The following is a 141,302-nucleotide window of genomic DNA, read 5'->3' on the forward strand; positions in this document are numbered from 1 at the left end:
TGCTTGCGCTGAACTGCTCTTTTAAAATAGTTTTTCTATTCATTTTTGGCTGTGCTAGGACTTCGTTGCTGCGAGGGCTTCCCTTAATTGTATGGAGCAGGGGTTCCTCTTCCTGTGGGTGCGGGCTTATCGCGGGGCATGGGCTCCAGGTGTGCGGGCTTCAGTAGTTTTGGGGCACAGGTTTAGTTGCCCCTCTTTACCACTGGGCCCCCAGGGAAGCCCCTGAATTGGTTTTTAAAGCAACTGACTCCTTTAAAAATAACTTCATTGAGATTCACATACTATAAAAGACACTATTTTAAAAGTGCGCAGCTGAGTGTATTGATGTATATTAACAGATTATTAGTTGTCAGTATGTTAACAGAGTTATTTGGTTGTTATTTACTATAGTAACAGGGTTGTGCAGCCATCAGTACCATCAATTTTCAGAGCATTTTCTTCACTCCAGAAAGGAACCCATTTCTGTGGGTTTCTCGCTGTGGATGCTTTGTATGATGGAATCCTGCAACATGCGGTCTCAGTGTGATCTCAGTGTGCCCCTCCTCTGCCTAAGTGTAGTGTTTTGGAGGGCCATCCATGTTGAGCCAGGTGTCAGCATTTTTTTGCTTCTATTTATAGCTGAATCATAAGTCTCTATGGACAGATCACACTGTGTTTACCTGTTTATCAATTGGTGGACACTGGGGTTGTCTGTACCTTTTGTCTGTTGTAAATATAATGCTGTAAATGCTCACATACAAGTGTCTGTGTGGACTTGTTCTTGAGTCTTTTGAGTATATACCTAGGAATGGAATTGTTGGGTCATAAAACTCTATTTAACCATTTTCTAAATTGCCAGATGGTTTTCCAAAGCAATTGAACCATTTTATATTCCCACCAGCAGGTATAAGGATTCCTTTTCCTCTGCATCATCACCAGCAAAAAGCTATTATTTGACTTTTTTAAAAATTAGTTTTTAAAATGGAGGTATAATGAGGTACAATATTATGTAAGTTTTAGGCATACAACAGTGTTTCATAATATTTGAAGGTTATAGTCCATTCAGTTGTTATAAAATGCTGACTATATGTGGTATTAAATATGCTTGTAACTCATTTTGTATGCCGAAGTTTGTACCTCTTAATTCACTACTCTCGTCTCCCCTCCCCCTCCCATCTCCCCGCTGATGACCACTAGTTTGTTCTGCATATCAAGTCTCTCCCTTTTTTGTTTTTACTAGTCTCTTTTATTTTTTAGATTCCACGTGTGGTACCATACAGTATTTGTCTTTCTCTGACTTTGCTTGGCATGATACCCTCCATGTCCATGCATGTTTCTGCAAATGGCATTATTTCATTTTTTTTAAAAAAATAGTAGTATTCCTTTGTATGTATGTACCAGAACTTCTTTATCCATTCATCTATGATGGGCATTTAGGTTGCTTCCAGATTGTGGTGCTATGAACATGGCAGTGTGTATATCTTTCCTAATCAGTGTTTTCATTTGCTTTGAATATATGGCCACAAGTAGAATCACTGGGTCACATGGTAATTTTTAACTTGAGAAACCTCCATTTCTCAAATCTGTCGTTCTCTGTAGCGGCTGCACCAGTTCACATTCCCACCGGTGGTGCAGGAGCGTTTTCTTAGCCCACATCCTCTCCAGCGTGTTATTTGTAGTCTTTACAGTGATGGCCATTCTGACAGGTGTGAGGGGGTGTCTCATTGTGATTTTCATCTGTGTTTCACTGATAATTAACGATGTTGCCAGTTGACCATGCGCATGTTTCATATATAAAAAATTTCTATTCAGGTCTTCCCATTTTTAGATTGGGTGGTTTGTTTTTTTTTGATGTCAAGTTGTATAAACTGTTTATATATTTTGCATATTAACCCCTTATCAGTCATATTGTTTGCAGATATTTTCTCCTATTCAGTAGCTTGTCTTTTTGTTGATGATATCCTTTGCTTTGCAATTTCTAAATTTAATTAGGTCTTATTTGTTTGTATTTGCTTTTATTTCCTTTGCTTTAGAGACATTAAAAAAATATTGCTACAATTTAGGTTAAGAAGATTCCATCCATATCTTCTTTTAGTTTAATGGTTTCTGGTCTTACATGTAGGTCTTTAATCCATTGTTTTAAAATGGAAGCAGAGCTGATTGACAGTGTTGTGTTAGTTTCAAGGGTACATCACAGTGATTCAGTGTGTGTGTATATATGTGTACATCCATACATACATGTTGCTAACCTTTTTCAGATTCTTTTCCGTAAGAGATTATTAAAAGATACTGAATGTAGTTACCCGTACTATAAGTCATTTTTTAAAAATCTGTTTTACATACAGTAGTGTTTGTTAATCCCAAATTCCTAATTGATACCCCCTTTGGTAACCAAGTTTGTTTTCTATGTCTCTAAGTCTGTTTTTGTTTTGGAAATGAGTTCATTTGTATTTTTTTTTTTTTTGAGAGTCTACATAGAAGTAATACATTTGTCTTTCTCTGACTTATTTCACTCAGCATGATAAACTCTGGGTCCATCCATGTTGCTGCAAATGGCATTATTTCATTGTTTTTTATGGCTGAATAATATTCTAATTGTTTGTATGTATTGCCACCTCTGTATCCATTCATTTGTTGATGGGCATTTAGCTTGCTTCCATATCTTGGCGGTTTAAATAGTGCTGCTGTGCGCACTGGGGTGTGTTATCTTTCTGCATTAGCGTTTTTGCCTTTCCAGACGCATGCCCAGGAGTGTGCCTGCAGGATTCTGTGACACCTGTCATACTGTCCTCAGTAGCGGCTGCACCAGTTCACGTTCCCGCTGACAATGTAGGAAGGTTCTCTTCTTTTCCACACGGTCTCCAATCGGCCCTTATTCCATTTTGAGTTGATTGTTATGTATGGTGTGAGGAAATGTCCTGGTTTCTTTCTTTTGCGTGAGGCTGCCATTTTTCCAGCAACTGTCTGACTTTACATCACCAGCCTGTTGGGTGTGAGGTGCTGCCTTCCTGTGGTTTTACCTTGTGTTTCCTGAAGGACTGGTAACGTTGAGTTGTGTTATTTTTTCACCTTTTATATAGTCTTTGGAGAAATGTCTATTCATATCCTTTGCCCATTAAAAAAAGTCGCATTGCCTGTTTATTGCTGGCATTGTGGGAGTCTTTGTATACTCTGTATGTTGGTCCCTTATCAGAAGTGTGATTTGCAGGCGCCCCCTCCCACCTGTGGGCAATCTGTTCGCATTCTTGGTGGTATTGTTGCAGTGTGTGTAATTTATTTTGGTATGGTTCAGTTTATCTGTTTTTACTCTTCCTGTTTCTGCTTTGGTGTCTTGACTAAAAATCACTGCACAGCCAGGAATCACAAATGTTTGCTCTTTTCTCTGAAAGCCTCATATTCAGGTCTGTGAAGCATTGGGGTTAATTTTTGCATGTGCTGGGATGTAGGGCAGTGGTCTCCGACCATTTTGGAACCTGGGACTGGTTTCGTGGGACGATTTCTCTGTGACGGGGTGAGGTGTGGTCCAGGCTGTGGTTCGAGCCTTGGGGTGCAGTAGGTGGAGCTTCACTTGCTCTCCTGCCGCTTACCTCCTGCTTTGCAGCCAGGGACTGGGGAACCCTGAATTAGGGGGTTTGACTTCATTCTCTTGCCTGTGGGTAGCTGCATGTCCCAGCACTGTTTGCTGAAGAGGCTATTTCCCCCCAACTGAATGGTCTTGACGTCTTTGTTGAAGTCCATTGACTGTAAATGTAGGGGCTTATTTCTGGACCCTTGGTTCTGTCCCATTATCTGTATGTCAGTCCTCATGCTGGTACCACACTGTCTTGATCCCGGAAGCCTTGCAGTTGTCCTGGGACCCAGTAGAAGGAGTCCTCGCTTCATTCGTCTTCCCCAGCATCGCTCTGGGCCATTGTGCGTTTCCACAGGAACCTTGGGCCAGCTGATCAACTTGATGAAGGCAGCTGCGATTTGTAGGGGTTGCCTTGAATTGTAAGTGAAACTGGAGAGTACTGCTCTTCTAACAATATTGCATCTTCCAACTCATGAACAAGGGACACCTTTCCATTTATTTAAGTCTTTTAAAATTTCTTTCAGTAATGTTTCATAGTTTTCAGTATACAAGTCTTACACTTTAAAAAATGTATCCATTCAGATTGTTAGTAGTGTAGAGCAGTCAGTCGGTTTTTGTATTTGAGCCTTGGATCTTGCATGCTTGCTGAGCTCATTTTTAGTTTAATGATTTTTTGGTGGATTCCTTCGATTTCCTGTACATGGGTCCTGCCATCTACAGGTGGACGGTCACCTCTCCTCCTCCTGAGCTCTGGCTGGTCTCCAGCACAGTGGGCAGAGGTGATGAGAATACACATCCTTGTCTTGCTTCTGGGCACAGGGGAGCTTTCAGTCTTAGCGTCGAGTGCGATGGCAGCTGGGTGTTTCATAGCTGTCCTGAAATGTGGAGGGTGTGCTCTTCTGTGCCTTGTTTGCTGTGTCTTTATCGCTTTCCCAGCTGCCGGCTGATTTTTAAAATTGTACTTACATTGCTTTAAAATACAGTGTGTGGTAAAGCTGAACATCACTGGATTAGATCAGTGTCCCAAAGCCATGTGTACATTTGTTTGACCAGAATAATTTTTTAAATGGGTAAAAAGACCATTGAAACATCTTGTCAACAGTTGGACCAGTACTGGAAATGTTTGCATCTTAAGTTTACTTTCGTTACCTTTTACAGATACCATAGTTGATTTCTAATAGTCAAACTTTAGTTTGTGTTTAGCTGAGTGAAAGTTTGGATCCCCACATTTTCACACATTTTATTCCAACAGCCATAGTATTGCTGGGAGTCAGTTTCTTATTTTAAATTTATATAGCAGGTCACAGTCAGAACTTTAAAAATGCAGTAGGATAGAGACTTCAGAGTATGTCCCAGGAAGGGCACATTCTTTTGTGAACTCATGGTTGTGGCTGGGTGTGCGCGCCTACTAGGTCATAATGTAGGATGTGTGTTTTTTTAAACAGAAAGGAAAGCTGTTGCAGATCCGCTAGTAAAAGGGCAGGTATGGGGCAGTTAGTTCCTTCTTCTGGTTGGTATTTCTTTCCATCCTTTTGGCCCCTTGAAAGTTCCTATAACTGAACCAGCGTGTCTTAATTAGATTATGGGTGTAAAATATTTTTAACTATTCACTGTGTGTGAACATCTGAAATCTGATCTTAAAATGTTGACAGCGCGTCCAAAACTTAAAAAATGGGTTTTGTAAAAGTTAAACCAAAACTCCATTATAAACCTCTAGGTTCCTGACCCAGATTCTGACTTTTGACCTAAATGCTTGTTTTTCCTCATGTCCTTCTGTTAAACAAAGCCTTTCTTCACAGCATACGAAGGGTGATGCAAAAATAGTTTATTATGACATTGTTTATGTAAAGTTAGGTAATATTTACAGTAGAAATGATCCGCTACATCCATGGGAATCTAGCATGTCACACAAAGGAATAAATATTTTGACAAAGTAACACTTCAGTTTTAGCGAACACTTGATCAGAAATTTTGTTTTTAAAAAAGAGCTTTAAACTAAATGGTAAAAGTTTTGAATTGTCAGAGAGCAGCAAGCTGACCAGACTCTTCCCTTCTTGGGGCCCCTTCTGCCTCCACGAGGGTTGGGCCTCCCAAAGGCTGAGTGCAGCCCTGTCTGATGAACATTCTCTTTTAGCATCAGCACAGAGCGATGCAGGCTTGTTCTCTGAACACTTGCCCCCTGAATGAGCAGCCGGTGGGGGTAGGCATGGTTGCCGCCAGGGACCACCCACAGACTTGTCGCAGAGGCAGCCGCTGTCTCCATATCCCCTTTCTGTCCGGGCCCAGCAGTCAGGCACAGCATGTGTTGTCTTGAGTCTGGGTTGAGACAGTCACCTTGATAGAAGTGTGTCTGTGATGAAAATCTGAGGATTGTAATTGTTAAGGAGACACTTAGAACCTTACATTTTATAAATACTACTTAGGAAAACTCTTATCACTTAACTGGTTTTGAATCCTAAGAGTCAGTAGATACGTTGTTATTACTAAGGTTAAATCCTAAAATCAATTGGCTGTGATACAAACATAAACAAGAATGAGTTTTGTGTTCTTTGTGTTCTATTACCAGCTTCCTATGAAATAAACGCAGACGTGTGTCCCGGCTAGCTGTGGAGGCGAGGGTGGGTGGCAGGGACGTCTGGCGGACACGCAGCATTGCAGGAGGCCCAGCCCCGGGCCTGCGGGTCTGTGTGGTGGAGCAGCGGCAGCGTGAAGCCGCCACACCAGGCCCAGAGTGCGTGGCCCCCACGTGGCCGCGGTGCTGGCAGACCGATGCGGCGGCTGCTGGCGCGGCCCACCCTGCTCATGGCCTGGGCAGACAGGCGCTCCTGCGCCCTCTTGGTTTTCCCTCAAGACTTTGAGTGACTTTGCCAAGAATGAGGAACAGGTATTACTGAGATCTTTCAGGAGGAAACAGAACCACCTGTTAAATGACTCAGGCTTTATAAAAGGTAGGTCAGTCATTAAAAACGTTGCCTTGTCACCTTGGTTGGCACTGTGTTGTACCCAAGCTGTTTCTTCTCGTCTTAAACAGCGGTGCTTGTATAAGGAGAAAGAGAAACCCACCCACACAGACTGTGTCACAGAAATCCATGGCAGTGACCCTGAGCCCTGTGGACTCCGCTTGCTCTGCATGACGTCCCAGTTCTGTGCAGAGGAGCAGGGAGCCACCTGAGGGGCCTGGAGGGGCGGCACCTGTGCGTCCGGGCTGCCGCGTGCTCAGGGAAGGGGAGGCCTTCCCTTTACAGAGGAACTTGCTGTTCTCGAGACTGAGCGTTCGCATCCCTCCTGGGTTTCTGTCCCATCTTCTATCAGGGTACTGAAACGCATGGTTTCAAGGCCTGCCCTCGGGCTGTGGAGAGTAGCGCCTGGCGAGTGTGGACGTGTGAAGGCAGGAGGGCAGCCCCGTGCCGTGAGAGGATGGCAGCCCCGCTGCGGGAGTGTCCCAGGCGCCCTGCACGCAGGGCCGCTAGGCAGGCGCAGTGAGGTGGCGGCGGGCCCTTCGCAGGACAGGGCCCTGTGGATGTCGTCCTCGGCTTGCTCAGGCAGACCCTGAGGGTCACAAGCGCGCATTTGTACAAACTGCCGCTCCCGCTCTGCGTGGGTCTGGATGCTGCGAGTGACAGGCTCCACGTCTCTGGCCGGGGGCTGGCCCTTCCCGCGTTCTCTTCCTCCCACCTGCTGAGCTTCAGCTCGGCCTCCGCCGGTCTCCCCAGCATAGCCACCACCTCCCCCCACAAGGCCACACTGGTTCTGACGCCCAGTGGCACAAGCCTGAGTGTCGCACTGCAGCCAGCATGGCCACCGGAACGCTGGCTTTCAGCCCTGCCCGCGGCTGGCGGAATGCATGACCAGAGGCGGACCGAGCCTGGCACTTGTGCTGAAGGTGCGCAGGCAGAGCGGTCAGGTGACGCCACTCTGTCCAGCTGTCCCCTAGGCAGGTGCCTGCAGGTCCCCAGGGAAGGAGTGAACGTTTACAGGAAGAGTAGACGCAGTGGTCCCCTCCCATCCTTGGGGACATGGAGGTACGCTCCCTGTGGGGTGGGGGCCGGGCCTCCCTGTCCACAGCCCCCCGGGCACCCTTTCCCTGCCAGCACAGAAACCCCCTCCAAGGCTGCCCCCACTTGTGCTCTTTCCTCCTCTGCAGTCGTGGCAGGCCCCCGTCGAGGAGCTGGGGTGCCTGTAGGGGGTGTGCCAAGGACACCGCAGAGCAGGGACCCCCGTGTGTCCAGCCTGTTCCCTCCAGCCATGCACAGCCCTCACCTCAAGTCGATGGCCAGCACTGCCCGGGGCAGAGGGTGGGGGTTTGGGGAGCCCCTGTGGCCTGAGCTTCTGCAGTGTGGCTCCTGGCCGCCTCCAGAGAGGCGAGTCCTGCCACCTGTGGGTACAGGGGCCGCTGTGGAGTGCTAGGTCAGACCCCAGGTTCACTGATGGAGACAGAGGTAGAAGCTCCTTTGCTCTGATGAGCGGCAGCGTGCGGCCCACCAGCAGACGGAGCAGCTCCGTGTGGACCCTGCACCCTGGAAGGAGGCAGCGGTGGCAGTCTCAGTGCCCAGAGAGCCCCGCCCCCGCCATCGTCAGACCCTCAGAGCCATCACCCACGTAGGCGGCTCTGAGATGTGCTGGTGTAGGGGTGTCTGATGAGCAGGGTGAAGGAGCTTTTGCAAACATGGACCAACAGCAGCAATGCAGTGGCCAGCAGAGTCAGGAATAGGGAAGGCCCTGCAGCCAGGTGCTCTGAGCTGTCCCAGCGAAGTGGGCGGGGCCGCACGCTCTACACCCGCGCTCTGCCCTGCCTCCAGGGACACCCTACGCGGCCTCTTGTGTTCATCTAGAAACTGCACGACGACGTGTACGTTTTCACCCCCAAAGTACCTGCATACCCCAAGCCTGTGGCTCTCGCCCAAGTGCTGGCCAGATGCCATGCGGGCTCCCCTGGGGCTGTGTCCCTGCTCCCGTCCTCACAGGATTAGTGCTGAGGATGCCTGGTGGTGGTTAGAAGCGTGTCACTCAGGCCACCAAGAACACAGAAGCACGAGTGCAGCCCTGCGTGGGCGCCCCGGTGCCCTGGGCCTCAGCTCGAGTGAGCACACGTCACAGTGGCCGGTTTCCATCTAGCTCCAACATCCTCTCTGCCTTCTTGACATAACAGGGTCTCTGGTCAACCTTTCCCAAAGCAAGAGGGGGCTTCTTTCCAAAAGATGGAGGGGTGAGCAAGCTTCCTCCTCCAGTGACCGAGGAAACATGCTGTCACTGTGATTCCAGCCTGGAACGCAGGCTGCAGGGCAGCATCCACCTCATGTGAGAAGAGTAGGGTTCCTGGTGACCAAGAAAGAATGACCATAGGAAGGAATGAGAGGGGCCGGGTTTTGTGCAAGATTTAATAAAAAACAGACAAAAATAGGAGTGGCTGCTTGCAGCACTTCCCAGGCTGTGAAGGGTTCACCACAACGGTCTGGGGTGCGGCTCTAAGCGGTGTCAGCGGATGTGTAAGAGCTGCTCCCCTGGCCCCAAGCCCACGGGGCAGGTGCAGGCTCAGCCCTACCCTGGGCTTCCAGGTCCTCCCTGGGCTGTGAGCTGTCAGCACGGGACCCACAGCACAGCCTCGTGGCCCCTCCTGCCCCGCCTGCACACAGGGTGAGACAGAGCTAGCTTATCCCAGGCTGCTGGGCCGTAATACTGACAGAGAGCCGGGGCAAGGCAGGGCAGGTTGCAGAAACCAGGGAAAGCTTGAATGAAGACCACAGGGAGTGGAGCGAGCCATCCACAGGCCAGTCTCTCATGCATCCAACCACAGTCAATGCAGACGACAACACCAAGAACAAAGACGACAATAAAAAATGAAGGGATGGACAGGAGTGGCACGGGGGCTGTGGCCGGGAGGTGTGTCCAAGCTGCACAGGAGCAACTAGTCGCGCTCCAGGTCCCGGGACTCAAAGAGCTTCAGGCGATCTTGCACCGTCAGGCCTTCCTTCAGACTCTGGTGGAGAAACAGACAGGCTGTTGGCCTCAGCCCTGCATGGCACAGGCGGCCGGTGGTGAGGCACGGCGCGGGGTCCCGGAGGGTTAGTGGGTGTGCGAGGAGGGCCACGGCCCCGGAGGAAGTGGTGTTACTGGACGAGAAATAAAAAGTCAGAAACAAGACCGATGCTGAGCTTAGGGCTCTGTCAACAAGCAAGGATGAGACCAATGGCGCTGGAGAGAAGACCCTGCAGAGAACAAGGAGGCACCTTCTGTGCCCATGTTTGGCCCTGGGAGGCCCCGAGCACACTCCAGGGTGGATAGCCTCCCTGCTCCTAGGCCTCATAGGCCCTGCTGGTCTCTCCTGGGGCTTGGGGACACGGAGGCCGTTCCTGAGCCTTTCAGGATGGAAGCCTGCCCGTGTTTGTGTGGACCTCGGTAAAGGTGAAGGACATCCAGACCCTCGTGGCACGTGCAGGCTTCCCTGAGCATGAGGGCAGGTCTGGGTCCTGCTTTCCCTGGGGCCCCAGCTTCACCCAGGACAGTGCTGCTCGCCTGTTTTTTAATTCTGACGCCACCGAGTCAGAGGAAGGGGATAAGCCCACGTCCCACTGTGACGAGCTTTAATGTGCACGAGGGCCTCATGTGCTCTCGGGACTCTGCTCCCAAGCACGCCTGCTTCAGGCAGTGCCTCCGTCTACACAGCAGCCAGTCTCACCCAGGGGCTGGCCCTGGAACCTGCCACCCACTCTGTTTTAGCTGGGACCTTCCTTCCCTAAGTGGCAGCAGACCACCAACTCCCGAGGACAGAGGCCTCCGAGCCCTGTCACAGGCCGGGAGGGGTCAGTGGCTGCCCACCCAGCACCTCTGTGACTCTATGCGCAGCTGCCCAGACAGGGCTCCCCCCGAGGAGCCTGCACACACCCCATCTGCTTTCAATCCCAGAGAAGCCCGGCTGCTCCTGAGACGAGGAGCTGCTGACCCGGTGGGGCCAAGCCCTCCTGTTCCTGAGGGAGGCAGGTACAGAGAGCACCCACAGGAAAGGCAGACATCCACAGAGCAGACCCTGGTTCAGAAAGCCCTGGGGACACGGTTAGTTTCTGGGTGATTTAATTCCTGTCTCCCCACTGAGGGTGGGGGTGTTACAGACACATCAGGACAGAGGGCCACACGGGAGCCGTGCGGCTGGCTGTTGACAGCACGTCATAGGCCCAGTGCTGTGGCCAGTGGTGTCCCTGAGGAAGACAGCAAGGGCCCAGCTTCTCCCTGGGCCAGCAAGAACGCTGTTCTTATATCGAAAACTTGCCAAGCCAAACTGACTCAAACGTGACTCTAGGGAACCCTGTCCCTGAGCTTCCCCCAACTCATTTGGTCCAGCCTCGCTGAGAGCCCCAGACAGACCGACCCTCGCTTCCTGCCCCCGCCTTCACCAGCGTGCAAGGCCTTCCCAGCACACCTCTGCAGAGGCCTTGTGAACAAAGATCTGGCCCTTTATCCAGAGCCCAAACTCCTTGCTGTACTACTTTAGGATCTTCGTTCCCGACCAGGGACTGAACCGGAGTCCTGGTGCTGAGAGTGCCGAGTCCTAACCACTGGATTGCAGGCAAGTCCTGCAAAGTACTTTATTTCCCCGGACTCATGGTCCGCCTGAGGCAGTGGGCTCGTTGGAGCAAGGCTTCCCTGTGGGGCCTGTTGTGCACAGGCACAGGCAGAAGGCTCACAGCACCCACAGTGAACCTGTAGCAAAGACAGGCCAGCCTCAGGCAAGGAAGTAAGACTCGTCAATAAGAAGAAAACCAGAAACCAAAGGACAAGTCTGGGTTTGCTAAATAGAATTGCTTCCACATTAAAGAAAAAAGCCCCAACTAAGTTTCTGACCAGCTGAACCATCCGGTGGGAAGCAACTCAGAACTGTAGGGAACTGAATGGACTGAGGGCAGGCTGCTGGGCTCAGCTCCTCCCGAGGCGGACCCTGTAGCCCGGCAAGCCGGGCGCCTGCTGTCCGGCCCCGAGGCCCCGTCAACATCCTCGCTGCCCACCCCTTCCTGCTGCCCTCAGCTTCCTCACTAGGGCGTCAACAAGCTCAGGTCAGCCAAGCTGGTGAACCCGCTCAGGAGAGAGTGACCCGGGCCCTGGACACCCGGCCCTGTGGGAGCCAGAAGTGTCCAGGCCAAGTGTCAGAGTCAGGCAGCCAGTGCTCAGCCCGTGCCTCCCGTCTCTGAGATGCCTGGGTCCTTGGGGCTGGAAAACACTCAGCCCCTAGCGCCTGTGGTCCCCTTGCTCTGCTGAGTATCTGTCAAGCTAGAGGCATGAGGCGTCAGCCCCCTTGGCCTGTTAATCCTGGGGGTTGGGAGTGGGAACTACTTCAGCGATGGGAGAGTCTTGTCAAGCTTGCCTCCTGACAGAGGAAGCGGTGTCCCAAGAGAACGTGAGCACACACCATTCTACACGCGGGGTGAAGGGCTGACAACGCCTGCGCCCCCCAGCATGTGGCTCTGGGCAGCCGGCCAGGCGGGGGGAGCCGCCCCTCTTGTTAAGAGGTTACAGTTAACTCCCCGGAAGAGGTAAGAAACTTCACATGGATCCTGTGTGTGCTGCTGAGCAGGAAGAACAAGAGTGATGGGAAAACGAGCTCCCGTGGAGGAGCGAGAAGTGCATGCAGGCAGCGCTCCTCGCGGGCAGCAGGCGAGTGGTGTGAGAGGAGGTTTACCTACACGACAGGGGGGCCGGGAAGCGGGTCGTTTCAGTTATCCCATGAGACCTGCTCAATTACGGACTGTCAGGGGAAGAGCAAAAACAAGACACACACACAGTAAATCCTAAGTGCAACAAGCTGGGCACCCCACCCTCCGCCCACCTTCCCGTGGAGGGGTGCGCAGGGGGCAGGGGCCCATGTGGAGGAAAGTGTGCGGACGGCGTCAGTGTGAACTACAGATGTGCGAGGAGCGGTCCAGACGACAGGACGGCCCCTGGGAGGCCCGCCGTCACCGAGGAAACAGTCCTGCTGCTGTGCAAGGGGCGCTCGGCCTGAAGCCCCGGCACTGACCCAGTGGGATGTGCATGACTTGAGGCACCCTGGGGACCCTCCATGCAACCCCTGGTGGGCTCTGCACACCCAGTGCAGGCCCCCAGACTCACCTTGGACCTGAGGCCTCTGAGCTGCCGGCCAACACAGGACCTGTCTGTCTTCAGGAAATCAGGGTTGCTCTTGGACTTCATGATGTCTGAGAAGATGAAGAGGGCATGGTGCTAGTTTTGTAAACCCCCCAAAACACACAAGTCTGAGGGCTTCCCAGCTTTTAGCATCATCACCCACGTGACATCTTCATCAACAAACCAGCAGAACGCCAAGCCCATAACCGTAAGTCATAAGATCCTCAGGACAAGGCACAAGGAGGCGTGGAGGATGATTGCGGCCCCAGGCTGGCCACGGCCCTGCTGCTGCTGGGCCCCTGCTGCCTGCCCTCCCGAGACCCCGGGCTCTAGCTTCCTGTACTGAAGGCTCGCTCCCCGTCTCTTGTGAAGAGCTGCGTGGTGGGTGACTAGCGGGCCAGCCCCCTGACTGTGGAAGCTGAGCCAGCTTTGTGCTCCTGTGTGAAGTGCCAGGTCACAGGATACGTGCGCTTCTGGCTAACCCAAAGTCCTCTGGCCCCCAGACTCTTCTGAAGCAGCCGGTGTTACATCTGAGCTGAACTTTGCTGCCTGTGGCCTGCCTGCCTTTGGGAGAACTCCTAATGCCTGCCCAGCAGTGATGCAGGCCACCAAGCAAGGGTCCTCACTGGCTGAGGGGGAGGCTCCAGGATCAGTGAGGTTGGACATGGCCTCAGTCCTTGCCCTGCGGCCTTTTATAGGTTTTATGGTGAAACCCCAGGATCACAAACCAGCGAGAGCCACTTCCAGAATAAGGGAGTCCGTCAGGAAAACGAGAAACATGGCCTGCAGTCGTGAACATGTGTACCAAAGAGTGATTGCCCTGTGTGAGCTGGCACCCACCACGTCCTGCCCATGCAGCCAGGGAGAGAGTCTGACCCAGAAGGGGCTCCTCTGCTGGAACAAGGGCCAGCAGCCCCACCACCCAGTTTCCAGAGAGAGAATCCAGAGCCGCAGGACTCACCATATCCGGACACAGGCGGGTTCTCCGGGGACTTCTCACCCAGTGCTTCTGTGGCGGCTTTCAGCTGCTCCTTCAACCTGCTGACGTCACAGTCGGCCTTTGCTCTCACAATGCTGAGTTCTGTGTAGATATCTTTGTACTTGTCACTGGCGTATTTCTTGTCCTTGGGGACAAAAGGACAGCAGAGCGTGGTTACAGACATACTGGACTAGGGATGCCTCCAGAAGCAGAGGAAGCAGGCTGACCCCACCTTGTGGAGGCAGAAACCAGACACAAAGTGCAACAGGCATGGCAGGGCCCCGGCTCTGAGCAGGCTGGCGCTGCCTTGACCCTGAGGGCAGCTCTGTGCTTCAGGCTGGAAGCCCCGGTCTTGGCCACCCCAAGTGAGTCCGCCTCCAGGAGCACCCGCAGGAAACAGCCGTGTGCTGGAGCCCTGGGCCCTGCCAGGCGGGGGCAGGACTGCCCGCCCTCATGTCCGCTGCCCCGCCCGAGGGCCACCGTCCAGAACACTCGTGACGGTGAATGCACTCGGGCCTCTGCGTGTGGTCTGGACCCGCGTGGCCCCACCCTCCAGGCCCTCATGGGACGTGCATTACCCGCAGTGCCGTCTGTAACTCGTCCTTGAGGGAGCTGATCTCCTGTTTCAGGTACTGAATTTCTGATTCCTTGACCCTCAACAAGACCTAGAGAGAGAAATGAGGGAGCTGCAGGGTCACACAGCTGTTCAGTGTTTGGTTTTGGAGGTCAGCACTTGTGATGTGGTGGAAACCAGGGACAGGGGCAAGGGAGTGAGGACGGGTTAAATGTAAAGGTCCCGGGGCCTCGAGAGGTCCCATGCTGCCTGGCGGCTAACTGTTCTCTTTGTGTCCTGGCATGACTTGGGTTTTCCCGTAAGCTGGGGCCACCCCTGGTTCCACGTGCAACTTGTGCGCTGCAAGCTGAAGGGACCTGGCTCTGAGCCATACCTCTAACTCGTAGGCGTCCTTGCCCTGTGTGAGGGGCGAACCAGCGGCCTCGCCACCGGCGTCCCCAGTCAGCAGTGTCCGTAGCCGTGAGATTTCTGCAGCCAGGCGGTTGTTCAGCTCCTGGAGACAGCGACACAACCACAAGGCGCTCTCAGAGCTGCCTAGGGCTGTGATCATAGTGCAGCCGGGGGTCTGAGTTAGCATGTGAGCTGTGACACCTGTGCAGAAGCCATTTCCATGGAGCTGTGCTCCCAGCCCCTCTTGTCACCACAGCCGGTGCTGCGCAGCTCCGTGTGTCCCCATCTCTGCAGGCTGGAGCCTTCTGCTGCCCTCAGCCCTCGCTTCGTGTCCCTTCTCTCCAGCTGACAGGCGGTCACTTGGGCCACTGCAGTGACCAGGCACACAGCTGCGGGCCCCCCAGGGTCTCGAGCCGGGGCCAGGCCGACAGGCCTGTCTGCTCGGTGCCTTGGGAGGATGAGCGGTCCAGTGCACACAGAGCAGTTCTTTTCAGACTAGACCTACCTTGAGCTGTTCCACCAGTAAATATTTTAAGTATGCCCCAATTTTCTAAGCAGCAGGCATGTTTTAAGGGAATAATCTGACAAAATCCTATGTGAGCACTGTATGGTCTTGACTGGGAGATGTTTAAACACAGTCCCAGCCTTGGGGGTGGAGCCCTGGGCCCCAACCACACAGTGACGAGAAAGAGAGCCCGAGGCTAGCAGCTAGCGGCAGCAGTGACGTCTGCCCACACCCTGGTGAAGCTGGACATTGGGGGGAGCCTGCGGAGCAGGGCCCCCGTGAGGCTCACCTGGTTGTGGGCATTGAGCTCCTGGTTCTCGCGCTGGCACTGCCGTAGGGCCTGCCGCTCGGCTTCCAGGGCCTGGGCCAGGTGGGCGTTCTCCAGGCACTTCTGCGAGTACTGCTCCGAGAGGACCTCCAGCTCACGCTGCACGGACTGCAGCTCCTCCCTGGGGGGAGGGCGCCACTCACTCCTCGGGCCACGCCCTGGGCCCAGCGTCCCCTTCACAAACTCAAGGGACAGCGGGACAGCACCAGGCAGGGCAGCCATGAGAGCCCCATGCCCCGTCACAGCGCAGGTGTGCAGCCCAGCCTGGGGGCTCCGTCCATCCCCCGGCAGCCTGAACTCCTCTCCTGGGGCTTGGGGTTGGGAGAGCCTCACCCTCACACCCAAAACGTGCTGTTTCTGATGGAGATCAGAACTGGGCCATTTCTGGAGCTGGCTGACAGCCTACACCAGCTCTACCCGGATTTGGAAAACTTGGAAAACAAGGCCAAAGGGCTACAGACCCCCTCCAGCTGCTGCTGCTGCCCGCCTCTGCCGTCAATGCGGCCCCGTGAAGGTGGCTCTGCATGGCCTGCGGTGGCCAAGGGGAAAGCTCCCAGGGGTGCTGGTTCTCCTGAGGGCAAAGCTCAAGAGCAGCTGTGGGGTGGACGCGCCTCCCCCTGCCACCTCAGCAGACAGCACGGCAGTGAGTGCTGTTTGAAGACGTGGGGGTTGTGGCCGCATCTGCACACACAATTAGGGTGTCCACACTGCGCCTCCACCCCCCAGCTTCTGAAGCAGCGGCAGCTGATGGAGAGAAGGGATCCGGCGGTCTCCCAGGTGGGTCCTTAAGATCTGACTGAGACCTCTTCTGCTGCATCTTACTCTCTGTTTTACTGACTGGCTTCTGTTCAGCTCAGTAATGGGACCACTTGGGCTGTGAGAGCAGTGCTGGGCCAGGGCGGTGTGGGGCGCCTTAAACAGGAGGCTCTGAGTGGGCTCAGTGCCTTGGGCCTCCACCCGCGCTGCCAGGACCCCACGTCTCAGAGGCTTGTACAAAGACAGGCAGAAGGCACCGCCCTCCCAGCCAACCAACCCAACTCACAGGTACTGCCGCCGCAGGGCCTCGACGTCCGCATTGACGCTGCTGATCTGGGAGCGCTGGCTCTTCTCCAGCTCCCGCTCCATCTCCTCGCGGTGGGCATTCTTCATGGCTTCAATGGCTGCGGACAGGATGTGGCCCTCAGCACCAAGAGGCTCGGGGCGAGCCCAACAGGAAGGGGACATCCCGCACCGCTGAGGCTTGGCTTGTTGGCAGCTGGGCCAGGATTCCCCAGGAACTCCCAAACAAAAGGGATCAGGTGGGGTTTGGTTTTAATATTTTAAAAAAAACCTGATTCCATAAACGTCCAATATAATATAGAAAAAGCAGGCTTTCAGGTTGGCCTGTCTTCTCTCGGTGCTAAGACCCAAAGCTGCTGTGGAACACAAAGGAGGGAACATTGGCCGAGGCCCAGTGCTTGGTGCTGACACTCCAGGCTCTGACAGACCAAGGCACCGCAGAGGTGTCTGCTATCAGAGAAGTACCAGCAAAGAGACGGACGAGGACAGGTCCTCCGATGCACAGATGTGACTGGCTCGGGGCTCATGAGCTCCCGAAGGGCTCCTTAAGCCTGCTGTCCCCCTGGAGATGGGTTAGAGCTTGTGCCCAGCTCGGGGAGAGCCCATCACCCATCCCGGGGTGAGCGACTCCCACCTGAGATGGTGGCTGCGGTCTCCTCAGCCAGGAGGCGGTCTTTCTCCTCCCGCAGTTTCTCCAGCTCCCGCTGGTGCTGCCTCTGCAGGTCCTCGATCTTCTTCTGGTGCGTCTCTTCCATGGCTGCAAACCCCCGCTCGCATGTGGCCTGAAAGGTGCACAAGGGGCTTTACCCACTTCCCTTTGGCTCCCTGAGCAAACTGTGACTGAGAAGACCACAGCCCCACCCTGCCTGGCCCCCAGGGCGGGAAGCTGCTCTCTGGAGCTAAGCCTGGCACCAACTCACTCCCAGAGCAGTTAGAAAAGGGTGTTCACCCAGTGAGCTGCCTGATTCCTGTGATTGAGTTCCATTTCTCTGCAAAGAGCTGGTACTGTGGGTAGGAGGAGGCTGCCGTGGAATTGAAAACAGCCCACCCTGGCCCTTTATGGAGTGACTGCCAGGTAGGACTGACAGGACGACACAGAGCACGGGCAGAGGCTGGCAGGTCTGGTCTGAGCTAACCACTGATGTGCTCAGAACTGCCATACCCCAGGCGTCGGGCACAGCTGCAAACAGAGATGAGTCTTGGTCAGCTGCCAGGAGCTGAGAGACCCTATGAATGACAGTGACCCAGGACATAGAGCCGGGGGCCCAGCCCTGCCACTGCCCAGCTGGCCACTCTGAGATGGTCACTGAACTTCTCAGGCATGCGCTGGAAGAATTAGATTAGGGTGTGGGACATTTCCTTTTCCTTGTGAAGGAGTACAAAGTGAGGTGCTAATTACCAGGTGCCTCTGCTCATTACATTGAGGTCATGGCAGGACTGCTCCCCGGCCTGGTCTGTGCCTTGCTCCAGCCTGGCTTGGTTTATGACCTGGATGTGGGCTTGGGGAGCTAAGAAGTGGTCCAACTACCCCATACACCCACCCTGTATCCCCCAGGCCTGGCATATCAGGTTAGTCTTCTGCACGGGGTGGGTGAGTGTGCCTGTGGCCGTCAGGGCTGGTCTGTGCAGCTCTTTTCTGGATGGAGGCACATTGGGACCTCTCTAAGAAAGAGGGCCTCGCTCATTAAGGTGCAGGAACCGTGCTTCTCAGTTCTCTTTCAGAGCTGTGAGAATGTAGCCACGTCACCTCTGATCTAAGTCTGGGGGATCTTCTTGTGTCCGGATCCAGGAAAGATACCAGGAACCCAGTCTGTGTCTGGGCACCTCTGTCTGACTCCCACAGGAGCAGACAGAACTTTCTGGACTCCCCAGTCAGCATTTTCACACTCAGGGTCTGCACTTCCCTGGGACAGACCTGCTGTCCACCACTCATGGGGCATTCTTCCTCACAGTGGCTTCCAGATGGAGCCCCTGTCTCCTCTTTGCAGCTCTCACACCCCTGGACACCTGGAGAGTCCCAGAGCTGCCCTCCCACGTGCTTTGGTTCAGCATGGCTTCTTGGTCAACACAAGGGGAAGGGTCAAAGTCATAGTTTGATGAGAATGTTTTAAGAGTATTTCAAGATAAGGGTCAGAACTCTTCTTACAGAAACACTCAGGTTCTTCCTTGGAGAGCATATGTTAATCTGTAAACACAATTCTCCTAACTTTTAAGACAGTAAACCATGGGGTCAGTCGGTTCCTCCGTGACTACTGTGCAGAGGTGTCAGAAAAGGCACCAGCTTGCAGCTGTCAGGAGAGGAACTGAGACCCCAGTCTCCCTCAAGTGACTGCTGTCAGCCCGGCACCCAGGCGAGCAGTTTGGTTGTAATTTGTGTGTCTCACAGGACCCAATGAGAACAGACTCAGGACAGAATGCTACCCAAGTCCTCAGCCTGGCCTACATCCCTGCAGGGGCCCAGCATGCGCCCACATCAGCACAGGGGCTTCTTCTCTCCTGACTTCAGGCTGACTACACAAGAGGCCGGTCCGGGCCTCGTCTAAGTTGCCTCCCGTGCAGACCCTGAGTGTCAGGGGAAGTAGCTGGGATGTTACTTTCAAACGCCTTGCTGTTGTGCCCTGACCTCATGGGACAGTGCAGGACTTTCCATCAGCCCTTGAAACCTCCTTGAGATTCAGAATGGCTTTCAAAAGGTTTGGACTGAGTTGGGAAAAGGCACTGGAAACAGCCTGGCAGGTGCCAAAGTGCCTGCCAATGCCCAAATGCTTATCACAGCAGCAAAGAGCCACCTCAGCACTGGACGTGGTGCTGGCTAGAAGGGGGACATGTGAGGAGCCTGGCATTTACTGCATTCGTGTGGCAAGAAGCCCAAGAGCAGGCAGCCCAAAGCCCAGGCAGCTCCACACAGCTGAATGCTCCAGGGCCGGGAACGTCACCTGGACAGGCCAGGGCCATGGAGTCCTGCTCACCAACAGGGGTGTGAAACAGGATGGATGTGTTAGGGGAAAGTCACTTCTTCAAACGTGTGGGGAAAGGAAGGCTGCATCTCCTTGAGAGAGCAACCATTCCTGCACAAGGCTCCCCACTGGACACGGCCCCTGAAGGGGAGGTGGGAAGTGGCCCTTGACACTGTGTGGCAAACACCCCTGTCCTTTGAGAAGCCTGACTTTGCCCTCCCAGGACAGTTAGGAGGAGAGGAACCTCGCCAAGTCCAGGTCTGCACAGCCTGGAGGTGAGGTGGGGGGTCCCCACCGGGCTCTGCTGGGACCCCCTGTGCCCACAGGCGGTCGAGGGGGAACAGCGCCTTTGGAGCTGAGAACCCTGTTCCAGCCGCACCCCGACCGCTCTGCGCTGAGACCTTGAGGCTCTCCAAGTCCCTCTGGCGCTCCTCCTGCAGGGAGGCCATGCCGCCCGCCGGGTCCTGGTGCTCCAGCTCCTCCCGCAGAACGTCCACTTGCGCTTCCAGCTCCCGGACACGCTCCCTCAGCCCCGCCAAGGACTCGGCCTCGCCACTGGCCAGTGAGCCAGAGGGGGGCTGGCCCTGGTAGTGGCACAGAGTCTCCTGCAGGCACCGCAGGGTCTGCGAGTAGTGCTCCTGCAGGGCCCGCAGCTCCTCCTCATGGATGGTCTGGAGCTCCTTGACCTTGAGCTGGAACCTGGCCTCCAGGGCCTGCACCTGCTCCACAGGCCGCCCCCCCAGGTCCTGCTCGGCCCTGGCCCCAGTGTCAGGCTGGCCCCGGACCCTGCCACATGTGGCCTGCAGCACGCCCTCCACTTGGACCACCTCCTCCTTGAACTGCTCTGGTGGGGCAGCCAGGCTCTCGCCGTGCTCGCCATGCGCCAACTCCAGACGCCTCTGCTGCTGGTCCAGCTGGGCAACCTTGGTCTGGAGCTCCATGTTCTCCCTTTGGGTGAAGGCGATCACGTCCAAGTACTCGCCCTTCTGCTTACAGAGAAGCTCCTCGGACTCCCCCTGCAGGGCCCCCAAGGCCTGCTCATGCCCCTCGTAGGGGTCCCTCTGGCCCAGCCAGGACTCTTTGTAGCCCCGGAACTCATTCTCATATTCAAGCCGGATCCTGCAGGCTGCATAACACACCTGAGCCTGAAGAATCGCATCCTGAACTAATAAAGAATACTGGCCAAGGCCTCCCAGACAAGCACGGCGCAAGAGATGCTGGGATGCCTGCAGGAGCTTCCGACAGTCCCCGAGTACCTCCACAGAGGGAAGTGAGGTTAGGGAGGCAGAAATTTCCCCCAGGAGACTGGCCTTATCTTTAAGCTGCAGGGCAAGCTCCTCCTGAATAGCAGCTAAGACTCCAGAACTCTGGCTGGACAAGGGACAAGCCAGAGAGCCGGCTGGGTCCTGATGACTTGATGCTTCTACCGGTGGGTGCCTGGCCCAGGACACCTGGTCGCCGTCTCTGGTGCCCAGTGGAAGCTGCAGGGCTTCCGAGACCTGCTGCATCACCCTCTCAAAGGCAGGGGTCCGATAGGCCCCCAGGACCTCCTGCAGCATGCACCTGTGCTGCTGCAGGGCTGCCTGTGTCCCCTGGAGGGTCTCCTGGATGCTCCGGAGCCTGCGGTGGAGGGACTCCCTCATCGAGCACGCGGCAAGACTGAGCTCAGCCCTGACCCACGTGGCATCCGCCAGGGCAGGGGCTGGGGCTGGCCGGGCACATGGCTGCCTGCTTCCCGAGACATTGGCTGCCTCTCCTCCCAGCGTCTCCAGGTGCCGGCTCAGGGACTCGACCTGGCTCCAGAACTCTCCATCCACCAGCACCTTCTTGGCCCAGGCATCTGCTGGGGCCCCTGGACAGACCACAGCACTTTCAGACTCCAGCGGCCACCGTCCTGACTGAGCGATCTCCAGGAAGACTTGTGACATGTCTGATGTCATGTTCCGTAGCGAGTCTGCAATCTGGTCTATGAGGGCGGCTTCCAGAGCGATCTGCTCAGAGAGGAGCTGCAGCTGCTCCTGCTCGCTCAGTGTAAGCATGTGTGGCAGCTGCTGGGATGGCGCCTTCTCCTCCTCAAAGAAGCCTGTTTCCCCCGTGGAAGCTGGCTGGGGATGCAGGGCCTGGACAGCACCCATGAGCAGGCTCTCAAGACCAGCCAAGGGCCCCGCTCCTGCGTCCCCTGGTAGGGACCGCAGCTGTTCTCTACAGCTCTCCAGGCAAGCCAGGGCCTGGCTGTTTTTCACCTGGACGTCGCTGAGCTCCCCGACATGGCTCTCGACCGCCTCCACCCTGGCCTGTCTCTCCTGCTCCAGCTGGGCGGCCAGCGCAGTGACCTGGAGCAGGCTGGCTCGGAGCTGCTCGCAGAGCCGCGCCTCGGTGTTGGCCCACTGCTGGTGCAGCGCAAACAGGGCCTCCTGGCTCTGGCCCTGCTGGCTCTCCAGCCTCGCTGTCACGCCTTTGAGCTTCTCCTCCGTGACGTAGAGCTTGGTCTCCAGGGAGTGGATAATGGACAGGTAAGCATCTGGGTCACTGGGCATGGGGAGTGAGCTGGGGGTAGCCTCTGATGACATACTTTCCTCCGAGGGTGAGCGCTCCTGACTGGTATCCGAGGACATGCTGCTGGCTCCGGTCTTCTCACACCCGTCAGGGTGGGTGTACTTCTGACACTGGATCGTGGAGAATCGGATTCTTTGCCTCTTAATGCCAGGTGCTCCCTGGTCAGGTTTTGAGGACACTTCCGACCTCAGGGGCACCGTGCTCTCTTCTCTGCTGGGGCTGCTGTCCCCCAGGTCCTCCCCTGGGGCCACGTCCTCCAGCCCCAAGCAGGGCAGGCCCAGAGGCATGTCGGCAGTCTGGCACTGCAGGCCCACACGAGCAAGGCTGTCCTCGGCATCCTCCAGAGACTCTGTGGCCAGTCGCCGTTCGATCTCCCCCTCTGCCTGGAGCTTCTCGTCTTCCTCATCTAGGCTGCTCCCCAGGGTGGACGGCCCCAGCAGAGCCTGCTGCAGGCCCCGCCCCTCCCTCTCCAGCGCCTTCTCGTGTGCATCCTGCAGGCGCCGCAGCTCCTCCTCCTTCTCTTGGAGCCGCGTGCGCGCGCCCTGGAGCTGGCCGGCCACCCTCCTGAAGGAGTGCTCCAGGCTCTGGTAGTCGGCCTCCCTTCCCCTCAGCTTCTCCTGCAGTGCAGCTACATCCCCATCGGACAGGGAGACGCGGCCCAGCAGCTCTTGGAAGCGCTGCTGTGTCAGGTCGCGCTCATCGCGCAGGCTCTGCACATGCTCGGCCAGCTTCTGGATGCTGGCCTCCTTCATCTCCAGCTGCTCCTCCAGCCGCTGCACTGCCTCGCTGCCCTCAGACCCAGCGCTCAGCTTCTCCTCCTGCAGAGCCTCCACCCGGTGCTCATGCTCCTGCAGCCGCCCCTCGAAGGCGCGGGCCCTGTCCTCTGCCTCCGCCAGGCTCCGCAGTAACTCCTGCTTCTCCCGCTCGCAGCTCCCCAGCAGCAGCTCATAGTTCCTCTGCAGTTTCTCCTCCATCAGCCTCTGGGCCCGCTCGCTGGCACCCAGCTGCTGGCTGAGGTCAGCGATGCGCTCCTGCAACTGCTGTACCTCCTTGTGCCGGTCCCGCTGCAGCACTTGCTGCCGCTCCAGGTCCCGCAGCTCCTGCGTCCTCCCCAGCAGCAGGGCCTCTGCGCTCTGGAGCTTTCGCTCGCTGGTGCGCAGCTGGGCGCTGAGCGCGGCCTCGCTCTGCTGCCGCTCCTCCAGCTGCTCGCGCACCTTGTCCTTCTCCAGCTTCAGCTCGCCCTGGAGCTTGGCCAGCGCCTGCTCCTTGATGGCAAGCTCGGCGGCGGCGTTGCCCAGCCGCGCCTGGAGGCTCCGGATCTCGGCCTCGTGGTGCCGGATCGCATCCTTGGCCTCCCCGTAGCTGCGCTTCAGGGCCTGAATCTGCCGTGTGATGAGCTCCTGGCGCTGGCACTGGGCCTCCAGCTCGCCGTGCAGATCCTGGTTGACTCTGTGGAGCCTCTGCCAGGTGCCGGACGGGGAGGTGGCCACTTCGGTCTTAAAAAAACCGATGAAACATGGGTTAGTAACACTCGGCCTCCCAGTTCTGAGTGTCACACCTCTGGCCAGGGTCAACCACAGAAAGGCTCCTTTGTGGGTCTGTCTTTTATCCTTTGCACAATTTTTTTTTTCCCATTAAAAAAAACCTAACAAATCATCTCAATTTTTTTTGGTAAGCAGCTGTTTCCAGATAAACAGAAAACATGAACAGTAACATCAAAACAGCTCTAACTGCACAGCTTCTAGGAGAAATAAACCAAACAGAACTGAATAATGGAGCACAGTGGTAAGCAAACGAAGACTGCGGGACGAGACTCTGGCAGGAGGCGCGGGCAGGAGCAGAGCAGAGCATCATTTGTTTTGCGAAACAAAAGGCACATGGCTCTAGACCACAAACCCCACAAGAGCGCAGCACCCGACACGCTGCCCCTTCCTTCTGGCACAGGAGAAGGAAGGGCGGCACCGCTGGCGGACGTCAGTGAGGTGACATCCGAGACACTCCTGTGGGAGGTGGCGCCCGTCCTCCACAGTGACAAGAAGAACTAACCTCTACCTGCAAGAAGACAAAACGAGGGGGAACGGAAACCATGGAGTAAAACATGAGAGTTAACAAAACAAACAAACCTTTGTGGAGTTCAAAATAACAAAGTGAAGCATGCAGAAAATGAAACACTTGAAACAAAACTCCTCAAACTGCAAGGCATGCAAAATACACAGAACTAACTAACGGAGGAGAAAACAACATGAAGGGAGTGAGAACAGCTCAGCCTGGGAACTGGCCTGCCCATGGCTCCCTCGAGGTACGCTGGCGGGGAAGCCACAGGTGTGACACTCAGTTACGCAAGTTAAGAGACAGTCCACGGCCACACATGCCAGCTCCTCCTCCCGGCTGGCAGCACGGCGCCCACCCGCCACCATGACCCTCCTCACCCTTAACCCCAGAGGCCCTCCTCGCTCACCCAGACTTGAGATCATAAGCAGTGTGAAAGCAGAGGGAGGTTAAGAGTAACTGCCCTCTGACCTGGCAGGGAAGTATTAATATGTCTGGCCTGGGGGCAGGCTCATGCAACCATCTGGGTCAGACACAGGTGGGTTCTGAGGTTAGCAATGTGCAAAATCTGCTACCAGTTATCTTCTCGGCCTGATGTCAGCTGGCAGCCCAACCAGGGTTTAAAAAGGTGCTCCCCAAACCTGCGGGGTCTCTGCACAGATGTCCTAGAAAGTCCTAGAGTGACATGTGCAGGAAAGAGGGGTGTCCCCACACCAGGTCCCAGGGCCTCAGGGTCTGAACTGGGCATGGCAATAACTATGGCTGAAGGGCTGGGAGGAGGGTCTAGGGCACATAGGGTGCCTAGGACTGAGGCCAAAGCTGGGGAAAAGGAAAGCAGAAAAAACATCCACCAGAGGGTGTTTTGGAGTGGGGGGCAGGAGGACAGACTGCCCCGAAGGTCCACCGGACCAAGGAAACCAGTGTGCTGCGGTCTGCAGATGCAGAGACGTATCACAGCGACTCAGGGGCCTGGAGAGTCGGGGCGGGGGGGACCCTCTGGGACCGTGTCTTGGTCTACACAGACAAGGAACCTGATGCTGGGGGACAGGGTGCAGGACCTGACTGGACTGTAGCGCCCTCAGCCTTTGATGACAAGACTCATGTTCTCAGTCCCACCATCCTGCTTTGCTCTTCCTGGAGCTCCTCTGTCTGTCACCTCTTCCCATCACACGTTTGCTAAGGGGGCAGCGGAGTGCTGTACCCCAGAACTGGTGTAGGGCCTGGAGCACTGCAGGACTGGCAGCTCATACCAGCCTGCCCTGCCCAGATGCCCTCCTGCCTGGTGAGACCCGCGGCTCCCTGAGACCAGCTGGCGACTGGCACTCTGGCACAGAGACACCTGCAGGAGACGATGGGTCTGGACACTTGGCTCGGGACTGGGCAGCCACGTTTCCCCCTCAAACCTCAGGCTCAGCAGAAAGTAAGAAGTGGGGCTGCTAGGTGAGTGGACAGTCCCAGGCTGCCCTGTGGGTGGGGCATAGACACGGTCCTAGCTCTGCCACGGGCGGATCCTAAGGAGGCACTTGTCTGTTCCTCAGTTTCTTCCGTAAAATGAGACTAATGCTGTTCTTATGAAGTTAGAGATGACTTGCAAACATGTGACACTGATTAATAAATATATGTTGGGCTCTTTGAGAGCTGAAGAGAAAGATAACCATATTTTATGAAGAAAACAAAAGAGCCTTGCCTGTAGAGGGTTCATCAGATTCTCCCAATGTTATACGAGCAGTAGCAGCACACTGCCCAGAGCACCTGCTCCTGCGACAGCGGGCCCTAGAGCCTGGCACTGGTTTTGCACATTCCTAGCCTGCCTGGGTCCTGCACATGAAGCCCGGGGGTGCCCAGAGGGTGGCAGCCCCTCAGCCCTACCTGCAGCACATAGCCCTCCCGGGCGCTCTGCTCCCGGCCCAGAGCCACCCTCAGCTGGTCCTGCAGCAGTCGGTTCTGTTCCAGAAGGTCTGAGGCCTCCTTCTGGCTCTGCTCCAACTGCAGGCAAAAAGACACACGTGTGAAGCAGGATGGCAGCAGTGGTCAGGAGCAGCATGGCATGGCCCTCGTGGTCCTCCTGGTCCAGCGTGGCGGAGCTCGCCAGCAGGTGCGCTTGTCAGGTCTACACTGCACCAACAGTTCAGCTTAGGCTGTGAATCTGCATGGGCACCACTAGCTTCCAGATGCTGGGGCTGCACCAGGCCAGGCCCTACAGGAACAAGGACTCCATGCCTGTGCCTGAGGGAAGACTGCCCACTGGGTCCTGTGGGTGTCCTCAGCATGGCCAAAAAGGCCTGTGCTGCTCCAGGCAGACCTTGTCCAAGACTCTACCTTGGCTCCTACAGAACCCCCTTCGATGAGCTGGACATGATGGATTTTGTATAAAATCACGTTGGTGAGGATGGGTCCTCAAGAAGCAAGCAGCCTCTCACTGTGGTTCCTAGCAGCTGTGAGTCCAGCCATCGGCTCCTGCCCCTTACAGCTGCAGGCTGTGCTGACTGGCACAGAGACCTTCGTATCAAACTGTGCTGTCTGAAACAGTCTCAGAGTCCAGTGTGTGTGGCCTGCTGCCCTGCAGTCCAGCTGTTTAGAGCAATCTGATTTTGGACTGTTAATTTACTGTGTTTTGCCTCTATTATTGTATTAACAGTCATAGAAAAATGTTGATGCTAGTGGTACATATCAGCCTCATGAATCTAACAAAATAAGATGAGAGGTGAAGGCAGGCCAGCTGCCCAGCCTATGGTTTCATCAGACCCCAAAGTAAAGAGCACATCGGAATCAGCAGGCAGGCCAGCCATGTACACCCCTCCGGCCTTACCCAGGGTGCCAGGCTGCTGTGCCCAGACAGGAGCCTACCTGTTCACTGTGCCCCAGAAACGGCAGGTAATACACACAACTCACCCCACACACACCTCTGGCACCGCTGGCTCTCAATGGCAGTACCCACCCCTCTGGTCTATGGAAAGCCCTGGTGTGCACCTCCCCCTGACCCAGCCCGCCCTCCTAGTACTTATCTGGGACCTGTCTATGTGCCTGGTTTGCTGAGGGGTCTACAAGCCCTTGGGCCTAGGCCCACGGCTCCTACACTGTTGGGCACAGAGAGGGCCAAGGAAGGGGGTTGCATGGAATCAGCCAGCCCGCCCACCCGTCCTGGCCGCTACCTCCTTCTCTAGCAGCGAGGTCAGCTCTGGCGTGGAGAGTCGGTCGCTGCCGTCTTCGGAGGACAGGTGCAGGGGGGCGATGGGCACCTGCTTCTCCTCCCGGAGGGGGGTGGTCTCCACCTGATGCCAGCGCTGCTCGATCTCCACATGCACATTCTGGGTCCTGAGCTCCGCAGCTGTGGGCGGCCCCAGGCCCCGGTCGACCTCCATGCGCAGGGCCGCATCGTCTGCACTGGGTCCCTCCACGTCAGGCGTCCCAAAGCGCTTGCGCCGCTCCTCCCGCCGGCGTGCGCGCTCCCGCTCCAGCTCCCCGGGCTCCGCCTCGGCCCGAGGGCCACCGGCCCTCTCCTGGGCCAAGGCCTGCTGGATAGGGCGGAACTCGGCCCAGTCGAAGGTCTTGGAGCGGCCCTCGCGCCTGCGCTCACGCGCCCGGCTCCTCCTCTGCTCAGGGTCGGGCTCCCCAAGCTCCCCGTCCTGCTTTTCCAGCGGCCTCGTCTCCGAGGGGGAGCCGCTCCGGGCCTTCACCTGCGGCAGCGAGCTGCAGGGGCCAGAGACAGTGGTCGGGTGGGGCCCCCCCCACCAGGCCCAGCCCCTGCTGTCATTATGTGCTTTTCCTGCTCAGCTGCAGTCCCTGGGGGGAATCCCAGGGGGCTCAGCCCTGCAGGCAGAGAAGGAGCCGCAGACAACGGCCCAGAGGTTTCCTGCTGGATGATGCGAGGGTCTGAGAGCCCTGTCAGGTTTGCTGGGCACAGCCACCATCCAAACGAGGCCGTATGGGAGGGAAGCGTGTGCTGGGCCAGTGGGGACAGAGTGAACGGGAGCAGCTACTTTCCTCAAGGCTTGTGGGTTTTCAATAAGCAGGTAAGGAACACAGTCAGGTCTGTGTTTTAAAAAACCACTCTGGTGGCTGGTGTGACAGCCCTGGGACCACCTGTGGGCCATTGAGCTGGCTGACCCAGGTGGTTCCCACGAGCCAGCACCACATAGGGGCTCACTGGTCAGGACTCAAGAAGATTGGTGGCCCACCTGGGCCACACACTGGAGGACACCCCTGCCTGCCCAGCAGCCAGGTGCACTCCCTCCCCCACAACCATAAGTTGTGGCCATCTGAAGACAAGATCCCGAGACACCCCCCTCAGCCTGAGCAGAGTGGCCTCTGGTCCCACCCAAGCCCTCAGCACAGGGTGGGAAGCCCCAGAGTGGCAAGGGCTAGGGCTGGGGGCCTCCAGGGAACACAGACAAGGAGCCTCCGGAAGAGGTACCCTCTTGTCCTGGGGGCTTCCAGGCCAGGACCACATGCCTGGGCACACTTCTCCAGGATGGACCTCTCAACAACACCCAACTGCAAGCTGGCCCAGGGCCCCAACTGTGTGATGGTCAGGCCAGCACACCACCTCTCTGCTACTCTCTCTGGAGAGGAAGCCCCTGCAACCCCACCAGGTTGGGGCTGCAGCACATGGATTGAGCTACAACTTCTGGCATCTACACCTTCCTGGGACATGCATGCCTTAGCTGCACTAAAAACATCTATCCTTTCCTCAAAGTATAAAAGCCCCCACACAGAGCAAACAGTGAGGCAAGCACCTCGGCTCAGACCACTGACACTGGAGTCTCTTCCTGTCAGGAGGACACTGTGGCCCTGATGTGGAGGGGAGGCACCTGTCCCGAGCCATGTGGGCCTGAGCACGTTCTCCACGCTGCTTCTGAGGCCAGAGCCCCACACCTGCTCTGTGACACCCCAAGGCCAACATCCCCCCACCTAGAGCTGGACCAGCCACATGGGGTCCCTCAGAGAGCCCAGGGAGGGCCTTGGCCTCTGCTCCTGGTCATACAGACTCAGGAACAACCAAATATTCTGTTCGTCTAATGAAAGAAGGAATAGAGTCAGGACAGGACAGAAAGAGTAGAAAGGACAGTCCCTTTAGGATCCTTTCCCGACTCTGTTCAAAAATGTAGGTCACCAGCCGGGAGGCAGGACTTGGCAAAGGTGTGAAGCCACCCCCAGGAGGAGACGTGAGTGCTCTGTGGGCACGAGGGCCACCCTCCGGGCATGGCCTCCAGCCCAAGAGAGGCACTTGAGAAACACTGGGACTACAGGAGCGAAAAGCGTAAGGGAGAAACTCTCAGGACCAGTGAAAGCACTGAGGCCAGGAGTGAAGGCAGCAGATTTCTGGGTGTCACAGAACCAGCTGCATGCAGAGATCCTGATCTATCTGCTTTTTGTGAAATGAAAACAGCAGGTTTCTAACCATCAAGGCAGGAGGAAAGTGGGGGGCAAATGATGAGGTTCCCAGAGCATGGCTATGAACACAGGAACATCCCCAGCTTCGGCCCCCATACCAAAAGCTCCAAAGGGACATCTGTCCTGGTTGCACAGACATCCTGCAGATGCAGGAGTGAGGCAGGAAGACCAAGAAAAGGCAACACTGAGGTGGCCTGTGGACACAGCATCTGGTGCTGCCTCTGACCAACCAGGGCTCAGCGGCCAGAGATGCCTTACACCCAGGCCCCAGGGAGTTCATGCACTGGGCAGGGCTGGCAGGGTGTGGGGGCAGTGCAAGTAACAGACAGAGGGACAGGGCGGCTGCACTGAGCCTCCTGGGCACCTGACTGGCTCACCTCGTCACATCCGGGGCAGAGGTCGGGTGGACGTGCTTCATGATGGTCTGGATCCAGTTTCTCCGGATTCCGGACGTCATGGCAGAGAGGGTAAAGGCGCCCTCCTTCGTCTGCACGGAAGACAAGGTGTTAGCCATGAGTGCCCTTCGCTGACCCCAAAGGGCTCGCAGGAAGGACTCACCCCCGGGATGCCCCTCCCAGAGGAGCTGCTCTTGATGGGAGGGGCTGAGGGAAGGGGGTCTCAGCACGAGGCCCAGAGAGCAGGAACTTGGCACCACCCCCAGCACCGTCCGCAGAGGCGGCTAGGGGTCTAGCTCACTGAGCATGCCTCTCCCTTCTGCAGAACACGGGCACAGGGAATCATCAGAGTCCCCAAGTCACAGGTGGAGTGCCCTGCCAGATGCCCTGCAGCCCAATGGACTGGGGGATGGATTTCTCCTTCTTATGAATTCACTGGCCTTCAGCTCTGAACTCGGTCTTCTCTGAGTTTGGTTAACCTTGGTCACTGCTACGTGCTGGATCTAGGCCCAAAGGTCAGGAGGGGAGTCCCAGCCCAGGAGCCCAGGGTGGCAGCTGGCAGGCAGCTGGCAGGCTGCTGGGTGCCCGTCGCACACCTCACGCTCTCAGGAGGGAAGAATTAGCTTTTCCCAAAGACAGGTCTGGGCTTCCCTCGTGGTTTAGTCAGTAAAGAATCCACGTGCAATTCGGGAAACCTAGCGACTAAACGCAGCACAGCACAGGGACAGGTCTGGCCTCTGCCCTGCACCACTGTGGAGCAGAGTGGGGGCTAGCCAGCCCAAAGGACTAGGCGTGTGGGAGGGAGACGCCTGGCTGTGTGATGTCAGCTGGCCTCTGGGGGAAGGGCTGGAGCTTGCCTGACCACATGGACAACGATCCAGTTGATGGGTTATGAAGCTGCTATGAGCACTCTGGACACACTTGGGCCTGGTGCCAGGCCTAAGCCTGAGCAAGCTCCCCAGGCTGGAAGCTCTGTGTGCTACCAAACGTCAGTGCCAATAGGGAGACTGTCCCCAAAGATGTGAAAGTTTCCTGTTCAGCGCAGTTCTCCACGAGGTGCTTCCTCGGGCTGATCCCAATCTGTACCCTTTGCTAGAGTGTGTCTGCGGTTCTAAGTAGAGTGTTCCCTGTGCTGAGTCCTCCCAGCTAGTTATCTGACTTGTGGGGGTTCTGGAGCACCCTCAGACTTGCAGTGGGCATCAGCCAGCTGGCATAGCCAGGGGTCTGTGCCATCACCTCATCTGGCTACCCCTGAATAATCCTTAAACCCCCATCTTTGATAAAGTGGTCAGTAAGAAGTGCTCCATCTGTCCAGTCAAATAATTTTTTTGAGAATGGGACAGCACCTTGCACATTGGAGTCCTTCACAAGGTTGTGGGGCAGAAAGACTCCGGTGAGCGGCTACATCGATGAGCAAAGAATAAGTGCATGAGAAGCTAGTGCCCTGAGAGCTGAAGAAGCAACACCTTCACTCTTACTCCCCATACCCCACCTCTTTCCAGCTGTCCCTGTTCTACTGAAAGAAAGACCTTATTACTACAAAGGCTCTAGACAGCCTCGAGGGAGAGATGCTGGCGTCTGCTTTCTGCTGAGATCACAGAGTGGGGATGGGTGGGGAGCTACAGGACTGAGAAAAGGAGAGGATGAGGTGCCCGCCCGTCAGGCCCAAGGCCTGCCCCTCACACCCAGCCTGCAGCCCAGCCCCACCCTGCTCACATGGATCTGGAAGCCATAGTTTCTCTGCACTGGGTACTCTGTGACATCGCAGCACGTAGACAAGTCAATTTCCCCATCCAAGTCAGCTGCCTACAGAGAAGGTGAGAGGTTTAGAAGGTAAAGGTCAGTGTCCCGTGAGCTTTATGTCTACGGGACAGGTATTCTCGCAGGTGCTGCCAACCACACATCACCTAGAAGCATCCATGCCACCCCCACCCCCATCCTGCCAGGGACATCCAGGCTGGGGTTCTCAGACCTCCTTTACACTCTTAGAAACTGAGGGCCCCAAAGAGCTTTTGTTCATGGGGGTTTTTATCTATTGATATTTGCCATATTAGAAACTGAAAAAAAAAAAGAAAAATAAAAATTTTTAGTCATTTAAGAGCACAAACCCATTTCATAAATAAAAAGTATTATTTTAAAAAACCTGCAGGACTTCCCTGGCAGGTTAAAACTTTGCCTTCCAATGCAGGGGGTGTTTGTTCAATCCTTGGTTGCAGAGCTAAGATCCTACATGCCTTGTAGCCAAAACCAAAAGATGAAACAGAAGCAACATTGTAACAAATCCAGTAAAGACTTAAAAAATGGTCCACATCAAAAAAATTTTGAAAAAAAAACCCAAAAAAACAGCAAGAGATTTTTGCACCTGCCTTTAAGGCCTAACTTCCGAGGACAGCTGGATTCTCACATGGGTCTCTGAACTCAGTCTGCTGGCAGCTTTTGGCTGAAGTGTATGAGGAGGGCCTGGCCTCACACAGACTCAGGCTGGAAGTCTTTTCAGACAGTTGCGGCTGTTCTTCTCTGACAAGTGGTAGCTTCTTAAAGGTGAACTGCATAGTGGAGTCTTTCTGCCCTTGCTGTTATGTTAACCTCCATGGTTCTACCCTGCTCCGTGAATGGACCTCTGACCCACGCGCGACACCACGTCCCGTCTCCTGGGAGAGTCCCCAGGCACTGGTGTGCTCCTTGTTCCGGAGCGAACGCTGGGTCCACTGTCATCATTGCCCATTTCATCAGGGAGTCTAGGCTCAGGGACACTGTCAGGTGAGCGACAACGAACACAAGTTTTCCAAAGTTCCAGTTTTTCTTAAAATCTCAAATTGAATTATTGGTAACAGTTCTGTCAGTCGTTTTCCTTGAAGGAAGAGACTCGGTTTATTTAATCGAGTGCGCATCTGTGCATTGGTGTTTAAGCAGAGATGGTGGGCCGTGAGGAGGGGGGGTGGCAGAGGGCAGCGCGGTCATAGCGGGTGCTCCCCATGAGGTGGCATTATGCCTGGACAAGCAGCACAAGGGACTTTGCCAGCTTCCGGCAGGTGCTGAAGGCTGAGACTAGTAATCAGCACTTTTCCTGTCCTGTGAAGGCCCTTTCTGTAAGACTGTAAACGTGTCGCAGTGAAGGACACACTGGCTATCTGCTCCTGCAGCCTGGCTGGCTAAAGCACCCACCATCAGCACAAAGGCCAGCACAAGGGAAGAGGTCAACGGCACTGTAGTCTTACAGCACTATTTTTGTTATAAAACCCTGGATGGGTCTCCGGAGGCCCATGAAGTACACTGTGAGAAGCACCCAGCACTTGCGTGCGCTCCCGCAGCCACTGGCACCCACACGACTCCCCATTTGCCTGCCCACCAGCCTCTGCCGCCTGTGCTTCCAGAGGCACAAGAACCACTAGTATCATTCACATTTGGGACTGTATCTCCCAAAGGAGATTCCTGGAGTGGGAAGCAAGGGAAAGGTGTAGGAACAGAATGCCAAACTCAGAAGAGAAGGTTTTTTTGTAGATGAAGAAAAAGCCCTTCTGTTTGGTGTTCAACCACGGAACCAGGGCTCTCAACCAGGCTGCCAAGTTCACCTGCCACATCCCATCCTTGTCCAGAAAACAGGGGACAAGATACATTAGTTTGATTCTTTGCAAGACAATTCACCACAATATTTCCGTGTAGAAAGAACAAAACTGCTCATCCTGACTTTTAAAATGAGACATCTTTCAGTGTTTTTCAAAAAACACAGACAAGAAAAGCTGCTGGAGCCCCCCATCCCAGGGGCTGAAGCAGGGCTTGGAGAGCCTACTTCCAGCAGAAGTCAGTCCCAGAACATCAGAGTCTGCCCCAGGGCTGGACTAGGCCACCCGTCAGCACACAGGGTGGACCTGAGACACTCACCTCCTCAGCCACCGAGTCCCTGTAGAACCTCAGGCTTTGATCAGCAAGGACAAACCAGTGCTTCTTCCACTAAAAAAGAAGGGGAAAAATCAAGACTGAACTCCACACTCCTGCTCCGAGGCGCTCCACAGCCAGGGTCCTGGGGGACCTCCCTGAGCAAGGGAACTCAGACAGTAGGTGGCCCCTCTGGCTGGGGCACACACACAGGACTCCGCTCAGGCCACAGGCAGCCACATGCACACGCCTTCTCCCCTGTGATAAGGTGGTGTGGGCACTCCACCCACAGGGGTGTGGTTGCAGAGGGGAGCCAGGCCCCCCAAGCCCAAGGAGGCAGCCTGTGAGTTGCGGCCACCTGCTGTCTAGCCAGAGGGGTGCCCACCTGCTGCCAGCAGGGGTGACCCAATCACAACCAGCCAGACTTCCCAGTCTTCACTGTGAGGATCGACAGGGGCGCTGAGTCTGCAGGCAGAGCCGACGGGGTGGGTACGGAGGGGAGAGAGAGAGAGAGGAGGAGGGTGGGGAGGGGCATCCGGGGGTCTCACAGAGGGACCCGAGGCTTCTCCTGCCTCCCAGAGGCCTGGTCTCCACCCCAGCAGCCACTAGTGGCTTGGTCTTTCTGCTCAAGTCCGCCAGCTCCTCCCAGACCTGTGGCAGCATCTCAGCTGCTGCCTACCACCTCACAACCACGGAGCCTGTTCTTGGGGGACCTGGGCTCTCAGGAAACCTCTGCAGAATGTGGCCAGGAGGGAAGCTCAGGTTGAAGGGCATCCCCAGGCCTGAGGCTGATGCCCACCAGGAGTGGGAGAGCAGTCCACATGCTGGCAGCAGGCAGGCTGGTGCCCCCACTGCCCACCACACTCCCACTTCTGAGGAGATGGGGTCGTGGTCACAGTCCTGGAGGTGGTGGACAAGGGCCAGTGCCCTCACACCCATGGGGACAAGGCCAGCTGGACCTTGCACCTGCTCCCTGGTGCCTGGGGCCACGGCAGTACCAGCCACTCACCTGGCCATCCTCATACTGCTTGGTCAGCCAGCCTTTTTTGAAATTCAGCAGGTCGGGCTAAGAGAGAGGAATAAAGAACAGCTCAGAGAAAAGCAGCCTCGTGTCTGGATCTGTGCAGAAGCGGACTGACGAGGCAGGCATTTCTCTTCCAGTGAGGGGCCCTAGGAAAGGGGGCTTTTCCACGTGCCAGATGAGCACATGTGGCTCCTTGCCCTGGCAGGGGCTGCCCAAGCCACTCTCGTGTGTGCATCTCCAAGGAGGGCAAGGTTGCGCACAGGGCGCAGGTGTGGCCCCCCGGCCCACGAGCAGCACAGCAGGGCCGCCGGGAAGCAGAGAACAGTCCAGACAGAGCCATCCGCATCTCGCGTGGAGGGAAGATGAGCAGTGACGGCCGAGACTGAGAGTCTCATAAAAGCCACGGGAAGACTGACGGCACCTGGTGTGAGCACGGCGCAGCAGTGAGCTGCCAGGAGCCTCCAGACACTGGCCTGCCAGGATGACCCTGAGCCCCCGCTTCCCTACAAGCAGCAGAGCCAGGACAGCAGGTGCTGACAGCACCTGAGAGCACCCGGAGGGCTCTCGCAGCCCTGGGCCTGGCTGGTGTCTCGTGTGTGGGCGTGGCAAGGCCAGGTGCACAGAGATGCAGCACTGCAGTGTCCAAGGACCCAAGGAGAGTTAAGAGAACACGTGCCCCGGGGAGGGACACCCAGCAGCCATGGGTGCCCTGGAGCCTCTGCTGCAAAGTCCAGACTCCAGGTGAGAGAGCGTGTGCCCTGGTCCAGCTCAGGAGCCGCTGGGGGCCCCATGCCTGGAGGGTGGGACCAGCCCTGGTTCCTCAGGAGGCCGAGGATGAAGGCAAGAGGGACCCATGTGAGCCACTGTCTTCACTCCTGGGGCTCTGATCTGCCTTTCGGGGCTCCCTGAGGGGGCGGTGGTCCCGCCAGACCTGCCTGACCACTCCCTACCTCCACCCAACAGCCATAGCTCCCACACCCTGGAGCGAAGGCCAGGCCCCCTCCATGGTGACCCCATGAACAAGTGACGTGCCCGGTGGGAAGGGGCTCCTGCCTCCAAGACGCCACAGAGACAAACACTCAAAACGAGAAGAGCAGAGGCTCGTGCTGTGGCCCCAACCCCCGGAGCCAAAATTCTGCAGTCCTGGTGGCCTCCTCTGCCGGAGATCTCAGAGCTCAGGATGCCCACATGGCCCAAAGAAGGGGCAGAAACACAGCATCTGCTTCTCACACAGACATGACAGCCCGTGCACGGGGGCAGCCAGCACGGACACCAGCAGACAGAGCCCTGTGACAAGCAGCAGGGGCGACATCTCCAGGCCTCGGAGCACAGGCGCCCGGGCTCACCGTCAGGGAGGACTCCGTGGACCTCCTGTCCAGTGACTTGGCTCTTCGGTGTGGAGACAGGGGGGAGGCCGAGGCGTCTGGGAGAGGAGCTTCGCTGGGGAGGTCCTGTGGCAGAGAGCAGTCCCGTCAGCACCAGCCAGTCCCTCATCTGCTGGAGCCGCAGGAGGGCGGGCTTCAGGGCCGTGTTGTGGGCAAGGAATGGGGCTTTGCTGTCTGGTACCTCGGCACCTCTGCCCCTGCGGCCAGGACCTGCGTGCAGATGGGACCCACGCCCAGACTCCTGGTCCTGAGCCTCCAGCTACCTGCCAGGGCTTGAGCCGCTCTGGTGGACAGGGCAGCCTTTTCTTGCAGATGTACAAGCCCCTTGGCTCTCCGGGTCCCCATCCTCCCTGGGCCTTCACAGAGGGAAGAAGCTGGGCTCTGTGCAGCGAGCAGGAGAGCCCAGAGAGAACAGGAGGAAGACAGAGGGTGGACTTGGCGGAGCCTCAAGAAGCAGGGGCCCTGGAGGGGAGTTTCAGAAGCAGAATCCACCTTGGAGATTCAGCAGAGAAACGAGGGCTCTGGCCATGGCCAGAAAAGATGAGAAGGAAGGCCAGACGGCCTCAGAGAGGAAGAATGGCTCTAATTAGGACCTGGGACCCAAGGCGCACGAGAGCAGCTCTGAGCAGAGACGGACGGAATCCTGAGAGGAAAATGCAGAAGACGGGCCTCACCCTCAAGAAGTTCCCTCAGGGAAGAAGGTGAGAGACGCAAGAAACGACCAGGAAACGAGAGCAGGAAGCTGGGCAGAAGTGCACCCACATGTGAATGTGCTGTATGGGGGGGCCATATGCCACCCGTCCCTACCACCTGCACCGCCCCAGTATTGCCCAGAGCCCAAACGCTCACCCGCTTCCTAGGGAACGCCCTCTTCTCGCTGCGGCCTTGTCGAGTGTCACTTGAGGCTGAGGGCCCGGTGGACAAGTTGGTCTCCATGTGCTCTGCCTTCTCTGTGTCCAGGGCCTCAAATTTCTCTATTACCTGGGACCTCCTGCAAGAGAGGGCACGAGGCCACTGAGCGGGGAGACAGGGTCCCCGGAGCCTAAGGGGACATGGTCCGGAGTCTGAGGGGCTCCTGCAGCCAGCACCCCACGCCAGCTCACCCGAGCTCCTGGGCCACCCTCGTGTGGGGTGCCGGCCGCACACACCCCTCATTCGGCCAGCTCGCCTGATGCCCCCACTTCCTCTCCCACCTCCACACGGGGCAGCTCTTGGACATGGCCCTGCCCTCTGCCTCCCAGCCCCGCACCGCAGATGCCGCACGGGCTGTTGGGCTGACACACTCGGCTCTCACACGCCAGCGCCCCCTCCTGAGCCACAGACTGGTAGAAGGCAGCCAGCACCTCAGGCGCCCTGGCCTCACCACGTGCCTCAGCAGATCGGATGCAGCCCCCACCCCAGGGTGTCCAAAATTTAGCAAGAAAAAGACCCATGAATTAACATTGTTTCTGCCAACAGTAAAAAGAATCAAAACCCAAATTAAAAACAAAGCAAGTTGATTTCGTGTGAAAGGGCGGGCGGCATCATCAGGCCATCTACGGCTGGAGACGGAGCTGAGATGGGAGCGAAGCAGGCGGAGGAGGGGCGAGTAACGTCACAGCGACACAGCAGGAGGAGTGGAGAGGGGCAAGACCTGGAAGAAAACAAGGCTGGAGAATGAATAAACAGAAAGAACTGCTGGTAAAAATCAAATATGGTAAATCAAAATCATCCCAAGAATTAAAGCAAAATCCCAAGGCGATCACTGAGGAGGGAGACTATCCTGTCCCCGCGACATGAGCATCCGCCTGGTGGATGCACCCTCATGAGCTGCCCACGTGTCCCCAGGCCAGAGCCCTGTTCCCCCTGAGCTGTCTCACAGGGAGGGCTGTCCCTGCATCGGACTAGCAGCAGAGTCGAGGGCAGCAAGTGAAGGGCCACTGGGCCCAGTAGCCTGAAGCCTAACTTCATGAGGAAGAGGAGGGGAACCCGGAGGCCAGCTCGTCCTTGGGAGGGGACCAGTGGAAGGGGCTCTCGGGGGTCCTTCCTCAGGAAGGCAGACTCCCAGGGACCAGCTCCCTGTGGAGCCATCTCTGCTCCCGTGGAGTCTCCTGCAGGCCAGCAGCAGCTGCAGCGGGGGAGCGAGCGAGCGAGCGCAGGAAGCCAGGCGGCGTGGGAGCGCCTGGGAACCACGGGGAGTTCTTGCCGGTGCTCCGGCTGGCTGCACACCCAAGGTGGCCTGTCCCAAGTATCCTGCTAGGTTTAGAGGACAGACCCGCTCACATGTAGAATGAGAGCTCTTCCAACCGACCTCAGGACCAGAAAGCCCCACGATGGCCTCGAGTTGCAGGGGCCAGTGAGTCAGGCCAGTTGCATGCTGTGGGCCGGGCCAGCCATGAGAGGTCAGAAGAGGGAGGGAAGTGCCACCTGCCAGGGGTCTGGGGGAGTCCACCTCAGGCGTCTGTAAAGTGAGGCCTTTTCAGCTCAGGTCCCTGTAGTCCTACAGCTGGGACAGCAAAGGCATCCCGGTGAGCCTGGTCTGGACTCCCAGCCAAGCAGCAGGTGGGACCTTGGCAGCTGGGCCTGGTGTCAGCCACCAGTGGTTCAACCAGCCACCCCCACCACACTTGCTCGGCACAGCTCACCATTTGAGAAACACTGGGGAGGCTCTGCGGCCAGTCCAAAGACTACTTCAAGGCCAGGACTAGTCAGGACACCCACCCTGAGGCCTCTCAGCCAGGCTTCCGGCAGCCGCCCCCTGGGCATGGTGGCTGGTGTCCTGCCCATCTGGGGCTCTGTTCTGCACCACAAGACAGGGGTCCAATCCAGCACCAGGAGCGGCTCAGGGTCAGAGGGCAGGCCTTGGACAGGACAGCAGCCAGCCAGAGGACACGAGGGCAGCGAGAAGTAACGTGACAGTGTCAGGATACAGAGGAGAGGGCCCCAGGGGAGCCAAACCAGGCAAAAGCCCCTCCCCATGGTGACAGAGCAGGCGAAGCAAAGCCCCAGAGGTGCCATCTGTCCCAGCCATAGCCGGGAGGGAACTCCAAGCCAAGCAGGTGTGCTGAATGTTAATTCTTTGGTCCCCGCCAAACCAAGGTGTGGCTGCCTGCTTGGGGGCCTCCAGGACGCGGTGAGAAGCCCCCTTGCCCAGGCCACTGGCCTCCTAAATCTAGCAAATCCTTTCACTTACACTTAAGCACACTAAGGACAACTTCGGCCCTGCCCCAGCTCTGCTGTCCCAGGCTGTTCCCGTGAGGAGGAGCCCTGCTCCTGATTCTGCCCTGCGTATGGAGTGCTCACACACCTCAAAGGGTTACTAGTAAACCAGGTGGAGATGCTGTTTGGAGGGCGTGTCCCCTACCCCTCCAGGACTGAGGGACCTTCTGTTTGCTTCTCTCTTCAAGTGTGTTTTCCTAGTGCTGGAGGAGATGCCTGGGAGGGCAGGTGGGTGGGAAGGAGCAGGGGAGCAAAGCAACCGGGGCTCTGCAAAGGGTCATCCAATGACCCCACTTGCTCCAACTGTGAGCTGGGTCTGGGGGTGGGGCCGAGGACACTACACTAACAGTGGGTCTGAACCTCCTCTGCAAGCAGCATGTTACAGGCTCTGGAATCATTTTGGGAGGTTTGAACGCCTGCATGACCCACTGCACACGAGGATTCGAGCCCTGCTACTGCACAGAGGCTCTGTTTACACGTGGGGCTGGAAGCTTCTACTGGAAGGGGCACTGGGGCACTCTGGTCCAGGCCTGGACTTGGGAGGCTTCAGTGACAGAACCATGCTCTTTCCCTCACTCTCCGCAAGTGCAGGGCCCTCCCCGCCTCAGACCACAGCTCCACCTGGCCTTGGCCCATCTCCAAATCCATGACAGAATGTCACAAAATGTATGAGTTTGTGAGTGGGTACCTGTATGAGAGAGCATGTTGAGTGTGCACAGTAGGGGCTGCAGGAGTGGGTAGAGTGTGTGCAAGACCCTGGCCCTCCAGTCCCCCCGGCCCTTACCTCCGCTCGTTGCCAAACAGACGGGCCACCTCTTCCCTGCCAGGGCTCCGGGCCCGAGTCCTGCGCTCCAGCCTTCTCCTCTCCACCTGGAAGGCTTCTCGGTGGCTGATCCTGATGGCCTTAGGGACGTCGGCCAGGGTGGCATACTGCCTGCTGGCTTTAAAGGCATAGGCACGCCCCAGTCTCTCTGCTCCCCGCCCCCCAGCACTGCCGGAGTCCACATGGGCAGGGGGATGGCTGGCCACATCCAAGGAGTTGAAGGAGCTGCTGCAGACGGTTCGGGCAGGGAACTGAGGACCTGGGGGAGGAAGGGGATGGCCAGGCTTGCAGGAGGGTGGGCTGGAGTCGCTGTACCTGTTGGTGGGGGCGCCCGGGCTGGGCGGGGAGAGCGGCGGGGGCAGCTGCTGCTCCTCGGCCTTCACATCCTGCTTGGTTTTCTCCAGGGAGAAGTAGCCGCTCTCCACCCGGACTTTGCGGCCACAGTCCACGCGGTCACCACTTGTGGTGCTCTCCTCTGGAAGACGAGGGACAAGGGACGTGCTCAGCCTGCTGCCACCTCTGGTTCTACGACCCTTGGAGAAGGCACGCAGGTCCAAGGCCACCCTAGGGCAGAGCCCTTTCCCAGGAAAGGAACAGGGCATCCTTACCTGCCTCTCCCTAATGGGTACCTCTCTGCCAGATGGCCAGGGGTCCCTGAGCTCTAGTCTGGGGGCTCAGCTGGGACAACAGGATCCCCAAGTAGGGACATCCCACCAACAACCACTTCCCACTGAACACCAAGGAGAACCTAGGGAACGTGGTTAACACTCCACACTGCACTGCAGGGGGTGCGGTTCAATTCCCTGGTTGGGGAACTGAGATCCCCAATACCACACAGCCAAGCTGGAAACCGAGTACATCATGACAGAGAGCGCATCACGAGAGGCCGTGCAGCCTCTCAGTGCATCGTTACGGGCAGGGAGGCCACCCAGGAGGAGCAGAGGAAAGGCAAATCCTGGATGTGGTGGGCACCCACAGTGGGGGAGTACCGAGCGGCTTTTGCCCAGAGCCTGAACAAGGTGCATCTTGCCTGAGTGAGCACAGTCTCGGCTGTCCATGTGTCTTTAGTGGACAGATGGAAACAAGGAAGCTGGCCTGTCATGCAGAGCCCTCTAGGCCTGGACAACAGAGACCAAGTGCTGCCCCGCTCTGCTCAGACAACTGCAAGTCCTGGAAGGAGACATGTGGTCGTGCCAGCTGTTCCTGCCAGCTGTTCCCCTGCTTCAGCCAGTGCCTGGGCAGGGTGCATCAGTGGGAGAAGGACTGGACAGCCTTTGATGCTGCTCACAGGACACAGTGGGCTTCAGATAACCAGGCCTTGAACACAGAGCAGCCACGGGGAGCAGAGGCTCCTTTGGACACAGAGCTCACTGCAGAGCATCCCGATTCTCATGACACCAGGCTGGGGCACGGGAGCAACTGAAGGCTGGTGGGCCAGCAGACACACAGGGGCACCTGAGCCCCAGCACCTGCTTGCCCTGTCAGGAGGCCCAAACTAGTGCTGGGAGGTGGGGTACCAAGACATGCAGGCACGGTGGCCACCCTGGCTACCACTTACCATCTCTGCCCTCAAGCCCTGGCTCCCTCAGGGTGCTGGCCACAGGAGGCTGGCCCTGGCTGGGACTCTGAGCTGGACTCAGGCTGCTCCCGTCTGGCTGGTCCTTGGCCCTCATTTCTTCCTGCCAGAGTGTGGACTTGGTGGTGGGGACTTTCTCAGCACTGGGGATGCTGCTGCTGCTGCTGGTGACAGCCATCTTGGCCGGCCCTGGCTCCTGCAGGGGAGAGTGGTGTCCATGCAAGCCGGGAAGCACCCTGCCCGAGCCAGCGCACGGGTCTGGGCTGCCCGAGTACCTGGCTACCAAGGTCAACTGCAGTGTCAGAGGCCCAGATGCCAGGAAGCAAGGTTTTGCACAGAGACATCCCGGCTGGGCTGGAAGCTTTCTTTCTTTCTTCTGCAGCCCCAGCCAGTACCCAAAGCCTCTAGGCATGCAGAATGGGAGCCTGGAGCCCAGGTGGGAGCCCAAGCTGCAGCTGGTGCTGCCCCAAGGGACAGCATTTGTGTACGAGGTACTTAGCCAAAGCATACAGAGGACTGTAACTCCACACTGTAAGCCTATGGCACCTGCTCACGCCCCGGACCCGAGCTCCCGCCCACCCAGGCACTGGGGTGCCTGCTCCTGACCTGCCACTAGCAGGATGGCTCTGGGCACCCCTCAAAGTGAGACACATCTTGGCGGTCCTTCCCCAAAACAGACTGCCTGCTGGGCTCTGACTAGCACCACACCTTCCAGTCCTCACCAGCCACCCCAAAAGCTCCTACAAGGGGAGCTCACCTAGGCTGAGAGGAGGTGGCAACCCACATTCACAGGGCCAATAAGAGGCAGAGTGGGGCTTTGAGCATTTGGCACCCCCAGGGGCCTCTGGGAGAGGAGGACCCAGGATGGGGTGTGCCTGTTGGGTGGGCACCTGTGTCCACAGTGAGACAGCCAGCACTTTGCCTAGTCCAGAACTTCCTCAGTTCCACAAGGGTCTCGGGCCTCCTGGGACAGATGAAGCTGGGATGGCTCTCCCGCAGACCCGGGAACGCCTAACACCCCTTCTGTCACAGCCATCAGTAGCCCTGCTTCCCTGGCTGGAGACTCCTGAGTGCTCTGAGCCACCATGGAAGAGGTAGGGTCCTGGAAGAACGTGGCTTCTGACGGTTCCCCAAGGCTCCAACAGAACCAGCTCCAACGACCCCAGGACACCAGCCCCGAGGCCCCGAGCCTGTGGTCAGCGGCGCCCTGGCTCCACACCCAGCAGCCACGCTGCCCTGAGCAGAGGTCTCTCTGGGTGGCCTGCTGTGCCTCCACAATAACCTGGGGCCCACGCTCTGAGGCCAGCACCCCCGCCAGTGCTGGCAATGTGGGGGTGGGCGTGGTGCCATGTGGCCGTGGCCCTGGCCCCTGGCTCTGTGGGCGTTACCTGGAGACCATGCTTGACGAGTCCGTCCCCTCCGTGGAGGGGGGCTGGACCAAGAGACATAGAGGCTGCCAACATGGGCTGTAAAGGAAGGGCAGCACTGTGCCCGTGAGAGTAGGGCCCTGGCACATGCACTCCTTCCTGATGCTGGGGCGAACCCAGCATTGGGCCGGGTGCTGGTGAGGATCTCCAAGAGGAAACTCCAGGCCTGAGATGTGAGGGTCAGTGACAGGGCTTCCTAGCACCAGGTGGTTCCAGGCCTGCTTCCTGGGCCCCTGACCTTCTTAGGACTCAGCCCAGAGGAACAGGGCCCTGGAGGTGCTAAGATCCATGGTGAGTCTCCCGTGGTAGCCATGCTGTCTCCTGCCTGTGTGCCCAGCCTCGCCACATCAGCAGGGGCAGTGGGGCAGGGCAGGGGCTGGTTTCTGGGTAGCTACTTCTCTCCTCCAGAGCACATGGGTGGAAAGCAGACCTGGCAGGGGCAGGGCCAGGGCCACACAGCACCACGCCCACCCTCCACACTGCCACCACTGGTGGGGGTGCTGGCGCTCATACCGACAGAGCCCTGGCACCCGTGCAAGGCAGGGGAAAGGCCTAGGGCTGTCAGTACCATAAAGAAGCCAGCTGAGAGCAAAGAGACAATGGGGCAGGAAGGGAGGCCCAGTCAAGGGGCTTCTGCAGCCTCCACATGCTAAGCAGGCCCCTTGTGACCAAGTTTCCCACAGAAAGCCACTTTTTCTACCCTGGGGCATGGCAGCTGAGCAGAGGGCCAGTAAGAAGGAGGGTTCTGACCCAGAGCGGGCATGGCAGCAGGTCCCAACAGGTAAACAAGATGCCTGAGAAGAGGTGGCAGCTCATAGCAAATGTTTGGGCCTGTAGTGGGTCGGACCAGGGCCTGACTGGAGCCTCAATCACAGAGAGAGGCCTGCTGTTTTACACATCCCTGAAAAAGACCAAGTAGCAGGGGCCAAGAGCCCAAGTGGGTGAGCAGACGGAGGAGCCAGCCTCCCACAGCTCCGCCCAAGGATGTGTGCCCCTAGCCTGCACACCAGGCTGGGTGAACACGCAGCCCCGAGCCCTACCCAAGTCCCAGCTCTGGAGTCTAGGGAGATGGAGAGGGGAACCCCTGGTCACACACTGAGTGGACGACCACTCCTCTTTAGGCATCTGGGTACCAGGACGCCCTTCCTCAAACAGCCAGAGAAGGAAGAGGGTCCTGGGAACCGATGCCTCTCAGGCTCCAGCTCTATAGGTCTGGGCTAGCCTGTCTCCCCACTGCTCTGGGCTCTGCTGCAACCCAGCCCCCAGCCGAGGGGTTGTCCGCTCTCCCCCACAGCCCCATTCTCGACCTCCCTCTGGTCTGAGGGGTGCCTGCACACTCCATGGCCCCACCTCCCAGATGCCTGAACATCCTCCTTGAAGCAGGACCCTGGGCCCCCTGCCTGCCTGGATTCCTGGAGGGCAGGGTACAGCAAAGGGACACTCCCAGGCCCGTTAAGTCTGACCCGAAACTCTGGGGCAATGAGAAAAAGGCTAGGTTTGGGGTCTTGGGTTCTTCTCTCTATAGAGGCCCCTAAGGCATTAGCCTTTCCTCCCAGGCTCCATCTCAGGTTGCTGAGGGGGCTGGCCCAGAGACCCCCAGCTCTCCTCTGGAGAGGCCCCACATCCCTCCTCAAGACTGACTCATGGGGTCAGTCCTGGATGAAAACTCATGGATGCCAGAAACCCGCAGCCTCTGGCATGATGCTCAGGGAACCAGAAGCTGAGCAAAGGAGGCTGGGGCCCTCCATGCCCCAGGGGCCAAGATAACCTCTGGCAAGTGGGTGATGTCCCCACTCAGAGTGTGAAGCAACACTGAGGGGAGAGGGCGTTCATGGGGCTGGGGACAGCGGAGAAGACCTCCTAGTCTGGCTGGAGTACCTCCTGCTGTGCAGCTGCCCAATTTAGAGGCAAGAGCTCTGCCCGACACTGCTCCTGAGGCATCACTGTGGAAACATATGCAACGCTAAACACTGTGATCCCACCTGGGGTTCTCTCAAGCTAGAAGTTTTGGGGATTTCCTGTCTGCTGTTTCCTAGCAGGAAGCTGCACCTTGCGTTTCTGGGAATGACTGCGATTGCATTTTGCCCACGTTCTGCCAGGGACACTACCTTCCAAGAGGGTGTCAGCCTGGGATCCCCTCAGGGTGGGTGGGCAGAGAGCAGATAAGGACCGTTGGCTGAGAGCAGGCCAAGGAAGTCTGAGGGGCGTGCAGGGAGAGGGACTCTGGCCAGGCACACCACCCTGTCCTGCCCATGCTGCCCCTCCGGGAAGCCCAGAGGAGCCAGCAGGGACTGCTGAGCCCAGGGGTCGCCAGGTCCTTCACGGGAGTACTGTCAGGTTCTGGGGCTTCTGAGACGCCAACAGGCCCCGGGTCTGCATCCTATTCCCTCGCAAGGGTGTGGGGGGCTCAGGTACACAAGGCAAGGGCGCTGTCCCAGGGAAACGTGGAGCAGAGGGTGCACGTTCACAGATGATCGACTGTTCCAATGAATGGGGCTGGGGCGCTGACCCTCCAAGCAGTCAGATATCCAGCACGACCTAGGCTGGCCCACTGTACCCACAGTTCCACATCCATGAATTCAACCAATTAGAGGACCGTGCAGTCCTGCGGGATTTACTACTGAAAACAATCCACACAAGTGGACTCCCAGAGTGCAAGCCTGTGTAGCTCCAGGGTCACTGTACTGAGCACCCAGGAGGGGCCTGGCACTTTGGCCACTGTTCACAGTAATCTGAGAACTCGATTTCAACAGGCCCATTTCACAAATCAGTCCACTGAGGCCCTGAGCCCTTCTGGTGCCCTGAGCCCCTGCAGACCAGCCAGCGGAGGGAAGCCCTGGACCCGGGGGACTGCCCCAGCCACCTCCCACTCTGGCCTCGTGGGAGCTGGTAGGAGCATAGAATTAAGGCTGTGCCAGTGCTCTCCATTTATGGTTACCCTGAGAGCCCCTCGCGGCCAGGCACTGCAGGACCACTCCTCCTGGCCCCCTGCCCAGCCTGCTGTCTGTAGAACTGTCTGTGTGGAAGGTGGAACTGAACTGAGCCTCTCCTCCCAGCATGCTCTTGGCTCCCAGCAATTGGCGGGACGGTCGGGGGGAGGGATGGGCACTGTGCAGTGACGCCTCTGGGGGCAGCCCCACAGCAGGCCAACCTCTCCAAGTGGGGGTCCTGCCCTGGGGCTTGCAGAGGACCATGCAGAAGGCAGCCCACAGACTCGGAGAAGGAAAGTGAAGACCCCGGGGCTGGGGGCTGCCTCAGCCCTGGCATCACCCCTTCCTTCCCTTGCCCCCAATTCTAGGCTGGGTCCTGAATGCCCCAAACTCCCAGGGCACTTTTTCTTTGCCCCAGCTCCACCGAGGGGATGCCTCACCTGTGGTGTGGGGGGCTCCACCTTCCGCTTCTTCTTCTGGTTCTGCTTGTTGGTCCTGGGATAGACTGTGAGCATCTCTAGCCACCTGGGAGAGAGGAGGGTATGGCACCAGTCAGACCAGAGCTGCCACTCCGGGGCAGGAAGTGCCAGCAGCACAGCTGGGACACGCACAGGCTGACCACTGGCCTGGTAAGGCCTTGGCACTGTTTTTGTTGCCAGCCTTCCTCTGGGGCTGAGACTCCACTCTAAAATCGCCCTCCTGGAGTGCGGCTGGCCGGCACAGACACACCGTGACTGGGAAACCCCGAGGACCACTGGGGCAGGAGCCTGGCAGCTGTTGCCAAACTCTCCCAGAGCGGCCACCCCGGGCGCCGTGCAGCTGACCTCCCGCACTCTGGAGGGGCTCACCTCTGGGCCCAAACCGCACCGTGAGGGTGCCCGTCGGGGCACCTTGGGAACGCGGCTGGGAAAGGCCTAGCGGAACTGCCCAGGGACCAACACCAGGGCCCACACACTGGAAGGTCCACTCTGGACCAGCAGCAGGGAAGGCAGGGAGGAGCATGGCCTCAGATCTGGGTCTCCTCCCCTCAAACCAAGACCCAGGCGGCTCCTAGCCCTTAGGGATTTGGCCTCTCATCTCTGGAACCAGGGGGGTACTGCTTGCCTCTCTGGAGCTCTGTAGTAGCTAGGAAGGTCACAGCGAGGGGAAAGAGAAGGTGTGGTGGGAGGAGGAGGTGTGGAGGGGGGGAAGGGCGGTGCTCTCTCCACAGGGGACAGTACTGCAGGGGATGCTGGGCCAACTCTGCCCAGACACAAGGGTCTGTGTGGGCCTGCAGCCAGCCTGTGACAAGAGCCTGCTGGCAATAGCTGAACTGCTGAGGAAGGCAGGGTCTGCACCACCAGCATACTGGTTGAGGCAGCAGTGAAGACCAGCACCCAATCCCAGGGCAGGAAGAAGGGCGTATCTTTAGTTCTCAGAGGTGGCCCTTTAGTGTATTTGTGTGTGGGATGACACTGGGGTGGCTATGCTGCTGGCAGCTGGGAGAGGGGCTGCATGTGGAGTGCACCCCTCCAGCAGCGGAGCTGAGGCCCAGTTAGCTGAGAGCAGGGGTTCTCGGCCTGACAGCGCGCGAGTGCACTGCATGAGGAGATCTGAGCAAAGGCTCTGCTCCCAGGGCCCCGAAGCCAGGAGGTGACGACGGCTCACTCTGCACAGGAGCAGACGGGCAGGCTCCAAGGGCTCACCCACGTACCCTGAGGAGTTCGAGTGCTTGTGGGTTAACAGACTTGCTTTCTAGCCTGCCAAAGGGAACAAATTTCCTTTGCAAAGTTCACACCAAGGACCCTGCCTGCAGAGGGCCCGTCTCCAAGCTCTACCTGGGAGGGGAAAAGAGACTGCTTGTGAAGTCACGTCATCCTCCAGGGCCTGGGAACAGGGCTGCAGCAGGCATGTGCAAAGCAGTCAGGGAGCCCTGCGCCCATGAACACTGGTCCTGTCGCTCTTGACTAGTAACACTACCAAGCTGGGCAAACCTGTGTGCCTCACACGACAGGGCCTTGAGGGGGAAGGAGAGAAGACCTGCACCACGGCCACACAGCTGACTGGAGAGAGCTCCTGAAGCCCCTGCCAAGCTCCAGAGGGAGGTCCCATCAGAGGCCAGACCGTGTGGTGCTGACCTGGGCCCCAGCTCCCATACTCCTAGTGCCCTGGGACCTCAGACACCCCTCCTGTGCTACGTCACCCAGACCCCTCCCAACTCGGGTGTGTGTGTGTGTGTGTGATGCCAAATCTCCTTGAGGAGTCTGGTTGGGCAGTGGGACCTCAGCCAAGGGTGCCTGCCAGACAGGCCATGGCAGCAGGTGTGAACCAGGACCCATGAGTGGCTCTGCTGCCGCTCGTGCCTGGGGAGATCAGGTTCCCTTCATCTCTGGCCTCCCATCTCCAGCTGCAGAACCACTGACATTGGAGGGAATGGCTAACCACGTCAGCATTCTTGCCATGAGAACCGCATGAACAGTATGAAGAGGCAAAAAGATATGACAACGAAAGATGAACTCCCCAGGTCGGTAGGTGCCCAATATGCTACTGGAGAAGAGGAGAGAAATAGCTCCAGAAGGAATGAAAAGGCTACGCCAAAGCGGAAACAGCACCTAGTTGTGGATGTGACTGATGGTGAAAGTAAACTCTGATGCTGTAAAGAACAATACTGTGTAGGAACCTGGAATGTTAGGTCCATGAATCAAGGTAAATTGGAAGTGATCAAACAGGAGATGGCAAGAGTGAACACTGACATCTTAGGAATCAGTGAACTAAAATGGACAGCAACGGGCAAATTTAGTTCAGAGGACCCCTGCATCTACTACTGCAGGCAGTGATCCCTTAGAAGAAAAGGACCAGCACTCAGAGTCAACAAGAGAGTCTGAAACGCAGTACACTGGTGCAGTCTCAAAAATGACAGAATGATCTCGATTCGTTTCCAAGGCAAACCATTCAATATCATACTAAATCCAAGCATATGCCCCAACCAGTAATGCTGAAGAAGCTGATGTTGAACGGTTATATGAAGACCCAGAAGATCTTCTAGAACTAACACCAAAAAGAGATATCCTTTTCATCATAGGGGACTGGAATGCAAAAGTATGAAATCAAGAGACACCTGGAATAAAAAGCAAGTTTGACCTTGGAGTACAAAACGAAGCAGGGCAAAGGCTAACAGAGTTTTGCCAAGAAAACACACTGGTCACAGCAAACACCTTCTTCCAATAACACACAAGATGACTCTATGTATGAACATTACCAGATGGTCGATATCGAAATCAGACTGATTATATTCTTCACAGACAAAGATGGAGAAGCTCTATACAATCAGCAAAAACAAGACCGGGGAACTGACTGTGGCTCAGATCATGAACTCCCTATTGCAAAATTTAGACTTAAATTGAACAAAGTAGGGAAAACCACTACACCATTCAGGTATAAATTAAATCCCTTACGCTTACACAGTGTAAGTGACAAATAGATTCACGGGATTAGATTTGATAGACAGAGTGTCTGAAGAACTATGGACAGAGGTTCCTAACACTATAGTGATCAAAATCATTTTCAAGAAAAAGAAATGCAAAAAGGCAAAATGGTTCTCTGAGGAGGGCTTAAAAATAGCTGAGAAAAGAAGTGAAAGGCAAAGAAGATAAAGAAAAATATACCTATCTGAATGCAGAGTTCCAAAGAATAACAAGGAGAGAGAAGAAAGCCTTCCTAAGTGAACAATGCAAACAAATTAGAGGAAAACAACAGAATGGGAAAGACTAAAGACCTCTTCAAAAAAATCAGAGATACCAAGGGAACATTTCATGCAAAGATAAGCACAATAAAGGACAAAAATGGAACAAACCTAACAGAAACAGAAGATATTAAGAAGAGGTGGCAAGAATACACAGAAAAGTGAAAGTGTCAGTCACTTGGTCATGTCCAACTCTTTTCAACTCCACGAACTGTAGCCCGCCAGGCTCCACTGTCCATGGAATTCTCCAGGCAAGAATACTGGAGTGGGTTGCTGTTCCCTCCTCCAGGAGATCTTCCCGACCCAGGGATTGAACCCACGTCTCTTATGTCTCCTGCATTGGCAAGCATGTTCTTTACCACTGGCACCACCTGGGAAGCCGAGAATACACAGAACTATCACAAAAAAGATCTTAATGACCCAGATAGCCACAGTGGTGTAATCACTCACCTAGAGCCAGACATCTTGGAGTGCAAAGTCAAGTGGACCTTAGGAAGCATCACTACGAACAAGGCTAGTGGAGAGCTGAACTATTTCAAATCCTAAAAGATGATGCTGTAAAAGTGCTGTACTCAATATGCCAACAAATTTGGAAAACTCAGCAGTGGCCACAGGACTGGAAAAGGTCAGTTTTCATTCCAATCCCAAAGAAGGGCAATGCCAAAGAATGCTCAAACTACTGCACAAGTGCACTCATTTCACATGCTAGCAAGGTCATGCTCAAAATCCTTCAAGCTAGGCTTCAACAGTACGTGAACCGAAAAACTACAGATGTACAAGCTCTGGATTTAGAAAAGGCAGAGGAACCGGAGATCAAACTGCCAACATCTGTTGGATCACCAAAAAAGCAAGAGAATTTCAGAAAAACATCTACTTCTGCTTTACTGACTTCACTAAAGCCTTGGACTGTGTGGATCACAACAAACTGGAATATTCTTAATGAGAATACCAGACCACGTGACCTGCCTCCTGAGAAACCTGTATGCAGGACAAGAAGCAACAGCTCAAACTAGACATGGAACAACAGACCTGTTCCAAATCAGGAAAAAAGTACGTCAAGGCTGTATATTGTCACCCCGCTTATTTAACTTATATGCAGAGCACATCGTGTGAAATGCCATACTGGATGAAGCATAAGCTGGAATCAAGATTGCTGGGAGAAATATCAACAACCTCAGATATGCAGGTGATACCACGCTTATGGCAGAAAGTAAAGAGGAACTAAAGAGCCTCTTGACGAAGGTGAAAGAGTGAAAAAGCTGGCTTAAAATAACATTCAAAACACTAAGATCAGGGCATCCTGTCCCATCACTTCATGGCAAATAGGGGAACAATGGAAACAGTGACAGACTTTATTTTCTTTGGCTCCAAAATCCCTGCAGACAACGACTGCAGCCATGAAATTAAAAGATGCTTGCTCCTTAGAAGAAAAGCTATAACCAACCTAGATAGCATATTAAAAATCAGAGACATTACTCTGCCGACAAAGGTCCGTATAGTCAGATTTTTCCAGTAGTCATGTATGGATGTGAGAGTTGGACCATAAAGAAGGCTGAGTGCTGAAGAATTGATGCTTTGAAATTGTGGTGCTGGAGAAGACTCTTGAGAGTCCTTTGGACTGCAAGGAGATCAAATCAGTCAACCCTAAAGGAAATCAGTCCTGAATATTCATGGGAAGGACTGATGCTGATAAACTCCAATACTTTGGCCACCTGATGTGAAGAACTGACTCATTGGAAAAGACCCTGATGCTGAGAAAGACTTAAGGCAGGAGGAGAAAGGGACAACAGAGGATGAGATGGTTGGGTGGCATCACCGACGCAATGGACATGAGTTTGAATAGGCTCCAGGAGTTTGCGGTGGACAAGGAAGTCTGGCGTGCTGCAGACCATGGTGTCTTAAGAGTTGGACGTGACTGAGAGACTGAACAACAACGAAAATGCTTTACACTCTTAAAATCCATGACATCCTAAGAGGAGGATTAAAGCGAGACAGTGAAACTGGTCCTCTTGTCTGACCCTGGCGTTAGAAACAAAATCCTGCCTCTCCCCACAGGAGGATGACTAGCAGGGAGCTGGCACCCCAGGAAGAAGCCACCCACCCCTCAGCAGCATGGGTCTGGCCCCCGTTCCACACCCACCTCAGTGAAAATGAGATCTCACTTCCTTCCACAGCAGCCGTGGCCAGCTGCAGCTGATGGGGCCCCAAAGCCCAGCCCATCGCTCACCGTTTCCCGAACGCAAGGTGCCTGATGTCCTAATTCCTTCTCCTTCTTGCGCAGTAATCAGCCCAGCCCCTCAACCCAGGGAGTTTATTTCCTCCTTTGCACCTTAGAGAATGACAAGTTTCTCCATGACCCAGTGCCCAAGCTCCTGGTTGGGCCAGGGCCACCTGCTCGCTGTCACGCACCATGTCACACAGCTGTGCAGCTGCGTGCACAGAAGAGCAGGGCCCCCAGGAGGCAGATGTGACAGGGCTCAAAGCACGGAGCTCAGCCCCCTGAGCTGGCAGCTGCCTGGAAATCTGGGTCCCTCTACTTTCCAGGGCTTCTCCCAGCCTCCACCCAGGGCATGCTGGAGGTGGGGGGTGGGATGGCCCAGAACTCTGCTGTGTCCATGCAGACAAGAAAAGCAGTGCGTGTGGGCACCCTGTGGTGACTCCTGAGTGCAGACACGGGGGTCATCAGGGAGACACGGCCTCTGCTCCAGGGCTGACCGCTGGCTGAAGAGGACAACACACTTGGGCAAACCCCAGCCTTCACAAGCGCCAGCTGACAGAGCCACATGCCTCGTGGGGAAGGCCTCCTGGGGGCCGCACTGGAGGGTGAAGGGAGGGCAGGCGAGAGGCAGCAGGGGGCATGCGTGGCCAGCAGCTCAGAGCTGCAGTGCATGGGCTGCAGGAGGGGCCTGGGCAGGGCCCCAGGGCCTTTCAGGCAGGAGGCCAGTGAGGCTGGATCTCTGGAGATCGAGCCCCTCGTGGCTGAGTGAGAGGAGGCCAGAGTGAGGTGAGGATGGACTGGGAGACCAGAGAGAGGCCTGGAAGATGCGCTGAGCCAGCAGAGGGAGGTGGCAGGGGAGTGAGGCGTGCAGGGGCAGCGGGGCAACTGTGGGCGGGGATGAAGCAGAGATGGACGGAGAGGAACTCAGCAGACACAAGGCGCAGACAGTCCGAGGACCCGGGCAGGTGAGGCACCTCGCTCAATACACATGTAGAAACTCACCCACTGATGATCTCCTTGGTCTCGGCCCGGATGAAGTGCTCCTTCTCGGGGGTCAGAATGCACAGGGAGAACTTCTGGCCCGTCCGGCCCTCCCCGTCCACCACGTCTGTGCACTGGTTCATGTTGATGGTGCCCTGTGGGAGGGTTGTGGGCTGCAAGAGGAAGGCAGGGCAGGAGTCACTCTAGGGGCAGAGGGAACATCCCTGTCTCCCCAGGTCCTTCCGGACCCTCTTGGCTTCTCCATAAGCACTGGGGCCTCACAGCTGTGCAGACCCCCCTGCCACGCAGAGCATGGGGGTGGGCTGCCTCAGTCTGGCCCTCACAGCCCCGCGTCCTACTGACCCATCCCGGGGGAGAGCGGTGACAGGCCTGCTCTCCTCAGAGGACAGTCAGCTTCACGTTCCTTCCCACTAAAGAACAGCCCATGAGTGCTGGGGGAGGGTGGGGGCTGTGTGTGGGGAATAGGCAGCAGACGCCTCTTGAGGACAGCGGGGGTGACAGAGGCAGCCGGGAGCCTGGTCTCAGAGGGTGGCTGATCCAGAAAGCAGTGAGAAAAGCTACAGGAGGTGGTTTTGAAATTGCAAGGCTATTTTTAAAGGCTAGGAGGGGCCAGAGAGAAGCACACCTTGAAGGCGGACTGTGGGGCAGGCAGACTGGAGCCTCGCACCTGGGGTCGTCAGAGGTAGGCCTCCTTCAGGGCTGCCTGGCCAGGGCTGGGACAAATTATAGCACTTCCCCCCTTTTCTCAGTCAAAGCTGTGAGACACTGACATTAGGGAGAGAAATCCAAAAACAAGATACTGAGCGGATGAGTGAGGACCCTCCTGGAACACAAGGAGGCTTTGGGGAAGGAGGCAGGGGGCTGTGGCAGCCACCACACCAGGCCGAAGACTCTGTGAAGGGAGGGGAGCCCAAGCTCTCACTCCCACCCCACCTCCACCTCCACAAGGAGCCCGTCCCAAGGGCCCAGCACTTCCCGGCTGGTCCTGGAGAAGCAGCAGGGGCAGAAAAGGCCCACAGTAGTGCCTAGGTTCCCTTCCACCAGCCAGTCCCCTGCTGCAACACAGAGGAAGGGGATCTGGTCTGAAGATGAGATGCCGAGCTCTGCTGACCCATCACCAAGCCAGTTCCCTTTTTGTCCACTGGGGCGCCACCCAGGAGCCAGACCCCAGAGGTGGTGGCTTTCCGGAGTCCTCGCCCTGACACAGCCGCCAGCTCGCAGGGTCACTGCAAGGCAGGGGGTAAGTTCCCCACTCCAAGAAGCCTTTCCGTGGGGCCTCTGGGATCCGCCCGTCCTCCTGGGGCCCAGCTCAGGACAGAGGCAGCAGGGCAGGAGGGCAGTCATGTGCCCACAGAAGAGCATGCACCCTCACTGAGTGTTCTAAGTGTGTCCTGTCTCAGAAGTGCCCCCAGGTGGGCATGAGAGAGGGAGCCACACCCACACCAAGCTGAGCGCTTCCCAAGTGAAGTAAAGCCTTGTAGCACCTCTCCTGGAGGCTCCTGGCCAGCCCTTAAGCTGGAGAAGGGAGCCTGGTGGGTGGTCCTCAACCAAGCAGCTGACGAGGGTGGTGGCCCAGGTCCCCCACCTCCCTCTGGATGAGCGCTGTCTTTCCCACCTTCCTGCCTCAGCTCTAGGCCCTGGCTTCCTTCCCCCACATCGTGCCAGTGCCCAGTAGAACCCTCCCTGGGTGGTGATCTCTGCCCTCTCCAAAGGCAGACTCCCTCAGGCAGGACACTTGATCCCCACTGGCCCCAACAAAACACACGGCCTCTCTGAGGCAGGGGCCACAGGAAGGACCAGGGAGGGCACCATGTGGAGCGAGGCACGAGCGTTAAGAGCGGGCAGGCCCAGCGCTCTGCTCTCCTCCCCTTCCCTCATGCTGCCGGTGCAGGTGCACGGCCCTGATGAGTTACCTGTGTTACACGCAAGCAACACACACAGGTAAGTTCAGCGGGGGCCATAAAGTACAGCATCAGAAGCTCCAGCGTTCTCTCCTCACTGGAGCACCTAGAGGGCCCCGGGCGACACACGCTCCTCTTCAGAGGTCACTGCTCCAGGGCTCAGGGCCCAAGCTGCTCCCTGGTCCCTCTGCACAGTGAGAGCTCCCTGCCGGCCCCGCAGCTCCGTGTGGCAACGGGACTCAGGCACCAACTGTACCCTGAGACTTTTGGCAATCTCTCCATGATAAGAAGGTGCTACCTCCTTCAGAAAGTTTGTAGAAGGGCCACGAAAGGCAGAGACGTGACAGGTGAGGGCTGAAGGGCACGAGCCTCTCTCTACCACCTCTAAGCCAGGATCACCCAGTTATAGTCTCTCTCATCCCTCCTTAAATATGACCTCCCATGAGGCAGGTGTGACCTCATCCTGTCACACACAGAGAAGGGGGAGCAAGAGACAGGAAGCCTGGGAAACCTGTCCAGGCTCACAGGGGCCAGGCCTTCTGGCCTCAACAGCGCCCCCGCCCCAAGCCCGGGAAGCAGCAGCACGGGAACATCCACACAGGCCCTTCCCTGCTAGACTTCAGCGTGCCTCCCATACAGCACAGACTAACCCGGCACTACCCGATGGCTCTGTGGCTCAGACTGTCCTGGCCTTGACCATGTGGCCTACCAGCATGCACACGTCCCACTGTTTGCAGGGCAAGGTGCCCCAGGCTCAGCTTGTATGTACCTACCCTGATCCTACTGCTACTAAGTCGCTTCAGTCGTGTCCGACTCTGTGCGACCCCATAGACGGCAGCCCACCAGGCTCCCCTGTCCCTGGAATTCTCCAGGCAAGAACACTGGAGTGGGTTGCCATTCCCTGATCCTAGAATCGGCCATTTCTCAAGGATCCCTGGTTCCTTTCACTGGAGAACAGAATTAGAAATCAATACTGAGGAACCAGGTATGCCCATTGCTTTCGGGCGTTGCTGCCTCCAGGCCTTCTCAGATGACAGACAAGGAAACACAGGTGTGTATAACCTGTGCAGTCACGTCTGCATTCACCACCCCCCGCTCCCCACCTATTCCTACCTATCAACTGCAGGATCTCTCTCTCCTGACCGTGTCTCTGAAGCTAAACACACTGGTCTCCTCCACTTGAATCCAGGACCACGTGGATCATTCCAGCCTCTCCTCTCGCCTGCCTGGGCCCCAGCACACCCAAGTGGCCCAGACTGTGAACCAGTGCTCCATGGGCAACTTCACCACTGTGCACAAGGCACCCAGCACGATCCCTTCTCCTTCAGCTGTACAGACTCCACTCACGTCCAAGGGCACCACTACCTTACACACCCGCACCTGGACTCTACAGGGAAGTCCTGGGGAAGAACCCATCACAGCTCCTTGTATCTGAGATCCCTGTAGGGGAGCAGACACTAGTTCTACACTTCCTGCCTCTAGCACGAGTTTCGGAGCCCTCTCTTCCAGGGCATGCTGGGTAAAGAGGGAGGGAGGGCAGGCACAGAGGGGAAAGGCCAGGGGCTCAAGGCACCTCCTAGCAGAAGCCATTCTTCCAGCCGAGAGAGCTGTGAGAGCGGAGCTGCTCACAGAGGGGGGTGGGCCCTAGCACGCAGGCAGCGTGGCCTGCTGTGGAGATGCATGCCCAGCTCTGGTCTGCAGGGCGCCGTGCCTGGGGGAAGGCAGTGCTGCTCTGCCCAGCGGCTCCAGGCAGACTGGGAGAGAGCACACCATCGTCTGCTATGGGTGGGCTGGAAGCCACGCAGCTGCTGGGGCCGTGGCACTCAGCAAACCCTCCTGCAGGGCCCCCTGCTCATTCTGGTGCTGAAAGACCCCCGATGCTGAGGTCTGAAGCAGCCAGAACAGACTCTTGGGGACCAGGAACCACCAGAGAGGCTGGAGAGAAGGCGAAAGGTCCTAAGCTGTAAGGCCTGAGTGCTTAACGTGATGGTTTTCAACTTTTGCTGAATAATGGAATGACCTGGAAAAGTAACTAAATGGAGGTTCCACGCCCAGATTTAAACTCTCTGGGGGTGGGGCTTGGGCATCAGAATTACCAAAAAGCCCCTTCACGCATCTAACGCCGAGGCTGGGAACAATCGCCTGGAGGGGACACCAGTCTGCTCACTGCCACAGCAGGCCCAGCACCACGGACTGGATGGCCCAGGCCCTGGCCGGCTGCACTAGGTCACTAGGCAGCTCGTGGCTGGGCCAAAGAGGACCTGATGAAAGTATAACAGAGGGGAGAGGAGAGAGAAAACACAGCTGCTGCGAGCCCGCTGCGGGTGAGGGACAGCAGGGTTCACAGAGGGGGGGGCACGCCTGGGGACGTCGTATCGTCAGGCCCCAGCACCCACAAAGGCCCTGCCAGCCGCAGTGAGAGAGAAAACGGAACCTCAGGCAACCTCCTGAGGGGAGGAGGAGGGACACGGGTCCTCTCCTTGGTGACCCTGTGAGGCCCTCGACCAACCAGGAAGGTGAGGGCATGGTGGGGCTGCCACACATCCTGTGATGAGAAGAGAGTGCCGTCCCCACACCGCACACAGGCAGAGGCCCCTGCCTCGACCCTCCGGCCCTGAGCGCCAGGTCCACCTCCTCTGGCTCTGACCCAGTGTGAGCATCCGGGTGGAACATAGAATGGGGGGAGCTTGTTGCCACACAGAGCATGCAGGCGGGTCACGTGGGCACATACACCCTTCCTGTCAACCACGCTGCTGACACACACAGACATACACACCCCTGTCAACCATGCTGCTGACACACACAGACACACACACCCCTCCTGTCAACCACACTGCTCACACACACACCCACCCACCCCTCCTGTCAACCATGCTGCTCACACACCCCTCCTGTCAACCACGCTGCTGACACACAGACACACACACCCCTCCTGTCAACCATGCTGACACACGCACGCGCACACACCCCCCTCCTGTCAACCATGCTGACACACACACACACCCCCTCCTGTCAACCATGCTGCTCACACACGCGTGCACACACACACCCTCCTGTCAACCATGCTGCTGACACACGCGTGTGCACACACACACCCCCTCCTGTCAACCATGCTGACACACACACACACACCCCTCCTGTCAACCACGCTGCTGACACACGCAGACACACACACACACCCCTCCTGTCAACCATGCTGCTCACACACCCCTCCTGTCAACCACGCTGCTGACACACAGACACACACACCCCTCCTGTCAACCATGCTGACACACGCACGCGCACACACACCCCTCCTGTCAACCACACTGTTCACACACAAACACACACCCGTCAACCACGCTGCTCACACAGACACACACATACCCCTCCTGTTAACCACGCTGCTCACATACGCACGCACACACACACACACACACCAACACACACCCCCTCCTGTCAACCACGCTGCTGAGCCTTGAAACCAAGTGGCGCTGGTGCTACTACAGAATATGGCTAGGCAGGACCCACCCAAGGTGGGTGCCCAAATGACTTCAAATAACCTTTTAATGGAGAAATTCTTTGATTTATTCCAAGAATCCACACAATCGAGAAAGTCTGCTCTGAGCTCACACCACATCAGAAGTCACTGGGTCTCCCCTGCTGTCCAAGTTTTAGAGCACAGGGGAGCAGAGCAGTAATGAGAGTATCCAGCAGGGGACTCCCAGCCTGGACACAGGCCGGGCATGGCCACGGCCCCTCAACCCTCCCCATGCCCCCCAGGGACCCCAGGCTCCAGGGACACTTGGGTGCCCACAGGCATCCACCTGCAGCAACAGTGCAGGTCCAGGGCACACATGCTGTGAGCCTGGGGCTGACATCCCCAACCCATATCAGGACAGGCCTGTGCCCAAATGCCATGGTGCTGAGCAACACATCCCGCCCTCCCATCTCTGACCCACAAAACCTGGCTGCAGGACTGAAGCTGCGTCCCATACAGGCTCCTAGGCTCCTTCCCAGGGATCTGTGGGGCTCATAAGCAGAGGGGCTGGAGCCTCCCAGAGTGAGTCCAGAGCCCTGGAACAAGCACCCTGTTCTTCCCAGACTCAAATGCTTCTCCACAGTCCACAAGAGAACCCACAAGCACCAACCCTCTCCCTCTCAGGGTAGGAAGCCTGGAGCACATCAATGCCGATGCCCTCCTGCTTAAACTTCCCAACAGTGAGAGAAGGAGACAAACCTCCAGAGAGAAGGGGCTTGACAGCAAGGTTCTCTGCCTCATTCTCTGCTTGCAAAGACTTCCCTGCCCAACAAGGGCTGTGAGAAGCTGAGGCCTGGCAGGCTGATGGGGCCTCATCTAAGAAAGGACGCTCTCACTTACCTCTCCTCCTGGAAACTCCCACCGAGGGCTTGGAGGTGTGCACTTCCTGGGCCCCGCACTGACCCGGTGGCGTGTTAAGGTCCACCGTTACAATCTGTTCCCGCCTCACCTCCTCCAGGCCCAGCTCTCCTGCCCCACCCCCACCCCTGGAGCCCCGCCACTGCCACTGGCTCTCCCAGCACCCACACCTGGTTCCTAACAGCAGATGTCTGCCCCCAGCAAAACCTCAGAGAAGCCGCTCACGGAGGCCTGGGAGCACCCGAGTTCTCTGGACCCATCAGCTGCCTGGGGACACAGAGGACGGGGAGGGAGAGGTGCTGCCAGCAGACGCTGCCCAGCCATAAAGGGGTGCACCCTGGAGATGTGTGTTCTGTCCCGCCCCTGCCCTCCTGGGTCTCCTGGACCCATCAGGACCCTGCGGTGGGGGCTGTCACCACTGCAGAAAATAATTTCAAAAACAAGGAAACATACACAACTGGAGTCCCTATTGTTGTCCATGCTACTGTCAAAATGGTTCTAAAATTTGTTTCTTTTTAAAAAAACACAGAAAATACACACTTCAAAAAAATCTAGATGTACTATTTCAAGACATTCATCTCTTAATTAGGCAACAGATGTCCTTAAACCTGAGAGGAAGGGGCTCCTTTGGGGAAGCAGGCCTTTGTTTGACAGCAGAGCCAGACCCTCCCCCACCTCGCCCCTGCAGCGAGACAGGAGGGCGGCAGGAAGACAGGCCATGGAGCTGCAGTCTCGTCCAGAGCGTCCAGTATCCACGCTCATCCTGAAAAGCACTGCTCCTTTCCCCACACCACTGAGAACACGTGATGTAGTGAGGCTACAGAAGTGACCAGTCAGCTAACAGGCGGAGCTGGAAGTCAGCCCACACACAACAACCCAGGTGTTTTCTGACAAGCTGCTTGAGGACGGGCCAATTCAGTTTCATTTCATTTTGACGAGTTCCGAGAGGGGAACTGCTGCTGCTGCTAAGTCGCTTTAGTCGTGTCCAACTGTGCAACCCCATAGACGGCAGCCCACCAGGCTCCTCCATCCCTGGGATTCTCCAGGCAAGAACACTGGAGTGGGCTGCCATAGCCTTCTCCATCCAAGAGGGGAAAGTGAAAGTGAAGTCGCTCATTCGTGTCCGACTCTTTGCGACTCCACAGACTGTAGTCTACCAGGCTCCTCCCTCCATGGGATTCTCCAGGCAAGAGTACTGGAGTGGGTTGCCATTGCCTTCTCCAGGGGATCTTCCCGACCCAGGGATCGAACCCTCTCTGCATTCCAGGCAGACGCTTTAACCTCTCAGCCACCAGAAAAGTGCAGCCTAAAACAAGCCGTGAGCCTGGGCGGCCTGTGTTGGTGCTGTACTCTTCCTGGCCAAGCTGATGACGCTTTGGACAACCTGGACCTCCAGGCAGAGTCCCTCCAGGATGCAGGGACACAGGTCTCCAGCCTAACTGGCCATCACCCTACACCCAGGACGCTGCAGGGCACTGGCAGAGCCTGGCCAGCGTCACTGGAGGGCCTCTTTATGAACTGAACGTTACTGTCTCCTCAAAACTCCTTCGCTAAAGCCCTACCCCTAATGACCCGGTGCCAGGAAGCAGGGCCTCTGGGAGGTCCTCTCTGCTCTCCACCACCTGAGGACACAGGAGCAGTCTGGGACCTGGAAGACAGCTCTCACCAGACAGCTCTTGCCAGAACCCGGCCATGCTGCACACAGATCTTGGACTTGAGAAATAAACCGTGTTGTTTGTTAAGCCACAGCAGCCCAGATGGAGCTCAGCCCCCACTGCAGCACCCCTGAAGATGGGTGCCCCTGCAGAAGGCCATCCACTCTGCCCTCTGCTGAGGGCTGAGCAACAGGCTGGAAGCAGAGACGTGATGCCCAGCGGGAGTAACTCTGATCAAGGAAACCAGAAAGGGCATCTCATCATATAAACCCCAGAAGTTCCTATCAGAGAATTTTCTGAATTGTCGTATTATCATCTCATCTTTGTGCTGTCCTGTTCTCCCAAAATCTGTACAACGAGTATGTTACTTTTATGATTGGGAAAAACAGTTGTAACAGCAAACAGTTTTTGTGGCATTTGCTCCCCTGCGTATGACCACTCCCCTTGGTTTCAAGATCCAATCCAGTCTTTACATATTTTTAATTGTCTACATTTTAGCCACAGATTTGCTGCATTTTAAGAAATCTTAATCAGCAAATTCAAAGTTATAAGAAAAGCAAATGTAGGGGCACTTTTCACACCAGGATACAGGGCAGTAGGTTTAGACTTCTCTGTGGGAACCAGTGAAGGTGCAGTCTGGGGCAGCAATGGAAGAGAGGGTGTCCATTCTTCCTGCAGGGGCAGTCCCTGTCCTCCCGTGACTGGGTAGGAGCTTGGAAGGAAAGGGCCTGTGAGGAAGAGGAGGGAAGAGAGGGAGGGCTGAGAAGCAAATGGCTTTCAGCTGGCCCCAAGCTTGCAAGGCTTGTGCCTTTGACATGGCTATTTTTGGGTTTCTGAGTGGGGAGAAAAAAAGAAATTCTTCCCACCACAGCCGAGCTTGGCAGCCCCTTTGCCCTGGCTCCCCTCCCTGCCCCTCCCCCCTCCACAGCCCCTCTGGGATGGAGGAGGCCCACCCTGGAGTAATTCTCTCCCCCAGCTACCCCTTACTACCCCCATGCTCTGAGGAGGATTGGGAGGCCTCACCCACTTGCCTGTCTCTTTCTACGGAGCTGAGAAAACAGGGGAATAAATGAAGCCTCAATTAGGCACGCATCCAGGGTTTGGGGGTTGGGGGAGGGGCCGAGGCTCCAGCCCAATCCAGGAATGCCTGAGAAAGCTGCAGGAGTCTCCACAGCCTCCCAGGGTGGAGGCTTCCCATAGACTCCTTTTTGGTCCACACTGACCAGGCGGGCAGGGGCCTGGGAGACCGGCCTCACTCCCACAGCAACTCACTGCAGGAGGCCCGCCGGCTGCAGAAGGCTGGCCTCCCTCCACCACCCCACGCGGGCTCCTTTTCCCCCGCCTTTCTTCCTCTCTGGTGCCCTTCCCAGAGCAGGCGGCAGGACCCTCAGAGTGTGGACCCAGACCCAGGCGGGTGGCAGCCCTCCAGGCCGAACAAAGGCAGTTTTCCCCTTTTAACTGTGGAAACCCAGCGTTTCTTATTTATTCCACTCTGAGCCTAGAAAGAGCAATGAAACGGGGATCTTATTTCTTCCCCGGGGGAGGGGTTGGGGGGAGTGAGGCGGATTCTGTAGGGAGGAGACTGGAGACTGGGCAGGAAGAAGCTCTGTACGGATATTTTTAGAGCATGGGAATTAAGCAAGCAGGGACATTCTGGGGCCGGAAACCTTCGTCTCTGTCCAACTCTGAAAGGCCAGTGGGTGATGGAGAGAAGAGCCTGGGGCGACGCGCGGCAGGCAGGGAGGGTGCCTCGGACTCCAGGGAAAAGGAAGCAAGCAGGAGCAGAGGGCTCTGCAGCCCCCTCCAACCCCACCCCACCCCTCCAGGCTGTTGCCACGCTTTATAAGCCAGGCAGATGTCATGGCCACTCAGCAGCTTTGTGGCAAGGAGCAGTGGTGCCCGGCTCTTGGCAGGGCCGCCCCTCAGTTGCCTGCTCCAGTCCCCTAGCTCTCAGAAGCATGGGGAGGTGCAAGAGGCCAAGGTGTGATGCCAACCACTCCAACTTCCTTTGCTGCTGGTTCTGGTCTGACTGTGGAGGAATGAAATGGAAGCTAAAATAAGGCTTTTCAGTTATCATCAGGGTTCCAATGCATCAGGCTGTCTCAGTTCTTTAAGACTATAAATATGGTCTAACCATCTGTGGGGTGCCTCACTCAGAAAGCACCCCTCTACAACCTCCAGGACAACCACACAAATCTGGGGGATCCGGACATGGAGGGAGGAAAATGGAGAGGACACCCTCCTCCCAGCTGAGGAGCACGGAGTTTCCAGAGCACAATCTGGCAGTAACTATCAACTGCCTCAAGACGGTTCACAGCCTGGAACCAGCAACTCTGCTTCTGGGATCGTCGGCTGAACCATTATACTGAGAGAGAAGGAAAGGAAGAGAGTAGGGAAGAAAGAAAAAAAAGAAAACACTTCAAAGCGACCTGAATGCCTGCAGTATGGAACACAGTAAACACAGCTACCTGGTGACCTAACAGGTAGCTGTTCCAGACTGTGCTGTGACGGGTGACACAGGGAACCGTGAGAATCGTTTCATTAAATACAACAATCTTATTTTGGGGCCTCACTCAAGTGTACAACTACACACGCTGGGAGGACACACAAACCGTGGCGTCTGCACGCTCTCGCCTCGGGGCACAGGGCAACGTTGTTTTCTACATGCCTTTTACCGTTTCCCAAATTCTCTGCCGTGAAATATTTATTTCTGGCTTTGGGGGGCAGAAATCCCTCTTTCTGTAGTCCCATCTTCTACCACCATCTGTGTGCTCTGACCAATCCTGAACGCCCACCTCTGGAATGCTCTGAGTTTGTCTCTCCCGAGGGCGCTCCGGAGCTTGAGGGGAACACCTCTGCAGCCAGGCAGGGCATGTGTCTCTCAGCGCCGTGCCCCTGTGCCAGCTAACCCTCCTCCCTGATATGGGCTGTGAGGTTCTGGAGGGCAGGACTCTTCCTCATCTCCATTTTTCCAACTCCCAGCCTGCCCACGGCACGCAGCAAGTGGATGAATGCATCAACCTCTCCTGGCTCCTTCAGGTCACAGGGAGCACCGTAAGGAAAACACACGGTGTGAGAGAGGGAACAAGCGCGCGAGGCCCGGAGCGAGGACAGGCCCGCGCCGCACACCCCCACAGCCATTCTCACGGCGGCCAGAGTATCAGTTACGGGACCTGCCCAGCCCCTGCCAACAAGCGTCTTATTGTTGGTGCAAGTAGGTGCCTGGGCCCAGTCAGTCAAGGGCCTCATTCGCCAAAGGGAGATTAGACGGAGTCTCCCTCTAACTTTTCTGGAACAGTGGTCATCATTAACCCTGGGGTTTCCAACCAGAGAATCAATTTCATCTTGATCCAAAAACTCCTGGACCAGAAGAACTGTTCCCTCAGAGATGAAAAGTATCTCTTTCTCATAAAAGGCACTGCAGCCTTAATTCAGGAGGTGAACACACACTCGCAGCAGGCACATTTACACTCTCTCTCAAAGACACCACACCTGGCACACGAGCTGTGCAGACCCAGGGCAACAACCTGCCCCACAGACCATCTAGGAGAGGACAGAGGAGCGGGACTCACGAGGGGGATGCCCAGGGTGGACACTAACTCCTGAAATGCATGAGGGGCCTCCAGTCAAGCACGGCCAAAATCAGAGATGCATTCAAGTTGCTGATAAAACTCTAAGAAAAAATGACCACAGATTTTTAAAAGCTATAACTCTTAAAGACAAAAAACAGGAGAGAGCAGCAGACGTGGGATAGTAAATAAATTGTGCACACCTGGAGAGGGACCCGGGGGAGCAGATTCAAGGGGTCCCAGAATTCCTCATGCTCAGGAGTAGCCCAGCATCTCCGCCAACCTCAGAGGCAAGATGGGCAGGAGGGCTGGGCAGTCCCCATTCAAGGAGCACCAGCCCACAGGGCAGGCTCCCATGGGCAGCACCCACAAGCTGCTCTCTGAAAAGGTTCTGGAATCAGGGCAGGAAGCACCATGGTAGGGTGGGGGGGTATGTGTGGGGGCGTGGGGGTGTGTGTGCATGGCAGGGTGGGGGCGAGGGGCAGGAGGTGGAAGATTCCATGAAAGTCGTCATCCTGAAAGCTGAGGCCGCCTCAGACAGGAGACGGGAGGACCTGGATCGGGGGGCTCTCCAGTTCCCAGCCTGACTGTCCTTCTAAGACAAGGCCGGCCAATCACCACATAAACCCTGAGCACACATAACCTCGTTCTTCAATACAAATGTACAGCTATGGGTCACAGTCATTTGAGAAAGCCCAAGACCAAAACAGGCAGGGAGGGAACTAAGAAGAAAGCAAGTCAGACCAGAGACAGAATGGAATTTCAAAATAACTGGAATTATAAGAGACAGTACTGCGTCCATGAAACTGGAATAAGATGCTATAAAAAGGGATACACAGAGAACAAGAAATGAGCCCCAAGAAACTGTAAGTATCACAGCTGACATAAGAACCAGAATAGAACAAAACAGGATCACTGGGATCAGAAACAGAAGGGTTTACAGCAAGGTTAATGAGGTCTCAGGAACAACAAAGCCACACAAAAAGATAATAAAGTTAGAGACTGTCCACAGGAACAGAGAGCCAAGGAACAGGGGCTCTGAGAGTAAAGACCAGGGAAGAGGAAACAAAAAATCACCCGAAGAAAAAAAACAACAAGAAAACTACTGGACCAGAAAAACTGAACTTTCCTCATTGAAAGGCACACAGGCTTCTGGCTCAGTGAGTGAAAACAGGCCCACAGCAAAGCACAGCCCATGCAATTCTAGAGCCCAGGGGCTCATGAGCAGCTCCTCAGAGTTTCCAGAGAGAAAACGCCCTTCGTTCACCATGGGGTCAGGAACCGTATGTGAACTACTCCACGGTAATGGTAGAAATAAGAGACAATGGTGCCTTCAAAACTCCAAGGGGACACTGTTCCCAGCCTGACATTGTATAACCAGTCCAGCTGCCAATCGAGAGTATAAGCAAAAAGGCATTTTTAGACACGCAAGGTCTCAAAGCTCTCCCCCTTGTGCCATTCTCAACAGGCTTTACCAAGTAGAGAAGCAAACCAAAAACAAGAGATCAACCTAAAACACTCAGGAGAAGGCTGAAGGGAGCCCCAGGCCAAGAGCTAAGCAGCAGGCCTGGAGAAGAGCCAGGCCAAATGGGACAAGCAGAGAGAGGTCGCCATGAGGGATGTGACTAGGAAAAAAAGAAGACTCTCTGACCGAAGGACGTGCCCACACTAAGGAGAACTTGTAGCTCTGTCAGGAAGTGCAAAGTTCAATTAAGGTTAGTTAAATATAAATCAAAATGAGTGGGGGAGGGCAACCATAAACGTCAAGAGAAACCAAGTGTGGAAGGAAGCACAGCCATGGTCATTACGTGGCTTGAGTGGCAGTTTTCACAGGGTCAGAATAACATAAACATGACTGATCTAGCCCTCCATTTAATACCTTACATGGGCTGGCTTATCAGACTGTTTGTATTGCCTGTTTCCCAGGAAAGTTAAAAAAAAAAAACACGGTCAGGCAGGGAGGGCTGGCTCACAATGGGGTCCCAAGAAGTCAGGGTGCAGGGCTGTGCCCTGGAGGACTCTGCAGCCTGGCCTCGAGCCACCTGGCCCTGCACAGGCATGTGTGGGGGCACCATGGGTGCACAGACCGATACCAGTCACTTGGCTTTGTCTCTTGGACCCCAAATGTTTCCTGTTGCTGACTCTCATAAAATGACTCTCTTTCGACAGTTCTCTCCCTACTGCTACTTAACTCGCTCCCTAACCAATTATTCCAAGCTGCTCCCTTTCCTAAAACCCGAAGTCACTCCTGTCCCCGCAGGAGGGCCAGGCCCACCCAGCCCATTAACGCAGACGCTCACCCTCCAGACCAGAGTCGCAGCGCCACAGAAGTCCACCCGCAGCTCTAAGGACCTCCACCAAGGATGCCCACCACAGCCCGGTCTCAGCTGCTACCCCTCAAGAGTGAGGTCCCCAGAAATCCCTCCACCAGCTCACAGAACTGCTGCTCCAACCATCCCGTGACCCCCTCCAACTCTCTAAGAGCCGTGCACATGCAAAGGGCTGGCAGGGGCCCCAAGTGGGCAGCAGGACGTAACATCACCTGCAGCCTCTCTGTTCACAAGCCACGGGTGTCCCACAACAGCTGTGGGCACACCGGAGGAGTCAGAAAGAGGACCGTGGTTCTCATTAGGCTTGCGGGCACCAGACACAGTCGGGAGTGCATCTCTACCCTGCTGCCCATGACTGAGCACGTGGGTAACTGGGAAGGAATGAAGGCACACGGGATGGCCCCAGTGACACGGAAAGGCACTCGCCGGGCCACCAGGCCCCAGGTCCTCTCAATAGTCTCAAAGTCAGAGAGGGAGGATTCCGGGGCAGGGAGAGGCTTCTTAAACGCGTACAACAGACGTGCCAGAGTCAAAGGGGATGGCAGACTGATCTCCACCCTTGGGTCAGCTGACAGGTGCCAGGCTTCTCCCACACCCACATGCATAGTTTAAGGTTCTGTCTATGCAGGCAAATAGCAAGGCTCTCCCTTGAAGCACTCACTGCCCTGTGCAGGAAGACTCACACAGAAATCTGCGTCCCGGGGACCAGGGACAGAGGAAGGAGGCCCCCTGGGAGTGGTGCCTATGTCCTCTGTTGGCTCTTTGAATGATTCAGGGTTACCTGCAGAGCCTTCCCACCCCACCTGGCAGGTACACACGTGCTCCTTTCTATCTGAGCCTCTGCACCCACTCACTCCTGCAAGTTCTCCTCTAACTTCTTTGCTCTCTGAGGCACTGGCAGCACAGAGCATCCATCCTGCCCCAGATTCAGGCCCCGCAGAAGCAGCGAGCCCTTCCCTTCAGGACCAGGTAACCCCATACCTACTGGTGGATTTCCCCAGCCACAAACAGACTTCTGGACCCGATCATTCTTGAACCCCCTCTGCTGTAACTCCCAGGAGTCTGCTCTGTTCTTCATTCCAAACAGCCCCATAAGTAACCACTGGTGGCCTCCACCCCCAAGCTGTTCCACACTGAGAAATGTCACCCAGGCCAGCAGGTAGAGTGGTAAATGACAACAAAAAGCTACCAGATGCAGAATGCTGTACTTTCCAGTAGACACCACGCTCAGACATCTTAAGCCACTCAGTGAGAAGGGCCTACAATCTGGCCACCAGTCTCCAGGGAATACCTGTACCAAAGGATGCTTCACTCTAATGGGTGCGGCCTTCTGCGTCCCAGGGAGTCATACTTGAGGAAGGAAGGTGCGTGACACTTCTGAGTGCCACCGCTGACCCCTGATCTTTGGACAATAGGGCTTGGTTGGGAGGAGTTCCCAGTCCCAGCTGGGTTCATCATGCCCTTTCCTGTCACCCACCGTAACATTTCCAAGTAACCTGAAGCTGACCCAAGGATGCTCTAGGGCAAAGCAGCCTGCAGGAAGCCCAGAGGCAGAGCCCTTTACAGACTATATTTCATCCCCAATGCACTTATACTTAAGAGTCATTAAGGAATTAACTGTGACAACATCCCTCCCAGAGAGGTGAAAATGATGTGTAGCTGTCATGATTAAGTAAAGACAGGACAAGGAATTCAGCTGCAGCCCTCAAGTCTAAAAATGAAGGCAGGCAGGGGTGCAACGCCTCAACCCTGGAGTCACCTTCTTGATGTGTGGCTGGGGCCTGGCTGCTGAGCACTCCCACTGAGCTGTCCTGTAGCAGCCCCTCCCCGGCCCCCAGCTGCTCTCCCCTTCACCCAGCCCCTGCGGAGGCCTCAGAGCTCACAGAATGGGGGGGGGGGGAAGGGGGAGGGAGGGTGGCTGTTCACACTGGTAAAGCACTCAGACTTTGGCAAATGTTTTTTAAGTTCATTATTTTGGAAAAATAATTAACTGGCGGACACGGAAGAGGTGGTGCAGGCTTGCTCATGCAGACTGCGGGCTGGGCCTTGAGGCACCAGGGTGATTCTGTCTGGGGAGGTTTGTCCAGTCCAGCCAGGGCTGCTGGGGTGGGGGGTGGTGAAGGAAGGGTGGGATCATGTACAGCTTCAACTGAAGTAGCACCAGACTGCGTCAGTTTAAAGCTCCCATTACGTTTCTGTGCAGGATTCCGTGGGGAAGACGGAGGTCACCAGCCTGCCTGTGAGAGCATTGGGAGAGCCCTGCAGGACGCGGAGCACCCACAGGGCTGGGGCGGCCCCTGCTCTTTCACAGCCCCCATCTTGCTCACAGGCTGACATGAGGATGAAAACACTTCCAAGTTTAAAGTTACTTTTTAAAACTGCCATTTTTACCACAGCAACCACAGGAGTGAGGAGGGACAGCTGAGCAGACGAGGGAAGGAAAACAGGAGTCACTGTGGGTCCAACAGCCCCTGAGGTCATGTGGAGGGCAAACCGGCCACTTTCTCAGAGAGGGGGGACTGGAGGAAACCCTCCAGGTACGGACTCCACACCAATGACCTCTCCCTGCACCCCTCGGGCCCCCAGCCCCAACACAGCAGGTCTGCCTCCGTGCCCTGGAAGCTGAACCCAGGTGGAAAAGTACCAAGGTCAAAGCCAGGCCAAATGCATGAAAGGTTTACAAATAAATCTAAAGACATGAGACTGATTCATAAAGCATCAGATGGGGGTCAGAGGAAGCTTCTCTGCCTCTTGGAGGCACAGGTGAACTCTACACTGCGATTCCCACACGCCTCTGAACGCACATCCACGCACCCGACTGCAAGCCTGGAGCCAGTCTACGTCAAGGAGCTGGAAGGCACACGGGAAACCACCAGAGCTCCCATCTGCGGCCACAGACAAACCTGAGGGGGGGCCGGAGGCCACGAGCCCAGCCAGCCCACACCCAGCACCCCTCCCCACACTGCACGCAGTGGCCAGGCGCAGCCGAGCCGCCCACCACTAGACACAGCAGCAGCAGTGGCGGGCAGAGGGGTGGGGCCGCTGGGGAAAGGACCCGTCCTTCTCCCAGAAGGCATCTCACCAGCTCGCAAACTCCCAGTTCTGACACTCACAAGTTGAGTGATGCCACCATCTCTTGGGACCTCAGTTTTCTTCTGTGAAATGGAAGGGCAGTACCTGTCAAGCAGTAACTGAAGCGAACATCACGTTAGAGGAGGTGCCTGAAGAGCAGCCACGTAGCACCGGGCTGAGCACATGGTACCCCTGCAACCCCTATGACCAGCAGGGTGGAGGCCAAGGCCCCCACTCCTTCCAGAAAGCTCTGACTCCACAATCCATCCACTGCCCTGAAGAAGGTGCGCACTGTGGTTCAGCTTTGTGGTTACCATTCACATGCATCCCAACGAGTTGTGTGCTTCATCGTGAAAGGGACCTTCTTGTGGCCACATGGCCTCCCGCCATGGCTGTGGACATGATGGCCACCAAGGCTGCCAGTGAATCAGAATAATCAGTCTGCCTGGGAAAGCTCCAGGTGGGGGCAGGTCGGGGGAGGGAGGGCCAGCACTTAGAGCAGGGCTGCTCTGGTGCCTATGCCTCTTCATGTCGCAGGGGTGGCTACTGAAACTGCGGTCCCTGAGCCCTGCAATCTGGAGGCTCTGATGCAGGGGTGTGATGGAGACTGGGCTGCAGAGGAGCATCCCCACGGGCAGCAGGCCAAGCTGAGTCCCTCCCCATTCTGCGCTGGGGCCCAAACACATGGAAAACCAAGTAGGCAAAGGTCCCGGGATCAAGCATCCTCCAGGACTGTCCTAAGGAAGAAAACTGTAAAGGAGCCAGACCCACAGCCCAGCAGTTCTCAGTTCCTCTGAGGAGTGCTCAGACCAAGCCCACCACCTCGCCCGTGAGCATACCCTGAGGTGACTCCTCTGGCTGGAGCGCCTTGCCCAGGGGACTGATGAGCCCACAGCTGCCCTCCAGCAAGGCACATGAGGGCTACCAGACTCCCCACTACACGACTGGGGTGTGACACACACTGAGGAGCCGGCAGCAGGGACCCCGTGAAGGCGGCTCAGCAGAGCTGTGGTCTGGGCTGCCTTTCCAGGAATCTCAGGGCACACAGTGGGAGGGCTCCACACACCTGCCCTGGAAGTGTGGGCACAGCCTCTCCACAGGAATCACAGAGGAGAGACCCACGGTCAGTTGGCTTCAGGGCAGAGTTAACTACATCAGACCTTCCACGGTAAGATTCTATCATGTGCTCTGACATGAATGAGCCTTAAGGACATATGCTAAGTGAAACAAGCCAGACACACAAGGACAAGTACCATGACCCCACTTACAGGAGGTCCCTGGAGTCCCCAAATCCAGAGGCACAGGAAGTAGAAGGGTGTGTGGTAAGGGTTTAACGGGGACAGAGCTTTGGCCCAGGAAGATGGGAAGAGCTCCAGAGAGGGGTGAGGGATGGTGGTGGTGGGCACACACCAGTGTGAGTGTGCTTAATGCCGCTCAACTGCAGTTGTTGAAGTGGGACATTTTGCTGCATATATCTTGCCATAGTTTAAAAGCAAACAACAACCACAAATGTTTTTGCCTGGCTTCCAGGAGGAAAAGGAAGAGAAAGTGAAATCAAGAGACAGGCTACCAGAGCTCACTGGCCACAGGTTCCCCTCGCCCCGAGTCTCACTGCCCAGCAACTTCACCTGAGACTGGGGGCTGCTTCCCCTCTGGATGGGGAGCTCCCCCAGGAAAGCCTTCTAGTGACCCCAGCACCACAGCTCAAGGGCAGAGACACAGGAACAGCACAGCATAGGGACAGAAACAAAGGCAGAGGAGAAGGGGAGCCGGCTGGGCTTCCAGACTCTTCACTCTGTCCTCTCCGCAAGAACCAGAGGCCCAGCCCAACTGCTCAGGCTCCCACTTGTCTGTGAGACTGCCCTGAGCCCACCTCACCTCTGCTTGCGTTTGGGAAATTTTTTTTCCTTTTTTGGGCAATTTGCCTCTCCTCCACACCCACCAGTTACAGGGTATGTGGGTGTATCGAGAAAGAAATTTCCCAAAAAAGGAAAAGTGATCCCGAAGGTTAGTCCCATCTCAGAGCTGCCTGGAAGAGAAAGGCAACAGTTACCTCTGGAGTCCAACTAGCCTGAGGCCCCAGACCCAGCAGGAGACCCCACACAGAAAGGCGTCTCCAAGCAGCCCTCCAGGGACCAAAGCCCCCTTGCACTCAGAGTCCCCACCTGTGCTCTGAGCCCTCTGGAGTGTGTTCTCTCTCTGCTGAGGAACCACTAAGAGCTTCAAGGCAGGACACACCTAATCCTTCCCCCAGGAGTACCCAGATCCCACCTCCTCCCCATGCTTAACAGAAGTCCTGCAGCAATGCACTTACAAAGTTGATGATTTCAACTCAACAATTTTGACAGGACCTGTGCTCCCCAGACCCCAAGTCAGACAGTGCAGAGAGGGGTACCAAGAACTATCGGGGTCCTAGGGACGCAGGGAAAAAAGCCAGTTTGTTAGACCACACTTAAGCAAATGAAAACAAATAGTAATACTGTAAATGTAAAAGCCCAAGTAACAATTTGAAACAAACTGTGACTAAGTGTTAAGGGCCTAGCCATAAAACGCTACAATTTATTACATGCAATAGATAACCTGGGAAGGGATGGGGCAAAACTAAACTCCGAAACGGTGGCAGATTAGCAGTGGCTGGGGCGGCTCAGAGCTGCTGCTCTCGCCAGGGGCCTGTTCCTCTGATCTGAGAGGCCTGCTGGTGCTCGGGTGTGGAGCTGGTGCTCTTGGAGACCAACAACCAGATGGCTGTTACACGGGCTGGGGTGGGGACGGGGTCTGACTGCCCTGAGCAGCCGCGAGAAGCGGTGCCTGTCTGCTCCCTGGCTGTGAGCCGCACGAACAGCTCTGCTGGCCCTGCAGCTGCCTGATGAGGACACCCCACAGAAACCCCCCCCACAGCAGCGACAAGCCCAGGACTACTCCACTGGCATGGTGCCAGTCAGCAGGTCCGCATCCCATCACCTCCCTCGCTCCCAGGACATCTCACAGGGAAGTCCTTCTGAACCTTGTAAGAACAGAGAAGACAGCAAGTCAAGCATGCTTAAATCTCTTAGAAAAACATAAGTAAGCCACTGACCAGGCCACACAGGGTCTCTGGGCCGGCACTGGTTGTGGGGCCGTCCTGGGCACTGCACTCTGTCTGACGGCACATGGCCTCCACGAGGTCCAGCAGCACCTGTGCGCCCTGGCACCGCTGAGACTTAGGACGGCAGCTCTGCCGTGCGGCCCTGGAGGCCTCACACAGCAACTTCGGCGCAGTGGCCACCTGCTCCAGGTAGAGGCGGGAGTGAGCTGTCAAGAAGGACCTGACACAGACCACAGGGTTGGAGAGACCACTCCAGCCCTGCAAGCCCTACAGTACCAACCTCCGGAGGCTTTCTCAGAACATCCACCATGGGGGCTTTCCTAACGCAACAAGGAAACATGTCACTTCACAGGTGTTTTTCAACACAACGGCTACCGCTCCCTGGCACACAGAGAAACGAAGCTCCCTTACCCCTGGAGGGGCCATATGCCTGCACTGAGGGCAGCGCCAGCCAATCCCTTCACCCACGAGCAGGGCCAGCTCTTCCACTTGGCACCGCCCTCCCCACAGCCCTGCTTTTCCAGGGTTTCCTTCTTCTTGAGTGCAGCACACCCCACCTCTGCCCAAGCATCTCAGTATGGGCAGGCGGCAGGGAGTGCAGAGGGTGTGAGGGGCCATGCAGGACCAGCTTTCAGACCAGTGTGCACTGCGTGTCTACCCAGCGGCCGCCCTCATGCTGTGCAGCTGAGCTGAAGAGACCACGGTCTGTACCAAACCCCAGCTGAACCTAAAGAAAGATTTCCTGATCAAAATCATCAGTCTCCAAGCCAAGTCCAGGAACTGTTTTTCAGGATGGTTCATGGCGCAGTCCTGCCTGGAAGTCATCCAGTGAACTCCAAGGCCCCTTCCCCACGGTCAGTCTTTGCAGGACTTCAGAGCAGTTAGCCAGGCACAAGGAGGACAAAGTAAACCCCCATGCATCGGGCCCAGCTCCCACCTCAGGGTGCCTGCCGGGGTGATGGCCAGGTTGGGCAAACACACAGGGCAGTGCAATCACCAAAGGACGTGTGTCCAGGTGAATCCACTCGTCTGCTCCTGCCTCCAGCAAATTCTACTCTACCCCAACCCCCACAGTGCCACCACCCCAGTACCTCCTGCTGCTCTGGACACAGATGGGTCCACAGCAAAGCCCCTGCCACCCATCCCTGTTGACAAACATCCTCATCAGAAAGAAAGAAGAAAAAGAAAGTTCTTTTTTAGAAGGAAACGAGGCACTAGTTGACACAGAACAAAGTACCGTACCTATCAATTGCATCCTTAGATATCAGACCCGTTAACATGTCCCGTACGCAAAATGGTGACCATGTGGCATCACAATGATGAGGACCCCCCACGTGGAAATAGCACTGATGACCTGGTAATGTACCCGCTGTGAAAACCACCAAAAATCCACGTGTCCACCAGACTGCAGCATCCTCTGCTCACACCCCTGCAGCAAGCAGATGTACTCTGAAAGGGTGGGGTCCACTGCGCTACATGTGTGAATGGATGTTCCTGAACCGTCCCAATTAAAAACGCTGAGCACACACACTCACACATTCCAATGGAACAGGAAAAGGTACTCAATTTTGGAATTCAGTCATACTTTCGATTAGTTAGGAGAGACCATCTCCTTTAGAGAAAAGGCCAGGAGACAAAATGAGTGGAAAAGAAAAGGCAGAATATTCCACCAGGTTGGTAAATGTCCCTCCAGCCCAGGAAGCAAACTAGGCAGGTGGCAGGACAGGACAGGGTCTGTACACCCCAACTTAGTGACAGGAACACCAACCCCATGGCCAGGAGGCCTCTGAACAATAAATTGGATGAGCAACAGCAACTACAGCCACAGACATGAGAGGAGCCCTGGGCCAGAGTAGGGGGGTCTGCAGGGCCCGGTGGGCACAGGCCCACCCAGGGCCACCCCACCTGCCCTGCAGCCCCTCCACTTCTTACTGAGGGGCTCCTTCTCCCTGAACAGAAAGGACCTCCTCCCTCACTACTGACTCTCACCCGTGGCCACAGAAGGTACCTCAAAGCAAAGGTCAGGGCTGTTAAGGGCCACTGCAACTAGCTGCCACACGTGCTTCAAAATTCCAGGCTTCGGAGCAGAAGCCCCAGTGAGAGCACACAGCTGAAGAGGCCTGGCAAAGGCTGGGGCAGGGTGGGGTGGAAGAGCGCACTCACCATCTCGTCCAGGGCGTAGCGCAAGAGGCCGTGCTCGTAGAGGATGAAGAACCGGCGCTGCCATTTCTACAACAGAACACAGAGGAGTAGGGAGGGTTCTGGCCCGCCTCCTCACGAGGAGCCCCTGCGCCTGACAGGTCTGCCGCTGAGGCCCGCTGGCAGCACAGCTTCCACTTCCGGGGCCTCAGGATGGAAGAGCAAGGCCTCATCAGTCAGGACTGGGCCAGCGAGAGGCCCAAACTACCCAGCATGTCTCCAGTTACTGAGGCTGAAAAAGCTGCCTGGTCTGTTTCAATTTGCGAGCTCCTCCTGAGCAGGAGCCATGCCCAGATCAACTTTCTCTATTCTTCATGTACCGAGTACAGAGCTTATTACAATACGTGTGAATTCATGATTTGTTGAATTACCTGACCTGATTATGGGATAACCTGAGAATTGCTAGGCACTGATTCACCACTTCTGGAAAATCTGAAAAAGTGATATAAAAGGGTTGTTCCAGTGAGCCACAGGGAGTGTGAGAAAGGGGAAAGTGAGCCAGGCTCCAAGATTCACTGAGGAAGAGAGCAGTAACTGAGAGAGCAGTCAAAACTGAGAAGGGGCAACCAGTGGGAATGGTTCTGATATCCAGGGAGGGACTGACCAGAAAAAGGGGCCCCTCCCTGCCCTCTACCCAAAGGCCAGGCCACAGGGGCTGATGGAGGCCCAATGGCACTGACATGGGGGGTAGAGAGGCCCTCCTTTTGAATGTGTGGGGGCAGGAGGCATGTCTAGAACATGAGACTGTTGGGCCCCAAATCTCAGGGCTCGTCATGAAGACCCATAATCTATCTTCAACATTTCCACAAGTCCAACAAAATTCATACTTCTACTGGCAATAAGGCCACAAGAATGAACTAAAATATCATGGCTCTTTAGTTTGGACCAGAATTATATCATTTATAATAATGAATTTCCCATCAGAAGCTGGAAAAGACAATTCTATTGCCATTTAGTGACCTAAATATGAAATAGGAGAAAGGGCTGCCCCCCAGTTACTGCAGCCACTGAACACAGTAGCCCCATGGTCTTCATGCTCGGGTGGCAGGCACAGGGCACTCACGCGGCCTTGCAAGAGGACCTGCAGAAGGCTGGGCCACCTGGGCCCTTCCCGAGAAACATTCCCAAGGCTCCTGTGCATTGTTTTTAAAATTAAAACCCATTCCAGAGAAGGCCTGAAGACCCCAGATACAAGGCATGTTCTATGGGTACCACGGCACCATCCCAGTGTGTGACACTCAGGCTGGGGCAGCAGAGACCCAGAGTGGGGGAAGAGGCCCTCTGGAATCAGGGGATGGCAGGGGTGGGCGGCAGTTCCCAGAGGAGCATGCGTGGAAGAGGAAAGCGAGCTTTAACTGGAGCCAAATCCAAGGGGACCTCTGACAGAGGAATAAGCACTGACTGGGGTGCTGCTGGTCTGACATCTCCCTGCTCCTCTCACACCTGCCTGAGCAGCATCCTGTGTTCAGCAGAACCCGCCCCCCAGGGGCTGGGTGCCCAGCAGAGACGGGACAGAAGCCAAGTGGGCCCTGGAGGCCGCCTCCCTTCACTCGTGCTCATCTGCTGAGCCCCCAGCTGGGGAGGAAAGGAGGGGAAGAGGGGGCTGCAGGAGCAGGACCCCAGCACTGAAGGAACAGGGAGCCTCAAGAGCACAATGCAGACATGTGCTGAACTGCCCGCTGACCTTTTCCATTTACCTGTTTCTAGAGCTGACTCACAGAACAGGCAGCATTCTTTTGAATGAAGGGCGAGGTGCAACTATGTGTAACTGAGGCTGTTCCTGTGGGCTCTGCAAGCTCACTGAGTAAGGGTTTCCTTTGGATCCTACCACCCTAGGACCCAGAGCTCACTTCCCTCCTCCCATGGTCCATCTGCCTCAGAGCGCCCTCTCTGGTGAGTCCTCTCCCAAGAATGCACTCTGAAGTCCTTACCCGAGACCGGTGCACTGGGTTGTCGAAGTCCGTCCCATCTGGAGCCAGGAGCAGCCAGCCACCGTAAATGGGCTTTGCCTAGAGGAGAGAAGGAGGGCTGGTCATCAGTGGCCTTGGACAGGTTCAACGGGCAAGCTAACGCCAAGCTGACAAGTGCCCGCTGGAAGAGAATCCACCTCTACTCCAAGCCCTCCATGCATGTACCCACTCCCAGCAGGAGACACACTGGGGAGCCAGAGGCTCCAGCAGGCCTGGAGCACCCGCTATGGAGACAGGAACATGAAACCCAGCGGGAGACCAGACAAATGGAGAACACAAGACTCCTAGGAGCAGACACCGCCCCGCAAGCTCCTGATCAAGCCACCAGGGTCACGTTCTTCATCACCACGGGAGCTGCAGGCACCAGGGAGAGCCTGTGACCAGCACCGCCAAAGGCCCTCGTCCTGAGGGCACAAAGCCTGGGAGCAGAGACACTGCTTCAGCCATCGCCACGAGCGTGGCCAGAGAATCACCAACTTGCCGGCCACATGACCTTGCTGAAAACCTTTCCAGTTTCATCTTCACGTGCAAAAGTGAGTGTGGCAACAGCTGCATCTGGGCCTCACGAATCTTATGTGAGGATTGATGAAACACGGCCCAGCACAGGAAAGAAAACGGCAAGGCTGCTGGGAAAGCAGTCTGGCAGTTCCTCAGGTTACACTTAGAATCCCTATGGCCCAGAATTCCACTCCTAGGTGTACACATACCCAAGAAAACTAAAAGCAAGTGCTCAAGTAAAAACCTGGATGTGAATGTTCACAGCAGCACTATTCACAATTGTCAAAAGGTAGAGACAACCCCAGTGGCCATCAGCAGGTGGAAAATGCGGCCCATCCATTCAACGGAACGGCATCCAGCGATATAAAGGCACGAAGCGCTGACACGCTCGCAGCAACATGGCTGAACCTTAAAGACCTTATGCTAAGTCAAGAAGACAAACACAAATGACCGCAAATGACACGATTCCGCTTATATGAAAGGTTCAGAATCAGGAAATCCGCAGAAAGAGGGGGCAGATGAGTGGCTACCAGGATGTCGAGGGAGCAGAAATGGGGAGTGGCTGATAACAGGTGTGGGGTTTCTTTGGGGGTGATGAAAATGCTCTGGAATCAGACAGGGGAGTCATTATGCTAAAAATCACTAAATCGTGTGCTTTAAAAGGGCTTCCCTGGTGGCCCTGCCAATGAAATGACAGAGAGCTCTCCCGTCGAGAATTCTTGACAGGAGACTTCTGTCAATGCAGGAGACCCGGGTTTGATTCCTGGTCCAGGAAGATCCCTTAGAGAAGGAAATGGCAACCCACTCCATATTCTTGCCTGGAGAATGCCAAGGACAGAGGAGCCTGGCAGGCTGCAGTCCGTGGGGTCACAAAAGAGTTGGATACGACTTAGCGACTGAACAACAAATGCTTTAGAAGACTGAATTTTATGGTATGTCAATTATCTCAAAAATTGTTTAAGAGGGGGGAAAATAGCCTGAGTACAGTGTCTGGCCTAAAAAGCCTAAATAAATGATGGCTAGTTTTGTATTTCTTACATCCAAAGAGTGCCCCCTCCCCCGAGAGCCTGGCAGCGGAGTTCAACAGGAGTTAAAGGAGGAAGACGCTCAGACTCCACCTCCCTTTTTGGCCACACCAGACTTGAGAGAGGGCCGCTGAGGCACAAACAGCACAACAAATCAAAACCCAAACCTTCCACCTGCTGTTTACACATAGGCTGCCCCAGGGAGAGCCTTAGGGTCCTCTCAGCATGCGCTTTACTCATCATTTCCAAATTGGGAGGCCCTGTCACATCACCTCATTTTGCAAAGCTGTAGAATCTGTGACTCGCAGAGGGGAGGTCAATTGCCAGAGGTCACAGAGCATGTGGGGTGAGCATATCTAGGCTCCCACAGGGGCCTGAAACCCAGGGAAAGCACTGGCTTCTCCCCATGAACAGAAAGAGGGGTTTCGGGGATGGGGTATGGAGTAGGCTGAAGGAAGGAAGCAAGACTGGCTTTGATGAAACGTGGGAGGGGGTGCTGGCAGGGAACCAGGAGTTAGAGGGACATGGCCCAGAAGGACCGTGGAGTATGCGGGATGAAATACTGCCTGGGAAAGCAGAAGCAAAGAGAACCGAGGTCTGTTTTCTCAGCAAGCACCAGAGGCACCCAGCCGTCCCCCAGGCAGACAAGCACACTCGGCCTCTCTCTGCCCCACTGGGAGATGCACACACAGGACAGCCGAGTTGGCGCTGGGGGCTGACCCCTCGTACCCCAGCCAGGTGACTCCCCACCATGGCCACGGGTGCAGGTCCCTGGCCTGCGAAATCAGGAGGTTAGAGCCCAAGGCCATGTCTCCTCAGTTTCTGTCTGGCTTCCATCACATACCACCCTCCCCTTTTCTGGCTCCAGGGCTTTGGGGTGACCACACTGTCAGCTACACCTACCTGTCCTTTCCTCAAAACGGCAGTGAGAGACATGGGCTTGGCCAGGTCCCTCAGAACCTGGCCTGCAAGCAGCAGCATCATTCGCTCCACAAACATCTCCTCGGCAAGCCTACCAGCACCCACCTCACCTGGTGTGACTTCCTTATGCGAATCACCCCAAAGCAGACCCCACCCAGGTGAGTAGGGCGTCCTGAAAGGTGGGAAGGCTGGGCCAGAGGAGGGCACGGGGCAAGAGACAAGGGCTCCAGCAGCCCGGGAAGCGGGCAGTGTTCTGCAGGAGCGTTTACCAAGGCAAACGCTACTGACAAACGGCAGACAGGGCTGTCCAGGACAGAGGGGATGGATGGGCTGTGGGGTGTGACGGCTACAGGACACAGGGTTCCTTTTGGGAGGATGAAAGCATTCTAAAACTGACTGTGATAATAGCTGCACATCTCCGGGAATACATTAAATCACTGAACTGCACAGTTTAAATAAGTCAACTATATATGGTATGTGAGTTTCATCTCAATAAAGCTATTAAAAAAAAAAATCATTTACCAAGGCCTATGTCAGGCAGTGGGGAAGCAGAGATAAATAAGAAACTGCTCCCCCTCCATGGGTTCACAGTCCACAGCAAGCAAACTGGGAACAAATGACATGTGAGGAGGCAGTGGTTGGGGAGGGGAGCACTGGTGATCATGGGCACGGCCGAAGCGGAGACGGAGGCAGGAGCCTGTCCACCAGTGGGGCTGGTTCAGCTGCCGCCCTCCCTCAACTCGTCAGCGCCTCTCACTGAGGGCTCCAGACCTGGAACCCCTTCCACAAGCCTGGAGAGCCGCACCCGGGGACACACGCTCTGAGCCTCCTGCTCCTCAGGGAACCTCAAGCTAGACATGCCCACCTGCCCTCGGTCCAAAGAAGGGTGCCCCAGACATGCAGCTGCTGCCCTCACTGTTTCTCAGAGGGCCTAGAAATGGCAACAGCCAACCTGGCCATGCTGGTGAGTCCAGAAGCGCCACGCACAGCCTGTCCCCACAGGAGAGGTTTACAAGCCACAAGCCAGAGGTTTGTAGGGCAGCATCCCTCCTGTTCTTGCCTCACCTCCCCTGGAAGCCCCAAGTGACCTGACATACAGGCTCTGGTGACCCCAAAGGCAGCTGGCACAGGAAGTGGGCTCTAGAAACTCCTAGTGGCTTGTAGTTTTGTTGCTGTTTTCTGCCTGGGTGACGGGTTTACTTTAAGGGGCAGGGGGACAGGAGAAGCAGGTAACTCTTCTTGATACTGAGGGCCCAAAGGATGGGACTTTGGGAGTTCTGTTTCAAGCAGGCCACTGGGAGTAAGCCCACTGGTCCAGTCCCTGTGCAAAAGTCACCATTTGGGACCACCCGCCGGGCCTCTCTCCCTTCCATTAAACTCAGCCCCGCCTCACACACCAATAACCAGAGGCTGCACTTCCGCTGACCTCTGGGAAGAGGCTGCTTGCTGGTGGCTGTGCCATCCTCCTCAGCCCAAAGCCCTTTCGAAATTGCTCACTTGACATTTCTGCTTCGAGATGGGGTGGATGTAACGTCCCTATGCCTCCCACTAACCACAAATAAAAGCCTGGACACTGTATGTTAGACAAAACTAAGGAGACTTGAAAAGCGGGAGAGAAGACTGCAGAGGAGCCGAGGCACCGCTGGGAGGTGTGCAGCCTGGGTTTCTTTTGGCCTCACTGTCCCAGATCGGGGTCTGGAGGAGAGGCCACATGGAAGCGCCAACAGGCACAGACAGAAAAAGCCTCAGGAAAGGCTCTCCCTAGTCGAAGAACCAGGGAAGGGACAACTTGGCAAAACAGAGAACTCTTCCAGAGTAACCAGCCTACCCCAGTCGGACAGATGAGACACTGCCACACTCCCACCATCCCCCAGCAGAGGCCAGACTTCCAGAGACTTCCTACTCAGTAGGCAAGGTGTGGGACAACAGGCAGGGGCCCAGGACTGCCCTGCCCACCCAGCAGTAAAGGTCCCCTCCCTCTCCCTGCTATCCGAGGAGGACACCTGAGGGGCTGAACCCCACCCCCTACGGCAGCAACCACGCACCTCCTGCCTCAAGTGTCCACGGAGCCCGGTGAGGAGCCAGACTCCTACCTCCACTGAGAGGCAGGAGGCAGAGCCCTGCTTCCCCTGTTGGGCAGTGCTAGAAAAACCCGACTGAAAGAGAGAGATCAAACACAGCCCAAAGTCACCTGGCGTGACACAAAACTGTCCAGGTTGAAAAATCACCATGATACCAAGAACCAGGAAGGTCGATGCCAACACCAGGGTGTCAGGCATGTCAGAATTATCTGCTGGAGGTTTAAAGCAGCCATGCTACATGGTTCAACAAGAAATTATGAACATGCTTGGAATAAATGAAAACACAGAGAGCCTGAGCAAAGAAACAGAAGCTGCAAGAGCCAGGTGAAAATTCTCAAACTGAAAAATACAATAGCTAAATCAAAAGCTCAATGGATGGGCTCAAAAAGCAGAAAGATGGGAACAATGGAATGAATCAGTGAGCTGGAAAACAAGAGAAGAGAAATCGCACAGACAACACAGAGAAAACAGACTGAAAAATAAGAGAACAGAGTCTTAGGGACCTGTGGGAACAGAAGACCTAATATCTGTGTCATCAGAATCCTGGAAGGAGAGAAGGGTTAAAATACTAGCACTTCCCTGGTGGTCCAGTGGCTAGATTCTGAGCTCCCAATGCAGGGGGCCCAGGTTCGATCCCTGGTCAGGGAACTAGATCCCACTCGCCGCACCAAGAGCTACCATGCTGCCACGAAGATCAAGGACCCCACGTGGTGCAACGAAGACTCAGCACAGCAAAACAAGTACTTCCTAAAAGTACTGCTTACAATCATTAAAAAAAATGAAATACTGGACCTCCCTGCTGGTTCAGCAGATAAGAATCCATCTGCCAATGCAGGAAACGTGGGTTTGATACCTGGTCTGGGAAGATTCTACATGCCACAGGGCAACTAAGACCGCGCTCCATAACTACTGAGTCCACGTGCTAGCTGCGCACCCAGAGCCGTTGCTCTACAGCAAGAGAAGCACAGTAACGAGAAGCCCAAGCGCTGCACGGAAGAGCAGCCCCCGCTGGCCGCAACCAGAGGAAGCCGGGGCGCAGCACCCAAGACCCAGTGCAGCCATAAGCAAGTAACCAACCATCCAACTACCACATAACCCAGGTGCTGCATTCCTGGACACATTCCAGAGAAATAAAAGCTTACACGTCACAAAAACTGTGAGTGATTACTGTCTCTTTATTTGCAAAGGGCCAAGAAAAACCTGGAAGCAATGCAGATGTCCTTCAGCGAATGAGTGGTTAATCCATGCACACTCTGGAATACTACTGAGCAATTAAAAGGAAACAACCGGTGATATACGCAACTTGGATGAGTCTCCAGAGAATTAGGGTGAGTGGAAAAGTCAACCCTGAGGTTACATGATGTTCGACTCCACTGACACAACATGCCTGAAATGTGGAATTTCTAGACACGGAGACAGACTTGCAGCTGCTAGGAGTTAAGGAGGCAGCAGAGGTAAGAGGGCAGGAGGACTGTGACGATGCCCTGTAATTTTATTAATATAAGATGCAGCCACTGGGGGAAACTGGGTAAAGACACAGGATCTCTCCGGATTGCATCTCACAACTGCGTGCAAAACTACAATGATCTCAAAATAATAGTTTTAATTAAAAAATAAAAAACCAAAAACCTATTACTTTAGGATACTTGCTCCACTCACACAGGCATATGCCCCCCAGAAGAGGACCCACTGCAACCCAACAGCAAAGAGGCTTAGCCACGAAGGCTTCTGCTTCTGCAGTTCACAGGGGCCAGCCCCAGGCCAAGCAGCCTGCCATGGCTTCAGCTTCTCCTGAGGCCACAGGCACACGCAGTTTCTGAACGCTGTCGACTGGACCACGCGGGCTTCTTCGTCCCCTTCCCCCTGCACCACCCTCCCGGGGCAGGCCTGGGTTCCATCGGGCCAAGTGGGCAGGGCGGGCTGCAGGCAGGGAAGGAGCAGGCACCCAGCCTGCCTTACAGAACATCACCCAGCTGCCCCCCTGATGCTGCCCTGACACATCCAGGACTCTGGACACCGCTGCCCAATCACAACCAGCCCTACAGCGTCCAGGCATTACCTGCTGGGCTCTCAGCTCCACAGGGCCCATCTGAGGCTCAAAGAAAGGACATGTATGTGACAGACTTCTGACAGGCTGCGAAGCTCGCTCTTCTGGCCCCTCAGACTCACCTGCCCCAGAGCACAAGGGGCCCTGAGAAAAGCAGACGCAGAAATGCAGTACCACCTTCCCACCCGTCATCCTAAAGGCCCCCAAGCACCTCTCCTCCATGGGCAGGAGTAGCCCCTTGTCTCTACGTGGGTCCCTTCAAGTAGAGTAACAAACCCAGAGCCAGCTGCTTACCAAGAACTTACTGGGGCTCCCCTCCTGCAAGCTGTGCCCATACTCACACCTCCTATGAACAGAAAACTGTCTTCTGGCCTCGGGGCTCTGCACACATGGGCCTCTGCAGAGAGGAAACCCCACTCTGCAGCAGCACCCTGCTTACCCCCAGGCCCTTCTCCAAGCCCCCCGCCATCTCCAGCCCTTCTGCTTTCACATCCCACCTTTGTTCAGCAAGGTGCCCACTGCAAAGTAGGGCCACCTGACGTGTGAGTCAGTGGACACACTGAGGCAGCACTCAGCTGCTCCCCACTTGTCCTCCAGGTGCTGCTGCAAGGCCTCTGAGCCAGGACAGGGTGAGCCCAGGCCACACCTCTTCCTTCCACACATGGAGCCCAGTCACGGGGAGGAACCTGTCCATCCCCAATACTGAGGGACAAGCTGAGCGCTGAGGAGCACGTGGACAGGCTGGCCTCCAACTGTCCTCCCTTTACTGAATCCAATCCCCACCAATACCGCGTGCGCCACAGTGGCCCCGACAGAAAGCAGAGACGACACGGGAAAACCGGCATTCTCAGAGCAGCCAGGCGGCCACATGAGGAGAGAACTCGTCTCCCTGCTCCTCCCTGGTAATCCCACAGCCAGACACAGAGCCTAAAGAGACAACACAGACCAGCAAACCAGTGCTGGTTTGGAGCTCAAACCAAACCGGGGGCGGGGCTTAGGGCCAGCAGTGCTCAGGGGAACGAGCCCCAGAGTGGACCTGGCGCACGAGACGGCCCCAGAACAGCGTGGAAGGGAGGGCCGTAGAGAGTATCCAAGGCCAGCCCGGAGGGGACCCCAGGATGCCTGACTCAGGCGGGGCAAAGCACACGAACCCCACAAAGGCACCCTCACACAAGGCTGGACATGTCAACTCCAAGCACCAGCCTCATGCAAGTTGTTCAAGGAGAGCGGTCCCACACAGCCTTGAAGACAGACCCATACTGTGGGGGCCAGCGTCCCAGGTCAGGCGCACTCCTGGGCCGAGCTGGAGGATGAGGAGCTGCACAGGGGCCGGAGGTGAGGATCTAGTGAACGCTCCAAGGATGGGGTGTTTGTAGACTGAAGCTAAGTGCTTCTGAGGCTGGCTCCCTGCTCCTCTTTTCCCCAAGAGTTTTTGTGGAAACGCTTCCATGCGCTCATAGCAAACAGGCTTTTTGATATTTTCTGCATTTCTATTCCAAAAGGAGAAATGATGCCTGGGTAGCAGCTGTCTGGCTATCTTTATGAGCATGTAAATCACAGGAGATTGTGAGGTCGCCTGTCTTTTCTGGGACATGTGGAGGTAAGTCAGTAACACGAAATGTAGGCACACATCCAGGTCAGTCTGAAGCCTCGCCCTTGCCTTGTCCCAGCCACCTGAGAAAGAACACTCCATCTGGGCAGACCGCAGAGGGAGGCCTGTCCCACCTGCCTGACCCACACCTCGGTCAGCACACACCTCCACAAGCCAGTAGAGCAAGACCCCAGGAGCGTGGGCTTCTCACTTAGAGCAAACCTACTGGGGCAACCAGGTCAGCCATCCCTGCAGATCCCACCTCAGGCTTCTCCTCCCAACACCACGCGGGCCACTGTGCTGGGATTCGTCTCTAAGACACGTCCAAGGGTCTCAAGCCCTCAGCAGAGGACACTGTCCTGCTGCTTTACAGCTATTCCGTTCTAGACCTACACTACACTCCTCCACGTGGGCACACCTGCCGGCATGAGCTTCCCGGGCATGCCATCTGCCTCTGAAAGCCAGCAGAGGGCCATCGGCCACTGCCAAGACGAGCACAGTAGCGGGGCAGCCCCTGAGCCAGATTCAACACCATCAGGACCCAGGGGGAGAGAAAGCGTGGCTTCTGAGAAAGCGGAGCCACGAGGTGAGTGGCCCTAAGGACGCACGCTGCATCGAGTGGGCGCGTGGGCAGGCTTTCCGAAATGCCCTCCAATCTGCTCTGCTACCTAGCCGTCCTACTCCCCAGTGCCAACGAGTCAACACCCACGACTTACAAGGCAGGTCACTGCTCCAGGCACTTCACTCACGCACTCCGTACCACTCTTCCTCATCTCACATACAAGGAAACCGCAGTGTCTCAGCGAGTGTGAGTCAAGGCTACCTGGCCCCGCATCATGCCTCTAACCTCTGGACGCACAGAGGCAAGGGCGGGACAAGGCCCTGGCTGGGACAAGGTGAGGGCGAGGCCACATCAGTGAGCCGCTCCCAGGAGTAAAAGCTGGCGCCACCCCAGCAGGATGCACAACCCTAGTGGGTATTCTCCTTGAGGGTCTAGTTCTGACCTCGTCACTAGGGCCTCCCCAGATATCCCTCCACCTGAGGCCTGGGATCTGCGTGGAGTCCTGATTCGTGGTCTCTGTAAGGAGCTCACCACAGGATGGACCACCACAAGCCACCCTCCATGGAGCTGTCCACCCGGCATGGCCAGGCACCAAGGGCCGTGAAGGGGTTTGGGGAGCAGACAGAGGCCATGGGGCTCTTCCTCGGAAGGAGGAGTCTTTCCTATCTGTGCACACAAAGACAGAAGTGCGAGCACAGGCTCCCACCTCCGCCCAGAAAAAGCAGAGCCTCACAAGTAGAGCAACTCTATCCATTTAGCATCCAAACTGGGACACTCTGGGCAACGAGCAGGGAGCCTACTAATTACACCAGGACACATGGCCCTAAAGAAAGAAACTTACAAGAAAGGCAGTCTACACATTCCTGCTGCCAAAAATCAGGTTGCAAAGACAACACAGCCACTGAGAATACCTACAATGAGACAAAGACACAAAACCTGGAGCCAAGGGTAAGGTCCTCGGCAGCAGGGAGCAGAGAGGAAGGATGTGGACGAGGCCTCCAAGAGGAGCAAGCACAGGCCAACGGCAGAGATGGAGGTCAGGGAGGCCGGCTGGCATGTGAGGAGCCCCACGCTCCCCCTAGAAGCAGCAGAGCCTCTCACACAGTGCCGCCCTCTCCCTGGGAGCACCTTACAGAGCGGGGTTCCCAGGGGTGGGGGGGCGCATCCGAACCGCCATGCGGCTGGAGCCTCTGGGGCCCTCCTCCGGAGCTCTAAGTCCAAGAATCCTCTGACAGTCCCACGCTTCGGCCAAATCAGAAGTAGCACTGGACAGAGGCAAAGACAGTAAATACTTGATGAAACAATCACCCTAACACCAACTGCTCTCAGCATAGAACACATCCACGCTGCTGCCACACACCTGACCACAGCTGAGCCCCAAGCTGTGTGTGCAGATGTGCACACGTGGGTGCAACACGGTGAGGCCAATGCCATGGCAGTCGAGCACGTCCTGGGGACCTGGGGTAACTAGGATGGCGCAGAGGATGGAGGTGGAATCTGCAGTGTTAGCTACACATGGGCAGCAAATGCCAAGCCAAAAATGACAGAAATACAGGAAACAAAGATGTCAAATAATGGTTTGGCAAAATGTGGGCTGGGCTTCCCTGGTGGCTCCTTTCCTGGCAAAAACCCTGCCTGCCGAGCAGGAGATGTGGGCTTCATCCCTGGGTTGGGAAGATTCCCTGGAGAAGAGAATGGCTTCCCACTCCAGTCTTCTTGCCTGGAAAAATCCCACGGACCGAGGAGCCTGGCAGGCTATATATAGTCCATGGGGTCGCAAAAGAGTTGGACACAACTTATCGACCAAACAACAACAAGCAGAAACCAAAACTGAGATGGGGATAATAATGGCTTTAGGTTATTTTTGTAACAACTTACTTTTTTGAGGCATAATTCACACACTATACCACTCCTCTGTTGTACAACAGGTGTAAAATTCAATACAAATCCAGGTTTGTATTGCACCCATTGCTACCATCACGTCTAGAGCAGCTTCGTCGCCGTGGAAAAGCAGCCCTGTGCGCTTCAGCTGCCATTCCCGCACTCTCCCCTGGGGTCCCCAGGGGCCACCCTAATAGGGATGTTTCACACGAACGGAATCAGGTAACACGTGGTCTTTCGTGCCTGACTTCTCTCACTGAGTGTATGTTTTCTAAGCTCAGCTGTGCCATAGTGGGTGCCTGTCTCTCTCCTTTTCATGGCCAAATAATATTCCATTGTGTGGATGGACCACATTCGTTTACTGATGATACTGGGGTTGTTTCCCCCTTTTGGTGACCGTTTTTAAAAATCCTTTAGGAGAGATCAAAGAAGTAAACAACAGCTGTCTAACTGACCCCAGGCCCCTTGGCATTGGCTCCCAGCAGCTTCCCCACACCTCACCATTCAGGGGTGCACCAGCATCTCCCTGCATCGCCTGGCCTTCAGCGCCCATGGCCCCCTACCCCAGGACACTGAAGCCCCAGCTTAGCTCCTGCTCACCAGGATCTTCATGAGGGAATGGAGGTCGGGGAGGGGGTGGCCTTGGCTGCTCCTGCACATAGGCACAGCCCCTGCAGGTCCTTACCCTGGTTTCTTCTGCCCGCCCGTGCCACCATCTCTGCCCCTGCACCCCACTGTCCACAGTGCTGAGGTCTGGCCTGATGAGGTGCTTCCCGGTGCAGCTCATAGCAGATCTCCACGGGACCCAGCAATACCCCCACCACAAGCCAGTCTCCACCCTGAAGAGCTGAGGGGTGAGAAAGATGTGTGTTCACAGCAGCACGATTCACAATAGCCAGACGCAGAACAGCCCAAGTGTCCATCTACAGACAGACATAAACAAAATGTTCTACACCATAGAATGCAATATTCATCCAGAAACAAGCAGTACACAGTGATTTCGTGTTACCATGCGAACTCTGAAAACATGCTCGGTGCAAAAAGCCCGACAAAAGGCCACAATTTCTACAATTCCATTTTGATGAAATATCTAGAATAGGTAAATCAGTAGGGACAGAAAGCAGACTGGTGGCTGCTGAGGATGGGGGTGGGAAGTGGGATAAAGCTGCTTAGTAGTAATGGATGTTCTTTTGGTGTGATGAGATGTTTACAGAGTGCTGGTGACTTTAGCATATCATGACGAGATGTTTACATTAGAGTGCTGGTGACTTTAGCATATTGTGACTGTGCTAAATGTAAGTGAACTGAACCCTTTAAAATTATTAATTTTACATTTCATGAATTTTACCACAAAAAAAAAACAAAAACTCACACACAGAGCTCACTGGATCCCAGGCCCTGAGATGGGAGGGCATGCAGCCGCCAGCCTGCTGGCCACCACCCCTCATTCCCCAGCTCAGCTTCCTGCTCACCCCTCTGCCCACACACATGCCCTGCAAGTCCAGTCCATGCCCAGGCCTCCTCCCCGGACTGCAGCAGCTGGAGGAAGAGGGGAAAGGAACACTTTAAAAAAAACCCTTCCCTGTTTGGGCTTGACTAGGAGCCCGTGGCCACGGGATTTTTGGAACATGACGCCATTTGTGGCAAAGGGAGGAATGCCAGAGAATGCGTGGGACAAATTTTGGAGCCAATGGTTTTGCAGGAAAAAGTCACACCCTGTCCCTCAAAAAGCAGTGCTTCCTATAAAGTGACAGGTAGGACAGGAGAGTCTGATGAAAGGAAGTAAGGGAGAGACAGGAAATGTAACAAGTTCAGCCCAAGCCTCGCCTCCACTCCACCCTTCCCAGCACACACACACTCTGGCAGGGCAGCTCCCAGACACGAAGGGCCAGAGGCCACACAGGGCCAGAGATCTAAGGTCCAGAAGGCTGGCCTGAGCCCACTCAGGTCCGTTTGGGAACCCTGGGAGGAGGGTCCAGGTCAGACTGTCTGCACAAGTTCCAGGACCTCTTTCCATCTCAGTTTTCTTATCTCTCTAATTCATAAGGCTGCCGTGAATGTAAATGGTTAGCAGTGGCCGGGCACACAGCAATAACTGTCAGCTCTGAATCCCACCACTGCCCCAGAAAATAATCCCAGAGCACATCAACTACTCCTCCAACTAAGTATAGAAAACCACACCAGAGACGGCTATGTGGCCAGTACGCTGGCTCCATTCCCAGGAAGAAAACCCAAGCTCACAAGTTTCCAGCAGGGAAGGGAGATGTAGGGATGAGAGTCAATGGGCTGTCTGCTGAGATGGCACCTGCCTGTTGACAAGCTAGACTGCAAACTCTCACAAGGAGCCACGTCTGCTCATTTAGACCCCACGGAAGGGTGCCCTTGGCAGAAGGCTCTACCCCCTGAAAGAGTGTGTGATCCCTAGGATGCGGGGCAGGGGGGGAGGAAGCCAGAGGACCCCCCTGCCAGCTGAGGGGAGTTATCAAAGCTGGTGACCCAAGGGCCTGGGCCAATCTCCTGCTCACCGCCCAGCGACTCACTACTAGGCCCAGGCTGCTCTCTATGCTCCTCTGCCCTTTTCACCCAGGCCCAGTGCACGAGAGCTTGGATTCCCAGATAACTGCTCCCAGGGGCACCTGCAAGATAAGCAGCTTCTCTTAACCCTCTGCCACCTTGCTGATGGCAACTGAGACACTTCCACACAAAGTGACTTCTGAAATTGGGGCGTGCCACTGCCATTCGACTAAACAACTGCCCTTCCTGGGACTGGCAGTGTGCATTTCTCTGGGCTCGGCAGGTGCTCAGGGGTGGCTACTGCCCCGGCTGCTGGCCTCTGGAGCAGCCCACACCCTCCAGTGGTAGGTCTTAGCCCAGCGTACCTGGTCTCTCCAGTTTTGTCGTCGTTGTTTTTGCCACACAGAGCAGCATGTGGGATCTTAGGTCCTTGACTAAAGGGACAGAACCTGTGCCTCGTGCAACGGAAGCACAGAGTCTTAGCCACTGACCACCAGGGGAGCCCTGCCTCTTCGCTTCTTATACTCTAAAAATTCTTAAAACTGGTTCACTCTTTATACTTGAACACATTCTGAAAATTAAACCCACACAAGCAAACGGACTATGGTCCTTCCAATCCCTAGGGGCTGATGTGGGGCAGCTGCTAAGTGGTGCCAAGCAGCTCACAAGAGAGGGGCAGCCTGGGCTTCTGTGGTGTGGGCACCAGGTAGACAGAAAGAGTTTGATGGCAGCCATGCTGCAGAATCTCATCACAGAGGCAGGTCCCCTCTCTGGGTCACCACGTGCCCACCACACACTCAGGCGTTTACAGAGCTGAGGCTTGCTCTTTCCTGCAACCCCCATCCTCACAGGCACTCAGACATGGGTCCTGTTGCAGCCCCCATTTTCAGAGGAGGGATGCAGACACTTAGACTCTGAGTAAGTTGCTTAAGCAGCATAAGACCCAAATCCAAGCTGAAAGCCCCCGTCCTCAACCCTCCCATTCCCTTACCCAAGCACGTGTGAACTAAAAGTGGGACTGTGTCAGATTTGTAGGTCAGAGCGGTCCCCAAGCAGAAGACCCGCCAGCTGAGGTAGAGAGGCTCTGAGAGTAGCACCCAGGGGACCTGGACTCTTTCTCTGGTTCACCTGGGACTCCCAGCAGCAGCTCCCCTGCCTGGCCCCTTGAGCTGCGCACCAGGACACTGGGAGGGGAGAGAACATGGAGTCTCCCTGTTCCAACCAGGGCTTTAGGATCTGGAGTCAAGGACACAACTACTTCCTGATTGGGAATCCCTCAGGGGAAAACAGTGATTCCCGTTCAAAGCTCACCAAAGGTATGGTCACTGCAACAGGCCAGCAGCCTGTCCAGGAGATGTGCAATACCACAACGCTGAGACTTTAGGACCTGCGAAATGCTCTGCCCTTCCCATGCCCCCCACCAACTAAGGAATCCAAGTCAGGGCAAGGCCCTGTCTCTGACAGAAAGGTTAACATTTGCTTTCAGACAGAGTGGGCAAACAGAACTCTGAAAACTCCACACTCGCCTTCCTGTGACCTAGGCTGAACTTCTCTGGGTCTCAGTGGCTCCATCTGCTAACGGGGACAATCCTTCACCTGCTTGAGGGTGGGGGGATTACCCAGCCCCTCAGGCCCCTTCTCCTTGGGGTAGGAATTAGAAGTCCATTAAACAGCTTCAACTTAGTTTGCAGACCTCGGCCTCCTACTGAAACCTTAACAGGTTAACAAGTCACAGTGGCCGCTTATAAGCTGGCATGGGAACCAGGTGGAACACAGCCCATCCCTAGGCAGCTCAGTGACCTCAAGCTGATCTAACCTAAGCCTGACTGGTTCGCCATGTCCCTGCCCCACAGGCGGCCATGCTGCCCCCAGCCCTGCTCGCCTTCCCAGCTGAAGACAGTAGAAGGAGGTCATGGTACTAACAACACCGGACCCAGGGCGACGCAGGCTCGGGAGGACTCCACAGGCCTGTCCACTCACCCTCACTGCAAGCTGCCCCCGCCATCCAGCACAGCACACACACCAAGCTGAGCAAGGGGAGGAAGGAGCCAGAAGGGTTACAGGCTCCAGGCAAGAATCAGGCTATGGTTTCATGTGAACTAGGATGACCCTGAGGAAACCAGCAAGTGGTTTGGAAGAGTCTAGTCCAGTCTCCAGAGACAAAATGCCAAGCTTCTGGCTCTTGCCCCCAAAGGAAATGAGAGCATCAGAGCAGTGGCGCTGGGCACTCGGGGGTCCCAGCCCAGGGCAGCTGTGAGAGAGCCCAGATCACTCACAGAGCCCTCTGCTAAAATCAAAGGGAGATCTCAGGCAAAGTCTTCAAACCTGCCCCTTGTACACTCAGAAACAAGCGGAGGTCCCACGTGTGGGAAACAGAAACAAACGGCTGAGAGGCCAAGCACCAACCGCGTGTGGCCCAGAACCGTGTCACTTTTCCGGCTTCATACACGCTTCTGTACGAGACTCCTTTGAGTAAAAGGCTCCGCAATTTAAAGTTTGAAAACCGCTGACGTGGTTCAACCATGTCATCTCAGATGGGAAAGTGATGCTCAGAGAGTAAATTTTCAGGGATAAAGGAAGCCTGTTTTCTCAGATTAACTGCTTCGAAACCAGCCCCCAGCGCTTCGCACTCCCCCGTGTCCTGGCCGCCGCCCACAGCATGAGGATGGAGGCAACAGAAGCGCAGCTCCCTCTAGTCTCTCCTCCTTGGCTTAAGGCGCCTTTTTCAAGTCTAGATGGCAACTTGGTAACAACTTAAAGATAAGTATTCCAAGTCAAATTTATTTCAGCTAAACAGCATCAGGGTGCCAGTGATCTGGAGAGAGCCCAAACAAAGGCTGTTCCCCACAGCAGAGGCCCTTGGCATCCTTTCTGGAATATTAATTACCACAAAGGGATTCGGTAGCCTTCACAGGCCTGGTCAGTACTCTCCATCCATTCTGTTAGCGAACTAGACCACTCCTGAGAACAAAATGTGGGCAGTGGCTTTGGAGTTGGGAAACCGAGGCCAGGAGAACATAGGTGACCTTTCTGGGTCACCCTGCAATGTCTGTGCCAAGAATAGAACACAGGTCTTCCATTGTAGCCCTTCTGCGGGGCCAGGGAACAAGAACTCGGAAAGAAAGGTCAAGTGGCAGCTAGAATGCTGGGAAAAGCAGCTAGGATGCAGCTGCGGAGCACTGAGCAAACAGAGGGTGGTGCGGGGTGCAGGCACCCCACCTCCACGTGCCCCACCAAGCCACCCTAGGCTCTCACTCGCTCCCCATAGCATGTGTCTACTAAGCCCTGACCAGCCGGCACCCTGCTCTCCTCTGCCCTGCTGGGGCAGCAGGAACCAGAGCCCAGAGCTCTCAAATACAGTGAAAGGAGTCACCCCCCAAAAAAGTGACTTTCAAGGAAAGAACCCCCTGAAGTTGGCAAAAACACACCATGAGGGGATGCAGATAAGAGTATCAATACCCAGCTGATAACTCTTTTTGTAGCTCCAGGACTCCGAACGCGAGCTGAGGAGAAAAAATCCACAGGCACAGCCTTCCCAGCTGTGGGCCAGGCCACTGCAGCCAGAGCCACCCCACTCATCACTGTAGACAACAGCCACACGTGGCCACTGAGCACTTGGAATGAGGCTAGTCTGGACCAAAGGTGCTGTAAAGGTAAAAGTACATATAACAGCATGCTTACATGTTGAAACAGTAATTAATGTTTTAGATACATTATGTTAAATATAATTAAAATTAATCTCACTTGTTTCTTTTTACTTTGTGGCAACCAGAAAATTTTAAATTACATACCTGGTTTGCATTACAGTTCTACCGGACAGGGCTGGTCTAATGGGGCGGGGGCAGGGGGTGAGGGGTGGCAGTGAGTTGGGGGTTGGAAAGCTCTGTATGCTCACTCTAGAGACCAAATCTAGCCCACCGGTTACTTTTTCTTAAGGTCCCAAGACCAAGAATGGTTTTTACATTTTCAAATGGTTATATAAGTACGTACCTAAATGCCTCAATTTTGCCTGTGGGCCTACAAAGCTGAAAATATTATCTGGCGCTTTAAGTAAGTCTTTGCCAATCCCTAGACTCTGGAAACAAAATAATCAGATACTCCCTCCAGAGACACTAGAAGCAGAAGGCAGGTTTAGGGTGTGTGTGTGTGTGTCTGTATGTGTGATTCTTGAACTTTTTTTATTGAGACAAAATTCACATCACATAAAATTAACCACTTTCAACAGAATAGTTCAGTGGCGTTTAGTACATTCATAGTGTTAGGGAAACAGCATCTCTGCCTAAGACATTTCATCACTCCAAAACAGAACCTTGATCAGGTTCTGTTCAAGGTTCTGTTCATCATCAGCAGGTGTGCCCTGTTCCCCTCTAACCAAAACCCTTGCAACCACTAATCTGCTTTCTGTCTCTACAGATTTACCTGTTCTGGACATTTCATATAAATGGAATCATACAGTGTTTGACCTTTTGTGTCTGACTCTTTCACTTAATATCAGTTTTTGAGGGTCAATCGTGTTGTAGCACGTCTCATTACTTCATTCCTGTTTTATAACTGAATGATATTGTACTGTGTGGACAGACAATAATTTCCCTGTTCATCCACTGATGCATATTTGGGTTGGTGCTACTTTCAGCTATTGTAAATAGTGCTGTTAGAAACATAGGCATAAAACTGTTTGTCTGAATACCTGTTTCCAATTCTTTTGGGTATACGCTAGGAATGGAACTGCTGAGTCACGTGCTGATTCTTTTGAGGAACTGCCAAGCTGATTCCCACAGCAACTGTACCATTTTACACTCCCAGAAACGATGCACGAGGGCTCCAACGTCGCCACATCTTCACCACACTGAACACTTTCCCTTTTTCTTCTACAGCCATCCTGGTGGGTATGAAGTGGTACCTCACTGTGGTTTCAGTTTGCATTTCCCTAATGACTAACGATATTAACCATTTTTCATGTGCTTGTTTGGTCATTTGTAAGGTCTGGGATTTCTGACACACCCTTTACCAAACTATCTACCAAGCTGAATAATCACAAATCTTCTAAAATGGGTGGGCATGTAATCTTTCCGTTCTTTCTGAGATAAATGTTAAGTCAAATAAAGAAGTTCCATACCCTGGAACATCTAAGAACGTCACAGAACAAAGAGAAATGATGGACTGACTGGTGAAATGATTCACAAGGGGAGCAAGGCCTGGCCCACCCACCTCCATGTCTGGGATTGCCACCCCAATGCCCCAGAAGCCCCAGCACTGGAGGATGAGCGCAGCAAGGGCGGAATTAGACTGAGGGGCTGAGGGAAGACACAGCAGGGCTGAAGAGCCGGGAAAGACCAAGACGAACCTCCTCTTTCTCCTGGAGAGAGACAACCCAGCCAAGGTCCCACCAACAAAACAGTGCTAGACCAGGGACTAGAACTGCAGTTTGGTGATTTCTTTCACAAGAAGCCATGCTTAATGGTGCACAAGTCAGTTGGAGAGGGAGACATCCAGCCAATGGCCACCAGGAACCCAGGCTGGGACGAGGACCTGGAAGCCAAGACCCCTGAGTTCCAGATCTGCTGCTCCCACTGACCCACAAGCCTCCCCCATCTCGTTTCACTCTACACAGCCTCGTGAGCTACTCCATTCACTCCTATGACATCAGAATTCCCACTGGGCCCCAACCCCTCCTCCAGCTCTAACCAACTACCTAAGTAGTGATTCCACCTAAGGACCACATTGGACCTCCACCTCCTTGAAGTCAAATTTACCGCTTTTTTAACTTGGGAATTCCCTACTCCCCCAAATTTACTCCAAATCTGCTATTCTCAACTGCCGTTAAAGGTACTTTTACCCAATCAGGTTTCCTCAATTCGCACCTCTGATCGACTGCCAATGTCTTGTTCCCAGTATCAGCACTGACCTGGAGAAGACCTTTACGGACATTTACCTGGACTTCTTCAAGAGCATCTATTAGAGCTTCTGCCTTTAGCCAGAATTATTATCTTCCTACAACACAAACCCAATGGGTTAAAAAGCTAAGCACAGGTAATTCTCTGGAGGTCCAGTGGTTAGGACACCATGCTGCTTTCACTGCCAAGGGCCCAGGTTCGATCCCCTGTTAGAGAACTAAGATTCCCACAAGCCACACAGTGTGGCCAAAAAAAACCACAAACAAAGTTAAGCATAAAAATAATATTTGCTTACTTATATTAGAGAAAATATTAGAGGCTATTTTATAACGCTGGAAATAAAACCTTTATAAGCATGAGAGTAAAACTACAAACTATAAAGGAAAACATGGAAACCTAACTGCATTCATGTTTCAAACTACAATATAAAGGCTTCCCAGGTGGCTCAGAAGGTAAAGAATCTGCCCACAGTGTGGGAGAGTTCTGTTCAATCCCTGTTCGGGAAGATTCCCTGGAGAAAGATATGGTAACCCATTATAGTATTCTTGCCTGGAGAGTTCCATGGACAGAGGAGCCTGGCAGGCTACATACAGTCCATGGGGTCACAGGGTCGGACACGACTGAGCGACTAAAGAGAAAACAGAAAACACTTTACATTCACTTAAACATAGTATATAACAGGTACTGCAACTGCTGAGCTTGCGTGCTGTAGAAGCCTGCACGCCACAAAACGACCCAGGTACCAAATTAATATCTAGAGTGGGAGTCAGCAAACCATGGCTCCAGGCCAATCCTCTCAACTGTCTGATTTTATAAATAAAGTTTTACTGGAAACAGCCATACCCCTTAGGTTACATCTTGTCTACAGCAGCTTCACACAGCGGCGTCTGTGGTACAGTGGTAGAGCTCCATAGTAGCCACAAAGGTCTATGGCCCACAAGGCTGAAATATTTACTATCTGACCTTTTACAGAAAGTTTGTGGACTCCTGACCTAGAATATATACAGAACACTCCTACAACTCAATGGGATGAGGGGTTGGGGGGACTAACCTGAGAAATGGGGAAGTAATATGAAAATCCACAAAGAAGCAAAATATACCCAACAAATATTATTAAAAGAGGCTTAACCTCACTGGTAACTTGGGAATTATAGAACTAAATCATTTGATAATACCCAGTCGTGGCAATGATAAGATATACAATCTTTTCCGGAAGACAATTTGATGATTCTCTGTAAAAAATATATATATATTTAATGCATTTTATATCTATTCACTCATTCTATTTTTACAGATCTGCCCCCAGAAAAATACTTGCACTTTTGCGTGTGCAGATGCACACACACATACCCAAAAGCAGTTAGAAAGCTGTTCACTGAAGCATTCACTATCTATAACAACAAAACCAGTAAGGAACCTTGCTGCCCAGCAATAAGGTAATGGTTAAACTATGGTACATCCCTGACCATATAAAATGCAAAACAAGTTTGGTATACATGTATGACCATGAAAATGGCTACAAGATATCATCAAGGAGAGGGAAAAAAAATTATGGGGCAGAGCAAAAATGCACACAGTTTAGGTTAAAAAAGATTTTTTTCACTGTACTTGACTGTGTGTATGCAGAGAAATGCACAGGAGAACAACTAACGCATAAACACCTTAAAGAGGAGGTAGCCTGGATGATCCCTGATCTATCTTCCAGCCTTGACGGTCTAAAATAAGCTCGGGGCGGGAGGGCCAACAGGAAGCAAGGACTTGGGGAAGACTGATGGGAACCGATTGGCTGAGGTTTCCTAATGGAGCCCTGAGGATGGGGCTGGGGGTGGAGGGCCGGATGCAGGGAGCAGAAGCTAAGGCTGTTGGCAACGGCCCTGAGTCTCCCTCCTCTTTTCAAGAGCAGTTTCTTCCTGAAAGATCCCAGGAGGTAGAAGCCTGGCGTAATCCCTCCAGGCACAAATAACCCAATCATTTCAGAAACTACCATTCCACTTGTACCAGGGAGGGCCCAGGCCTATTTCAAAACCTACATACAGTTCAACTGTGAATACACTGCAAGAATAAGGTACTTTTAAATTTGCAACATCCACCCACGAATCCAATTAATAATCAGCATTTTAAAAACAGATACATTTCAAATATGCAGATTTCATTCCAGTTCAACTAAGCTTAAGAATCAGAAAACAAGCCCTCTGAGGTGTAAACACCCAATTTAAACAGCTGCCTGGAATAACTAGAAAACTCTCAGAATAACCCTTGCCAAGGCCAGAAACTTTTTAAATTCAAGTTTACTATTCTTCAGGTTGATTCTTGTTTGTTTTTTAAGCTGTAAAAGGAAAAAGTTTACTAAGATATCACGCCGTTTTTCATAACAGCCTGGTGAGGGAAGAGAGCCAGGGATTCCTGCTCCCAATTTATGGAGAAGGAAATGAAACTATACCAAGCAAACGGACTTGTTCAAGGTCACGCAGTTGCCAGTGACAGCAAGCCTAGAAGCTCGGGTCTCCTGAGTCCTGGTCCAGGACCCTCATCGTCACAGGAACTGCTTCCGCGGGAGAGAAGTCCCGGTGGAGAGAAGGGCATGTCCCTTAGAAGCCCACCCACCACCGGGACCACCACCGGGAAACGGGTCCTGAGGTCCTGACGCTCTGACTCTGCGGCCCCGGGTGTGGAGTCTCGGTAACGGGAGTCTTTTCCTGGCCGCTGGGGACGGCGGCGGGTCCCGTGCCGTCATCCCTGCCAGGCCACCCACTCTGCAGCGAGAGAAACGGCCCGCCCCAGCCACTCGAAAGCGGCGCGCCGATGGAAGCGGCCGCGACGAGGTCAGCTCCCAGCCACACGCAGGGGGACCAGGGAGACCTCGAGGAGATGGGGGCCGGGGAGAGGCCGCGTGGGGGCCAGACGGCCCGGGAAGCGGGAGTGCTCGCGCCGGGCCGCAGAGCCCAGCTCCGGAGGCCGGCCGCCCCAGCAACCCCGCCCGGGCACGCGGGACGGCCCGGCGCCGCGCTGTGGGCGGGTTTCCGCCGACGAAGCCTGCGAAGCCCCCCGGGGACGAGGGACACTGCCGGGAGCGGCGACTCTGGGGGCGGGGAGGCCGCGAGCCCCTCCTGCCGGCGGCCCGGGGTCGCGCCCGGAGCGAGACCTGGACCCAGGCCGCCCCCGCCCGGAGCCACCGGCGAGAGATGAGTCGGGGGGGCCGGGGGGGCGCGGAGCTGGACGGCCGCAAGCGGCCCCGCGCTTTGTTCCCGCGCTCGGCCGGGCGCCCCGAGCCGCCGAAACGCATGAGTCACCGGGCGGCGAGCGGAGGGCGCCGCTCGTCCCGCGGGCGCCGCTTTGTCCGCCCCGCCCGCGCCGGCCGCTCACCTGCGTCAGGTCTTCGTCGTTGAGCAGATGCGACTCGCGGGGCTTGAAGCAGTTCTGACACTTGCTCTTGTTGAAGATGTTGGCCTGGAATTTCCTGCACGGGTTCTCCTTGGCCGCCGACATGGCCGGGCGCGGGCTCAGGCCGGGCGCCGCCGCATCCCCGGCCGCCGCCTCCAGCCGCGCACGCAGGCCAGAGCCTCAGAGAGCGCGCGGCCCTCGCCGCCCGCCCGCGCCGCCGCCACCCGCCGGCCCCGGGCCCATGGACGCGGCCTCGCGCGCCCGCTCCCGCTCCCACCGCCCCGCCGGTCCCCGCGCTCGGTGCCCGCGCAGCCCTCGGCGCCCGCGGCCGTAGCGAAGGGGAGCGGAGCGCCGGGCGCACTCCAGGGCGGCGGGCGCGCGCGAGGAGGCGACGGGCCAGCGCGCGGGGCGGGGCAGCGCGCGGGGTGGGCCCGCGTCCCGGCGCGATCGGCGCCTCGTCAGACCAATGGCAGCTCCACCTCCCGGCTAACAAAGAAACCTTCTAGCCAATGGGAGTCGGGGGAGGGACAGAAGGCGGCCTGGCGCAAGGTAACTTGTGTAGGCGGAGGAAGGAGGGGAGTGGTGGGGCGTTCAGGCTTGGTGGACGGGCGCGCGGCCGCCGGGCCTGACAGCTGCGGAGGCGGAGCCTGAAGGCGGGGCGGGGCCTGTGGGAGGGGCGGGAAGGAGAGGGGCCTACCGGCCGGCTCCGCAAACAGCTCCTGCAACCTCGCGGTCGCGCCCACGCGGAGAGGATTAGTTTGACACCCACTGGGCGCGGGCCCCGCGTGGCGGTCAGTAAGGCTCCATACAGTTCCGAGTACTTGATATGCGCGAGACTCACAGCCTCCCCATCCACATTTTACGTGGGCGGACACTAAGCGGAGAAGTTAAGGAGAGGGAGGTAGGGTTTCGAGGGGTGACTAAGAGGCGTCAGCCTGGAAGAGCTGTCAGTTCTATTGCGGGAGATTAGTGAGGGCTGACGCGATGCCAGCTACTAAGCCAGGCATTCCTGCCCCCATGACGTGCTGGAGGAAATTAAGGCTCCGACGCCCGAAGTCACTGGGGGAGGGAGGGGTCGCTGTGCTAGGCGGGCCGACTCTCACTCCAGTCGTCCACTCGCCAGCCTCCTAACCAAAAGACCGCTTGGCGAAGACCGTAAAGGAGGCGCAGGCAGAAGGCTCAGCAGCCCAGAGAGGGCTCTCCTCGGGGAGATCGGGGGTGGCTTCAGGGAAGAGGGAGAATCCAAGCAGAAGGCGAGAGGTTGGGAGGGGCTGGGGTAAGGGAGGAAGGAGCCGGACGGGATGGGGCTGGCAGCCTGGACCTCGGGTTTCAAGCTCTGACGGGTAAAGGTCATTCTGCTGGCAGTCAGGAGTCCACCACCGGAGTTTTCAAACAAGGGGGGTGAGCCAACTCGCCTCACAGAGGAGGTGACACCGAAGCATGTGTTAGTGGCAGGGACAGCAGCTGTTGCTTAAGGAATGGAAGGTTTTAGAAGCAGCAGATGCTTCCAGGGCTGTGTACTTTTCCACTGAGCATCCGATGAACATCGCAGGGAGGTGGATTTCAAGTCAGTGTAAGACAATACTTCCCTCCAAAGGGAGCTGAAGAAAGGTGGATCCACGTCCTGTGGCCACCTGAGGCGAAAGGCCAGCTCTTGACCTTGGGCAAGTGCCGTCACCTGCCGGCTGCCTCAGTTACCTCATCTACAAAACTTGCATGATTGTGTTCTTGTTGTGAGCATTACATGACACAATCCTTATAAAATATTTAGCATAATGTGTCAAAATGTTAATTGGTGAATCTAGGCAAAGGGTGTTTATTGTCCTATCCTTGTAATGTTTCTGTTGGTTTACATTTTTGCAGAGTAAAAAAATGTGTGTGTGTCAGGGGACAGAGAGAGTTGCACAGAATCCTCAGAAACTGACACCAATGCTGGCCTCTGGGGAGAGAGCTGGGTGGTGAGAGGTAACCTACTTTTAATTTTCACTGTGAGCCCTTTTGTTTCTTTGGACTTGGTATTATGTGGTATCCCTGGGTTGGGAAGATCCCCTGGAGAAGGGAATGGCTACCCACCCCAGTATTCTTGCCTGGAGAATTCCATGGACAGAGGAGCCTGGCGGGTTATAGTCCGTGGGGTCACAAAGTGGAACACGACTGAGCAACTAACTTTTGCTTCACAACTTGTTTTAAAATAATTTTTAAAGTCTTACCCATGCCTGAAGGCCAACTCATAGGCTCCTGCCCTTAAGAAAATGCTTGGGGGACTTCGCTGATGGTCCAGGGGTTAAGACTCCACACTTCCACTTCAGTAGGCACAGGTTCCATCTCTGGACTGGGAACTAAGATCCCGCATGCTGCGTGGGGTGACCAAAAAATAAAAGTGAAAAAGAAAATGCCTGGCATGTTCAGCTCTAGTTGGCACACACAGGTGGCACCTGCCTTGAATGGAAAGGGTCTGCAGCTGGGCAGAAGATGACGTGTGATTCAAGCCACCTGAGAGGAGCTCACACTGAGCAAGCAGAGACAGATAAGAGCAGAGGGCAGAGACAGTCAACCCGGGCTGTTGTGAGGGTCCAGACAAGGGGACCCAGCTGTGTGCGTGCAGCTTCTGGGAGGGGTGCTTGGAGGAGGCAGTGCTAGGGCTGAGACCTGAGCTGAGTAGGAACCAGCCAGGATGAGGCAGAGGGCGAGCATTTCCAGACAGAAGTAGGACAGAGTCAAGAGTGATCCAGAAAGAGTGAGCAGACCGTGCTCACAGAGCTTCAGCCCTTGCAGAACGGACACCTGTTACCATGGGTTACAGCCTGGCCTCTTTACGGAGATGGGTTGTTGGTGTTTATTATCATCATTTTATCTCCATTTTACAGAAAACACACATGAGACTCGGGGCGTTTAAAGAACTTGCCTGTGGTCACAACACATACCCTCTAAGAGAGGATTCAAATGCACACAGGCTTCAAACGACCCCAAAGCTTCCCGGGCAGCTGGAAACTAGTAAGTGATGTTGTTAGACTGAACACTTAAGAAGGGCTGCTGGCCTGAGAATGAAGTAGAGGAGGAGATTGCAAACACAACTGATCAGAAACTACTGCCACAGCCCAGGTAGTGGCCTGAACTAGGACGGAGTCAGAAGGAGACGATCAGAATGAATTTGGGAATATCCAAGAGGGAATCAGGTATACTTAACCTTCTAAGTGCTGTCCTCCAGACAGGACCAGACCACGGCACCATGCGAGCAGGACTGGGTCAGGAGTCCTGCTCCATTTCCCCGGAGCTTCCCTGCCTGGCACAGAGTAGGCACTTACAAAATGAATGGACAAAAACTGTCTGTCCCATCTCACTGTTGTGTCTCCCACACCAGAGTATAATACCCATGCACACGGGGCAACTTATCACCTTGGCTTGTTTCGGGGATCTTAGAACAGCACCTGGGACCACATCAAATACTGCACGTGAATGCTCTTTGGGCTGTCCACTCACAATCTGTCCACTGCAGACATCTCTATGGATGATGTAAAGCTCAAGCTGGCAATGACGAGGCAAGCAGTGCTCTTCACGTGGGCTCCAAATGCAGACAGGGGCATCTCACTGCTCTGTGCCCCAACACCATCCTATAAGGGAGCAGGACTCATGGACATGCACAAACACACATACATACACACTATACACACACATGCATATACGTGTACACACATACACACAAACACACGTACACACATACATACACAAGTACTACACATACATGTGCACACACGAATACATATACACATATGCACACACGTGCACACACGTGCACACACGCAGATGCACACATACACATATACACACACACGTGCGTGTACCCACTCTCAGATTCAGTGACAGAACCTCAGGGTAGAGACACACCTAGAGGGAAACCACCCTTTGATCTCGGTCACCGTGGATGAGTCTCCTCTGCCCTGAACCACATGTGAATGGAATCTGCACTGTGTCTGGCTTTCCTCGCGCAGCTGTGGGTCTGCGGATCCCGCGTTGTCATGCGTGTCAGTGCCTTGTGCATTCTCAACACTGCCTCAGAGTCCACTGATTGGATTGCCCTGCAAATGCTCTCCGTCTGGTCCATGATGAGTAACTCTCATAGGAACATCCTTGGCCTGACTCTGGCTGAGGAAAGCACTTGCTTTGTAGGATACACCCAAGAAGTGTTAGCTGGGTATTTGGTGAGAGTGTGTCTCACGTAACAGGAAACTGCCAAACAGTTCTCCAACCTGGGTGCTGGCTGTCCTCTCCCCTTTGCTTTAAACTTGGCAATGAGATTCACCAAGGGCCACACTGCCCCTCCAGCTCATGGCCCCCCTCGGAGATGCTGGACCTGGGCCCAGCAGCACTCAGGAAGCTATGCTGTAGATGCTGTGCCATGCCTGCCTGATCTTTGGGCAAGTTTTGGAAACAGTGGTGGAGCTGAGGTTCTTCAGTCTTAAGGGATTTAAAAAACACCTACTCTGGCCCCTACACCCACGTATTCTGATTTAATCAGCCTCTGGAAAAACTCCTTGAGGGGTTGCTGTCGGGGCAGGGGGGTGTGGCCCACTGGTTCAGGCAGAGTGGAAGTAACAAGCCGAGAGGCCACCGGCCTGGGAGGGCCCAGGAGGTCATGTGGCTGCATGAAAACACCCATCCGACCCAGCTCATGACCAACTGCTTTACTGCCTCTTGCAGTTCTGTGAGCTGACTGGGCCCAACAGGTGGCTTTGCTAGGTCTCACAAGAGCACAGTGAGACAGTGTCCAGGCTGAGGTCTTTCCTTTCTGCCTCTGTCCCGTGGCCTCTCCCCACAGCTCAGGGATCCCCAAAGTCCAGGAGGGAGGAGGCAGAACCAGCAGGCATCTCCCAGCCTGGCACCAGGTCCACCATCCCTCCATCTTCCGAGTCAGTGTCACTGCCCAGCCCCAGCACCGCCCCAGGGCCTGCATCCCTGGGAGTGCTTCCCTGGGCCCCTGAGAGTGGCTGCCACAAACACTGTCTGTTTCATAGGTTACTGTGAGGATGAAATATATTAATACACAGGACGTGTCTAGTTTGATACTTGTGACAGTAGTTGCTCAGAAGCTTTCTGCTTTTACTGTTGTGCCTAGAACCCCTGTGCTGGGGTTGGCAAGCTTTTTCTGTAGAGAGCCAGCTAGTAAATGTTTTAGGTTTTGCAGACCACCTGGTCTCTGACACAAGCACCCACTCAACTGTTGTTCCAGGGAGGCTTCATAGGCAATACATAAGTGCATGAGTGAGATGCGGTTCCAATAAAACTTTATTTACACTAACAAGTAGAGGGCCAGGTTGGCCCTCTCCCTTGAGTCCCCTCTTTTCCTGTCGGTCAGGCCTCCCTGTCCTGACCAGTCCCTCAGAAAGGTGGATCTCCCCGGTCCTGGTCTAGCCCCTGTCAGCCATCATGTCGAATCATAGGCTTCTGTGGCCATGGAGCGCTCTCAGTGTGCTCCATGCTGGGTTCTGTGTTCCCTCACATATAATCTCACTAAATGCAAATCAGTTCCTGCAGCACCAAGTTGTGCCTAGTGGGACTTCTTGGTGCCCTCCATCTTCGGTAGTCCCCCCCAAAGCCACCCCAAATGACCTATACTTCAAATGTTGCAAGCTCAGCTTGTCGGCCCCTCCCTGCCTGCTGCTTGGGGTTAGTATTACTCCCAGTTTACAGATGAGGAAACTGAGGCACAGGGAGGTCAAGGACCTCATTCAAGGTGATAGAACCAGTAAATAGTGAGGCTGAACTCAGACGTGTGCAGTCCATTTATAGCCAGTGCTCTACACTACGCAGCCAAGGGTGCTGTGGGCAGGTGGGCCCTGACCTTCCCTGGGGCTCAGGTGCGCTGCCCTCGGAGGAGGGCAGAGGAGCACGTAGGCGCCTTCCAACCTGATTCCCACAGGCACCAAATGACCACAGTCCTCAGATACGACAGGCCCTGGGCAGATAAAGTCCAGCAGGAGGGAAATTTAGCTGTCCTATTAAAATTTTCAGCATGCACACCCTCTGACCTAGTGAGTCCTCTGGGAAGAGAGGTGTGGAACTTCTCACGTGGGTGCACAAAGGTATGTCACGGACAAGGATGCTCAAGGCATCATTGTTCTCGAGGACAGAAACATGGAGACGCTCCAGCTGGCCACCTCTGGGAGATCTGATAAATAAATGATAGTTCTTTGATATAGGGGAGTGCCATGAAGCCAATAAGGAGTGAGAGGGTCAAAGTGTTCAGCCTTCTGCAATGTAAGGTGAAGTTTAAAAACTGGTTGGGGATGAGGTGGGAGGGAGGCTCAAGAGGGAGAGGATATATATAGTTATGACTGATTCCCATTGTTGTACAGCAGAAACCAACATAGCATTGTAAAGCAATTATCCTCCAATTAAAAAAAAAAAGTAAATGTAGGAAGAAAGCATAGAGGTATGTCATGAAGTCAATTATTTAAAAATATTATGTTTTTACTTGAAAATAAAAGAGCTGGTGGGAGGGACTTCCCTGGTGGCCCAGATGCCCCATTCCCAGCGCAGGAGACGCAGGTTCCATCCCTGGTTTGGGAAGATCCCACGTTCCATGGAGTAACTAAGCATGTGGGCCACAACTGCTGAGCCCAGACTCTATAGAGCCCATACTGCACAACAAGAGAAGCCACCGCTATGAGAAACCCACGCATCACAACTAGAGAAAGCCATCGTATAGCAACGAAGACCCAATGCAGCCAAAAATAAAATCATTATTTAAAAAGAAAAGAAAAATTTAATAAAGGAGTCAATGTCATCTCAAATAAACCTTTTTAAAAAAAGCTGATGGGAAAATGGTGTGTATTGTGCTGATTCCTGCCTTAAGTGTATATATATATATATACATAGATAGAGAGAGAGAGAGAGAGAGATAATATATCCACACACAGCATTTGCACAGAGAAAGTCTAAAGGCACAGACACCAGACTGTTGAAATTAACCTTGGGAGGTACAAGAATGGAAACTCTCAGATAAGCTACAGATTTATAGTATACAAACATTTGGTTTTTATTAATATAGAGAATCCTGTGATGAAGGTTGGTATTCCCACCCCCAGCTCCACAGTCACCAGCTCAGGATGAGTCTCCTTTTAGGCACCCTCCTCCCCTCCCATATTATATTAGAGCAGACGCCCAACTCATACCATTTCTTCCATAAACACTTCACTGTGTGCAAAGATCACACACAAGCACACCTTGGAGGCATTGTAGGTTTGGTTCCAGACCATTACAATAAAATGAATATTGCAATAAAGCAAGGTGCACACACACACACAAATTTCAACATGTGTCTCTAAAAGATAAGGACTATTTTTTTTAAAGCAGCCACAGCACCATGATCGCACCTAAAAACATAATAATTCTTTAACATCATCTAATGTCCAGTAAGTCATTTCTAGTTATCTCATAGAAACATGAATTATTTTCCTAACAATAATAATAAAGGTTGAAACAGAAAAGAAAGCCAGTCCAGAGGGCAGGCTGGTACAATCCTTCTGGAGGTTTGTTTAGTGACACTTATCAAAGCCTTAAAAATGTGCTTATCTTTGACCCAGCAATCCCGACCCACGAATTTATTCCAGGAAAACAAGATGAAAGAGGGAGGCAGACGCTGTTTTGCCGGGTGTGCCGCGCCTGTCACAGAGAGGCTGCTTGGAAAATATTTGTTGAATGTGAGGTTGAGCTTCAGTGTCGTTCTCTGCTGCTTTGTTTGTAAAAGGAAACACCGAAAGCAACAGAACTGACAGATGCTGGGGTCCCAGCGCAATATACAAGGGCGGGTCCGTAATGAAATGTGGCCCTGTCAGTGAGCTGGTTGTGATAATACACAGAGATGCTCCTATTTCCTCGAGTGTGGCCCAACGTCCCAGCGGGCATGCAAGGCTCGGGGTAGGGAAAGGGGACCGTCATATGTCACGGTGGAGAAGCCCAGCAGGCACTCCCCCCGGACATCAGCTGTGATGAATCACACAGACCTCAGGTGCCCAGATTCGATGCAGTGAGACCGATCTCCCCCCAAACCGCCACCCTAGTCACATCACGAGAAAAACATCAGACAAACCCAAATGAACCCGCATTCTACAAGATGCCTGAGAACACCCTTCAAAACTGTCAAGGTTGCGGAACAGGAGGAGAGGAAGCAGCTTGGCCTGAACCCCAAGTGGGATCCCAGACGGGGTCTGGAAATAGCAAAAGGACAGCTGCGGAAGAACCGGCAAAATCCTGATGAAGCTCCTAGTTTAGGGAATGATAATTTACTAATGTTAATGTCTTAGTTTTGGCAAACGTGCCATGGTTTAGTAGGGGAGGCTCGCATTCAGGGAGGCTGGGTGAAGCGTGGACAGGAACAGAGTGTGCTCTCCTGGCGACAAAGCTCAGTCATTCCAAAAAGTAGAGTATTTTAAGGCAACGGAAGATAGGTATTTCTTAGCATAGGGACGGGTACATGATACATTAAAGGGGGAATCTGTGTCTAGGCTCATATAGTTTTGTTGAATGATCCCAGTTTTGTAATTAGTCACCAACTAAGTGTGTGTATATAAATAAATGGAGGTATATGCAAAATACATGCACAAACACGCGGGAAGACTATGTCTGAGTGCACAGACTCCCATGGCTGCAGGCCCGGGGCTGGGGAGAGGTGCCAATGTCCTTCTGAAATGGACAGCAGCCTCTTGGTTCCAACCAGTCGTCCTGGAGGACGTGGAACCAGTCCTGATGGATCTTTTCATTTTTCAGAAGAAATCAAAATCCAGGCTGTTACCAAAGTTTCTAGGGCTCACTCAGATGTGGGGAGAGGCCCCCCCAGGGACACATGGCCAAGGAGAAGAGGGCTGAGGAGCCAAAAGGCCTGCAAGCCGTGTTCAAGCAGCACCATCCCACCTCACCCCTCTCTGCACCTGGGCCTGGAGGACAGCCAGCTGTCGAGGGGGGTTATAGGGAGGGCATGCCACTATCCCAGCCTCGGCCACGTACACAGCCAGGATGGGGCAGAGGTTTGCTCAGGGCCCACATGCCCAGGTTCTGACCCTCTGGTTGGGCAGGTCACCCTATGTGTGTGCGTATGAGTGATGGATTCAGCATCCCCTTGGGCGTCCATGTCTGTGTGTATCTGGGGGGGTCTGGCCATCTTTGAGGGTGTACATGGGCATGGCCATGTTATGTATTGATGTGTTACCACAAGTATACACTACTCGTGTATGCTACACAAGTATTGGCATGTCACCCACAGCTCCACAACTCTGTGTGTGTGTGTTGCACAGATGCGCACATCTGTGTCTCTGTTGTACACATGTGAGACAAGGCTCTATGCTTATGTGTGTCTGTGGGCAGCTGCCCTGTCTGGCTGGCCCTGATGCTTACATATCTGTGCTTCCATGGGACTGCCTGTGTGTCTGCACTGTGTATGCATACAAGTGTGCCTGTGTGTGTTTGTGTTTGTGTGTCTGCTCTGTTTGGTTGGGTTGTGTTTGCTTGCATGTCTCTTGTATGTCTGGGCATCTCAGGCATGTCCATGCCTCTGTGTATGTTACTGTATGTAGTTGTGTGTTGTGTCCACTGAGTGTACATATGTGTGCATGTATGTGGGAGTGTTGGGATCCAGGCTCAGAGTTTGGGTCATTCAGTCAGTACCAGCTTCTCAATTCCCTGGTTCCTGCAAGTCCCTACGTAGGGTCTAACAGCCCCATGAGCACCCAAGTCCCAGCCACAGGGTGAGAAGGTCAAGGGCAGGCCAGCTGCAGAGTCCAGGCTCGGAGCTTCAGGAGTCCACTCCTTTGTGTACACACGATGCAGCCACCAGCCTGGCTCAGCGTGGCTCCTGGGGGCCCCTTGACTTTGCCCTTCAGAGAGTATTTTACCTAAGACACATCCCCCACAGCTTCATCACACCCAAAAGTACTACCTGAAGGTAATTTGTTTACAGGTGAGCAGGGTCGTGGGCTGGGGGAGGGGTGGGAGATTGAGGTGATGGGTGAATGGGAGCAGCTGGACTGAGTAACAGGTGCAGGAATCTTCAGAGCCCCAGAGTTTTACAGATGAGGACACTGAGCCCAGAGAGGGCAAGATCCTGACCTGAGGACACACAGCAAGTCCCCAGCAGAACTAGCATTCCCTTCATAGAGCCCGGTATCCCAGGGTTCACAGCCCATAGGAGTGATTCATTCATTCAACACACATGTATTGATGGAGACTTTCCTGATGGCCCAGTGGCTAAGACACTGTGCTCCCAATGCAGGGGGCCCATGTTCAATTCCTGGTCAGGGGACTAGATCTCACTTGCTACAACTAAGAGTTCACTAAGACCCAGCACAGCCAAATAAATATAAATATATTAAAAACAAGTATTGAGCACCTACTGAAGCCAGGCTCAGTTCTGAGCCCTGGGGATACAGGCACGGACAAGACAGACACAACCCTTACCCTCATGGAGCCTACCCTCCGGTCAGAGAGACAGACAAGAAACACAGAAATAAGACCATGTCGACTCATGCCAAGCGCACCCATGTGACACCAGGCAGCTCCACCCAGGGTACCCACCGGCCACAGCTCCCCGCAGTAAAATGAAAGGTGCCTTGGCTGCAGCAGCCGCTGCTTAGCTGAGCCTTAGCCACGTGTGGCTGGTGGACGCCAAGCTGGGCGGCACAGAGAGAGAGGGCTTTTCCATCATCACAGAAGTTCCTGCTGGACGGCACAGTCTGGACAGTGACTAGAGGGGCCGCAATGTTGGTGGCCCAGGACTGGGGACACCTGAGCTGCACCTAAGAGAAGGAGCCGCCACATGTCATGTGCCAGCAAGGCACAGCAGGGACAAAGCCCGTGAGGGTGGAAGGAGTGGGGTGGGGACAGAGGGAACACCCAGATGGGGCTGGGGAGGTCGCTGGGGGCCACTGGCCTTGGCCAGGAGTTTCTGCTTTATTGTAAGGGCATCAGGAAGGCACAGGCCGTGAGTTAAAGCAGGGGAGGGGTATGGTTTTTAAAATGCATGGAGAATGGATACATGGTAAGGGATGAGGGGAGAGTGGAAGGAGGGAGACTATTAAGAACACCATTGTGTCTCAGGGAGGAAGGTAACTATGCTTTGGGGGACAATGGGGGAGGGGAGTCACTAGTTGCACCCTGAACCTCAGGGTCCTGCAGCAAACCGTACCTGAAGCTAAGCTTCACTTGATACTCAGGCTCCCTTCTCTCCTCTTGGCTACTGGGCACTGACTTGAACAGCCTCACTAGTACTGTCCACCTGGCTCCCCCTCCCCCACAGGCTGCCTGAAAGTCCTCCCCCAGTCCCTACTATATGGAGTGCTCAGACCAGTTCCCCAGCCTCCCTCAGTGCCCGGGGTCCGGCTGCTCTTCCAGGGTCTGGCTCCTCTCCCTGCATCCCCGGGCTGATAAAACAGGCCCATCTGGTTGCCCTGGGTGCACAGGAAGATGCTCTAGGTCACCTGGCATTTCATTAACTTCCCCACCACGATGGGAATCTTGGAGCTGGTGCAGAGGCGGCCAGAGGAGCCAGCTTGCTTTGGGGCCAGGAGGCCTAGAGAAGAATCTGGGGCTTCATGTTGAGAGAAGGGGCTTTTGGTGCCACTGTAGAAAGAACGTCCTCTTTAAACACAGCAATGGCATAGCCACGCTTCACTAACAGAGGAGCGAGCCCCCAAGGCCCTAAGAATGGGATGGGAAACCGCATGCTGAGCAGTGGGCAGAGCTGGGATTGTGCTCCCTGTGGCCACCCTCACTCTGAAACCCCATGTCCCCTGCACTGGCCGGCCAGTGCCAAGAACAGAGCTGTGTGTCCTGTTTCCTTCTGCACAAATCCCGCCCCCACCGAGTTTCCTTCTGAAACTGCCTGGCCGTGGGAGGCTTCTGAGGCTCCTGGAATGAATAGACAGCTCAGGAGAGCAGCGCCCACCACCGCCGGCCGTCCCACTGTGGTCCTGGATCCAATAGAGGAGTGGAGTGTTCAGTCTGGCCCGAACTGGAGAGGCCTGGTGGGTCACAGGCCAGAGGCTGGTGCGGCTGTGGGCACACTTCCCAGGTGACAGCTCAGCCTCAGGCATCTACTCTTGCCCTGCCCAACGATGGGTCAGACTCAGGTGTGACCTCTCCAGGCCGCTGGCCTGTGGTTCAGCGTGGGAACTCTGCAGCTCATGAAGGAGGTGCAACTGGAAGTCCTGCCTGTGGTGGCTGTCGCTGGGCTGCCTGGCAGCCTGAGGCCTGGGTGCGTGTGCGGATCCCTGGGTCACGGTCAGGGCACCAGGCTGCAGACTTGCCCCTGGGTGCGCTCGGCCACGCCCTGGGCTTACGTCAGTCATTGGGGTGGACCATGAACTGGGCAGCCTCTCGGAAGAATGCAGCTCATTGTCAGCGATCAGCCAGGATTCCTTCCCGGCCCCACCCGGAGGCGGAGGCTGTCCATCTGTCCAGGGGCCGGGGAGGCACTGGCGGAGGGCTTCCCTACCCCCACCCATGATAGCCCGAGCAGCTCCAGGAATGAGGACCGGCACTATCTGACCTTTCGACCACACGCCGAGACTTTATAACAGGAGTAAAACACAGTATGTGTTCTATCCTGGTGCAGGCCTGTGTTACATCTGCCCTGACTTGTCTAACCCTCCTGACCCCATCACGCCCATTCTGCAGACGGTGAAGCAGAGGCTGGGAGCACTCACCCCATTTGCAGAGCTAGTGGGCAGGGAGTCAGGACTCAGCCTACACAGCCCCCACCAGATATCTCTCAGCACTACCAGGGTCCCTAGATCCTGCCTGGAACACACGGGTGTCGGGGCAGGGGTGGTGTGTGGTTCTAGGTCTCTCCGACTCTGGGTGTGACCTCCCTTCTCCCTCCCGGAGAGGTCTCTTCTCCTCCCCTGCAAAGAGAGGGATCATGACAAAACCTGAGGAATGAACAGCAAGGAAGGACCGCAGAGACGAAGCCAGGTCCCTATCTGGAGCCACACGGGTGTGCCCACATGCTCACTGAACTACATGCCAGATCTACACAATTTTTTTAAATGGGTAACCCTGAAAAAAGAAACACAAGCTCTGCAGTCTGGTGTAAATCCTGCTACTCCTTCGAGTGGGTGGCCTGGGGGACACACTGCCCCTGCCCGGCTGAGCCACCACCTCTGAGGGGTGGGGTCTCACAGGGCGGCTGCTGCTGTTTGCTGTTTATAGCGTTCAGTCGTGTCCGGCTCTTTGCGACCCCATGGTCTGTAGCCCACCAGGCTCCTCTGTCCATGGAATTTCCCAGGCAAGAATACTGGAGTGGGTTGCCATGCCCTCCTCCAGGGGATCTTCCCCATCCTTGGCAGGCATTCTTTTACCATCTGGGAAGCCCTCTGCAGGGTGGGCCAGGCATAAAGCTTGAACAGGGAGGCCTGGTCTGGAGGAAGGTCCAGTGGCTGGTTGTCATCATCAAGGGAAGACTGACACCAGGGACTGTGAGACATTTATTTCACACGCGCTCCCTCAGCGCTCTGCGTGTGGACGTGGGGCTGGGCTGGGCTGGGCCAGGCAGGCGGAGCGGACGTGCTGGGGCCGACTCAGCCTCTCCCTGGGGGCTGACAGGCTGGCTCCTTCCTCCACCAGGACGTGACTTCCCGAAGTTGCATAGCTCGTGACGGCCTCGGCCGGGACCCTGGGCCGGCTCCTCCAGCTGTGCCAGCTGATGTCCCTCTGTGCCTGTCACCACTAGAGGAGCAGACAGAAGGGCTGGCAGTTGGTGCCACTGAGGGCGTGAGTCCGTGGACGGATCTCCAGCGACCCCGTTCCAATCTTGCCCCCAGATGCTCTTCTCAGAGTCTGCTTTTAACCCACTGAAAAGAGCCACCACTGGCCAGGGGGGCGGGCACCAGAGGGGCGAGGATGGCACTGGCCTCCAGGACAGCCGGACACGCACGCAGACTTTCAGGAAGGTCCTGCAGGGCATAGGGAGCCTTGCTGTGGCCTCAGCCAGGACCCGGCTGCCCTCCTGGCCCCAGGTTCACTGGTGGCCACGGTGACTAGCTCTCAGCAGGATGAGTGGTTGGTCCTGGCCTCGGGGAGATGGAATGCACCCACCCAGGGGATGGAGTTGGGTATCTCCCAGGGTTTCCCAGGTGGTTCAGTGATAAAGAATCCACCTGCCCATGCAAGAGACGCAAAAGAGGGGGAGTTGATCCCTGGGTTGGGAAGATCTCCTGGAAAAGAGAATGGAAACCCGCTCTAGTATCTTGCCTGGAAAATTTCATGGACAGAGGAACCTGGCAGGCTACAATCCATGGGGTCATAAAGAGTCAGATACAACTGAGCACCGCCACCAGGGCAGGGCGCTTCTAGAACACCCTTGGAGAAGAGAAGCCCCAGGCACTGCTGCTGACCCCGCCCGCCCTGGGCACCCCCAACACCCAGCTCTGGCCCCACAGGGCTCGGGATCTTGCTCCCCACCAGCGAATGAGGCTGAGGCCGAGCGGCCTTCCCTGATGGTCTCTGAGGCTGGGTTTTGGTCTTTCTTCTCTGTCCTCAGACTTCTGACCTGTGCTCTGCTCCTGTGTCTGAGGCTTTGTGGCCGTCGAGGGTCCTCGGGCTCTTCTCGAGCTTAGTGCTGGGAACTCAGGGCATGAGGCAGAGCCCCTGGGGGTGGAGGCAGGGGACAGGGAGACGCTGCAGCTCTGGACTCCAGTGACCCTGGGTGTGTGGAGTGCGTTTTTCTGGCTGGAGCCCTCAGGGTCTCTGCATCAGTGACCACATGCCTGAAAGAATGATACTGTCTCCTTCCCTGGAGATGGGGTCTTCACAGGGGCTCGGGGTTACAATGAGGTCATGAGGGCAGGGCCATGACCCAGTATTACAGGTCTCCTTAAAAGGATGATATTTGGACACAGAGGCAGGCATCGAGGGATGAAGACGATCGTCTGCAGCACAGGGCGGCTCCTCCCATTGCAGCTGCAGCAGGACCAGCCCTGTGTGGGCTCTGGGAGGCAGGAGGTCCCAGTATTGAAGCTGCCCAGCCTGTGGGGCTTTGTCCAGAGCCCTGGCAAACTAATGCATGTCTTTACAGAGGTGTAACTCACACATCACAGAATTCACTCATTTAAAACATACTTTAGGGACTTCCCTGGTGGTCCAGTGGCTAAGACTGCACTCCCAGTGCAGGGGGCCTGGGTTCCATCCTTGATCAGAAAACTAGATAATGTGCTCCAACTAAGACCCAGTTAAATAAATAAATGAAGAATTTTTTTTAACGTACAATCCAGGCTTCCCTCGTGGCTCAGTGATAAAGAAATCGCCTGCCAATGCAGGAGACACAGGTTCAATCCTTGATCCAGGAAGATTCCACTTGCCTCGGGGCAACTAAGCCTGTGTGTCACAACTACTGAGAATCTGGGAGCCGTAACTACTGAAGCTGTGCACCCACGCTCCACAACAAGAGAAGCCACCCCAACTGTAAGCCTGAGCACCGCAGTGAAGAGTAGCCCTAGCTCGCCACAACTATAGACAGCCCGAGCAGCAACAAAAACCCAGTGCAGCCAAAACTAAATAAATAAATAGAGTTATTTTTTTAAATGTGCAGTTTGGGGCTCTTCATTCTATTCATGGGGCTCTTCATTCTATTCTATTCACTCTGATAGAAATTTACAGCATTTTTCTTCACCCCAAACAGAAACCCTGGACCCTCATTCTCTCTACTTCTCATCCCTGGAAACTACTGCTCTCCTTTCTGTCTCTACGGATTTGCCAGCTTCTCTAAGTTAGTGTGAGAGTTAGATCAGGATTCATCCACATTGCAGTGTGCGTCAGTGCTTCTTTTCAAGGCTGAACAATTTTCCCTTCTATGGATGGACCACGTTTTACTTACCTACACATCTCTGATGCATAGTCCAATTTTGTTTTGAAAGAAGACCTGAAACATGGGAAAATGCTCGCATTTGTTAAGTTCAAGAGGTGAAAATGCGGATATTTGTTATGTTCTTTACATTTTTCTGGATGTCTGAAAGATATCATAATTTTTAGTGTTAACCAATATACGGATACAAAGAGTCGACTCATTGGAAAAGACCCTGATTCTGAGAAAGGACAGGAGGAGAAGGGGGCAACAGAAGATGAGATGGTCGGATGGCATCACTGACTCAATGGACATGAGTTTGAGCAAGCTCCAGGAAATGGTGGTGGACAGGGAAGCCTGGTGTGCTATAGTCCACGGGGTCACAGAGAGACATAACAACTAAACAACAACCGATATGCTTAAATATATATATATATTATATAAATATATATAATATATATATATATATCAGAAGAGGCAGAGAATGAGTCGCTGAGCATTGATGAGAGATGATGGTTGCTAATGTACTAAAGAAAGGATGGTCTAACATTAAAGGAAAAGAAAAAGGATTCCTGAACCTCGGCTTCCTGCTTCCCTCCAGACCGGAAGTCAGCCTCAGGGATGCTACTTAACTGCCCCGCCAGGAGCCCTGTCCGCCAAGTCCTCAGCAGCCTTCCCAGCAGGCCAGCCTGGGGCCATGCTCACAGGAAGTATGGATGTTTCCTGAGCCTGGTCCTGTGGGAAGGGGCCTGCCAGGCTCCCAGGGCCTCCCGCCTGGGTCCCCAGCCATTGCAGCTTCCTCCTCCTCCTCCTCCTCCTCCTCCTCCACTGGAGGCCCATTCCCACCAGACTCTGGTGACCTGCCTCACGCACCAACAGGGAGCTCACCTCTCACAAGGGGGGTCTTCCCACTGCCAGGCACCACTGGGCATGCCCCGCGGAAAAAGGCTGGGAGGTCAAACGTGTTTGGGGACCATGTGCAATCTGTTGGGTCACCAGTGTTTACTGAGCACCCAGGGTATGCCTGGCCCTAGCTCCGCCTTCACACCTCTCCTCTCAGCAGCTCTAAGAGGAGGACCACATGACCCCACCCCTTTGAAAGATGGTGCTCGGTGGGGTAAAGACAGCACAGGTCCCATGGCAAGCAGGGGCACTCAGGGCTCCCGTTTCCCCCACACCCACATCTCAAGGTACCAATGCAGGTGCCTTGGGATCCCCCTTAACTGATCTGGGGTCCCTACTCCCCTAACCTATGGGAAAGGCCTTCAAGATCCCCCTTGGGCAAGGCAGCTTTGGGCCTGGACCAACTCCATCTGTTGGGCCTGATTGCAGCAGCTTTCTCTGGGCATTGGCAGAGTAGCTGGTTTCCTCGAAACCGTTTGGATTCCATCTTGGTGGTGCTAGTGGTAAAGAACCCACCTGCCTATGCAGAAGTTACGAGAGATGCAGGTTTGATTCCTGGGTCGAGAGGATCCCCTGGAGGAGGAAATGGCAACCCACTCCACTATTCTTGCTGGGAGAATCCCATGGATAGAGGAGCCTAGTGGGCTACAGTCCATCGGGTAGCAAAGAGTCAGACATGACCAAAGTGACTTAGCACGCATGCATGTAGCATGTAGCCAGTTTCCTCGAAACCATTTGGATCCATCCTGCTCACATTTTATGGCCTGGAAATCTACATTTTTCACCCAAGGTGATGCCTCACCTGGGAAGAACTGTACCTTGAGGGTGGAATTTTAGGCATGGGCTGAAATACAGCTGGAGGCCTAGGGGTGAGGCTGGGCTGAAGGTAGTGGGGAGGGGGGCAGTGCTGTGCTGCACCCCACCTCCAGACAGGCTGAGCGGTCTCCCCTCCAGGGAGAAGGTACAGTAGTGCTGCTCCGGAGAGTATGGGGGAGCCTTGCCTCCTCCCGCATAAGCGCATTCTGCCCTCGAACCCTCAACCTTCCTAAGACTGAGGCCGCCCACTGTGGACCCCGCCTCCACATTGCTGAAATGCCAGGAAGGCGGCGCCCTGGCCAGCGGGGGCCCAGGCTGCTGCCCCCTGGGCCCCTCCCACATCATTGGAGTCCCAAGAATGTTGTCATCTGGCCACCCACAGCCTTATCAGCCTGGCCTTTCTCAGGATCCTGGGACAAAGGGCGTGGGCGGTCCTGGGACTCTGGGAATCTGTTCCCGCCTCTCCAGACCCTTCCCGCCCTTCACTGCAGGGGAAACTGAGGCTGGAGAGGACTGAGAGAGGCCTTGAGCTCGCGTGCCAGCCCCAGGAGTCATGACAGAAGCCCTGATGTAGCCCAGTAGCCTGGCAGAGGCCTCAGTGGGAGGTACCCCGTGGAGCTGATGGGTGGGGGGCCAGCAGCCACTGGCCCGCGTTCAGGCCCTGCTTGCCCAGACCTGCTGGAAGGATCTCTAAGTATCCTCTGGTTCCAGCTGGGAGCCTGGAGGCTGGAGGGGTCAGGCAGCTCCAAAGGAGACAGCAGCAGGAGGTGAGTTCAGACCCAAGGTCATGTGGGCTGGCCTCCGTGGGTAGGGTCAGGCCTTGATGAGCAGAGAAGGGTGCCTGAGTGCACTCCTTCGCATCTACCCGTTAGCCCCATGACCCGCTCAGTCCCCTGTGCTTGCGTGTGATTGCCTCCTGGGCAGTGAGAGCAGACCGAGTTGTGAGAACACGGAAGAGGTGGGGCTGGGCCACGGGCCAGAGCTCGTGCGGGAAACCCCTCCCTCTTTGGTCTCCTCCCTCTTAGGGGACAGATGCACCTGCCACAGGAGGACATCAGGGCATGGGGGGAGAACAGCCTGGCATCAGGGGCTCCACAGGGTGCCTCTGAGGAGCCTGGGAAATTCCCTCCCATCTCTGAGCCTCAGTTACCTGGAGTGTAAAGTGGACAGAGGTCCCACACTCATCCCAGGGCCTGCGTCTTGAGGTCGGTCATGGCCCGACTCCCCGTGCACCTTCCGGTGAAGTCCTAACTGAACAGGAGTTGATTAGAAACACAGATTCAGTTCTGGCTGTCTTCTTGTCACCCCCCCAGGGGTGCCTCTCAGCCTACCCAGAATCTCTGTTGATTAGCAACCATGATCCTAGCCTCGCCCAACCTGCTGCCCCTCTGGCTTCCCTCTGGGGTCTCTGGCCTCAGGGCCTTTGCACTTGCGCTTGCTCTGCTTGAACTCATCTTTGCAAGCCAAGCCACCCTCCATCTGCCCCCACATCTGCTCCGCTGTCCTCAGCCCTCAGAGCCGCCCACTCATTCCCTGCCCAGCACTGGAATTTTGAGAGCAGAACACTCGCTCAGGCCCAGTTCCCCAAGGAGGCTGAAGTCCCATGAGATCGCACTGCCCAGCCTGGTGTCCAGCACACTGGATGTGTTCAGTGATGACCAGAGTTATGCAGTCCGTCTGGGTTTATATATAAAAGAGCCGGACCTTCGCAGGGTGTGGCCCCAGGCAGCTCTGGAGTGGGCTCTGTCCGGGGAGGGGCCCCGCACTGGGAATGCCTCTGGGGGCCTGTCTGACGCCACCTGCCCCCGAGTGGGGAGACTCAAGTCTCAGGGGCCCTGCATGCAGCCAGGCAGGTTCCAGCCGGTTTGGCAGGATTGCTGTGGATGGCACTCAGCCCTTCCAAACTGTGGCCAGGTCACTTGGGGAAAGGCGCTGTGTCACTCAGGTCCCCCTCTCCTGCCTTCTGTTCGGGAACCACACCCCAACAGCACCCGCCAGGTGCCTCCCACAGGCCAGCCCCCCAGGGCAGGGGACCAGAAATGAGCACGAGGGCAGGTCGGGACTGTGTGGAATTTGCAGGATGAGAATGTCCAGTCACACCTCATGGCTGGCCACAGCAGGTGGGAGAGCATCAGGGCTCTTGCACGAGCTCCATTGGCTGGGGGTACCCTAGCCTGAGATGGGTTTTGAGGGCAGGCGGCTTGGGTGGAGGGGATCAGGATAGATGAGTGGGGAAACGAGGCAGGGAAGGGGAGGGAAGGAGCTCAGGTGGGCTGCACTGGTGGGCAGGCCCCCGCTGAGGGCACCTGGGCTCCCCGATCTGCCAGGCCCCCAGACACTGGTGCAAGGGTTTTTCCTGCAAGCAAGGACACCCAGCCTCTAGCTCAGGCTCGGTCCCCTGAGGGGTCTCTGCCACCACGTTCCCAAAGTGCACGAATGAATCTAATCACCAGAAAAGTCCTCACAGACCCAAAGTGACAGATGTTGTAGAAAGTAACTCTGTACAGTCGTGGAAAACGAAGGAAGGCAGAGAGCTGTTTTCAGCATTAGAGGAAGTGAAATAGACGTGGCCTTGGTTTGTGGGGGTAGGGTGGGGGAAAGGGTTATAAAGACTGTTACTGGGCTGGCGACAAAGTTTGAAGTGGACCGTGTACCAGGTCTATTTGCATTAACTTTGTGAATTCTGTCACTGCCCTTGAGAAGAGAATGCCCTTGATCTCAGGACCCCAAGGGATCACCTGGAAGTCTTCCCAGTGAAGGGCCTGAGGTGTGCAGTTGACCGCTGAGTGGCTCAAAGAACACCTCAGTAAACATGTGTACATGATACGCCACCCTGCGTAACTCTCACGTATGACACAGCGCAGCATCATGTTACTCCCCATGTCATTACAAAGCACGATGAGAGAACAAATGTGATGAGACGCTGACCCTAGAGATGTGAGGCGAAGGGTATCCTGGAAGTTCTTTCTTTACTCTCAGAGATTTTCTGTAGGTTTAGAATTATTCCAGAACAGAAATTTTAAAGGCCCTGGACCGGGTCCCTCAGTCCTTGGGGAGGTACCCCCTTCACCGCTCACAGCCTGGCTGGCAAGCCATCACCTGGCCTCCTTCCCTGAAGATGCACAACTGGGTACCCTGGCCTCTTTGTGTAACATTATATCATGAGCATTTTCCTGCGTAACAAAAACTCCTTCCAAAATACCACTCTCAGTAGCTCCCAGTAGCGGCCTCAGCTCTTTCCTTTGGTCACCTTTCTAAACAACACTTTGTCCGTTCACCTCTGCCGCGCCTCTGCTCAGCCTCTTTGGGGGGATTCTAGGGTGGGAGGCCTGGGTGAGGCGGGGGACACTGCTGGCTTTTAAAGGCACTTGGCAGGTCCCGCCTGGTGGCGTCCCAGCATTCCAGAAAGGGTGAACCACCACCACACCGGCCGCTCGGGGCACCTGTCCTCCCCACTTCCTGACTACGGGTTCGTGGTAAACTATTAAGCCCCGAGCCAGTCCGGCACGCCCCAGGCGGGCCTCGCTGTTTCCCTCAAGCGGAGTGCACCCACTTTCGGTCTTTCCCTTCTCTACGCTGTCTGTATCCTTGGCCTGCTTTCCTCCGTCTGTCACAGCTTCTTCTCATCACCATGTGTTGGTCATGTGGATGCAGGTGAGGGCAGGTCTGGGAAAAGCAGGAACAACACAGGGAGCCCAGGGTGCCGTGCCCCGGGGTCCAGCCTGGCTCTGCCAGCCTGAGGCCTCTCCTCCGCCAGCACTTCCCACCAAGAAGACGGCTTGGGACCAGACCCCCTGCCAAGAGCCCTGCGATGTGACATCACCCGTACCGGAGGGGCTGATCCTTTTGCTGGTGGTTCCTCCCCTTTCCGGGGAAGCAGAGCAGGCAGTCCCCCGGGAAGGGCAGGAGGCCAGGAGTCTAGTGTTCATGAAGCCACGTCACGGGAGGAATGTCTACCGCCAGGAACATTCCCAGAGTCATAAAGAGAGGCCTGCTTGGCCCCGAACCAAAGCCCAAATTAGTCCCGAGGGAGATTTCGCAACTTCCTCTGGGAGCAGCCTCCCAGTCGGGGGTTCTGCCTGAGGACGACCCCAACCCCTTTCTGCCTGCCTGTGTCTCACCCCATCCTGGGCGGGGAGACAGCAGGGGCTTCACCCTCAGAGAGAGCCCCCGACAGGATCTGGTGGGCAGGGTGCACTGGGAGCCAGGCGAGGCCCTGGAAGGGAGACAGGCCCTCTGGGCTCAGCCTGCGCCCTCCCTGTGACTTGGGAGGAGAGGCCTGGTACCTGGCACCCCATCTTCCCAGCCTGCCCCTCATTCCTGAGGAGCACCCCTCCACCTGGAGGAGTCCAGGGTGGGGTGGTTGGTGGTGGCCTCTGGAGAGCTGTAACTGGACTTCCTGGGAGACATACCTGTTGGCACCTGCAGCATCACAGGAGAAGTGTTTGTAAGGGGGGCCACACCAAGACTCCCAGCCCTGAAGACAGGGCCAAGGAATGCCATCAGCCTTGGTCCCAAGCCACACACCTCAGGCCTCCCGGGCCATGGAGCCCAGAGCTCCGGGCAACCGGACTGACCACCTCCCAGCTGGATTGGGAGGGACTAGCCCTGTTAGGACTGAGGCTCCAAGTAAGTTGAAAACAATTTATAATGTCATATGCAGAATTATCCTGTTAGATAGTAATTCCACTTACAGGTATGCTGCTGCTGTTGCTGCTAAGTCACTTCAGTCGTGTCCGATTCTGTGTGACCCCATAGACGGCAGCCCACCAGGCTCCCCGTCCCTGGGATTCTCCAGGCAAGAACTCTGGAGTGGGTTGCCATTTCCTTCTCCAATGCATGAAAGTGAAAAGTGAAAGTGAAGTCGCTCAGTGGTGTCCGACTCTTCGCGACCCCATGGACTGTAGCCTACCAGGCTCCTCCATCCATGGGATTTTCCAGGCAAGAGTACTGGAGTGGGTTGCCATTGCCTTCTTCAACTTACAGGTATAAATATACCCAAATGAACTGAACACAGGGACTCAAAGAGATACTTGGACACCATGTTCACAGCAGCATCATTCAGCCGAAGACAAACTTGGGACTTGCCTGTGGTCCAGTGGTTAAGGCTCCAGCTTCCACTCCAGAGGGCGTGGGTTCAATCCCTGGTAGGGGAACTAAGATCCCACATGCTATGTGCAGCAGCCAAAAAATTACATAAGTGAAGTAAGAAACTACCCAAGTGCATCAACATATGAATAGACGACATAATATGGTCCGTCCACACAACGGAATATTATTCAGCCTTAAAAGGAAAGAAACTCTGACATCTGCGAGGACATGCATGAACTTTCAGGACATTAGTGGAATAAGCCAGACACAGAAGGACAAACACAGCATGATTCCATTCATAGGTGGTCCCTAGAGTTTCCAGTCCATGGAGACAGGAAGTGGAAGTTGGGTCCCAGGGGCTGGGGGAGGGGTGGGGAGTAAGGGTTTCAGAGATTCAGTTTAGGAAGATGAATAAGTTCTGGAGATGATGGTGGTGATGGTTGGACAATGTGAATGGACGTAAAGCCACTGAACTAAACACCGTGGTTAAAGTGGTACATTTGTTATATGTATTTTACACATAGAAAAAGGCGTCATGTGCCCCAGAAGAGTTCCTCCCTTGCCGTCCCTCCTGCAGCAAAGCTTCTGCGCTAAGAGCTGGGGCCCGTGCAGGTCTCCAGCCACTCCGGCTGTGGACAAGAAGACGGGGACATCTATGTTTAGGAACCAGGTTCGGCTGCACCGCACACTAGTGGCTTAAACAGACGGAGTCCACCGATCGGGGCTGGCGTGAGGCTCAGCTTCATAGAGCTGGGTCCCCGGCTCCTGTCTGGCCACCCTGGGGCGTTTCTCTCATCCACAAGACTAGAGATGGTTCACAGCTACGTCCCTGTCCTTACCACCAGGGAGGACAAGAGGAGGGGCGTTTCCTTCCTTGCTTGCAGACACTGGCACTGGCTGCTCCCTGAACCCCGGGAAGATGTCAGCTGCCTCCCATCTCCCTGTGGCAGCAGCCGTGGGGGAGCGCTGCCCAGTAGCCCTTCCAGAGACTGTCACAGGACGTGCAGTCAGGTGACAGCCTCCAGCTGCAGCGCCCAAGGACTCCTCTGTGGGCCAGAGCCTCCCACTGCCTGCTCAAGCCCCTCCCCCGCCTGCTCAGGCCTCGCCCTTGCCTGCTCATGCCCCTCCCACTGCCTGCTCAAGCCCCTCACCTGCCTGCTCAGGCCCCGCCCCCCTCACCACAGGAGGTTCCCCCAACGATTCTTGTGAATCTAGCTTGTCTTGTTGTCCACTTCCGGGAGGGCCCAAAGTGCCATCTTTGCTCAAGGCTGCAGCCCCAGTCCAAACCCCCCAAGTGAACCAAGAAAACACAGCGGGTGCTGCAGAAATGTGCGCCGACCCCAGCAGACTGCTGAGCACTGGGAACCAGCCGCATGCCGGCGCACCTGAGAGCGGCTTCCAGTCACATTGGCTGGGCCCTTTGCCAATGAAAACAGGCGGCGAAAGTGAGGACCAAGCTGTCTGCGGTGGCGGGGGGGGGGCCCCCTTCCTGCCACCTGCAGGGCAGGGTCTTCCGGAGCCCACAGAGGGCACAGAGGGAAATAGCTGCTCCAGCCAAGGCAGCCCCGACCTGGGCACCTGAAGCCCAGGATGGGGTTTGTTGACAGCGACATTTTTCCCTACAGCTGCTCTGTCTGTGGAGACAGGCCATTCATGCCCCCGTGCCCCTGCCACTGGCCAGCAGGGGAGGAGAGGACATGGAGCCTGCTGCAGGAGGGCTGGACACCTGTCTAACAAGCCTGGCCTGCAGGTGAAGTGCCCCATCACGGCAGACATGATGGAGGGGTGGGGGAGGCCGGGGTTGGGCTGAGAAGGCAGAAGCAGGCACCAGCAGGGCTGACCTGGGGCAAAGCCACAGACAATGGTTCTAGATCATTCCGGAATTCTCTGGACGACCGACCAGTCGATTCCTTTCTGGAGAAAGACTGACCTTGTGTGCAGACCCTGGCCTGGACTGGGCAGGGTGCTGACGCATAGGTGTGTGGAGCACTGTATCAGATCAGGGAGGGGTAAGCAGGCTGCACTCCGAGGCTCCAGAGAGACAAAAAGTTAGAGGGTGGGCCAGGATGGGTCAGAGAGGTGGACGGGAGGGCGGGTAGGATCCTGGGTGGGGTTGTGCCGGGCAGGGAGGAGGATGGCCTTCCTCCATGAAGGACTGGAGATGGGACAGAGGGTGTGTCAGCCTAGGGAGTGGGCAGGTGGTCTGCAGAGGGAGGTTGAGAGTGGAGGATCTCTAGGACAGAAACCAGAAAGGACAGAGAGGAGGAATGACAAATATTACATGAGCGCAGGAGGAAATGCCTCCGAACGCCGAGCACAAGACAAAACAAACACGCAAACCCCCATCAGCAGGGCTGCAAGTGAGACAACCAGCTGAGGAAACGTAACCCATCACCCAGAACAGGTGGAGCGCTACCATCCACCATGTAAAAAGTTCACACAAATCAGCAAGAAAAAGGCAAACAGATAGCGATCTCGAAAAGGACACCAAGAGGTGACATGCCCAGGTACCACAAGATTCAGATGAGTGTCCCACATATGACCCTGGGGCAGAGAGGCAGGAAACGGGACAAGACCCCACGGGCCCATCAGGTCGGCACAAATGTACAGTGAGGACAGGAGGAGAGAGCCCTGGGGCAAGAGCATTGTGCCTGCAAAGCTGCACAGCAGGGGCTGGGGTGGGGTAGGGAGGACACCCACCAGGTTAGGGAATCTGCACACTTGCGCTCCTTCATCCAAGGCCCTGCCCCCATGAGGAGCAGCCCAGGGGAGTGTTCGCCCTGGTGTGCACAGGTCCACGCACACGGCCCCTGGTTACGTTGGTCACAATTCAGATTTCTATCTACAAAGGATCATTGAATAATAGTATGTTCACAAGATGAGAAAGCCCACAGCAGCTATGAACTATACAGTGGATCTGTGTAGACTCCTCCCCTCCCCTCCCTCTCCCCTTCCCCTCTCCCTCCTCCTCTTCCTGGCTCACTTGTTAAGCCAGTTTGAGTTGATTTTCCTCACTTGCAACTAAAAGAACCCTGACTAACACTGATTGCAGTGGTAACAACTAGCTTAGGGCATTATCTTGAAGAGACCTAACGTGTGCATTGCACCCACGTGGGGTGCGGGGCGCTGAATGCATACTAAGTGGGATTTCCTGCTTCTGTCCCAGGACCTAGAAGCAAGCTGGGCCTCTCAAATGGGGGCTGGGAAGGGGCCCCGGTGTAGCTTAGGGTGGGGGGGGGGTCAAGGTGGCTCCACCATCCTGCGCTGGCCCAGTACCCCAAATGCCACAGGGATGGTCACTCTTGAGTGAAGCCCTTTTCAAAGCTAACCCACCTGCAAGGGAACACCCAGCCCTTCGCATCAGAAGTTCCACAGAGTCGTGACGCCACTTATGGAGACCCCACTACGTGCTAAGCCTGCTTTGTGCTACATCTGCCAGACCAGGGCACCACCCTCCTCTGGGCCCATCACCGCCTATTCTCCATAAATTCAACCCACACAGGCACGTCCACAAATTGTAAGTACACAGCTCAACAAACCTTAAAAAGTGAACATGCCTGTGGGACCAAAGCCCAGATAAGAACCAGAACCTCACTGGCACCCAGAGTCTCCTTGCCCCACCTGCTGCTTTCCCCAGGGTCACGGCCTTCCTGGTGCCCCACCGGCAGATGGGTTTTGCCTGGTTTTGAACTTCACACTCAGAACAAAATCATGCAGCTGAACCAACCATATCCGGCATCTCCTCTTGGATGTCATGCCTGTGAAAGGCACGTGTCTCCCCCAGCAGCAGCAGGCATTCAGTGGCATAGCACCCCCGGCTGAAGACACACAATGTGCCCATTTTACTGCTCATGGATGTTCAGTTGTTTCCAGGGTTTTCCCCATTTTAGGAATCATGCAGCTCTGGCACTTTGACTCTCTATCACGGTCACTCATTAGATGGAGGGCCCACAGACGGAGACTGGACTGGGTCCACTTCTGGTTCCCCCGTTCCTGTGCAGAGCCAGGAGCTGCCCTCCCCCTCCGGGTGTTGCCTGTCTCCACTCTGGTCCTAGGCCAGAGGATGGACTTCTCCGATTGTCTTTAGCAGGCCTGGGCCCCAGGACTGGCGTAGTTTTCTCAAGGATGTAAAGGGTTACCTGCTTCTTGTCATCAAGCCTCTGTGAACAGGACCAGGTGACCCTGTTGAAGGAAGGTCAGGACGAGAGAATCCTGTTTCACTCTGGACCAAAACTGTAGACCTGTGGTAACATCTACACTAGTTAGGAACTGTATTTAACTACAAGTAGCAGAGACCGGGGAAATAGTGGCTTACATAAAACAGAGGTCTATTCTCACAGGTCCAAGAAGTCAGGTATTCCCAGGACAGGTGTGATAATTCCAGAGCATCATCAGGACCCCCCAATCCTTTCTGTTCTGCATATTTGGAGTTTGGCTCCATTCTCAAGGTCACAAAATGGCCTCTGGAGCGCCAGACATCATGTATATGTCCCAAGCAGGGAGAAAAGGGAAGAAAACAAGTGGTGCACATGTGCGTGCGTGCTAAGTTGTGCGGTTGTGTCCAGCTCTTTGCGACCCCGTGGACTGCAGCCCGCCAGGCTCCTCTGTCCATGGGATTTGCCAGGCAAGAATACTGGGGTGGGTTGCCATGTCCTCCTCCAGGGGGTCTTCCCCACCCAGGGACTGAAACTATGTCTTGCCTCCTGCTTTGGCAGGCGGGTTCTTCACTGCTAGCGCCTCCTGGGAAGCCCAAGAGGAGCACACACAGCTCTTTATTGCAGTTCTACCCAATAGCTTCTGCTTCCGTCTCTGGCTATCCTGCTTGCTAGGGAGGTGGAAAGGTGGTCTTCGCTGCTCACCTGGTCATCTTGGGAGATGAGACATTAGGCAGGTGACAAGCAGGCTCATGCTCAGCATCCAAGCCCTGTTTCCTTGTGCCTCATTTGGGATATTGAGGAACAAGGGCTCTCCAGTGCCAGCCATTCCTAGAATCAAGGAAGTCCGATTCCTGAAGCGAAGCATTCTGAGTGGGCCTTGCCGACGTGGTTCGTCCTCCTCCTTTACTGGAGGCACACAGAGCCCCTCGGGAATATACACAGTCTCGCCTCTCCTCGAGAACAGGGCTTATCATCCATAATCATGGGTGCTTTCCAAGATGAGTGATAAGAGCTGCTCTGTTACGGGGTCAGGTCAGGTGGGCCTGAGCTCTGTGGGGGGATTTACGCCAGAGTCTCTGGCTGGTTCTGGAAGCAGTCCCCCACACCAACAGTTGTTGGTATGAGTGGTTTGTTGGGGAGAAGCCCCACCCCACCCAGATGCTGCAGGAGGCTCAGGGCACAAATTCCACCTCAGGGAAGTAGGCGGGGTCTGGTCCTCATGAGTCACTAGTTGGGGCCCTTGGGATGGGCTGGAGGGGGGTCACCCACAGGCTCTGCCTGGGGAGGCCAGGCCAGGGTGCAGGAGTGAGCCCTGTGAGGCGGGGGCACACACGGGCAGTTCATGGGGTGCACAGGTCTGATGAAAGGGACCCAGCAGGTGCAGGCAAGTGTCAACAGCACCCCTGAGAAGTCTGGGGGGGAAACAGAGGCCCAAGGAAGGGACAGGGCCTGTTCAGATGTCAGAGGTGAGACGCTGTCCTGCCCTGAACGTCACCAAAGACCCAGGTTATGGCAGCACGTGCGTTCCTCCCTTGCTTAGGCCAGCTGTGTGCAAAGCCTGAGCTAGCCCTCCAGATGGGGATACCTGGCCCTCCAGACAGGGGTGGAGTGCCTGGCCCAGGTGTTCCTCCCAAGATGAGTCTCAGACTCACCTGGTCACTGGCCCCCACGTCGTCACCAGAAAGCGGTCAATCTAAGACATGACCACAGCACCGGGATGTGTGAACTCAGGGCCTCCTGAAGAATGGGCCCGCAGAAAGGCGGGTGACCCGGCCCGCCGAGGGGCTCCAGGAGGAGATGGGCTAGTCTGCCGGCTGAATCCAGGGTTAACCAGCTTCTCTTTGGGAGGAAGGAGGTGACTCGCCACTGACGCAGCCCGTGGTCAAGAAGGTGCCCCTGGGAGCAGGCTTGGAGGGCTTGTGGGTCCCATCACAGTGGAGGGAGGGGCTGCAGGTAGTTGACTTGTGCACAGGCACACAGAGTTGGAGCCCCCACAAATCCCAGCTTCACTAGATTTTACCACTGATTGGCTGTATGACCTTAGACAAGTTAATAAACCTCTCTGGGCCTCCACTGCCTTAGAATGGAGGGCTTGGGAGGATTTGATGAGTTACTTTGGTACTTGGCCCACAGCAGACCCCCACAGGGATGATAACAGTGGTGGTGATGGTTCAATGAGGAGCATCTGCAATTTCCTTCTTGGCCATGGGAAAGGCTCACTGTTGCCTCCGTGGCAACTTCCTCCACCTGGGTCCCCTCCTGCCTCACAGAGGAGCTGGACCCAGACAGCTGGGCTCCTAACACAGCCCTCCTGCCCGGAGGACATGCCATGAACGGCCCTCCATACAGGCCCACGCCCAGGAGCTAGTGCTGCTGTCTGCTCTGCTGTCTGCATGAAGCTCCTCCTGGACACTGCCCCCTGAGACTGTGTAGTCCAGGCAGCCTGGCGAACACTGTTCCCTCAGGAGCATCAGCACTCCTGGGCCACCCAGGTTCTCCAGGAACTCCTCCCCGCCCCCGCCACCACACACACCTGCTTGTTATGGTATCCCTCACCAGTGGTCTTTTAATCTCTACTTGCATACCTCCAGGGACAGGGAACTCACCACCCCTCAAGGTCACTCCTCTAATCACCTGAAAGCTTGTCTCTGTCCTGAGCCAACACCTGCCTCTCTACTGGTCTGGCTTTGCTTCCAGGGGGCAGTGAAAATCCTGCTGGTCCGTGAGAGCAGAAGCCCAGGCAGTGTGACCACCCAGCGGTCACCAACTGTCCCCAAGCTGGTCTTGGACTGCTGCGCTGTGGACAGACCAGGCACAGCAATTCCTCCCCCTTCTTCCTCCTCCTCTGCCCTTGAAGGCACCAGGCAGCTTCAAAACCTTTATGCGTCATGTGAACACAGTTACATAAATATTACGTGTGCCTGATTTTAAGGATCATAAGTGATGAGGTTTCAAGGTGACAAGATTCTTTGTCTTTTTTTTGGAGAAGATATTTGAATGCAGTGCTTTTTTGGGAAGGAGAGTGGGAGGTGGAGGTGGTTCTGTTTCAGAAACTTGCCTCTCCCGGCTCCTTGGCCCAGCTGGACACCTGCAGGCTGGACCAGGCTCACATCTGGGCATGCACTCCTGGCTATGTCCAGGTGTGGGTGTCACGTTGCAAACACAGGCCACTTCTGATGCCAGTGAGGGGGCTTGTTCTGCCATGGGGGGCATACACACTTATGGGGAGGTCCTGAAGAAACAGGCCCTGGAGCGGGGGTGGAGGGTGGGGAACAGGTGCCTCCCACACATACTTGTGCACAAGTATTCAGAGCAGCACAATTCACAGTAACCAAGAGGTGGAAGCAGGCAAATGTCCATCCACAGACGAACCAAGTGTGGTCCATACCTGCGATGGAGCATTACTCAGTTTTAGAAAAAGAGATGCCAACCCTGGTTCCAACGTGGATGAAGCTGAAGACATTATGGTGAGTGAAAAACGCCAGACACAAAAGGACCCGGCTGCATGACCCACTTACATACGACACCCAGAGCCCCAATCCAAAGGACCCGGCTGCATGACCCACTTACATACGACACCCAGAGCCCCAATCCATTGACACAGGAGATGGTTCCCAGGGGCTGGGGAAGGGGTGGGGAGCGAGGGCTTAATGGGGACAGTTTCGGTTTGAGAAGATGAACAGTTTCTGGAGGTGGAGGGTGGTGACGGTTGCCCAACAACGTGAACACAACGCCACCCAGCTGCACACTTTAAAATGATTAAAATGGTAAATGCTACTGTTACGAGTACCTAACTAGAACAAAAATACTAACACAACCCCCACCCCAACATAAACACCTCGATCATCCGGGAAGGCGCTTGGGCGGAGTGCGTCTCCGCGTGTCTGCACGCCTCTGTGCAGGGCAGGTGCGCAACGCAGGCGTTTCGGAGAGAAACTGAGTCGGGGGGTCTGGGGGTGCGGCTGGGCCTGGCTTGGCCCAAATTCGGACTCCGCGCACCTTTCCGAGCCCAAGTCCTTCGGGGGCCGGCCCCGAGGGAGGAGGACGGGGGCGCTGGTTAGGCCCCCGGAGCAGATCGCCGCAGGCGGCTCAGGTAGGAGGCTTGACTCAAGCCTCAGCATCAGCAGGCCTAGCGGGGCCAGCACCGCGCACGCCCTGCCCGCAAACGCTGCCCTCCCGCCACAGCAGCCCCTGAAGGCCACGCCAGCCCCTGAGGCCACGCCCGGCTGCGCGGCCGCCGAGCGGACGTGCGCCACCTGCCGGCGGGGAGGGCGCTGCGCGGGCCGGGCGGGGCTTCCTCCGGCTGCCGGCGGGTCTCCGCTCCCTGGGATGACAGCGACCCTCCTTTATCTTCCAAGTCCGAGCCCAGAGACCCCTCTGAAAGCCCGGCTGGGGTCGTTCCCAGCCCCCCAAACCCCGCTCGCGGGGGCGGCGGGCCCCTGGGCCCCATCTCTGCTCCGTCCTCCAGTACGGCCTCATCCTACCCGGATCACGTCTACCAAGACCCCATTTCCAGACGAGGTCACATACCGGCCTGGGGATGTGAATTTGAGTGCACGCTAGTGAACTCACTAGAGCCTCTGATGTTTCCTCCTCCCGGCAACCTTCCCCGACCGCCGGGACCAGCCACTGTCCTCCGCGCTGGGCACCTGGGCTGTAGAGGGGTCTGCACTGGACTTGCCTCACCACGCCCAGCTCTGGGAAGGGGAGTCACAGCCTCATCTTTTTCAAAATTGACTCTGTGCCTCGTGGCTTGTAGGATCTTAGTTCCCCCAGCTGGAATAGAACCCGGGGCCCTCTGGTACTGGAAGCACAGAGTTCTAAGCCCTGGACCACCAGGGAACTCCCCAGTCCTGCACCATTCTTATGTGGCAGGAATGGGACCAGCCCCAGGTGGGTATTCAAACTGCAACAAAAATTTTTTCCCCCTCTTACTAAGGCACCCTCATGGATGCCTAGACCTGGACTATTTCAGATGCAATTCAGGATTCACAGGATGAACCCACAGAAAGAACTATCAGATCTCCGTGGTGTGGCATGTTCCATAAAGTAAATCTCACCCTTTACCCACATGGCTCAGTGAACAGCTATAGTTCAAATGGTTGAAAGCAAAACAGAAGGAACACTGTTGTCCTGGATCTTTTTTTAATTCTTGACCCTGCCAGCCAGCAATGTCAAAAACCATGTTCAAGATGGCTTTGCCCCCAGTGCTTTGGAAGTTAGGGAGGCCTGGGGCAGGGGAACAGATTTCTGCCCAACCACTTACTGTATATGACCAGCCAGCAAATGGGTGTGGACCACATAAGCAACAAAATGGAAACATGCCCCTGAGATTAAAATGTTTTCAGAAGCGAATCAAATGCAGAAAGTGCTAAAAAGAAAGGTTACATCAGCACACTGTGCCACATTTGGGAAATGGGCAGGGTGTGACCTATCGCTGAGCAACTGAACCTGGCCAGCAGGGAGGCCTTGGGCAAGCCCTCTGCTTCTTGTCATAAGAAGGAAAAAAAAAAAAAAAAAAAGCTTTTATTCAAAGTAGATGACAATTCTGGTTACACAGAACAACCACCATTAATATCACTCACCTGTGTCTGTCGCTGGCCCTCTGTCCTCATTAAAACTCCCATAAAGCGGCAGCAAAACCCTGGTTCCCTGGTGAACACGGCACCCTGAGACCTCCACTGCTGGTGTTCAGGAACTTTCCAACTTAAGGCTTTAAAAACGACATTCAAGGACCTTCCCGGTGGTCCAGTGGTTAGGAATTCACTTGCCCATGCAGGGCACATGGGTTTGATCCCTGGTGCAGGAAGATCCCACGTGCCACGGGGCCACAACTAGTAAAGCCCATGCCCTCTCTAACTGTAGCAAGAGAGGCCACTGTAGCAAGCCCAGGCACCGCAACTAGGGAAAGCACGTGTGCAGCAGTGAAGACCCAGCACAGCCCCCAAAATTAATACTTTTTTAAAAATGACACTCAAGTGTAGGCTTAAAACCTTGCCTATATTTTGGATCACCTCTTCGGTATGGGCCCTTGGAAGTGGAATTCCTAAGTCAAAGGGAAAAATAATTTTTAAGTTTTTTGATGAGAGATTTCAAACTGGTGGCTGCAGAGCCATTTTGTCTCCCAGCTGAGTCTGATTTGTTGCTGTTGTTCAGTCACTCAGTCGTGTCCGACTCTTTGCGACACCATGGACTGCAGCATGCCAGGCTGCCCTGTCCTTCACCATCTCCCAGAGCTTGCTCAAACTCATGTCCATTGAGTCTGATTTGCCCCATGCAAATTTTTTTAATTCATGTCAACGTTTTAAAGAAAGAGGAAAAAAGAATTAAAGAATAAAGATTTCCCATTGGAATTCAGATTTCCAGCTTGTCTTAGAAAATCAGAGCTAGCCAATCAATCAATGTAATACATCACATTAATAGAACAAAGGGGAAAAGCCATATGGTCATCTCAACTGATACAGAAAACACATTTCACAAAAGCCAACGCCTCTTAAGAGAAGACACTCACCAAAATGGGGAGAGAGGAAACATCCTCAGTGTGATAAAGGATATCATACTCAGCGGAAAAGACTGAATGCTTCCCCCTAAGACAGGAGCAAGATGAGAATGCCTGCCCTCACCACAGCTGTTTAGCTTAGTGGTGGAATCCTTGCCAGAGCTGCTACTGCTGCTGCTGCTGCTGCTAAGTCGCTTCAGTCGTGTCCGACTCTGTCTGACCCCATAGACGGCAGCCCACCAGGCTCCCCGTCCCTGGGATTCTCCAGCCAAGAGTGGGTTGCCATGTCCTTCTCCAATGCATGAAAGTGAAGAGTGAAAGTGAAGTCGCATGGACTGCAGCCTACCAGGCTCCTCCGCCCATGGGACTTTCCAGGCAAGAGTACTGGAGTGGGTACTCTCCGCCTTCTCTGCCTTGCCAGAGCAATTAGACAAAAACAAAACAAAACAAAACAAATCAACAACAACAAAAAAAAAAACAAAGAAACAAAAATCATCCAAACTGAAAAGGAAGAAGTGAAGTATCTCTGTTCCCAGATGACATGACCTTTGTTGTTGCTATTGTCTAATCACTCAGTCGTGTTCCACTCTTTGTGACCCCCTGGACTGTAGCCCGCCAGGCTCCTCTGTCCGTGGGATTTCCCAGGCAAGAATACTGGAGTGGGTTGCCATATCCTCCTCCAGGGGATCTTCCCAACCCAGGAGTTTAACTCAATGTCTCTGGCATTGGCAGGCAGATTCTTTACCACTAAGCTACTAGGGAAGCCCCAGATGTGACCTCACATACAGAAAATTCAAAGAATCCACTGAGTAACTATTCAGTCAGTTCAGTTCAGTCACTCAGTCGGGTCCAACTCTTTGCAACCCCATGAATTGCAGCACGCCAGGCCTCCCTGTCCATCACCAACTCCCGGAGTTCACTCAGACTCACGTCTATCGAGTCAGTGATGCCATCCAGCCATCTCATCCTCCGTCGTCCCCTTTCCTCCTGCCCCCAATCCCTCCCAGCATCAGAGTCTTTTCCAATGAGTCAACTCTTCAAATGAGGTGGCCAAAGTACTGGAGTTTCAGCTTTAGCATCATTCCTTCCAAAGAACATCCAGGACTGATCTCCTTTAGAATGGACTGGTTGGATCTCCTTGCAGTCCAAGGGACTCTCAAGAGTCTTCTCCAACACCACAGTTCAAAAGCATCAATTCTTTGGCACTCAGGTTTCTTCACAATCCAACTCTCACGTCCATACATGACCACTGGAAAACCATAGCCTTGACTAGACGGACATTTGTTGGCAAAGTAATGTCTCTGCTTTTGAATATGCTATCTAGGTTGGTCATAACTTTCCTTCCAAGGAGTAAGCGTCTTTTAATTTCATGGCTGCAATCACCATCTGCAGTGATTTTGGAGCCCAAAAAATAAAGTCTGTTTCCCCATCTATTTGCCATGAAGTGATGGGACCAGATGCCATAATCTTCGTTTTCTGAATGTTGAGCTTTAAGCCAACTTTTTCACTCTCCTCTTTCACTTTCATCAAGAGTCTTTTTAGTTCCTCTTCACTTTCTGCCATAAGGGTGGTGTCATCTGCATATCTGAGGTTATTGATATTTCTCCTGGCAATCTTGATTCCAGCTTGTGCTTCTTCCAGCCCAGCGTTTCTCATGATGTACTCTGCATGGAAGTTAAATAAGCAGGGTGACAATATACAGCCTTGACGTACTCCTTTTCCTATTAGTGCTAATCAATGAATTTAGCAAAGTTGCCAGGTACTGGATCAACACACAAAAATCAGCTGTATTTCTATACACTAGCAACGAGCAATCCAAGAAGGAAATTAAGAAAATAACTCTACTCACAATGGCATTCAAAAGAATAATACTTTGGAATAAATTTAACCAAGGAGGTGAAAGACTTATACACGGAAAACTACAAAATATTGTTGAAAGAAATGAAAGATGACATAAATACATGGAAAGACATCTTGTGTTTACAGATTGGAAGACTTCATATTGTTAAGATGCAATACTATCCAAAGCACATAAATAGATTCAAATCCCAATGGCTTTCTTTTTTTTTTTTTTAAGAAATAGAAAAGCTGATCCTAAAATGTATATGGAATTGCAAGGGACCCTAAACAGCCAAAACAATCCAGAGTAGAAAAAGATACCTGCAAAAGTCTCGTGTGCGTGCTCAGTCGTGTCTGACTCTTTGTGACCCCATGGCCTGTAGTCCACCAGTCTCCTCTGTCCACAGGATTCTCCAGGCAAGAATACTGGGGTGGGTTGCTATTTCCTTCTCCAGGGGATCTTCCCGACCCAGGGATTGAACCCAGGTCTCCTGAGTCTCCTACATTGCAGGCAGATTCTTTTACCACTGAGCCATCAGGGAAGTCTCAGATCAGAATACAAAAAGAACTCCTACAAGTCAATAACAAAAAGGCAAATAACCCAATTTTTAAAATGGATATAAGACCTGACTGGAGATTTCCCCCAGAATATACAAATGGGCAACAGGCACATGAACTTATGAAAGTGTGTAATGTTATTAAGGAGTCAAGTTGAAACCACAATGAAATATCACACCCACTAAGATAGTTATAGTTTGCTTTTGAAGGAAAAATAGTAAGTAAGTGTTGGCAAGAATGTGGAAAAATGAGAACTCTTCCATTGCTGATAGGAATGTAAAATGGAACAGCCACTGTGGAAATAGTTTGACAGTTTTCCAAAAAGTGAAACAGAATTACCACATGACCCCACATTTCCACTCTTAGGTATACACCCAAAAGGACTGAAAACAAATACTCATTCGAGGTGTTCACAGCAGCATTATCCAGAGTGTCCGAAAGGTGGAAACCCCTAAATGCCAATCAACTGATGTATGGGTACACAAATGTGTTCAGTCTGAACACTGGAATATTATTCAGTCATAAAAAGGAATGAAGTACTGATTCCTCCTACAACATGAATAAACCTTAAAACTTCATCCTAAGGAGAGAAGCCAGACTTGACAATCATGTATTGCATGGTTCTGTTTTTATGACAAGGTAACAGAGACAGAAAGCAGACTTGTGATTGCTGGGGGCTGGGGGGAGTGGTAGGGGTGCACAGGTGGTGACTGGGTCTCTTCCCGAGGTGACAGAACATTCTGGAACCAGACGCAGGGGACAGGAGCACTGCAGGTGAGTGTGCTGAACGCCACGGATATGCACACTTGAAAATGGCTAAAATGGTAGATCGTACCTCAATCAAAAGTTTAAAAGCCAGATGACCTGGCTCCAGGCCCCAGCCGTTGGAGACCAGATCACCTTCTTCCACCTGAGGATGGAAGACAGCCATTCTCAGGCAACTGGGGAGTCCCAACCCTTTGTAGGGGGGAGCGGGGGAGCCAAGGACGTGAGAAGAACTGGGGGGAGACACAGGCAGCCCCGAGCACCATCCGTCCACAGGGACTCGTGTGGTTGGAGATGGACTGTCTGTATCAGCCTGAGTACAGTCACCGGCCACTTGGTGTCCAGCACATCAGGAAACTGGGATGCTGAATTTTTAACTTTACTTAATTATAATTGAAGTGTAAATCCCACAAGACTTTAGGGGCCGTGCTGACGCCGGTTGCCTTCGTGTGCTGCCCCACCTGGTGGCTCCCCTCCACAGCCCTGCCCAGCAGCAGGGCCTGAGATGCTCTGAGATGGTCAGCTCATCACCCTGCCCCAGCAGGCAGCAGGTCTTCCCATCCCAGTAACATCATCACTCTGCTTGCCCACGAGCCCTGCTCTCTGTGGCCTCTTAGATGTCTGGTCTCCCCGCAGCTGCTCCTCTCATGCCAGGAGCACGGGGGCCTGGTTTGGAGGAAACCCACGGCCCTGCAGGCACTCCTCCCAGACAGCACCCGCCTTTCCTAGCAGGAGCCCAGAATACTCAGGTTGCTAATTTGAACCCAAATAGTGAAGTTCTCTCTCTCGCCTCTTTAGGCACTTATTCTGTAATTTCAGTTTTCAAAAACAAAACCCTCCTGCATGCAAAGCTAGTAGATGGCCCCTGAGACCTGCCTCGTAAAACAAATGGGTCTCCTGTGGTTTTACGGTTTCATAATCACCCCACGTAGCAGTGTTGCCGTTCCGAGTGAAGCTGGCCCAGAGCCGCAGGTGAAGGGGCACGAAGGCGGGACGTTTAGACCGGCGAGTGAGCTGAACCCCTGGACAGCGTTGTCTGTGGGTTCCTGGTCTTAAACCGGACAAATGCACACCCGCATTTACTGTTCTGCCTGTCAGATGCTAGGGGTATGGGATGAACAAACAGAGAAGCTTATTAATTCATTCAGCAAGCATTTATGGCTTCCTGTGTGCCAGACACTGAGTGTATTAGTCAACATTCTCCAGAGAAAGAGAACCAATAGAATTGAGAAATATGTACATGTGTATGTATCCTACTCATATGGATATGCAAAGAACCTAGAATATTCAAAATAACTCTGAAAAATAGCAAAGTTGGAGAACGGACACTAGCTGGTTTAAAGCTACAGTGAAAAGGAGAGTGTGGCATTGGTATCCAGCAGGTAATTAATTAGGTCAATAGTACAGAACAGAAAGTTTAGAAATAGACCCACGGGTCTGGACAAGTGAATTTCAACAAAGGTGCAAAGGAAACTCAGTGAAGAAAGGCTAGTCTTTCAACAAATGGTGCTGGAACAATTGAAGTCTGTATGCAAAAAAAAAAAAAAAAGGAAGAACTTGGATTTATGCATAAAAATTAATAAGGGGAGGGATAGATTGGGAGCTCAGGATTGACATGTACACACTGCTATATTTAAAATAGATAATCAGCAAGGACCTACTGTAAACAAGTAAGTAAACAAATTTAATACAAAATATTGCTAATATACTGTATACAAAAATCAACACAAAAGGGAACATGGAGCTTGATGTAAAACCTAAAAGTACAAAACTTCTAGAAAAATATATGAGAAAATCTCAGTTAAGCAAAGACTTTAGACACGACACCAAAAGCACCATAAAAGAAAAAAAAATCAACAGTTGAACAAATGCCTAGAAGGTTTTAATATTCAGAGCCATGCAAGAAAAAATTGATGAAATCTCCTGAGGGGCCTTGTTTACAGCTGGTTGTATCTGCTCCATATTTTTCTGACCCGCTTTCTCTGAAGAAGCCCAGCAATGCCTTGTCCCATCCTGGAGATAACCTTTCTTGTAGTTTGGTTTCTGCATTTTCAGTCCAACTTTTGCAGTTTACACCTGGGTGTAGCTGCACCGCGTATTATTTGGGGTCTGTGTTTAACATTCACACCAATTAAGCCACTTTTCTTCAGACCCCAGGTGACACACAGGATCTACTTCTTCTTGCTGTGCAGCATCCCGCTGTCAGGACGTGTCGTGTCCCAGGTCCCTGTTGTGACCTCAGGCAGAGTCTAGGCAGGAGCTGGACAGATGGAGATATAGAGCTGGAGCAGCCAAAACAAGAAGCTGCATGAATGTGGGCAGGGCTGGCCAGAGCTGTACCCCCACACTCTCCCCAAGTCTCTGCTTTCAAACATCCTTGCAGGGACCATTGTTCCCAGGGAGGGGGTTGTGCAGAAGCTCCTCCAAGGTCACCACGAGGTCTGAATCTGCATTATCGCAGGTAGTTCTACCCAAGAAGGTGTGTGTGTGTGTGTGTGTGTGTCTGTGTGTCTGTGTGTGCGTGTGTCTCTGTGTGTATGCACGCATATGTGTGTGTGTGCACACTCAGTTGTGTCTGACTCTGTGTAGGATGACTCTTTTGACCTACAAATGAAGGCATCTCACAAAGGAATTTGCCCTGAGTCCCCTCCTGGAGGGTCACCAGGAGGACCCCATGGGGCTTCCTTTTCCTTTTTTGGCCCAGCCATGCTGTTTGCAGGATCTCAGTTCCCTGACCAGGGGTAGAACTCAGGCCCTCTGTGGTGGACACGCGGAATCCTCACCACTGGATGGCTAGGCGAGCCCCACCATGGGGTTTTCTTTACACAGTTATGTCAGCACGACCCCCTTGAACCCCTGCAATCCACAGAGTGACAGAGGACAGAGTCCTGGGTCCAGCCTCAGCCCTGGCCCTTGCGAGCATGACTCTGTACTTCCGTCTCTTCATTGTGGCTGGGGCATAACAGCTGGAGCCAACCACCCAGAGAGAACCAGTGGGGGGCGCGGGCAGGGACGGGGCCCTGGCAGGTCCTCAGAAACACTTCTCTTCTGTGCAAAGAACAAAAGTGCCCACCTTCCTCTCACTTCCTTTTTGGGGCCTGGGCGGTTGGCCTGTGAGTGGCCAGCTGCTATTTTTGGGTCTCGGCTGCTCCGTGTGAAACCCTAGTCCCTCCACAGAGGAAGAGGGGGGCACCAGGTGACCTCGCCCTTGGTCTGGGGTGCGGCCAGCGCAGGTGCAGCGGTCAATCCTCAGAATGACACGCACATTGGAAGGCCGGGCGGGTTCCACAGGCAGATCTCCTAGCAGATAAGCGCCGAGCGTGGTATTCATAGCTGCTCAAATCAGAGGGCCTGCCGTGGGACCACGCCATCCCCTCCCCTGGTTTTGATGGAAGGAAAGGAGAGCCTGGGCTGAGGTCACACACAGAGCCTGGGACTCCTCTTGGGGGGCAGGGCTGCCCGTCTGGAGCAGGAACAGGATGGGTTTTCTTGGACACGGGGCCTCTCTCCCACCCACCCCCACCCCTGTGCTCCCAGTGGGCAAGGCTGAGCCACAGGGAAGCAAACCCGGGGCCATGAGCAGTCTGGGGTCCTGGGGTCTGCATCAGGGCAGACGGGGGCTGCCCCCCTCCCCAGCTCCCCGCCCCTCCAGGGCAGCCGTCTGCAGCCTTTTCTTCTGCACCATCTGGGCTGCTCTCTGGCTTCACTGTGACCCGATTTCACTGGAATGAAAGTGGCCATGTGGGGCCTGTGCCACGAGCCAGACATGGTCAGGGCTGTCCTCACAGAGGAGTGAGGTTCACACAGAGCCTTACAGGAGCCAATGGGTCACATGAGCAGGTACCCGGCAAAGGGCTTTCCAAGCCAAGGGAACCCCACAGGCAAAGGCCTGGGAGGGAGCCTGGGTCTAGGGTGGTGAGCTCTGAGAAGGAGGGATTCGGTTTCCCAGGCAGAGGGTTCTGGGCAGAGAAGGACAAAGCTGTGTCCTGGGCTGTTGGTTGCACTGGTCCCAGGCGGGGTCACTGGCACTGGCAGGAGAGGCCAGTGTGGAAGCCGCCTGGCCAGGACAGGTGAAGGGCAAGTGGCTGGGAGGAGTCGGGGCTGGAGGCCAGAGTGGTCATCTCAAAATCACCTTGAAGGGACCCCTGCACCTTCAATGGACGGGGGTGTGGAGGGAAGCGGGGTGTCGGAGCCCACGAGTGCCATATATGCTGCACCGGGCTGACCACGGGCTGTGCCATTCCCTGGATCCCCACTCAGCACCCAGCAGTCTGCTCGGCAAGGGCTCAAGAGTGGCGCTTCTATTGGTGACAAGACCAGGGCTACTGCTCACGGGGATCTGGGGCAAGTCTCCTCCTTCTCCATGTCCCCCTTCTTCCTGAATCAGATGCGGGGCCACTGGACAGGAATTTCCGGAGTGTCTCCTCCCACTGCTCCCCCAGGACACAGGTGGAGCAGCCCAGGTCCCTTCCAAGGACACAGGAGATGACATCTCAGGGCTGAAACAGGAGGCCGAGTGGGGCCGGGGACGGAGACTAGGGGTGCACCTGAGCTCTCTTGGCCGGGAGAGGCCTCCCGTGCCAATGGCAGAGCTGATGCACAAAGGAAGTTGGGCATCAGGCAGGCGGAGGGAGGGAGGGAGGGAAGAATGTTTCCAGCAAAAGGAACAGCATGTGCAAGGGCCCTGAGCCACTTACAGGACGTGGCTGGTGAGACACTAAAGAGTTTGCAGGCAGAGAAGTGCCCACTGGTGGGCCAGGGTGACACAGGTGTGGGGCATGGTTGTGAAATGTGTGGTTGTGACATAGGTGTTGGGGGTGGTTGTGACACAGACGTGCCATTTCTGCTTCTCTCCCTCGCATGGTTCCCAGGAGGGTCTCCTGGCACCACTAACCCAGGCGACAGCCTCGTGGAGAGGGAGTAGGTGCTGGCCTTGCCCCGCCCTGGGTGTCAGCCACCCTGAACCAGGAGGGGCCCCGGATGGGGCTGTGCCCTTCTGCTGTGGGCCCAGCCACAGTCCCCATCACCTGAGAGGATGGTGGGTTGGAAGCTGGCTCATATAGTCCCCTGAGGGAGTGGGAGTGTGAACTCCGGGATTCAGAGCATCCTGACCCCAGCAGTGTCATTCCTGGAAGAAAGATTCAGGGCTTATCCTCCTGGGACAAGTGAAACCCACACCTGGTACACCCCACCCCACCCTATCCCGCAGCCCACTGGGCCCCAGCGGCTTCCCTGTGGACTCAAAGGAAGGGAGGGTCACTCTT

General features: G+C 55.0%; 1 protein-coding gene and 2 long non-coding RNA genes across 16 annotated transcripts; all 3 read right to left on the reverse strand.

Moving 5' to 3' along the window:
* Positions 1-5,355: 5,355 nt before the first annotated feature.
* On the reverse strand, positions 5,356-99,974 carry MPRIP (myosin phosphatase Rho interacting protein). 13 transcript variants are annotated; one of them, XM_042255760.2, is made up of 26 exons: positions 99,564-99,593; positions 77,148-77,225; positions 75,181-75,246; positions 61,551-61,689; positions 59,289-59,346; positions 53,028-53,179; positions 46,527-46,611; positions 41,712-41,925; positions 40,115-40,628; positions 36,982-37,123; positions 36,094-36,198; positions 34,733-34,789; positions 33,730-33,798; positions 31,564-31,653; positions 29,830-29,939; positions 27,211-27,748; positions 25,928-26,044; positions 19,855-23,505; positions 17,131-17,278; positions 16,480-16,597; positions 15,399-15,558; positions 14,588-14,707; positions 14,219-14,305; positions 13,623-13,785; positions 12,647-12,732; positions 5,356-9,527 (listed from the first exon to the last, which is right to left on the reverse strand). In XM_042255760.2, exons 3-26 carry the CDS (start codon positions 75,242-75,244, stop codon positions 9,456-9,458), a joined length of 7,059 nt encoding a protein of 2,352 aa, XP_042111694.1. In that variant the 5' UTR covers positions 75,245-75,246; positions 77,148-77,225; positions 99,564-99,593; the 3' UTR covers positions 5,356-9,455. The 13 variants fall into 13 exon arrangements, with proteins under 13 accessions (XP_042111694.1, XP_042111697.1, XP_027830553.1 ...); XM_042255763.1 differs by lacking the exons at positions 59,289-59,346; positions 61,551-61,689 and having other exon boundaries at positions 40,115-40,381; positions 40,469-40,628; positions 99,564-99,974; XM_042255761.2 differs by lacking the exons at positions 59,289-59,346; positions 61,551-61,689 and adding an exon at positions 12,219-12,284 and having other exon boundaries at positions 9,413-9,527; positions 99,564-99,974.
* On the reverse strand, positions 87,773-99,241 carry LOC132657415 (uncharacterized). The gene is made up of 2 exons (XR_009595562.1): positions 94,994-99,241; positions 87,773-93,951 (listed from the first exon to the last, which is right to left on the reverse strand). It is a non-coding gene; the product is annotated as an uncharacterized LOC132657415 (long non-coding RNA).
* Positions 99,975-113,043: 13,069 nt separating the features above from the next.
* LOC132657343 (uncharacterized) lies at positions 113,044-118,789 on the reverse strand. 2 transcript variants are annotated; one of them, XR_009595340.1, is made up of 3 exons: positions 118,280-118,775; positions 115,444-115,488; positions 113,044-114,218 (listed from the first exon to the last, which is right to left on the reverse strand). It is a non-coding gene; the product is annotated as an uncharacterized LOC132657343 (long non-coding RNA). The 2 variants fall into 2 exon arrangements; XR_009595341.1 differs by having other exon boundaries at positions 113,044-115,488; positions 118,280-118,789.
* Between the last annotated feature and the right edge of the window lie 22,513 nt (positions 118,790-141,302).

The sequence above is a fragment of the Ovis aries genome, chromosome 11, assembly GCF_016772045.2.
Source record: "Ovis aries strain OAR_USU_Benz2616 breed Rambouillet chromosome 11, ARS-UI_Ramb_v3.0, whole genome shotgun sequence".
In the NCBI taxonomy this organism is placed as follows: domain Eukaryota; kingdom Metazoa; phylum Chordata; class Mammalia; order Artiodactyla; family Bovidae; genus Ovis; species Ovis aries.

What these genes read in the sequence shown, in the direction of transcription:
- MPRIP (XM_027974751.2), bottom strand. Translation starts at nt 99,686, where the DNA reads ATGTCGGCGGCCAAGGAGAACCCGTGCAGGAAATTCCAGGCCAACATC. An exon ending in ACTATGGCTTCCAGATCCAT is followed by an intron (nt 29,940 to 31,563) that starts GTGAGCAGGGTG and finishes TCTTCCGTGCAG; the next exon opens with ACGAAGGAGGGCGCCTTTAC. An exon ending in CCTCGCTGCTAGAGAAGGAG is followed by an intron (nt 26,045 to 27,210) that starts GTAGCGGCCAGG and finishes TTTTGCCTGCAG; the next exon opens with TTGGAGCAGAGCCAGAAGGA.